A 122,985-nucleotide genomic window follows, 5' to 3' on the forward strand; every position below is an offset into this window, starting at 1 on the left:
GTGTGTAATATATATGATTTTAGCAAATGGAAAATGATAGGATTACATGTCTTTTCTTATTCAACTAGTTCATTATGAGTCAGGAAGATGTGATGATGTCATAATGAGTAACCACAAAAAATGACAGGAGGGATTCTGGTAAAAAACCAGATTTGTCCATGACAATTATTTTGTTACATGGATGTATAGATTGTGAACAATATGGATCTATTGTTCTTGATATTTTTGCCTTTCCTTGTCTGTACTGGAGGAAGAAGTAAAGGTATGATACCTTTGAAAACTTCTCTGTTTTCTTTAAGAACAGAGATTGCTTTTGTCATATAATTGTATATTAAATGATTTTACTTGTGGTTTAATTAATTAATCTTTTTGCCTATGGTTCAAATCCCTGCAAACTCCCAAATTTGCTGACAGGAAAAGGAAGCCATTTGGATATCAAAAAGCAGGAATTGCTTCATTTTTGGACTTGGGCTTGGAATCTCAAGTTTATTTGGCCTTCCTTTTATTGTATTTGTAATATGTTACAAAGTAAGCTTGAGCAAGTTAACACTCTTAAGTATTGATATTGCCAACCCTTTAATGACAGATCTCAGTATTTATATATGTGATATAATGAGAAAATGTTCTTCCCTTTTTATTCTGAGTCAGTTTGTGAATAATGAACCTCTTAGTTTCAGGAAAGCTGAAAACACTTCTCTTGCAGAGCAATTCTTTGGTCGTGGCATGGGGGTAGATGGGGGTCCACTTTTCAACCTATAACAATTTTAAAGAAACTGTGGCCAGTTAGATTGTGGGCTGGGGGAATGGAACAACCTTGGACAGCACCTTTTTCAACATGAAAAAGCCAGAGGTCAGACAGGGCATGAAGACAATTATCCTCTCTAGCAGTTGTGCCATAGCCAACCCAAATAACTGATGAGCTTATCTTCCATAATAGTGGAAGGTGGCCACTAAAGGAAAACTTAAGAAAAAGATATATTCCACAAATCTAAAGACTTGTTGGTAATGCTACCCCTCTCTCTAGCCCCCTCCATCTCTGTCTCTATCTCTCTATATCACTATTTCTCTATCATCTCTCTAGCATCTATCATCTCTGTCTGCTTATCCTACTATCTATCTATCTATCTATCTATCTATCTATCTATCTATCTATCTATCTATCTATCTATCTATCTATCTATTTCTATCTATATCATTAAAGATATAAAAGTGAGCTTTTTAAAAATCTCTCTCTCTGTGTATCTTTGAGTCAGGGTTGACTCCCAGCCTTAACCACTATGTCAAGCTGGCTCTTTTTAATTTACTTTTCATTTTTTAAAAGCATTTATTTAACAATATTCAATTATTTTCAATCCTGTAGATCTAAACCTAGGAGCACAAAAATAAATATTGTTATTTTTTTTTCTTTTTTAGAGATTTCAAAAGAGCATTTGAAAGAAGATGAAAGAATAAATATTAAGCTTCTGGAGAGTGCAAAGACCTTACAGAAATATTGTAAGCAGCAGATATGCATTGAAGCAGTGAAATGTTATGCATGAGTTTAAATTGATTTTATGCCATATTGTTATTGAATGGATATTTTCCCAAACAATTTAATGAGGTTTATTTTACATTCTCAGAGAATACAGTAATGGAGGCAAGATTTTCTCCCCTTGCATAATCTTTCTTTTGGCAGAGGGTATCTGAATATCCAAAGGTTTTTTAAAAAACTTTTTCATGCATTATAATTTGGTCAGTTCTTCCCATTTTAATTAAACCTTTATATATTGACTCAGATGCTGAAAAATTCCTGGAAATGTGCCAAGTGTGATCCTATGCATCATGTAGGGTCTGGGGTACACTTCAGCTGATTTGGTAATGTGGGCCAACTCTCTTATTAGTACAACACATAAATGGAAGGAACATCCCAAATTCCCCTGTAAATGTTTGCTGTAACAAAAGATTTGGTTTTCATGAAAAGTCTGTACTGTTCATGAGAAGCTTATATCTGCCATTATCAGGATCCTTTCAAGGACTCTGATCAGCATCCAAGGATCTCCATAATGCAGTTTGAAATTGATTCCCCTAAAATGAAAAGCCATTCAACCCCTGAATACATAGAAATGGGTGATCTTTAAGTATGATTAGATGATAGATAGATGATAGATAGATAGATGATAGATGATAGATAGATAGATAGATAGATAGATAGATAGATAGATAGATAGATAGATAGATAGATGATAGATGGATGGATAGATGGATAGATGGATAGATGGATAGATGGATAGATGGATAGATGGATAGATGGATGACAAGCGATAGATAGATGATAGATAAATGATAGATGATAGATAGATACATAGATGATAGATAGATAGATAGATACATAGATAGATGATAGATAAATAGCTAGATGATAGATAGATACATAGATGATAGATAGATAGATAGATAGATAGATAGATAGATAGATAGATAGATAGATAGATAGATAGATGATAGATAAATAGCTAGATGATAGATAAATAGCTAGATGATAGATAGATACATAGATGATAGATAGATAGATAGATAGATAGATAGATAGATAGATAGATAGATAGATAGGTAGGTAGGTAGGTAGGTAGGTAGGTAGGTAGGTAGGTAGGTAGGTAAGTAGGTAGATAGACATATAGATACATACATAGATGATAGATAGATAGATAGATAGATAGATAGATAGATAGATAGATAGATAGATAGATAGATAGATAGATGATAGATGATGATGATAGACAGACAGACAGACAGACAGACAGATCAGATCAGTGAGAGCTAACCTTTTGCGGACTGAGTGCCCAAAGCATATACGTGGGTGCATGAATGCACGTGTATGCTCCTGAATCCCCAAAATGCAATACGTGCACCCCCTGCATGCCTGCCCTCCACATGTGCACATGCTCCCTGCACACCCCACACCCACCACGCATGCATGCGGCATCCCACACGCACCTCACCCATCACATATGTGCGTGCAGGCCCCCACATGAGTCCCATCCCCCATGTATGTATGGTAGAGACCTGACGACCAGCTGGCTGGAGGGAGGCGCGCACTCATGCACAGCAGAACTGAACTGGCGATGGCTCGCATTCCCACAGAGAGGGCGCTGCGTGTCACCTGTGGTATCTATCTATCACTTTGATAGATGATAGATGATAGATGATGGATTGGTAGGTAGGTAGATAGAGATAGAGAGATAATAAATACTGTATAGCTGATAGATATAGATACTATATACGGAGATCGATATATAGAGATAAAGATAGAAATAGAGAGAGAGAGATGACGGATGATTGATAGATACATTGAGAAAGAAAGGGACAGACAGACAAATAAAATGTGGAGGCTTGTAAAATAGGTGGGCTACGTATTTGCTTTTTTAGAAGAAAATACATGTGAACCCTAACCCTGGCTCTGGCTCTGGCCCTAACCCTAACCCTCAAAGCAGTAAAATGATTTTTTTTAAAAAATGCTATAAGATTAGGTTGCTCAATTCATATGTCCAACAGATACATTTAGGTTGTTTTTAATAAACACTCTGATGCTATCTTGCAGTGGAAGAACTGAAGACCACAAACAAAGGAGAAACTATATCAGAACCCAAAGATGGTAAGACATATGCAAAAAAGTAATTGATATTCTGGTAACACTTTCAGAATTGTATATCTTCTAATATCCTTTATAGATGTTATAATCAAGCTGGGTGTTTCCTATTTCTGTGGTATTTGAAGATATCCACTAAACTTTGCTTTTTTTAATGCAGAGTTCTGGCAATCTCTATTCCTTCAGATATTAGCTAGAGAAATTAGGAGGGAACATTTAATGTCAGCATTTAACTTATGGACACCAAAGTTCAACCACATTAATAGCTGCATTTCTTGAGAACTGGAACAAGAAGCTCCAGGTCCTGATGCTTCATGTGACGATGTGAATTTAACACCCCTGGGTTACATTACCAGTGCACTGATGATGCTACTTTCTGTGGGTAACAAAACATCTGCAAGAAAATGACCAAGTTCAGAGAGAGCACCAAGGACCTCCACATTTCAACCCTGAGCCACAAATGTTTTCCTTTATTGCTTGTCATAATTGATATGAAGCCATCTGCCAGCCTTCCTTTAGAAGCGACAGTTAGAGAAAGGTATATGTATGACTCCCATTTAGAAGACTACTCTGTGTGTCTATTTGTGTTTAAATTTTTAGAACCGATATTTGGTCCTCACTATTCCAGCATAAATGTACAAGAGCCACCCATGGATATCCCTATGGAAGGTATTGTTCATCTCAAAAGATGTTATTAATATGAGGCTAAGTATCACACACATTCCTTCATTTCTACCTGGAGAAGCCACTTCTCAGATGCAAAATGGAAAGTGCTTAACTTCCATATTGTCCAACTATATTATACCTAAATATAGCACCAATCAGAGGGACTGTGCATTTGAGTCTACAACAACATGCATTCTCCATTCAACATAAATTGATTGCCTAGGCATGCCTTATAAAAGCTTACATATGGTGTAAGCCAGATAAATTTGACATTTTCAGACAGCTACCAAAAGACTCTAATGTCCAGAACTCTAGAAAGATATTGCATTGTGTATGAAATGTATGAAAAGGCGGCCTATGTAGTGTAATATATAAACAATGACACAATCGATGGTTCCATTAGGGAAAGGGGGAAACTGGTTCCAAATTAGACCATTGATCTATGCAACTCAGTAATGTTCGCACTAGCCTTCTGAAGTAGTGATGTCACTGATAGAGGTGGCTGTCAGACTTGCCCCAGTCTAATCCCTTAGGGAAGAAAAACCCTTGACTCCATTTGTTTGAAGGGAAAGGTACTTTTACTAAGAGATGCTGGTTGCAGTAAAGTCAGGTGGAATCTGAATTTTCCATGCAAAAAGACCAAACTATTTCTTTCAATCCAGTAGTGGGTTTCAAAATCTTTTAGAACCTCTTCTGTAGATGTGACCTGCTTTGTGGGAGTGGCTTGCTGGCCATGTGACTGGGTGGGAGTGGCTTGCTGGCCATGTGACTGAGTGAGAGTGGCTTGCCAGCCATGTGACTGGGTGGGCATGGCCAACTTGTAAAATGTGTTGAAACTCACAACAACGCTCTTGCTTAGCAACCAAAACGTTGGCTCAGAAACTCTGCATTTGAAGCACGCAAGTCTTAAAGCTGTCAAGTTACAAGACCCTTGCACCCCTAACCCTTTAGGGAAAAAAACCCCAGGGGTGTTTAAACTTGACAGCTTTAAGACTTGTGGACTTCAACTCCCAGAATTCCTTCTCTCGCTCTTCATCTTGATGATGTGCGAGGGGCGGGGGAAGGAGCTGGAACTGGTTCTAAATGGCAGTGTAGATTTGTGGAACTTCTTCTATAGAAGAGGTTAGAACTGGCAGGAACCCACCCCTGTTTCAATTCCATCTCTCCTCCCAAAACCAGTCTGACTCCAGCCAATACAATGTTGCCTGGGTTTTTGGGAATGCTGACGTGTTTGGACTGGTAATTTTCTACACTCAGGGCAAATGGCCTTGAAGACACCTTGGCACGAACCGGTCCCCCAATGATCTGCTTTTTTTCAGATGTCATTCCCCATCCCATATTCCCATACAAAAACGCATACAGGTATATTGCTGACCATTTGTGTCCCCTTCATGCTCCCCCCCCAGTCTTTGATGGCATGAAAGGTGGTATTTTAGCTCTGCTGCATCAACTCTTCTCTGTTTAATTTCAACTACAGAGCAAAAATAAACACATTATAATTGTTAATTGATAATACTCATAATCTAACCCATATGTTACTTGCATCTACCTAGCCATTCTATTTTCTACATACATGCTACCCTCCTTCTCTCTCCAGTCCAAATTCTATATCAATTTAGCCATTCCAAACATCTTATGAAGTCACCTACCATTTACAAAAGCTTATTTTTATTTAAAAAATAAATAAAACTTGACAGAAAAAGTGTTACCAGCTACTCCTGGTAGCGTGGTGTTTTTTTTGCCAACATTCCCTTAAATACATCCTTTGGTTTACATTCCAGAGTTTTTGACAAGAGACTAAATGTCTCATGGAACCTTAATAGCATTGGATCAATAATTATGTATAGAAGATTTAGTAAAATTCTAAAGGACGTAAACTAAATATCTTCTTGCTACACATAAAGAACTACAGTTTAAAAATTTCATACACTTAGCTCATGGAAAATGGTTAAGTAATATCTCTAATCTCAGAGGGACATCACTTTTGATTTCATATTTAATTATTTAACAGATTAATTAATGATTAAAACTGTTGGCAAAATTGTTTTTTTTAACTACCTTCTTCTAAAATTCATTGCAGCATTACATGATGATCAGCTGGATATTCCTCACAATATGTTTTTCAAACCTGTGCCATGTAAGGAAACAGTTTAGCAGTATTTAAACTTAAAACGTTTACCATATCAGCTATATACTGTAGTTTCTAATGCTCATCTATCATAATGGAAGTGAAACATTTCGGCTTTCAAAGAACCTGAGTTGAATTGCTCCAAATAATTCCTAATTCTTGCAGCAAATGTTTAGGTAAGCTAGAAAATGAATACAGGTAGTCCTTGAGTCTTTCACCCCCTCTAGAAATCAATTCCTACTCCCACACCATTCAAAGGGTGTTCATCCCAAATTGTATAGCTAAAAGTCTGTAGAGATTTAGTGTGTATCAGCAAGAAACAATGGGGAAGGAAAACACTAGGCGAGCCTGGCTTTCCTAATTCCGCCCCTGCCTTTCTGGGGCAAAAAAAGAGAATCAGTTCCCTAGCCTCTCTGAGCTTTTTGTCTCATCAGCTGGAAATAATTCATCTCCAAAGGACTTCCCCTAGCCCATCTTGGCAACTTTAAGAGGTGTGGACTTCTACTCCCAGAATTCTCCGTGTAGCTATGCTGACTGGGGAATTCTGGGAGTTGAGGTCCACACCTCTTAAAGTGGTCAAGGTTGAGAAAGCCTTTAAAGATTGAGAAACCCTTTAAGTCCTAGCTGGGCTCTATAGGCAGCCAGAAGGACAAGTAAAGCCTGCAAAGACCCAGTGTCCTCCATTTTGTTGCCCAAGTCTCTAGTCAGCAAAACTTTTGGAGATAAACCCCGCTCCAGTTCAAGGGGAAAAGTTGCAAAAGGCTTTTCTTGCTTGCTTCCATTCCTCTACTCTTCAGCCTAGAGTTAAGATTTTTTAAAAGTGATAGACACTGGAGAGCAGAGGCAGGGAGTTTAATTTTTGCACCTAAGTTTTTTTTGGGGGGGATATCAACAAGTCCACCCCTCCTAACTTTTTTTTTCTTTATTGAAGAACTGTGGCTTTCTGGGTGATGTTTGAGGTTAAAGCAAAGGAAAGATTTTGAGAAAGTGTTCCTGAAGCTGCCAGCTTTGCACACAGGGCTTGGCTTCCTAAAAGCTTGCAAGAGATAAGGAGGCCTTCAGCTTCCTATTGGCCAGCTGTTGATGGGGCAGAAAGCTCCAAAAGCAGCTGCCATTTCTGTAAGGAATTGACAGGGCACTGAAAATGGCAGGTACTTCTTTTTCTTTTGTCCCTGATGATCTGTCCCTACCAGAGATGGGTTGCTAATTTTTTTACTACTGGTTTGAGCACGCGACGCTTCTGCGCATGTGCAGAAGCATCCAGGCAGGTGGGTGGAGCCTCATGCTGCCACTACTACCAGTTCTCTTGATCCGGGCCAAACTGGCAGCAACCCACCTCTGGTCCCTACCCCAATCTTTCAATTCTTTCAGTGCTCAATTGCTATGGTAACAAAGTTTAACCCCCCTCTTGCTGCTGGCCTTCCTCTTCTGCTATTTTCTTTCACTTTTCCAAGTTTTAAAGCCTTCTCCAGATAGCATAAGGGGCCAAAATACACTAAGGCCAAATATATCTATCTATCTGTATGTCTGTGTATATCAATAATTATTATATCTTTTATTCCACCTGCATCTATATATCATCTGCATCTATGTATATTTCACCATCTATATTTATATCTCTATAAATTTATATCTATATATCCATATCTCTTCATTACATATAATTGCTAGTCTCCATTAATTCATTCCTTTGTTTATAGAAGTGACTATATGTACAATTAATTCAAATAATGCTAGATTTAATTCTAAGTATTACCATACAGGTTTTTTTCTGATTTTTTTATCCAAAGAATGCATTTATTAGCATTTATTCCTATTCAGACAGAGATGGATAAAAGTACCGTAGACCTAATTTAACTACCAAAAATGAGACTGGCAAGTAAGCGAAATGGTCACTAAGTGAGAAATCATGTGATTGTTTCTTTCCCCCCATTCCCCTGCCCAAATTGACCAAACTAATCAGTTTCACAGCTTTTGTTTGCCTCCTCCTGCACTTTGGAAGGTTCATCCCAGTGCCAGGATAATTAATAAAAATGGAATCAATGTATTTACATTAATTGGAGAGCAATGGATTACAAGGGATTAAGCAGGTTCACAATGGGGGGCATACATCAAAGGGAATGCATTGGCACTGGCAACCACAGACACACAACACAAAGAGTCTGGAGCATTCCCCATTGTGTACCTGCTTGCTTTCTGGTAATCCCTCCCTCTTCAATCCTTCTGCTCTGTGGGAAAGGCAGGGGAGAAGAGCAAACCAGGCACAGGAGAGATTGCCTGTAGAAACTCTTGCTCTTTTCTTCATCCCAACTGCAACTCCCGCAGAGTGGAGATATTACAGAGCATCATTGCGTTCAGTGGTGGGATTCAATTTTTTTACTACCGGTTCTGTGGGCGTGGCTTAGTGGGTGTGGCAGGGGAAGGATACTGTAAAATCTCCATTCCTTCCCCTCTCCTGATCAGCTCGGACTTGGGAGGCAGAGAATAGATGTGGGTGGGGCCAGTCAGAGGTGGTATTTACTGGTTCTCCGAACTACTCAAAATTTCTGCTACTGGTTCTTCAGAACCTGTCAAAACTGGCTGAATACCACCTCTGGTCACACCACTCCTTACCCTTGTATCCTATGCTGAATACCATCTCTGATTATGTTCCTTTTGATGGGAGTGAAGAATAAAAAAGATATTTCTGTAGGCAATCTTCCCTGTGCTTTACCTGCTTTTTTCTCCACCCTTCTGCAAGGAGTAAATAACAATAGGCGAGGCATGGAACAAGGTGTACTTGACTGTAATGGTCATCACATTGCAATGGTCTTAAAGGGATGGGATGCTGCAATGGTCTTAAATGCAGGCATTGGCTGAAAAAAAAGGGGGGGGCACTGTTGTAACTTTGAATGGTCACTGAAGGAGGCAGTCAGTAGGCTTTGTCTACCTGTAATCAAAACAGGGCAATGTTAAAAATGTCCCTTTTCTTTGCTCCATTGAATTACGTCCTAAACCAGATGTATTCAGCAGGTTCTGACCAGTTCTGGAGAACTGGTAGCGGAAATTTTGAGTAGTCCAGAGAACCGGTAAATACCACCTCTGACTGGCCCTACCCCATCTATTCTCTGCCTCCTGAGTCCCAGCTGATTGGAAGGGAATGGGGATTTTGCAGTATCCTTTCCCTGCCATGCCCACCAAGCCATGCCACGCCCACAAAAACCAGTAGTAAAAAAATTATAATCCCACCACTGTTCCTCAATACTCCAATTGGCCCCACTTAACTTTGATTTAAAACCATTTTCTCTCTCCCCCCCCCCCCAATACACTTTAGTTTCAGATAAGGCACAAAAGACAGGGAAATATTTTGGAGTCAAAGAATCTCAACCCAAAAGACAGCGGGAAAAAGTTCTGTTGATAATATCAACTGTGAATCTTCTGCTTCTGCTTCTGCTAACCGGGTGCTGCATTGTAACTGCATGGCTTCATTCCAGGAATGGCAGGTAAGTCTCTCATCAAAATGCCAGTTGAAAGTACTCATGGCAAACCATTGCAAGAAATGTGAGAATTCTTGCATGATCAAATCTTATTTAGTGTTGTGGCCCGCCAGTGGCCAGGGGAGCTGGCCGCAGATTTGGACAGTGAGGAGGTTGGGGAGGAACGTGGGTCAGCCCTGGAGTCTGGGGAAGGCTCTGATGAGGGCCCAGAGCTGTATGCCACTTGTCAGATGCCTTCAGAGTCAGACATCAGTGAGGCAGACAAACAGTTGGAGCCTATTCCCCAGTGTGTGCAGGCTCAGAGTTGTCAGACAAAGGGAACAGCTAAAGAACAGGGGTCAACTTGGGAGTAAGGCCACAGGTGGATGGTGAATAGCCCCTCCCAGAGGAAATAAAAGAGGAGCAAAGGGGAGTGGAGTTTGCAGGAGACGATTAGTTTGCTTAATTGGTTTGTGACTCTCCGAGACTCCGTGCCAAGTTTTGCAGATATTGGCCTGTCAGCTCTCCAAGCCAGATAAGGTCTGTGACTGTAAATCCTCTGTTGAAAGACTTTGTTGGACATGAATGAGCAGAATTCACAGTAAATTAGTAAAAGGGTTTTTTGTTGGGGACAAGGAGTTTGTTTCATGCTCCTGGGAAGCCTTGGTCAGAACATGTTGATAGACCGTGATTTGGTTACAAATTATTACATATTTTAATACAATTTTTGGATAATTATTTTAGTTAAGGATTTTAATGTTATGCTGAACTATGCATTCCTAAAAGACCAGATTTAGGAAAAATAATTATTTTTCATAATAGGAAACTCTCCTGAGCTTAAGGAATGGATCCAACATGAGTTTGTTACCTATTTTTGAAACATCTCTGGGATCTAAACATAGGAAGATGAAGCAATTTGTGTTTATATGATTCGATTTATGCTTACAGGTAAAGGTTCCCCTCACACATGTGTGTTAGTCGTTTCTGGCTCTAGGGGGCAGTGCTCATCTCCGTTTCAAAGCTGAAGAGCCAGCGCTGTCTGAAGAGTCATGTGGCCATAGTCATGTGGCCAGCATGAGTAAATGCCGAAGGCGCACGGAACACTCACTGTTACCTTTCCACCAAAGTGGTCCCTATTTTTCTACTTGCATTTTTTACTTGCTTTCAAATTGCTAGGTTGGCAGAAGCTGAGACAAGTAACGGGAACTCACTCTATTATGAAGCACTAGGGATTCGAACCTCTGAACTCCCAACCTTCTGATTGATAAGCTCAGCATCTTAACCACTGAGCCACCGTGTCCCAGATTTATACTTAGATTTAATCATAAACTATGACTATAAACATAAGGATTTAATTCATTTTACATTACTCCAGTTATTACAAAGATCCTTCCCCCCTTTTTTGTTAGTTTTCTTTTTGTGACACATAATTCATAGCATATCTATACTTTTCTTCTGTTGTTCTTTTTTTTCAGGTCATGCTGTATTTTTTTCATTAAATTTCACTATAAAATAAAATAATAAAATAAAACATGCTATCAGTCCTTGAAGACCAAATGGCTAAATCAGTGTCTCCAAACAGCCTTAACTGAATGGATGCAGAGTAGCAAATTCAGGCTTTTGTAAAGATCATCGAGACAAGAGGCCTAACCCACTAAAAATGTTGCAGCAACATCTGAAACAAATCACTGGTACTAGAAATCTTTAAAATATTACTGAATACAAGGAGGTCACCGTGGAAAATGGGATCAGAATGCCTACGAAGAAATTAGAGAGATTCATCACAAATTATAGGAAATGTTTGGTTGTACTTATTGCTGCTAAAAGTGCTACAAGTGCTTATTGAATCTGAGGAAAGATTAAGTTCTTATGGTGGCACATTGGCTGTTGGGTGCCAAACGAGTCTGAAGGGAAATAGAGATATGAATATATATTTTTTTTTAAAAACCCAGATTAATGGATTCTTTCCCTATCCTAAGCCACCTCAAGTCTATAGGAAAGGTTTTTAATGTACACATTGTACTAAACTCCAATGTTATGACACTTTCTGTCCCTAGAATGAAGTTTTACTGCCGAAAGCAAAAAGCCTCCGTAGTGCCTTCCAGAAATTGCCAGGCGGAAGATATAAATCCAGTTTCCTTTTCATCTATGACGAAGATTGTGGATGAGGTATCATCATATTCAGATGAATCAGAGCGTGTGCTGGATCAGGCCCCTAGGTTAACACCCAGTATGCCTCATCCAGCTATCCAACCACTCAAAAGCAGGCCAGAGCAAGCAGCATAAATTCCTTTCTCTTACGTGTTTTCTGTTACATTATTATATTATATTAAATTATATATTGTATGAACTGGAGGGAGCTCTCTTTAAATTGTTTGATTTCTATACTTGCCTATCTCAGCAAATGACTCTTATTCCTCTGTGTAAATTTATTTGTCGTCCTATCCTTTTTGTTTCAATATTAAACCCAAGAAAAGTTCTCTTTCCTGGCTTATGTTTAGGTCACAGTTGATTGCAGTTGGGATTTTATACTGTTTAATCCTTGCATAGAATCCTTGCATAGAAGCAAGGGGGGGGATGAGAAAATACATTCAATAAGCATCACTGAAAGCCTGTTGTACATGGAGAAACATGGACAAGAACATTGAGAAATTCTGAATTACCAGCAAAGCCTACATGGGGTTGTGATGGAAATTTTTCCCTAACTTGAGATGTGCTTTCTCTATTCTTCTCATCATTCCAGAAAAGCCTAAGCTATCCAGCTTGCTTTGCTTTGAACAAGCTTTCTCAACCATTGTCCTAGAGATGATGGAAACCAACACACTTAAGAGTAGACCAGTTTTAGCCATCTAATCAATCCAACAGGTTTTGTTAGCTGGCTAAACTGCTTCCAGAAAGAGATTTATGGAAAAGGTAGAGCTGGGTGTTATTTGGGGGTGGGGACCCAGCAGCGGAGGATGGGGGGAGGATAGATAATGGGAGGGGGCGCTCATTGTTCCTACGGGGGTCTTGAGTACATACAGATTGCCAAATGCTAGAATTTTGTTCAAGTGTCTGCGGGGGCCCCGTTAGCAGCCATAACTTCAAGCAGGGCTTATAAAGTCATTTTGTTCATGCATCATTGTACTTTCAAACTGTCACTGAACGAAACATGGAAAGTCGAGGACTACCTGTATATGAGGGAGGGAGGGTCTTTTCTAATGGCAACACTAACAGCATTTCCCCTCTCTCCCAGTGCTTACCAAGAAAACCTTATTTCTCCTTTTTTAATTCAAAACATTCAGTGGCATGTTCAAATTTAAACCACCACAACAAATGCATGAATTTCAGTTTTGATACATTATGCTAAATTGCTAAAAGAGCAGCAGAGGAAAAAAAATACAACGCAGCACAAATGTACTAAAAACCCCAATGACTTTCAAAAATCTCAATGCTTAGACGTTTTAGATTTGACCTGTAGCACCCTCAGGTGGTGTGAGCAAGCAATTTCATCATTATCTGTTTAAGAAATACACACAATTCCAGGGTTGGTTTTTGTTTTTTGCTTACATTTAAAGAGTTCCAGTCCTGGAGGAGCCTTTGATTCATTTATTCTCTAATACTATTTTACAACATAAAAGCCCTATGGTGATCAGCTTTCAACAGGGACTGCAGATCAAACCTCAAACACTGAAATAGCTTTTGCAGACCAGGAGGGTTTGTGGTGCGAGGACTTTTAAAAATGTTTGATGATGGTGTCTAAATTTGTCTAGGCTACTGGAGATATTTTAAAAATAGCCCGATGTGTATCCAAACACTTTGTTTCATTTTTAATTATATTTTGTAATGGACAACACTACATAATGTCCCTGAAAGGGAGTTAGAAGAAGAATGTTTTATTTTTCAAAGCACCGGAGCAGGGGCAAATTCCATTAAAAACATTCCAACTTAGTAGATGACTGCATTGTCTCCTTCTCTTGCTCAATGCATGTCCACTGAGAAAATACATCCTCACCAGATTTAGCAGTTTAGTGTTGCAGTGAAAACAACATGCCCGGGTTTAGACATCTCAAAAAAAAAAAAAAAAAAAAAAAAAAAAAAAACACCACCACCATAGTAATTTAGAAGTGACTTCCATAGCATTTCATCCCAAGGCTTGGACTGCCACAAAGCCATCAGATGACAATGATCCTTTGCAGGCCTAGTAAGTAACAAACAAACCGCTATGTGAAACAAACCACTGAGTTATATCAGGGGTCCCTAACCAGGGATGGGATTCTACTCGTTAAACCAGTAGGATCCCACCCCTGTCCCTAAGTGCCAGGCCACAAACCACCATGGGGCCATGGCCTGTTCAGAACCAGGCTGCGGAAGCTGGTCAGCACACATGCACAGTTTGACTTGTGTTAAGTGGCGGGCCAGCACCCGCACACACAGCTCAACTTGCACAAGTGGCAGGATGGTCCCCCTCCACTCTGGATCGCTAAGCTGTAAAGATTGGGGACCACTGACTTACATAACAGCATTTAAAAAACCCTACCTCAGCATGATGTTCCAACCCAATCAATGATTACACAAAATCTTGAATCTGAACAGCTATCTTATAAGCAAGAGGCTGGATTCAGTAGTTTAAATCAGGCTGATACTTCTGGGTTCTCCTGAAGCTCTGTGCCAATGGATGGAAATGTGTTGGCTGAATCCCAATGCCTGCCAGTCTGAGAGCATGAGCACCGAAGAGTGCAGAGTTCACTGCTATCTGTAAACCTAACAATTGTTAATTTTAAACCATGGTTCAAGGTCTCAGCTTGTTTTTCAGCCACAAGTAATGACTAGTTAGGAAAATTTCAAACCAGTCTCAATTCTTCTCAATTCCAAAGCTTGTAACCAAGTACAGCCTCCAGCCACAAATTAGCAATGACTCTCTGAGTGTGGGCAATCTGTGGTGTCAGCTTGATTTATTAACAAATCTTGCCAGTCTAGACAATGGTACGTTCATTAATAACCCACAATTAAAATCATGGTTCTGTAGGATAACCGAAGCCAGTTGCAGTGATGAGACATTGAAAGGTATCAAACTGGAATGTATTGCATAAATTCACCCAAACTGACATGGATTGGGGAAACTTGGGTGGAGAACATGCAAAAAAAAATAATAAAAAAAAAATCCCAGCACCTGCTTCTTGCAATACTTCCTTAATCTACAGACTGAAACCAAGGAACTCAAGAATTGTAATTTCATATACATTTTCTATGTATGGGAACTCTTCCCCCAGGTCTGAATAATTAGACGAATTTTTAGTGTATCAGCTAATTCAGCATAAAACCTATAGATTCAGTTCAACATGGTACATCTGACAAAGAACTTCAAGCAGTTTTAATAAGGTGTCTGGAAATACACCAGATACGAAGAATGCAAATACGATGTGGGCTGAATTTACTTCTTTCAGCGGGAGTAAGTAAAATTACACTTGCTAAATCCCATCATAAAAGTATTTAGTCCTGTCCAACTGGTGGCCCATAGGCCGCCTGTGGCCCTGGACAAGCTAGTAATGTGGCCCCACAAGACTGTAAATTTTTGACATTTTAATTTATATACCTTAATTATATAGTGTATTTTATATGCAGTCCAAGACAATTCTTCATTCAAAGCAAGCCACAAAATGTGAACACCCATGATTTAGAAATGCAATCTTTGCTCTCTTTAAACAAAGAGGAGAGGCTAACAAAGATTTTATACTTTTGTATAGTACATTATTTTAGGCTTGGAAGTTTCACCATCCTAAACATACACCCCTCCCCCCAGTATTATCTTCTTATAATGTTAGGGTGGGGGAAACTTTGCAGAATTCTACATCCATGTAAGAATGAACAAAACTTTACAACAGACTATTGATAAAACAAAGCATTCCAAGTGTGCAAATCTTGGCATTATATATGAAGTTGAATACAGATGCATATTCAATGTAAGGCCATATAAATGCATTTCTTATCATGAAAGCATCAGCCACAATCAACAGAGACTGCTTCTCTTGTGAAAATGCTGTGTAAAAGGACGCATCCTTGCGGATAATGCCCAATTTCATAAAGCAATGGTGCTGGGCTTTTGGTCACAATAAGGAATTTAATCATTCGTAAGGCAGAGCAGCATTTGTATCGATCCTAGTTTAAATGTGGTATTTTAACAGTTTTTAAAAAGTACTGCTAAGAGAATCGGTAAATGTGAATATTTTTGCATGTCTTCAACCACTTCATTGTAGTATAGTTCAGCAGCTCAATGGGCCCTCAGTGGCTGTTCAGAAGACAGCTCAGTACTGGCCAATGTCTTTTAGAACTAACATTTAAAACAAGGGGAGATTGTAATGGGTTGTATTCCTTAACTTCAAATGCCAATACCTTTGGTACATCAACTCTTCTAAAAAGAAACATGTCAGAAAATATAAACATCCACATATGGACAGTAATCCATCTTAGTCCCTGCCAGTGATATTTTGCTTGCTATGTAAGACTAGAACAAGACAAAATATTTTTTACGCTGTTTGTATCATGCTGTTTTTAGTGGCCTTATAGCCCAATATATTTAGTTCGGTACCAAAACACACAATATTTGCACAGGTATGCGGCAAAAGTCATTTATAGTCCAAGTGTTATGGCACTTTGGACTTTTGCAAGAACAAGGCCTTTTTTGTACACACTCCTGCCTACTCCGTTCCTAACAAAATATTTCTGAAATGTCTATATCAGCTTGTTGATGAAATAATTCTTTAGTGCAAAAAACATCTGAAAAAAAGTCCCTCTTTCAGAATAAAGTGCAGACTTTACTAAAAGGAAGATACAGTCCAATTCAAAGTCCAGAATGATGGATCTTCAGACAATTTCAACTTCATCCTTGAAATGTATAAATAGAAGCTTTTTCAGACTTTGGAGGATTTTTACATAGGTAAGTTACATTTAAATCAGAATAGCCATAACCTTGCAGTCATTTCTTTAAGCATGATTTGTTATCAATCAAGATCTCTGGATTCTGGCTTGTTAGCATGTTAATTTTGCCAATAGAAAATATGAAACAAATGGCAGAGTACCAGGCTGAATGCAAATCTTAATTTTACCAAGCTACACAAAGTTGTGGTAGATCTTGGTATGGACTGCAAAATCCAAATGTTCTTCTGTTCTGCTGGAATGTTTCAATTCTTCAGGTGTCCCACACAAGGCAAGTGGGGAACTTGATTAAAAGAGAGTTGCATTAACTTTCTGGTCAAAATCCTTTTTAAAAACACACTAGGAGGTTATGCATATACATCAGTCACACGTGGAAAGTATCAGGACACAAACAACCCCAGTAAGCTTGTGGAAAATATTTCAGAAATAGGAAACTTGAAAATATTCAAGAATTGTGTTGTTTAAGAATTGTTCAAGAATTAGACTGAAGTCCCCTTGGCTTGAAAGACAAACGTTGTTCTCTGGAATCCTAACCTGATGCATTTCATCGCATTGCCATTTAAAATGGATATTCACGGCAACCTATTGAGGGAAAAGAGCTACCCTTAGCTTTGCAGTAGTGTTGTCTGGATTATAAGCTAATTTATTGCACCCACTTTTGCACATAAGCCACTTCATCAGTTGCACACAGTCTCAAGAATACCTGCATAATATAGTGGTGAAACTTTAAAGGTTCATAATGTTCTGCTACTCTTGCTACAAGATAGCAGGACAGCTGCAAACACTACTGCACACTTACAATGTTTTATGAATCATAAGTCCTGCAGGTTGCAATTCCAGATTCTGGAAGTTTTGGCAGGTGGAAATACGTACATGGCTTTTTTTTAAAGCTCTGATGCTACCGTAAATATATTTTAGAGTATAATATTCTATAGGAGAAACTACATCCCTCATCATCAGAAGGTATATTGGAAAAATGACCTTTAGTCATCCTTTCATATGATAGAAACCTGGTCTTTGGCTTTTGACTAAAAATGTTGGCCTCATGCGTAACAATTCTTTATTAAATCCTTATCACAGTACCTAAAACAAGGCATCTAAGCTTATCCTTATACACCTGGATACAGATGGCAATACAGAGATAATTATTAAAAACAGCTACACCCAACTATCATTTTACAGGTGGCCACTTGATTAGGCCTTCAGAACATCACAAACGTTATCTTGAGGGTGTTTTGCATTGCCTAAAGGCCAGCTGAAAATGCTGTCACGTTTAAACCAGCATTCCTCAACCTGGATCACCCATGATTGGACTCTCATCTCCCAAACCAGCATGTCGTTGCACCCAAGAGAATGAGGATCACTGGACCAAGTACAAACTATAATTCAGTGAAATTTCCAGTTCTTTAATTTCTTTAAAACTTTCAGCTTTCCTAATATATGTTTCTGGTGGGCTCAGAAATGCTTCAGAAAATGTTAAATGGAAAAGCTTCCCTCACTCCATATGCAAGGTAGGAATACAATACACCAGGGTTGTCAAACTGGCAACCTGCGGGCTGTATGCGTCACTCACAAGCCACGCCCATCCCAGTTCCGTGAAGGGGAAATAGTGTTTCAAAAGTCATGTGATGGCAATGTGATGCTGTGAGTTTGACACCAGAGCAATACATAGTAAAAGCTGAATTTTTTTTTGCTCCTGTATCATATGGCAACAATTTACAGGATTGTATACTGTTCAAATTCAACCCTATCAATAATATGCTGGTATTAACACAGAAGTGATAGCAAAATGGATTCCTGAATGTTGTATTGAATCAATTTGGTGGCCCATGGGCCAGTTTAGCTCCCTAGTGCTGTTAAATTTGGGTTGTCCAGATTATTATAAACCCACACCAGTACTGGCTTCTGAAAAATATTAAAAATAACAAGTGAGGAAGATTCAATAAGCAGATTCAGATTCAGTAATCACTACTATTTCCAAATGCTACTTTTTATATTTACTATGACATGACAGAGATGTGAGGTGATAATGCTCATATAGCTAGCAGCCACTGAGATATCTGACGATGCTTGCTTGGATATTTTACACTGGAAAATATTTCTGTATATTCAAAGTTACTGGGCAAAGATATGAGGTCAAAGTAAATCAGAGAGACAGACAGATGCTGGTCACCGAAAGCCACACTAGATGCTCATCCAATGCAGCAGCCAGGCTGGATTTCACATCTGAAGATTGAAATTCCTTGCAAATCAACATCTCAAGTAAACAAAAGGTGCATTCCATCATCAACCCTTAATTCCAGTTCTAACCGTTGTTGCTTCTGGTTATGCTGGGGCTCTGACAGTCAAAAATGTGCAAAGTGTATAAAGTGTTCTCCACCTGTTTGGTTCACTAATGAAGTCATGAGCTCTCTCTAACCAATCAGTTATTATAGTACCAGTGAATGGACTAAAGATCTTCTCCAGGAGATCTTTCTGTAGTAAACCAAGTGATTCCTTGGATGAGAGGACTCTTCTTGTTATGTTGCTCCAATGTGGTAAGACATTTTCACCAATATCAGGCAGTGGGATAGCTTGAAACAGAGGGCAGCACCCAATTTTGAGAGAGAAAGATTTCTTTTGCAAGTGATGATTATCCATATGAGAGCTCTTTGCTAAGGAAAGGACCCTTAGAAAGTGAAGGATCTCCTTATGCTGATTTAGGTTAGTCCTTTGCTGCAGGTGATGGTGTCCCAAATCTTCTTCCGGGGCCATACAGGTAAAAGAGAAAGGCATCATTCCCCTGTCCTCAAAGCTCCACATTGTAATAATCCAAAGGAAATGGTGGAATGTTTTCTGGTTGCAACATAAGGCATGATTTAATGAATCTCAATATGAACCTGCAAAGAAAGTAAAAACACAGGTAAGAAAACTTTTGTTACCTTTAAAATAATGAAGTTAACCAATTCGGAACTGAAATGACCAGTTAACCATTATAAGGGACTGTTTAGATTACAGAAATTTTGATGTGGGATATGACAATAAAGTATAATTTACAATCATGAAAATAAGCAAAAATTGTCCCTGGGATCTCATGTTGCCTATCTGAGGAATCAAATAGGTTTGTTATTACTTTGAACCGTGGATAGATTAAATTGACATTTGATGAAAGAATCCAAGGCCATAAGCATTATTTAATCTACATTTGATTCAACAAATCCAATCATGATTTTTATAATCCTATCCTGTTTCAGTACAGTATAGTTTAAATATTTTTAATTGACTTTTTTGTTTGTTGATGTTTTCCTATCTGTATATTATTTTGATACTATTCATGATTAAGGGCATTCCCATTTTAGAGGAAAAAGTAAAATGCACATTTTGGTTATAATCAATTTGCTAATGTATAGATAATACAGCATGCAGATTTAAAGTAAACCCAAATCATGATCTCATAGAACTGCTTTAAGCAAATAAAACCCCATCAACTACACAAGAACACCACCATAGTCCCCTTTTAAATTTTACGGTTCAGTAAAACAAGGTACTTCAATTGATCTAACCTGTTCTGAAATCTGTTTGATTTTAGCTTACTCTGGTGTGTAAACCAAGCTGCTTATTCAATGTGATTAAAACAAATCAGAATCTAAAGAAATAGAGCAACATATACAAATAGTCCTCACTTCACTGGGTAACTCCATTACTAAGCCATATTGTTTACAAGGCACATCACATGACCGTGCCAACTTATAACAATTCCAACAGTTCCAGTTGTTGCTTGGCAAATCCTAGGCAGCTGCACTATCCCATGGTGACATAACCATTTGCAATCTCCTGCTGGCTTTCCTACTGAAAGGTGGCTTGTCAGAAGCTGGCAGTCAAGGTTGCTAATTGCAATCAAGGCTGCAGGATAGCAATAGCAGTAGACTTATATACCGCTTCATAGGCCTTCAGGCCTCTCTAAGCGGTTTACAGAGAGTCAGCATATTGCCCCCAACAATCTGGGTCCTCATTTTACCCACCTCGGAAGGATGGAAGGCTGAGTCAACCCTGAGCCGGTGAGATTTGAACCGCTGACCTGCTGATCTAGCAGTAGCCTGCAGTGCTGCATTTTAACCACTGCGCCACCTTGGCTCTTGTGGCGCTGTTGTGATGTTAATAGCAAGCCTTATTGCTAAATGTTTGAATCACAAAAACATCACAGTGAAAACACTGTGACAGTTTCAACTATGAGAGCCTACTGCAAATACTCCTTGATCAGCATTGTCATAACTTTGGTCACTAAACAATGGTACATTAAGTGTGGACCACCTGTAAGTAATGGCAGTACTAATAAACTGAAGTGTGAGCTTTATTTTACAGAGAATATTCTACGGCATTAGTAAGTGTGCGCTAACCAACTTTTTATAAAACAAGGTAATTGTACTTAAAAAACTTATTTTTTTCTCTTCTAGTACTCTTTAGCTTTGATGCTACAATTAGCATGTTGCAATTTAAAATATTTTGCACTTCGGTGAATCCTGCATTTGCCACTACCCAATAAACTAAATACCAAGATAGTATCTTCCAACAATTGCTTGTTTAGATTCCACAGGGATCTGTGGTGTCACACTTCAGAATTATTCTTGAACACATTTTCTTAAACACATTAAATGAAATATTAAAGCATAGATTTAAGGGGCTTGTTTTCAGATCAAGATGATTACAATTTTCATCACAGGAAGAACACATTATGGAGAAATATATGAGCACAAGAGAAATAAATTTTAGGAAACTGAGTTCTAACTGCATAGAGAAACAAGTTTCATATCCCCAAATAAAATATCACCCGTTGCCCTCAATTGTTAACAAACATACAGAAAATGTATGCGAGTACAGCAACGTTGGGAAGACCAGTAAGATATATAGAACTGCCTTTCACCATCTGACAGTATTTGGCCATCTACTGTAGGGCGATCTACAGGAATCCAGATGTTTATGAATTACAAGTACTTCTAGTACAGGGGTGTCAAACCTGTGTCATCACACTGTCATCATGTGACGTTTCACAACTTTTCCCCTTTGCTAAAAAGTGGGGTGGGCGTGACCAGTGCATGACATATCTGGCCTGCGGGCCGCGGGTTTGACAGCCCTGTTCTAGGAGCGTGGCCAAAGCATGTGTGTAATTATATAACATCTGAAGGCCACAGATTGCCTATTAAGCTAGTGTAATATTGTCTGCTGATTTGCTGGCTAATCAATCCTTTCATAGGATTACAATCTCAGATATTTAGTATTCACAGCATTTAAATCCTATTCTAAAAGATCATCTAAGGATCACCCAACTGGGAACAAATCAGTGTAACCTGGAAAGTTCAATCAAAATATGTTTTGCACAAATGATAATTAAGAGTTCAGAAAATATATTTATTGGGAAAGAGAGAGGAGACTTCACTATTAACTCATCTATGTTATTAATTTTGGATACGCCACAGCTCAAATCCAAGAACAGAGATGAGTGACATTTGCTTTTCTCACTTTAAAATTGGCAATAGGAAACAAAACTGCATTATTCTTATCCATTTACTCAATCCAATTTTCTAAAACTACACAACACAATTACTCATAAAACTAATTGGCCAGCCAAAGGTTGGCTGTTTTGTGGCTTAGAGTACTGGTGAACACAACTCCAAAAGCCTCACAGAAGGGCTCTTATTTTCTAAAAAAGCATAATCTGAACCTCAATTTTATCTTGAGATTTGCTCTTAAGTCTTTGGACTAAAGCAAGAAATTTATAAACCTAATTCTGAGCACTTAGATGTGTGTACATGAATGCATACATCTTTATATTTATTACCTCAGCCAGTTTTTAAAAAAAATAAAATTCATGTTTCCATATGTAATCAATATAATGTGTGTGTCCGTCCATCCCCAATTCAGTTGTTTTCCCTTCACCACAATCACCTTATGAGGTAGGCTGGCTGAGAAAGAATGCCTAGCTCACAGCTATCCAAAGAGTATTTGCGGCTGAGAATAGATTTAAATCCCAGTCCTCCACATTTGAAAATTAAGAAAGGGCTGTAATATATTCCTTTGTCACATCCTGCTTTTATATTATGACTGTTATTTCTCTGTGTGATAATTACAGGAAGAATACAACTTCTGGAGGCAAGTTGTTCCCTGATTGTTCTGTCATGAAATTTCTCTTTAATTCTAGGTTGCTTCTCTGCTTGATTAGTTTCCATCCATTGCTTCTTGTCCTGCTTTCGTGTGCTTTGGAAAACTGATTGACCTCTTGTCTTTGTGGCAGCCCCTCAAATATTGGAGCACTGCTATCAAGTCACCCCTCGTCCTTTTCATTAAACTAGACATACCCAATTCCAGCAACCGGTCTTTATATGTTTTAGCCTCCAGTACCCTAATCATCTTTGTTGCTCTTCTCTGCACTTTCTAGAGGCTCAACATTTTTTTTTACACTGTAGCAACCAAAACTGGATGTAGTATTCAAAGTGTGGCCGTAGCAAGGCATTATTAAAGTGATATTAACACTTCACGTGATCATGATTCTATACCTCTGTTTATGCATCCTAGTATTATTGTCAAGTGCTTTTATTTGGTTGTTAGTCACTGAATTTCTAGAATTGGACAGAATACACGTTAATAATATATTTTTAAAAATCTAATTCCACTTCAGGATGTTGCAGGAAATTCTCCAAGGGACTTACTGTTGGTTTGATACATCCTGAAAATCTGCAATACAGAGTTAATTCAGAAAAACTTTGAGGTAGGTACAGGTAAGCATTACAAATCAACATGATTTGCCACGTTCTCATTTAGGCCAGGCCATTTTAATCCTCAGCAGCTACCATTCACATCACACCTGTCTTTGATGAGATTTAACCTTGGTTTGTTTTCGGGTGGCTTCACATGGTATGCAAACTCCTTTCAATTCCTTAATAAATCATCACGCCAAATGAACCCACAAGGTAGGGTCACTTAGTAAACCAATTAATTAGGCAGCACAAACCCAGAAAAGCAGGGTTATTTCGGTTAAAAGCCGTTATTTCATGTCTCTATGATTACCTCTGTTGGGATACGAGGCCAGGAATGTGAGCTTGCTGATAAACCCATTTATCATTTTATAATGTGTGTGTGTGTGTGTGTGTGTGTGTGTGTTTGTGTAAGTATATATATACACGCACACACATATATATTATATAACCAGACAAATTCCTTGTGTGTCCGATCACACTTGGCCAATAAATAATTCTATTCTATTCTAAACTATAATGATAAATTTAAATAAATAATAAAATAAAATTTAAAGAAGCAAAGCTGGCAGAGGCTGGACCCATGTGGGGAGCCCTTCTGATTCTGGTGATGGTTTCTCCCCCCCCTCCCCAAAGAAAAACTCACCTGTAGCCTGACGTTGAACATCATCGAAGCCACCAGGTACAGGTAAGGGAAATTGATGCGTAGCTTCCACGCCAAGTCGAAGAAGATGAGGAGGGTCCGCGTCAGCCCTTTGCAAAAGATCCCGTAGGTGCGGGCGGTGGCCGACTGGGAAAGGCGAGTAGCCAAGGCGGACAGGAGCACCGACGTCGCCGCCGCCGCCATCGACGCCCTCCCCCCTCCACACTCACACACCGACACACACACCTGCCGAGCCAGGCCTCGTAGACTCCGCCTTCTCCGCACGCACTCACAGAGACCCGGATGTCCATGGAACCAAGCAGCGCGGCTGAAGGGCTAAATCAACTCACTAGCACCGTCGCTGTCCATGACGTCAGACGCAGAGCGTCACCTCGTCCAATCCAAAGGCTTGCAATACGGATATCTTCTTTTTCTCCCAGGCTTTTCCACTCTGCTTTTTTTAACTTTCCGCTTTGCTGGGATTGGGTGTTTTGTCTTTCAATCTTAGGGCGGGCTTAAAGCAACCTTGTTTTCGTTTGTTGTTTTATGTTCCAGCTGTTTGTTTGCTCTCCCAAATGCAGAACCCATAAAAAGAGGCATGGCAGCCAAAATTTTTTTTTCCAATGCCATCCTCTTGCAACAGGCAATTTACTAATCAAGGGAGTCCCTGGAACAGTAACTGACTTCATAAATTGCATAATTTGTGTTGCAACATCATTACACATACGACGTTCTCATGGCTTATATTAGATCTCTAAGACTGCAACTCCGATCTGGAGCAAACACAGCTGGCAGCCATCATCCAGAAGGGCTATTTGTCTTGAATCAGAGTGAATGAACAGCAGCAGCAATAGTATAAACGGATTAAAGTTCCTCTATGGGACCAGTCAGCAGGCCTTCTCTGTCACATTACTGCCTTATGGAATGAAGCACCCTCAAAGATTCAGATGGGCTCCATCTATTCACACAATCAATTGCAAACTTTACTGTTTTGGGGAATCATTCCTGTGTGTGTGTCCTCTTTAACTTTCTTTTCTTTGCACAACACTGGCTGCAAAGAAGAGCAAGGGATTGTGGATGATTGAGTTTGCCACCCTCTAGTCCTGCGATGGTGAACCTATGTCACATGTAACAGAGGTGGCACACAATCACCCCAGCTCAGCTTTGCCACGTGCCTCCCACCAGCCGGCTGATCTTTGGGTCTCTGCTACGCATGTGCATTTGTGCATGCATGGGGGTTGGGCATATGGAGGGCTGCGCATGCATGTGCCAAATGGGCATATGCAGGGGGCGCTTGTATCCACAGGGCTCACATATGCAGGGGCTGTTTGCGCATTGCATTTTGAGGATTTGGGCGCACACGCTTTGGGCACTTGGTCCGGAAAAGGTTAGCCATCACTGCTCTAGTCCTTTGGTGTAGGTTGGGAGGGAGCAGTGGTCATGTTTTCATTGGTGCTGATGGGAGGTCCCTTGCTATAGATCACTGTTTCTCAGTCTTAGCAATCAGAATTTAGCATATTCAATAAACTTTGCATGTAGATTTTAATGCCCCAAATATATACAGGAATATGTATTTGTTTTCAACAATATGAGTTCCAATTTTTCATCATACCCCTTAACTGGCAGGTCAAGATTAGAGAAGGGCAAAATTCTCCACCCAATTCTTGATAATGGTAGGTATAGCATGCAGTGTGAATCTTGGGATGATGGCTTCAGAATCCAAGCTATTTAATACAAAGCAGACTTGTTCTGCAGAAGTTGGTCTTTCCTGAGGTTTTTATGCACATCATGTGAAAAAGTCTTGTAGTGGACACCTTCCCCCACAGGTGTTACATGATGTTTTTACAATGATACTAATAGATAATGCATGTATTTAATAAAGCATATATAACTGCAGCGGTAACTTTTGGTTATAAAGGTATGAACCAGTCTCCATTACTGGTATTAATGATTAAAAGATGTCAATTATTATCGATTATTATAAAAGTATTATAAAAGGTATAGTATAGCAACTTTCTTGCTGTCATAAGATCCAGGTATCTGCATTCTCAAATAACCAGATGATTATCATTACCATTCTTTTTTTTTTCAATGAGTAGGACTGTGGGGATTTAAGAAACTAAGTCTGAAATTTACAGCCCAGAAGACGTGTTAGAATTTTTACAATGCAAACAGTCCATTTATCCAGTTTTAATCAGCTACTCTAAACTAACCACTGTTCTTTTAAAATGGAACTCTAAGCTTTCCATTGTAAAATGTTAGCTTACCCTGTTTTCCCAAAAATAAGACCTTCCTGGATAATCAGCCCAATCGCACTTTTGAGATCATGTGCTAAAATAAGCCCTCCCCCAAAATAAGCCCTCTCCCAAAATATTGTGACACAGCAGCAGCCATGAGGTGACCACACTCACTGCCTCCTACACCGCAAAAGTAATGAAACCTCCCAAAAAATAAGGCCAAGTGCCTTATTTCGGGGAAACATAGTAGTTCCTAGAAAACCGATTAACCATAGTACAGTTAAATGGTGAAACAGTTAATGAAAGAACTGTCTGGTCATTATAAATGATGGGTAACAGGGCTATTTCATAGTGTAGCATGTGTCCTTGTTCCTTGCTACAAGAGAAAGTACATTGGGTTCCTTGCTACCAGTTACTAAACATAAATCATAGACATAAAGGTGTCAGTTTAATAAAACGTTAACAATATTGACTTAAAACACATGCAGACTAATTAAGATAGACAAGGAACCCCCCCCACCACCATTTGATAACTGGTCTCCAGTGGACCTTTTGGCCTGTACAGTAGATCAGCTCCAAGGGATGTGATCTATAAACCTCAAGTGAGAGTGCCTCAAAACCTGTAGTAGGTCATAAGTTCTTAGGCAGTTTGAAACAGAGGTGGTATTCAGCAGGTTCTGGAGAATCAGTAGTGGAAAACTTTGAGTAGTTCGGAGAACGGGCAAATACCACCTCTGGCTGGTCCCAGAGTGGGGTAGGAATGGAGATTTTGCAGTATCCTTCCCCGGGAGTAGGGTAGGAATAGAGATTTTGTAGTATCCTTCCCCTGCCACTAAGCCGTGCCCACAGAGCCGGTAGTAAAAAAAATTGAATTCCACCATTGGTGAACTATCAAAGCATGATTTGGATTGTTTAAAAAAAAGACTAAAAATCTAGCAAAATAGCAAGATCAGAAAGCAATAGTAATGAAATACAATTGAACTGAAAGTAAGGAAAAAAGCAAATATGAGGTAAGCAAACAGTAAAATGAAAATAGAAATAGAGGAGAAAAGTAAAAGATAAAAAGCAGTGCTTAAATGGGCCATAATTTAATGGAAATTATTTGATGGCCATGTTTCCAGGGGACTTTAGCTAATCTAACTGGAGAAACATCTTGAGGGCTCCCTCAACATTTAAAGTTGATGGCACCATTTTAAAAGCCCAGGGGGGCCTTGTCCATTCACAGACCATACTACCACAGTTATAATTTATTGTGTATCACTCATTTATTACCCTCTTCATTATCTCCTACACTATTTGAGTGTTTTTTTCTCCCTATGCAAATGGAAGGAAGCACATCTCTGGAAATACTCATTGACTTAATGGAGTCAACCTAGGTATGTCCAAGAGGCATTTCTGGAAATAGTAGTAGTGCTGGATGCGTGGGCTTTGCCAGCTTTTGATTTTTTGAAACCTAATATGCAAATACAGAGTTCTGGTCACTCTCTTGAGTAAAATCGCCAGAAGGTACACTTGTAGGATTTAAGCTACTTCTCCTCTTCTATATGAGGACTTCTTAGAGTATTTTGAACATTTTTATCTACTTTACAAGATTTCCAGAAACAAATTCATCAAGGTGAATGAGCTGTTTATAGATATGCATACGTCTCTCCTACCTTTTTGACAATTCCAGATTTTTTCCCCCAAAGTATTCTTGAAGCAAACAAGGCTAGTTAGTTTGCCCAGTTGAGCTAGAACCAAATGCATATATTTTTATTAAAGAAAACAAAGCTGGTATGATTTAGCTAGAGTTTATGAGAACCATAAATTGCTATAAACTATAAACATTGTCATATATAGAAAGCAAATTGTTGTAATCACATTTGATTTGTTTATGGGATTTTTAAAAAACCACATGCAGGGCCTCCCCCCCCCCCTTATTTGGTGTATAGATTAAAATCATGAATCTGGATCAATACAATATTACAAACAATGTTATTAACCCATTTGAAAACTCTTTTTATTTCACTGACACCACAAATCTCATCAAACAATTGATTTTTAAATTTAAATCACTTACATATAACTTGTTCTATAACTGTATTGGCTTTGATATTTCTAAGGGCTGTATTTTTTAATTCAATGTATGTGGCCAAAGTAAAAAGTTTAATTATGCAATACTGAAAATAAAAGTTTACATTAAACACTTGGAAATAAATTCATAGGTTCTCTCCAAACTAGTTGGGAAATCTCTTCCACACCATCCCGGATCAGACAAAAAAGCATAACTGCATTTTAAAAAATCTCTTGGAGTATAAAATTTAGTTTCTTTCAAAATAGAAATATTTGAACCGCAGAAAAAACTGTATTTTTGGTTTTGTTGAGCTAGACTTCAAAAGTAGTTAAGCCTACACATACTACATTTTTGTCTGTGTTTGATATTTCAAAGTAGCTTCATAATTTACTTTTCATCAGCTACTTTTGATGAAACACTTTCCTCTTTAATACTATATGTGGAAAATACAACTTTTGCTGGAAATATGTGCAGTCAATGTTAGGCTGTTCCCAAATACCATGTGTGTGATTCACTACAGATTCCTATATAAATAATAAATTCAGCCCGTTGCCCATGTTTACACCTTTCCCTGACTATGACTGTTAGCTGTTAACTAGTTTTCATTTAATTATGACATCAGCTGGATTGTTTTCTTCCATACTAGCTGTGCTCACATCTGGTACTCTCAAGTGTTTGGATTACAAATCCCCAAAGTATGGTTCTTTTGACAACTGTAATGCAACATTGTCTGAGGGATACCTCAGGATGACAGACCTTAAATTTAGCTTAGTTTAGAGCTCTCAGATGAGACTCATCAGTTTGATCTCATTCTGTGCAAGATAAGCAAAGTTCTGAACTATTGGGGTGAGTGGCTTGAACCCTGATTTTTGTTTTATTTGAAAATACATTTCCAGTTTCAAATATACATACTCTCTGTCTCTTCAAATTACAAAAGTCAAACTATGCTCTTTGCTTTTTCTAAGTAAGGACTTAGAGTTTGGTCACTGCGTGCAATATAGATTAACACAGATCTGCTGGTTATTGCTTCATTTAACTCTAATTGCCCCATTGCTCCATCAAACAGAATGTGGTTCTGATCTATATATTAGCTCCTCTTGTTTAATTTCTTCAAAATAATCTATTATTAAGTTACCGTTAAGTCCCAAACGAGAAGCAATCCCCACCTTAAAAGTTCTTTATACAGCAAAAAACCCAAACAAAACAAAACCAAGTATTAGAAAGACTGGATATATTGGTCTCCATGTTTTATAAAAACTACATATAGAATAATAGTGGAAGTACCCTTGCTATAAATTTCTCTTCTGGACTCATCCCAGGGAAACTGATTCTGTGATATTACAACAAAGAGCCGAAGGATCCTGTAACTTCAGAATTTGAAACCAAAAATGGACAGACATAAAAACATAATAAATAAGCAAAAAGGAACCAATTTAGACTAGCATCTATTCCAGAAGGAAGTTCATTTTATTCTTTGCTGCGGAGCATATGTGTGACACTCAAGAAAAGAATTCATTGACTTTTAGGTAGCTTGTTTTGTATCTTAATTTAGGACACATCACTAAAACAAACCAGTCCTGGATGCTAGAATTTGTAATTCGATATAAATTATCTTGAAGTCATGTTAAAGTTGGTATTAAATTTTTGTAAGAACGTATCAATATAAAAAAAATAAATTCTTACAAATCAATCCCCAGCATCATTTAGTTATATTATTATTATTTGTGGCTAATACACTCAAATAATGTATCTACATTTATAAATCTTATTTGTATTATGTTCTAATATTGATTTTGGAAAAGCTCAGGAAGAACAAATTGTATAGGGTCAGCAAAAATGTTGAGGCATGAAAGAACACGTATCAGATACTCTAAATTCTAGAACCAATTCTAAAATTATATCATTAAATTTAAAGAAATGTACCACACAAATACATTATTGTTCCCCTTGTATTCTTTATCTTCTTAATTAAAGAAGATAAAACTCCATCAGTAAAAGCTCATTAATTATTTAGTTATGGATACTCTTCCGCAGTTCATTGAAATCACCAATATTAATTTTGGAATATCCCATTGGACAATTTGCTATTTATTAAGTTGTGAAAGAATTTTTATCACATATTGAAAGAAATAAAACTAGAATTTCTAATCCCATCTTCAGCCTAATAATCATTTTTGCTTAACAACATGTTTGTTTTTCAAATTAAGAGAAAAACCAAAAATGACTAGGAAGCAATGAGAAGCACTTACTGTATTTGTATGTGTGTGTATTCCAATTATCTCTATGTACAATTCATATATCTCTTGCACGTACAAGTGCATTGATTATGAATAATATCCAAGAAAGTGTTCTGCAGTTCCAATGTTTTAAAAATCTTAATTGGACATGTTCTTCATACCAGCTCTGGATTTACACCTCTATAATCACATAAGTTCATCAATTTCTGGATAGGTACAATAATTGTCAAAAAGAAAAGCAACTGAGTAAAAGACATATTAATTGAGGCACAGTGGTAGTTCAGTGTATTTACCTGGAAATGTGGAAAAACATAAAAAGACAGTCTACAAAGCTGCATAGATATGATCACAGTATGAAATACAATATCAGCAAAGTCTAGAGGTTTTACTACACTTGCTCTGTGTATTTGCACGTTGAACTTAGCACTCTGAAGAGCCCTGCAGTCCTCTAGTTTCAATAAGACTAGGAAATGAATCTAAGTAGATACTTTTTGGGTCAATACATGGGGTTTTCATTTTCTGTACTACCTGGCCTTTTTCCATGGAGGTTTTTCTCTTCTGGATTCTCCCTGAGCAGTCTTCCCCTTCTTTTTGTGCACACAAATATATTTGGACAGAGATGCAAATCACTTTTTTTTCCAAATAAGGATACAAACTGTTTGCCCTGCACATCAATGGATTTTTGTCTCGGTTATCATTCATGCAAATGCGAAGATGGAACATTTTTATATTGCCCACGCCTAGAAAACAGATGTGTCCTTGGCATGAGCAGCCAGTTATGATAGAACTCACTGTCAAAGGGACTGCTTTTATTAGTGATCCCAAGGATTTGGGCACTATGGTTCTTGCTGCTAAGATGCAAACTGATAACCTCATATGGCAGTCCATGTACACAGCTGTAAAGAAAACCAATGAGATGCATATGGACAGTTGGAAGTGTTTCAAAAGCCACTATCTGGATAAGCAGCCATGCCAGTTATAAATGGAAAAAACATTTTGTCCATTCAACTGGGTCATTAACTTCTTCCCTGCCTATATTCTAAAATAGATGTTTCAGGCCTTGGTCAAATACACATTCAACAATTTTAAGTGCCAAGTGACTTATTTCCCTATTTGAAGAAATGAAAAGGAACAGGCTATTGCTAAGGCTTTTCATAGAGGCTGCCTGTGCAATAATATCATCACAGTTTAGTGACTTAAGGTCTGTATCAAAATCAAGGTTAGAAAGCACATCTGTAGTAAAGTTCTAAGAACAGAAAGTTGGAATTGATTTGGAACTCCTCCTCAATCACTCAGGGTCTATGCAAAACAAAACAAAAGCTTTTTTTTTTCTTTTTTCCTTTACAGGTTATCCACAGTGTTCCAAGGGAGTACTTAGCAGTGTGGTTAATGTACTTATTGGTGCCAAGTGTGTGTGAAAGCAATAATCTTCTGTTTCTAACTTTCCTGCTGTTTAAGAATAAGAAGGCAAGCCCTGGCCTACACAGGACTGGTATATCTTCTAGCCTTTCTTCAGTTAGCAGAATATTGCTTCCTCTTTTCTTTTTCTCTCCTCCATACAGCTACTGTTCTTCAATGACACATCCGGGTTGTCATCTCTTTCTGGAAAATAAAGGAAGGTATGAAAGATCATTAACCACCAATGCAGTGGGCTATAAATCCATACACTCTTCTACTTTTCAAATTCCACAGCAGGCTTGTTTGTGTAAATTTCTAAAATTTTCACTCCTGTTTATTCTCTCTAATGTTCAAGACAAATATGCATGGGTGGCAATCATTTATTCTGGAAGATACCTTGCCAAAGAAGCTCTGGAAAATGCAAGGTCCTCTTTCCATTTTGTCTAGAAGAACATATAAACATATTGGAATGAGAAAATTCCCCTCCTCCCACCTGTTTGTTTTCTTGTTAGAAGCCAATCGGAGTTTCTGGAAGGTGTAAATTAGAAGGAATTGCAGACAGAACAGGAATTTCTGGATTTTGTTTGTTTTCCTGCTAAGTAGTTAAGTGATATGTTCCATCAAAAGAAAGAGAAGCGGACACTGGAATAGGTATGTACATGTGTCTTTAGGGCAGGGTTCCCCAATTGCTAGCCTGCTACTGGGTCATGGCCGGTTGGGAACCAGGCTGCCAAAATGTTGTTTGAGCATGCAAAGCTTCATTTGCGTATGCCAGGATTTAGATTGTGTGTGTGAAATCATTCCACACCCACTACTGAAATTGCAGAAGCCACCACCGCTGGTCTGCAGAACCAAAAGATTGGGGACCCTGCTCTAGAGTATCTAAACTGAAACATTAGGATTACAGTGTAAGCCTTGACCCTTCAGAATGGATTCCCAATTTATTTTTAGGATAATTGTGATTTGGAGGGAAGGTATCAGTTGGAGGCTTAACCCCTCTTTTAGATTGCAATTTCTTTCCAAGCTAGTCTTCCCCTTCACCCCCATTCCCAACAGACAGGCATTTTGAGACCTACTTTTAGTCAAGAAAAAAATATTGGGGAATTTCAGAACGGGGAAAAATACAGATGGATGATTAAGGGCTGAATGTCTGTATACATAGTTACTTCTTCTATGCTATAGATATAGAATACTGACATATGCAAAGATACAGCATACAAGACCCCCTATTCTTGCCACAGAACGGCCTGCTAATATATCACACATTTGAAAGGTTTGTTGTAATATGGTATATATCTATATGTATTCAGTTGTGTCAAGTGCTTGGCCTTCAAATTAAATATTTATTATAAAACCTGGCCCTTTTGATTTCTAACCCAATTCTACTTAGGACTATAGCTGAATGGCAAACATAGAAAAGAGGGAGAAAGTAATGGTTTGGGCTACAGAGGCCAAAATGAAAAGATTGTGTAGGTTTGCAAATGTTTGCAATTCCAAAACTGAAGCAAATGTTCCCCCTCCTTCTTTAAACAATTTGGCGCCTATAAAGGCCAAACAACAGATTAATTTCTTAGCTATAGACACAAAGCTATTTATTAAGTGTGAAACAAGCCCGCCCACCCTCACATTTCAAGGTCCAGTACTGTACTGCAAAACGTCAACTTAATAGTTAGACCATTTATTATGAAATCTACACTGCTGTTTTTTTCATAACAGTAAGTCTGAGCTTTTAACCATGCAGAGAAATGAACAAATGGTTAAGTAAACATTGAAGAAATGCTAAATGTTTCATTTTAGTCAGATACTGCCTGGAAATTGAAATATTTTTAATCCATGGAATGCTACAATTGAGGCTTCATGGAGAATTGAGGCAAGTCTCCATACAAATCAAGAAAAAAGATGTCAGCAGAGTACAGAGTTGCAAATCTTTTTGCCATGGTCAAAACCTTATAGCAGGAATATACATATATGTATGTATGTATGTATGTATGTATGTATACATACATATACATGGATGTGTATGTATGTTCCTTGGGGTGTGTGTTCTGTTAAGATACAGCCTTTGTGCCTTAAAATGGCTTCTATGTGCAGCACAGTGGAGTTGCCATGGTAATGGATTCACAGTACTCCACAAGGGGGTTCCTTCTGGTAAAGGAAAAAATTCAAAATTAGAAATTACATTTGGTCCACATATTTTCCCCCTATAAATAAATACCTGGGCAACCCCACGTTATCAGCTAATGGAAAATATTATCTCTCGTGGCCAAAAGAGAAGGATGTTTGAAATTATAGTTTACTGACCATCTCTTTTAGTTACAAATCATACAGTAATAAATTCTGTTTCTATAAGCCTTCTTCTAAAATCTTCAAAGCATTTGGAAGTTATCATATGTCAACTGAAAGATAAAAGAATTTACTCATATCTATTTCTGAATTACTTTCACAATCAGTACAACTCTATCACTGTAGGTGATAAAGTGATTACTTGCCAGGCAACAAAAGAAATTCTCAGGCCCAATTATTACAGACAGACATTATGGCCAAGCTAAAATTTGAGTCAGGGACTTTCTCCCAATACAACTAATGTTCTTTAATTACAACAATATGTAGGTTGCCTTGGAGAACCACTTAGTGATCCTGAAGATTATGCTTTAAATTTCATATACCATGTCATGGAAAGCCTTCCCTGTGCCTTGGTTTTCCTTGTAATCGCAAAATATTTCATATCCTTGTTGTTAGAATTTTCATTCTAGCAATACATGATACAAAATATTTTAATGCAATTATGTAATGGCAACTCTAAGCCAATCAAATGTCACATATCTACAATACATTTTGAAATATGGTAATTAGCATAAAAAGTACAAAGAAAGAAACATACATCTGATCTTCAACATCTTAATTCAATACCTCTGGCAGATTTTTCTTCCTTTTGTTTTTCTTCATAGAAAATCGCCTCCTGAAATGCTAGAGAATTTGCCTGCCCAGAGTTTCAAAGCCATCACATTCCTTATACAGCAGTTATGGAGAGAAGAAGAACATGTGCCTATGGATCCCAAATACCTGCTGCTACTAAACTGGGATACAGGTAGTCCTTGACTTACAACCACAGCTGAGCCCGAAATTTCTTAAGACATTTCTTAAGTGAATTTTGTCCCGTTTTACAACCGTCCTTCCCACAGTTGTTAAGTGAATCTCTGCATTATTAAGTTAATAACTGTTTTGACCTAAGTTTCCCAAGAGGATGAAACAAACTCCTTGTCCCAACAAAAAACCCTTTTATTAATTTACTGTAAATTCTGCTCATTCACATCCAGCAAAGTCTTTTAAGGGAGAATTTACAGTCACAGACCTTATCTGGCTTGGAGAGCTGACAGGCCAATATCTGCAAAACTTGGCAAGGAGTCTTGGAGAGTCACGAACCAATTAAGCAAACTAATTGTGTCCTGCAACTCCACTCCGCTTTCACTCCTCTGTGCCTTACTTCCACATCGACTCCTGTTCTTTAGCTGTTCCCTTTGTCTGGCAACTCTATGCATGCGTACACTGGGAATGCTCTCCAGCTGTTCGTCTGCCTCACTGATGTCTGACTCTGAAGGCATCTGATAGCTGGCATACGGCCCTGGCCCCCTCTCTGCCTCCAATACAGAGGCCTCATCAGAGCCTTCCCCAGATTCCAGAACTGGTCCATGTTCCTCCCCAACCTCCTCACTGTCTGAATCTGCTGCCAGCTCTGCTGGCCGCTGGCAGGCCACTACAGTAACACGGTTGTTAAATGAATCTGGTTTCCCCATTGACTTTGATTATCAGAAGGTTGCAAACAGTGGTCACACGACTCCAGAACACTGCAGCTGTCATAAATACATGCCAAGCGGCCAAATTTTGATCACATGACCACGGGGAGGCTGCAACAGTCATAAGCATAAAAATGATCATAAATCACTTTTTTCAAGGCCATTGTAACTTCGGCCATTAAACAAATGGTTGTTAAGTCAAGGACTACCTATATGTGCACATTCTAAACATGATCAGAAGTGTGGGGTATAATTCTTAAACTATGTCTGTAAGTGAATAGCAGGCTCTCATAAAGATTCATTTTCCTGAAACAACTACAAGGAGATACTAATAATAGTAGGCTACAACTCAGCAGTGAGTAGGAAATACTGTGTTTCCCCATGTCCTGATAATGCCATGCCGTATTTTTTGGATAGGCAAAATATACACCCTCCCCTGAAAATAAGCCCCCTGGACAACCCCCCCTCCAGCCAGGCAGAGCGCCACTCACCAACCTAGCGATATCCCAAAGGCGCCAAGCCACAGGAGCTGGGGGGAGGGGGGCAAAAGTGCTCACGTTGCTTGCTGCCTTCAGATACCGCTAGGTTGGTGAGTGGCACTGTGCTGGAAAGGGGAGGTTGACTCGGCAGCGGATCTCCGGAGTTTGGAAGCTGGTTATGCTCGGAGCGCCACAGCGCCTGCAGGGAGAGCTGGACCAGGGCAGGGTGAGGCTGGGAGGCACTCAAGCTGGGGAGGAACAGGTGCTCGCGCAACCTCCCTTTCCAATCAGGCAGAGCACCATGTAGCTTAGTGTCTTTGGGATATTACTAGGTCAGTGAGTGGCGCTCTGCGCAGCTTGGAAGGGGGGTTGCCGAGCAGCTGCTTGTGAGCATGGTCACCTCATGGCTGCTGTGTTGTGCTGCTGTTTTCCCCTGAGGCTGTGCCCGGCTCTTTGGGTGCTCACTCACAAGAGAGCAGCCACCCGGCAACCCAAACCAATCTGCCCCCCCCCAATAATAAGGGCCAGGAAACATTGGGGGGGGGGGGGTCAAAAGAAAATAAGACCCTGTCTTATCTTGGGGGAAACATGGTAATATTAGATCAAATCTCAAGTCCAGATGGAGTGTCCAATGTATTACTAAAATGGCAGTTCTATCATTAATTACTTTCCAGACAACAAAATTAAGCTATGAAGAAAATAAATCCTGAAATTCTCAGGCCCAAATGTTTGCCTGGGCCTGAGAATTTAACAGATTTGTTCAGTTTGCCTGAACTTTCAGATTCAATTGAAAAGCTTCAAAGTATGGACTGAGTATACACATTCAGTTTACATTCTCAGGCTCTCTGGAATGATAAAATGTCCACAAACAAGGGGATAGTGTTTAAAGTTTTTCTTTCATCAAACATATGAAGTTAACTGCTCAAATAGTTTGGCAACAAAGTAAGAGTCTGCTTTCCAATTACTCCTTGTTTCACAACTGTTCTGCAAATATGACTTAAATTACTGTAATTACAGATAAGCAAGCAACCTTTAATCTACTACAATCTACAGAATGCAACATGCAATTTAAAGCTGATTGAGTTGAAAGCTAAAATACTCACACGAGGGGAATGTCTTCTGTTTCCTCCATATTTCAGTTAAGATGATATGCAGAATTTTTTTACACTGATATATAAGAAATACTGATTCTTTTTGAGTTTGAAAATAAAATATAGTATTTGACTTTAATACAATCAGTTCAGTTCTGGAATGACTACCTATTCCATGGCTAATTAAATTTAGTTAGAGAGGTAAAAAGGATCCTAAGAATATTAACTCAGTATCCAAAGTTAATAAGGGGAAGTGATGAGATCACATTAATTTTATCACTTGATGCAAAACACCTGTACAGGCACAGTACAGGTAGTCCTTAATTTATAACAGTTCATTTAGTGAACATTCAAAGTTACAACGGCACTGAAAAAAGTGACATGAGCATTTTTCATATTTATGACTGTTGCAGCATCCCCGTCGTCACGTGATCAAAATTCAGCTGCTTGGCAATTGACCCATATTTATGACGGTTGCATTACTCCAGGATCATGTGATCACCTTTTGCAATCTTCTGACAAGCAACGTCAATGGAGACACCAGATTTATTTAACAACCGTGTTACTAACTTAAACATCTGCAGTAATTAATTTAACAATTGTGGCAAGAAAGGTCCTAAAATGGGGCAAAAGTCACTTAGCAAACGTCTCACTTAGCAGAAATTTGGGCTCAATTGTGGCCGTAAGTCAAGGACTATCTGTACATTCTGCTGAACAGAAATGAGGTAACAGACCACAACAGCCAAATAAATATAATTACAGAAACTTAAAATACTTTAGCATATTACATTATTCAAGATAATAGATTTGTATAAGCTCCAGTGAAAGACAATTGATCTGTCTAATCCAGGATCTTGTTCTACTACAAAGCTTTCTATCGGCTGGAAATCCTATCAGTTTTGCTATCCAGGATCCTTTAAGGATGATAATTTGCTGTATTCTAGATAATTGTCTTGTGAATTGGTAGCATCAGACTATCCTTAGCTGTAAAGAATTATATCACAATGTATAGTCCAGAGGCCAGGATGAGTTTGGCAAAACCAAAAGAAAAAAATATCAATAAATATTGCAAAAATTACACACACAAACACAGTTTTTTAAAAGACAGACAGTAATTAATTTGATATTCTTCATATTATGAAAACTTGCAAGACAGTTTTAAAATCTTTCTAAAATGTGTGATTTTTTTTCTTATTAGAGAGTGCACGAACACGTAGAGACACAATTTGAGCGGAAGACTCAGATAATTATAAGGAAAAAACACAAAAATCGGAGTGTTTTTTTTTTTAAATGCCTGGGCAGAGATAAAATACTCACCAAAGGTTCTAGTTCCTTACGGTCTATGAGGTTGAGCTCTGTGACAAAATAATAAAAGTGCTTGTAACAGGTGTTGACATGGGCCTCAGCCCCCATGATTATGATGCGGTCAAAGTGATGAATGTAAACATGTACAAACACCCGAAATAGCCTGCACAGGATCTTTTTGCAGATCTGGAGGAAGTTTTTGGGGAATGGTACACCTGTGAATAGAGATGATTGACATTTTGTTAGCTGAAAGTATAACATTTTTCAGGATGTTTCTACTACATGAACTTGAGCCTGTATGGATCCAGGTTTTTTCCAAGTATATACACTGGCTCTGAATTGTTTCCACATGAAAGCTGAAAAATATCTACAACATATTTTCAGTGCTAGGGAAATATTGATTTATTCTCACAGGAATCAATTAATTAAGAGCAGAGGTGACACAGTAGATTGCAGTACTGCAGGTTACTTCTGCTGATTGCTAGCTACAGTTCAGCAATTCAAATCCCACCAGGCTTCAGATTGACTCAGCCTTCCATCCTTCCCAGGTGGGTAAAATGAGGACCCAGATTGTTGGGGGCAATAGGCTGACTTTGTAAACCATTTAAGAGAGGGCTGTAAAAGCACTATGAAGCGGTAAATAAATCTAAGTGCTATTGCCAATTTCCTCTCTTCCTTCTTCCCTCCCACCCTCTCTCTCATATGCCCACCAATCTCATATAATATTGTATATCTTTTAATGCATAATAATAGTTTTTGCTGGTGGTTGTTGTTTTAAACTAGTCTTCAGAATGGTAGCTTTTCTGTTGGCTTTCTGGATATTGGTTATTTCTCTCTGTGATTTTAATTTCATGATAGTAACAACATTTACCACTAACAAACACAACAACTTTATTCCTAAAATCTGCAACAATCCAAAAGAGATTACCACAACAGCATAGTGTAAGCCTAAAACAGAGATTTTGAAAACCACATTTATCTGACAATGTTTATAGACCACCCCAATTTGACTAACTCTAGTAACATGAACAACTCTAACAACATGAGCAAATCAACATTTCTATAATTAAATTTATCATCATATTTTCCATCCTATTGCTTGGTAAACACTGCAGATGAGATGTCCCTTACTTCCTTTTTCAGCAAATATTTTATTTTATTTGTATTTTTTTATCCTGGCATTTTATTATTTATACAAATAATTCAAGGTGATGAACATATTCAACACACCCTCTTCCTATTTTACCCACCACAACAATCCTGTGAGATGGGTTGAGCTGAAAGAGAATGACTGACCCAAAGTCATCCCGCTGGATTTCTGGCTAAGGTGGGACTTGAACTTATGGTTTCCAGCTTTCTAGCCTAATCATTAAACTGGATCTCATATGCTGCAGCACTGGACAGAAGTGGTTCAGAACTGCCAAAACTGATTAACAGAAGTAAAATGAGTAAGTAAGCTTTATTTCTGCTACCTAAATCACATTGCTTCTGCAGTGCCAATCTCTTCACTTTCCCTGCATGCAGAAATGTCTATATTGAGATAGGAGGAAATTATATGGCCCATGATTTTTATCTTGCCCCCTGATGGACAAACGAAATCTGTATGGCACTGGTTCGATAGCTTTTCTCCAGTATAAATAAAGGTAAGGTACTGAAACCTGCTAAGGTAAATATTATAGGAGCGGGATCTCTTCAAGCTCTCTGAGCATTGAGTGAGCAGAAACAGTGGTCTGATCTTTTCTACTGCATTAAGGACAGATGTAATCAGTGGTGGGATAATAACCGGTTCGGTGATCGTGTGATTTGTGCGTGTGTGCTCAGTTTGAAGAAATCTTCACTTCCGGGTTTCTTCGGAGGAGTAGCACAGCTGATTTGCACGGCAATCTGCTCTGCTGCGCAAAACAGCTGAGAATATAAAAGTAGGAAAATAGTGTGGGAGGGCAGGCCGGTGGGCCCATCTGATCATTGGGGCGAACCAGTTCACTCCCAGCTGATGGTTGGAGCTACTGGTTCACCCGAACCAGTCCAAACCAGTAAAATCCCACCCCTAGATGTAGTCCCATTCATATGAATAGCGTTTCCCCCAACTACAAAAGTCATGGTATCTTGTCTGGATTCAGTTTAAGCCTGATATACATTTCATCCAGTTTGCAAAATGGCCCAAGCAGCAATCCACCAAGGCAACATAAACATGGGAAAGAGAAATATGTCATCCACCCAGAAGTGGCATCCAGCTTGACATCCCCTAACGACTGTTCTCAGTGATTTCATATTGAAAAGCAGAGAGGACTATCATTTGATATCTGCCCTCAACGTAGGAGTGAAATTATGACAAAGTTATGCCTTCAGGTTCAATTCTCTTAAGCGGACAGAAGGATATTGTAATTGATTATAAAAACATTGTCAGATGATTCCAGAGGCTTCTTTTGCCATTCTGATGATTAAAAATAAAATAAAAATGTAGATTGGATATTTCAGCAGATAGTAGTTCAAAACTTCCAAAATGAAGTTTTTCATCCCAAAGGGTAGGTTGGACTAATGCACATACAGTATGTCCCATCTCATTAACCAAAGGCTAAGAAAGAATAATCAACAGACCCTTGAACGAAAGCAATCAAGCAACACTTTATTTATAAAAATAATACTAATAAAAGCAAAACATGTAGTCTGCAGATTACGACAATTGAGCCCAACATTTATGTTGCCACATGAAACATTTATTAAGTGACTTTGCTCCATTTTACGACTTTTCTTGCCACAGTTGTTAAGTGAATCATTGCATTTGTTAAGTTAGTAACATGGTTGTTAAGTGAATCCAGCTTTCCCTTTTGACTGTTGCTTGTCAGAAGGTCGCAAAAGATGATCACATGACTTTTGGACACTGCAACCATCATAAATATGAGTTAGTTGTCAAGCATCTGAATTTTGATCACATGACTGAGGGGATGCTGCAAAGGTTGTTAAGGGTGGAAAAGGGTCATTAGTCACATTTTTCAGTATCGTTGTAACTTTGAACCATCACTAAATGAACTGTTGTAAGTTGAGCACTACCTGTATATAAATCCTCATTGAATAACCCTTTTCTATATTAGATTTTTGAAAGATATGAAAGAAATATCTTAAAATGAAATCAATGGTCCCTAAGCAGAATCCATTGTCTCGTGTTCTTGCTCATCTTTCTATTATTACAACTGCTCATGATTGTGATACAAGAAGTAAAAGGCAATTACAGTGCTTACCCGAAAATAGACCCGTTTGATTTTTCAGGATGCTCATAATATAATCCAGTGGTTCCCAAACTTTTCCAGTCCACCGCCCCCTTGGTGCTACAAACTGATCCTCAGTGCCCCCCACCCAGTGGTGGAATTCATTTTTTTTTACTACCAGTTCTGTGGGTGTGGCTTGGTGGGCATGGCTGGGGGGGTGTCATGACTGGGTGGTTTACACGATGGAAGGAAGATAGTAACAGTAAAATTCAAAACTGTAACGATTAATTGCACATTTATTCAAAATCCAATTTAAAAACCTTTTTAGTTAATGTTAATTCAACAAAATTGTTGAACATGATCCAGTGATATCAGGTTTTCAAAGTCTGATAGTCATTTATCAAGAACCTTAGTAACTAGTAACTTAGTAAATTCAGTAAAATTTAGTAACTACTTCACTGTTCAGTAAATTCTTAATGTGATGGATGGGCTTGATATAGTGATACCAGTTTCCCAATGTCTGGTTTTAAGCCCCTTAGCAGGAGTCTTAAATCACCACGTTCAGTAATCTGGAGTCGATTTCTTTGCTTGGAGAGAAGTTGGATGACCACACTGAAGCCATGTTCCATGAAATATGATGTTGGAAATGCAACAAGGAACTTCCTAACCACTGTCCATAGTGCAGGATACCGATCAGATATTTCTTTCTGTAACCAAAACTCTTGGTACGATTTCTTAAACTTTGGCTTCAGCTCAATGTCATTTTGCAGCTCTATGAGTTGTTCCTCCACTACCCCATCTTCCTCAGGAACTGAAAATGGATTTATCACCCAATCTGGAATTTCCATCAATATCAACACTAGCTTTGCTACTAACTCCTTCCAAACCATCTGTAGTCTTTAAGATTTGGTGGTCTAAATATCAAAAATGGTTGACTCACTTCACGCATCTAAGCAAAACTGAAGTACAATCTATTTTTCCTTTTTTTTAAAAAAATCTCAATGTTAAGATTTGTATTACTGTTTTCATCCAGGCCCCATCCAGAAATGGCAAGAAACTCTGGTGTCATTTTTTTAAGCAACCATGGACAGATAATTGCTCATTCTTGCCTTAATATTATTGGCCAAGTTTCTTATTGGCTATGCTAACCAAGAGGTGCTCTGCAAAAATTTTGTGTGCACATATCCACACATACAAAGGCATACAATATAATCTTATCTCCTTCAGATCGCCAATTATTTTGCACGACACAGACATTCTGCCTTTAAATGCTTACGCGGTTTTAATGGCTAAACTTCTGCTCGTCGAACCAACTATTCAAAACCAGTAATTCTGCAAGGAGAGAGGATGGGAATGGGGATATTTCAAAAACTAAACACATATCCTAAAAGAAAATCCACCCACGACCAGCATTGTGGAGCTTTTTAAACTTTAGAATAAATGAGCTGGAAGGGACTTTGGAGGTCTTCTGGTCCAGTCTCCTGCTCAAGCAGGAGAACCTATACCAGAGGTCTTCAAACTTGGCAACTTTAAGACTTGTGGACTCCAACTCCCAGAATTCTCCAGACAGCTATGGACTTCAACTCCCAGCTATGCTGGCTGGAGAATTGTGGGAGTTGAAGTCCACAAGTCTTAAAGTTGCCAGGTTTGGGGTCTCCTGACCTATACTATAGTAGTATATACATATAGTATACTATACCTATATCAAAGAAAGTTTCCGTGAGTTTAACAACACCCGTATTTCCAAGGCTAGAAACGGAAGATTGCAATGTGAGCTCCCTCTTGCCGGTAATCCAAATCTCCCTAACCAAAATCCACACAACCAAAAGAGATTGACCACACTTCCGCTCATCACCCCTCCCCCCAGTTACTTTTACCCAGCAGCATCTCCATACAAAGGAAAAGGATGGCACGAAATATGTGACCATTTTTTAAACCAGTGGCAAAGAGGTCTCTCGCAAGTTCAACTAGAATTCGATTGGTGGGGTTTCCCCCCCCCCTAACAACACCCTGCACGATCTCCCCGCCCACCGACTATTAAAAAAAAAACTTTTCACAAGCCAAGCTGGTCGGTTAAGATGCCAGCAGTGTTGGGGGGCAGGCGATAGAAGCGGTGCACGTGCCTCTCCTGGGAGGAAGGCAGTGATTGGAGGGGCTATTTCCAGGTTTCTTTGGGTAATTTCGCCCGCGCCGATGGGCTTTAACAGTCCATCTTCTGCTTGGCAAGTTTCTCCTTTCCATCTGAGAATTAGCTAAGGGGAAGCTACCAACCTAGGGGCGATGCCCTCTGCAGAAAACACAATACACAATCTTTTTTTCCTTGCCTTCTCAGCACCCCCCTGCCACCCCCTTGCCTCTTAGCACCCCCCTGCTGCCCCCTTACCTTTTAGCGCCTCCCTGCTTCCCCCCCTTGCCTCTTAGCGCCCCCCTGCCTCTTAGCACCCCCCTACATCATCCCCCCCAGGGGGTGGTACTGCCCACTTTGGAACCACTGATATAAGCCATCATAAATATGAGTCAGTTGCCAAGCATCTGAATTTTGATCACATGTCCGAGGGGATACTGCAATGCTTGTAAGTGTAAAAAATGGTCATAAGTCACATTTTTCAGTGTTATTGTAACTTTGAACAGTCACTAAATGAACTATTGTAAGTTGAGGACTACCTGTACATTCAGACGGGGGAGCTGTAGCCTGACTTATATTCATGTTTAGGGGTCTTAGTATATGCATTAATAGCTCTGGGGATCCCCCTCCCATCTGGCATAGAGAACCAACCTCAGTGTTGTCTATCACAATGCTGACATTTGTATTTTTATATCAGCATGTGGGAATGAGGAAATAATACTTGCTCCTTATGTTGAGTGAAGGAAATTGATAGGGGGAACAGGAAGATGGTTACATAACTAGCCATAGGAAGAGGTCAATTAAGTTGTTAGAAGGACAGTAGCGATCTAAGTGAGAGGAAAGGCTAAAAGGGGCCAGCCACAAGCTCATTATCGGTACTTTGCAGCACGGGTCAAAGAGTCAGCATGTGAGTTCCTTGGGAAAAATAGGAAAGCGGCAAGAAGAGATTAGGTTGACCATGCAAGAGTTCATGTGCAGAATTGTGTATTGGAGTTGTAATCCAATAAATTTAGAAAGCAATTTTTAAACACCACACCTCTCCCACTGTGTGAATGTGTGTCCAATTTCTATCCAATTCAAAGAAGAGAGTCCAGGAATAACCATTAACGGAGTAAAAAAATCTACGTCTCGACTGACAAAGACCGAGCTGAAACTGGGTGAAGTTCCCGCTAAGAAGGCATTGCTAAAAAGATGACAGGCTCAGTCTCCAAGCAGAAGAGCAAAGCAACACCCATTCCTGAATCCTCTTCCCTTCGCCCTATGGAAAACCTTCCACTTCCCACTATCCTGTCAGAGCTGAAAAAGCTTCTTGGATGAGAAGCGAAACATCTTCAAAGAAAAAACAAGAAAGACCAGTTGCCTCCTGGTCTTTCTTGGTTTGGGTTAACGGGGTTTGATTTTGGGGGTAGGGCATATATTATGAGCATCCTGAAAAAAATCAAGCTAGGGCTTATTTTTGGGGAAACACTGTAATTGCCTTTTGCCTCTTATATCACAATCATGAGAAGTTGTAACAATAGAAAGATGAGCAAGAACACAAGACAATGGACTCTGCTCAGGGACCATTGGTTTCACTTTAAGTTATTTCTTTCATATCTTTCAAAAATCAGTAATATATAAAAGGGTTGTTCAACGAGGATTTATATACAGGTGGTGCTGAACTTACAACAGTTCATTTAGCAACTGTTCAAAGTTACGATGATACTGAAAAATGTGACTTATGACCATTTTCCACACTTACAACCATTGTAGCATCCCCTCAATCATGTGATCAAAATTCAGATGCTTGGCAACTGACTCATATTTATGATGGTTGAAGTATCCAAGAGTCATGTGATCATCTTTTGCAACCTTTTGACAAGCAACAGCCAATGGGAAAGCTGGATTCACTTAACAACCATGTTACTAACTTAACAAATGCAATGATTCACTTAACAAGAAAAATTGTAAAATGGGGCAAACACACTTAACAAATGTTTCACTTGGCAACATAAATGTTGATGGGCGTGGCTTGATGGGTCTGGCAGGGGAAGGATACAATAAAATCTCTATTCCCTCCTGATCAGCTGGGTCTTGGGAGGCAGAGAATAGATGGGGGCGGGGCCAGTCAGAGGTGGTATTTACCCATTCTCCGAACTACTCAAAATTTCCGCTATCGGTTCTCCAGAACTGGCCAGAACCTGCTGAATACCACCTCTGCTCTGTCTATATTTGGAATAAAATTACCTTTTTAAAGTATTTCATGTTACGGCCCTTCTTTTTCTGTATAAAAATCCACACTGGTCCCCAGCCTACACACATTCTTTATATTCTGCTTTCCCAATGCTTTACAAGGGGGAAATGATATTTAAATTGATTTGACTTATAAAGACAGAAACACCTAACATGTTGTAAAAGAAGAAATAATTTTACAGGCAGGCACTGGAGAGTAGGTGATTAAAGCATTAAATCAGCTCACAAAGCAGTAATTATTAAAGAAGAAATAAAAGGGGGATTTGGGGGAGAAACTGTGCTAGTAGCTACTTGCTTAAATAGAGCAAAGGAATGTATTACTGGATGAATGGTTTGGCTCTGATTCAAGCAGTGTTACCGATTCATCCCCTGAATAAAGGAGTATAATAGAACAAACTCTGTAAACTGGAGTTGACAGTATGAGGCTCTAGGTTAGGTTCTTTTAAATTGCCATTTATATTTACAAGTAGGCCACCATTGCATTTACAAGCAGTCCATCTGTGCATTTCAGAGTGTTACAACTCTAGCCTTGCAAAAATAATGGGGGCCCTGGAAGGATCCTGAAGGTCATCTTCATCTGAAGAACATAATAATCCCAATAAAACATTTGTATAACTAAGGCAGCTTGTTCCATAAACAGCTTTCTGTTGTGCGGGATTGGACTGTAATTCCCGCTATTCTACTCATTACTGTAGCTTCTGGAAATCATGGGCACAAATGACTTCTTTCCATGAAGGAAGACTGAACTAAGCTATATGACCAGTTAATTTCAGTTATCATAGGCAGTACTCAACAATCCAGAAAGTAAGCAGAAAGCAAGTTGAAGTGTTTCGTAAGTGTCTAAAGTTTGAGAGATGATATATACCAGTGATGACTAACCTTTTTGTTGCTGAGTGCCGACAGTGCGCATGCACCTATAATGCAATGTGTGCACGACCCATGAGCATTCACATGCAACCCCCGTGCTCTCCCTGTCCCCAACATGCACACTGCACACACAGCCCCATGCTCCCCTGCCCCCGTGCACGCCCCCCGCATATGCCCCCTGCCCCCTCGTGCATGCCCGTCTCCCATATGTGCCCCCGTGATTGCACGGCAGACACCCAAAAACCAGTTGACCAGCATGCGTGGTGGAGCTGAGCTTCAGTGATGACTCGTGTGCCTGCAGAGAGGGCTCTGTGTGCCATCTGTGGCATGCATGCCATAGGTTTGCCATTAGGGGTATATACCGTGGAAGGTGAATTAATCATTTCCATCAAGGAAATACTGAAGTACCTCAGGATCCGTGTAAAAGCAGCTATTGTGGGAAGCACTTCACACACCCTGATAGTCACGATGGCTTGTTTGCGGGGCATATTTTGAGACATGGTTCTAATATAGCAGAGATTTACAACTGCAGTTGACTTGGATCTCGTCAAGTTTTGAGTTATATATTGAAGTCTGCTGGGATTTTTAAGGCTTATGGCACATTTTAAAGACAAAAATCTGTGCCTTAAGCATTTGCAAGGCTTTAGTCATCCATTTGGCTTCTTAAAACCTCCAAGCACTATAAATCTACCAATCGGCCAAAATGATTGGCTCTTAGGGAGGTTCACCAAAAAGTCTGATAAGTTGCATTTTTGCATTTTTCATTCAGTGATTTTCAAACTGGGCTCTGTGGAACTCCAATAGATAATCTTGTCACATAGCCTTCCCAAATTTGTCCAGTAGAGAATACTAACTACGGTACCTCTAATTCACCAGTGGACCCTGCATTTTATGAATGTTTATTTAGTGGTCCACAATTGGAAGAAGTTTGAGAAAACACACCCCAAGAAGCAATCAGGTTGCGGAAAACTGTTTTATACATTAGTTTTTCACACAGAGACATAAAGCTCTGTGCTTAGCGCTCTATTCACAGGAGATAACATTTCTCCTTTTTTTTATCTTCAAAATCAAGTCAAAGGAGAAAAGTAGAGAAGAAAAAGGAAAACAGACTCCCCTGATGAGAGATTATATACCATTGCAGAATTAGTTTAGAAACAAATTTAAGCTTACATTGCAATGTTGAATGTGCTTGAAGAAAACCCAAACACAATTGGTGACTTTCAAGAATGGCAGCTAACACATTCTCTTCCCTTCTTCTTAAGCCACAGTTTGAAAAGGACTCCTTATAGCTGCCCCTTGGGAAACTTCTGCCCCCAAAAACAGCAAGCTTCCAAACCAGATGTTTCAATTTATCTCAGCATGTTAATAAAGGAAGTATCTGTCCTGAATGCCAAAACCAACAATTCCAGTGATGCAAGACTCAGTTTCTCCTAAAATAACACAACAGCTGCAAATGGTTAGGTAAAGTGGACTACCTATTAATTATCTGCAACTTTCCAGATGTTGAAGCATCTGCAATGGTCCAATTGAGAAAAAAAGGAAAACAGGCTGGTGTTGTAATATAATCTGTGTTCACACACCAATCTGTTTTATATGAACATTATTATGACTAGCAGAATTCTGCCTCCTCAATACTGTTCAAATTAATCTAGCTACTAGATCAGTGATGGCAAACCTTTTTTGGCTGCCATGCCAAAAGCGGGGGGAGCAAGGGGGGGGTCGTGCACCAGCATGCTACACCCATAATGCTAAGCATGTGCACCCCCGAGAACATGCGCATGTGCAATCAGCAACCCCCCCGCTTTTGCTGTGGTTTTTCCGCCTTCACCAGGCTCCAGAGGCTTTCTAGTAGCCTGGGGAGGGCAAAAACAGCCTCCCCGCCACCGGAAGCCTCAGGAGCTTCCCTGAAGCCTCTGGAGGGCCAAAAACAGACTTATAGGGAACCAGGAAGTTTGGGAATGGTGACTTACAGATTGTCCTGAAGGCTCCAAAGGGCAAAAAATGGTCCTACGGACAAACCAGAAGTCACCATTCCCAAATTTCCGGGTTCCCCGTAGGGCGAATTTTCGACCTCCAGAGCCTTCAGGAGGCTTCCCTGAAGGCTCTCCAGGGCAAAAAACAGTCCTATGAGCAAACCGGAAGTCTGTTCCTGAACTTCCGATTTGCCCATAGGGCCAGTTTTTTGCGCTTTGGAGACTTCAGAGAAGCCTCCGGACGGCGAAAAACGGCCTCAAAAGATGGCCAAAGCCTCGCATGCCCTGACAAATGGCTCCGTGTGCCACCTGTGGCAGGCGTGCCATAGGTTCGCCATCATGGTACTAGACCAGTGATGGCGAACCTATGACACGCGTGTCAGTGCTGACACGCGTAGCCATTTGGGGTGACACGCACAGGATTTCATGCGATTCATCCTCGGCTCCTGCACGGCCGCCGAGGATGAAAGAATCTGTGCTGGAGGAACGGGGGGGCGGGACGTGTGATCTCCCCCGCCCACACTCACTTACTGTATCGCCGCCACTCCTTTCTGAGCGCAGGGGCTGCTGGTAAGGTGTGCGTGCCGTGTGCACACACGTCATCAGTGCGGCGAGGGAGGACCCGCAGGAGAGGAGCGCGGGAACAGTGCGCGCCTCTCTCCAGTCAGGCCGGCACAGAGAGTCTACTTCTGGGACTGTCGGTTACGACCGCACCACAGCAGGGAACAGCGGAGTGGCAACGGGAACTGTGAGGCGCCATTATACATTTTTGTAGTTTAAACTATAAATTGCGCAAAATTATGTTTTTGTCGAAGTGACACACAACGCGAGTTATGCTCGATTTTTTGCCGATTTTTGACACACCACGCCAAAAAGGTTGCCCATCACTGTACTAGACCATGATTGCTTCATAATGCATATAGCAATAGTACTTAGACTTATATACTGCTTTACAGCCTCCTCTAAGCATTTTATAGAGTTAGCATCTTATCCTCAACAATTTGAGGATACCCACCTCAGAAGGATAGAAGGCTGAGTCAACCTTGAGCCTGGTGAGATTTGAACTGCCAAATTGCAGGCAACCGGCAGTCAGCAGACGTAGCCTGCAGTACTGCACTCTAAAGCAGTTTTTCAGCCCTCTTGGTGCTACAAACTGATCCTCAGTGCCCCTCACCCAGTGGTGGAATTCAATTTTTTTACTACCAGTTATGTGGGCGTGGCTTGGTGGGCATGGCTGGGGGGGGTCATGTGACTGGGTGGTTTGCATGATGGAAGGAAGATAGTAACAGTAAAATTCAAAACCGTAACAATTAATTGCAAATTTATTCAAAATCCAATTTAAAAACCTTTTTAGTTAATGTTAATTTAACAAAGTTGTCTGATAGTCATTTATCAAGAAATTTGAAATTTAATAAATTTGTATGCCGCCCAATCCCGTAGGACTCTGGGCGGCTTACAAAAACAAGATAAAAAAGTTAAAAAATTAAGAATAAAAGATACAGTTTTTAGAAATAACACACATCCATTCTGTCTAGATGGGGCTGGACATTGTTCAACAGCCCCAGGCCTGCCGGAACAGCCAGGTTTTGGTGGCTTTTCGGAAGGCCGAGAGAGTGGAAAGAGTCCGGATCTCTACGGGTAGATCGTTCCACAGGGCCGGAGCAGCTACAGAGAAGGCCCTCCCCTGAGGGGTTGCCAGCCGGCATTGTCCGGCTGACGGCACCCGGAGGAGGCCCAACCTGTAAGATCTTATTGGTCGTTGGGAGGTATGTGGCAGGAGGCGGTCTCTCAGATAGCCAGGTCCTAAGCCATGTAGGGCTTTAAAAGTAATGACTAGCACCTTGAAGCGCATTCGGAGACCAATAGGGAGCCAGTGCAGCTCGCAGAGGATGGGTGTAACATGGGTGTATCTAGGTACACTCGATATCGCTCGCGTGGCTGCATTCTGGACCAACTGTAGTCTCCGAACACTCTTCTTTCCCCCCTCATCCCACACCAACAAACACGCCGAGCCAAAGATAAGTTACGGCATTTAATTAACAGACAGACAGGTCCTTGGCAGCAAACCGGCACAGACAAGCTTGGGCAGCAATCCAGTACAGATAAGGCTTGGCAGCAATCCAGCCTGCCAAGCTCACAATAATGTTCTCCGACATTAGTTCCTGCGTTGACTTCTGCAAGAGGGGCGTGTGCACAAGCAGTCCTTTTATAGTCTGGAGAGGAGCCTAATGACCACCTGGTGGTCAGCTGAGTGCAACTGTTCCTGACGCCTATTAGCTCTTCGGTGCCAGGCATCCAGGAACAACTCACTGCTGACCTCAGGCTCACACTCCCTTGTCTCCTCTCCACTGGTCCAGGGCTCAGGCGCCTCCTGGTGGCCAACCAGCTTCTCTGTGCCCTGCTCGGAGTCGGAACCCTGTCCAGGGTCCTCCACATCCTCCAGAGCCGACTCATAGGGCCCTTCGCTGTCGGGAGTCTAGTGGCAGCTCTAACGGCTCCTGCTGGGCCACAACAGTATACTAAGAGCCAAGGTGGCGCAGTGGTTAAATGCAGCACTGCAGGCTGACTGCTAGATCAGCAGTTCAGCGGTTCAAATCTCACCGGCTCAGGGTTGACTCAGCCTTCCATCCTTCCGAGGTGGGTAAAATGAGGACCCGGATTGTTGTTGGGGGCAATATGCTGACTCTGTAAACCGCTTAGAGAGGGCTGAAAAGCCCTATGAAGCGGTATATAAGTCTACTGTTATTGCTATATTGCTATTGCTATACCTATATCAAAGAAAGCTCCCCTGAGTTTAACAACACCCGTATTTCCAAGACTAGAAAAGGAAGATTGCAATGTGAGCTCCCTCCTGCTGATAATCCAAACCTCCCTAACCAAAATCCACACCACCAAAAGAGAGCGACCACACTTCCGCTCATCACCCCCTCCCCCCAATTACTTTTACCCAGCAGCATCTCCATGCAAAGGAAAATGATGGCACAAAATACGTGACTGTTTTTTAAACCAGTGGCAAAGAGCTCTCTCGTAAGCTCAACGAAAATTCAATTGGTGGGGTTTTTTCCCCCCTTAACAACACCATGCACGATCCACTTGCCCACCAATTGTTAAAAAAAAACCTTTTCACAAGCCAGGCCGGTCAGTTGCATATTAGCAGCCCCCTTCTGCCCCCCTTGCCTCTTAGCACCCCCTGCTGCCCCCCTTGCCTCTTAGTGCCCCCTGTTGCCCTCCCCATGCCTCTTAGTGCCCCCTGCCATCCCCTTGCCTCTTAGCGTCCCCCTAAGTCATCCCACCGCCCCCCAGGGGGCGGTACCACCCACTTTGGGAACCACTGCTCTAAAGGAAAAGGTTTTCCTATCCAATCGTGTCTGACTCTAGGGGGCAGTGCTGATGTCTGTTTCTTAGCTGCTGAAGCCAGAGTTATCCAAAGACATTCTTGTGGTCATGTGGCCAGCACAATTATATGCAGAGGTGCACAGAACACTATATACTCAAATAGAATTGTGGACTAACATCTCTGGAAGATAGGAAGTTAAAAAAGGCCATTTTACCAAATTTCAGAATATCTGAAGGAAACTACATTCAGATTTCCTTTACTATTACCTAAGCAGAAAGAAATGGTATATAAAATATAACAAAATGAATGTTTTATTTCATAACCATAGGAACATATTAAGGTTGTACAGACATTGCTGCCAAAACGTATTTGTTAAGTTGCATTCAGGGAACAATAGATTGTTAGACTCGGAAATTGTTCTGAGAGCCAGTTTAATCTAATGGTTAAAGTATCAGGCTAGAAACCAAGAGACTGTGAGTTCTAGTCCCATTTTAGGCATGAAAACCAGCTGGTGACTTTGGGTCAGTCACTGTCTCTTGGCCCAATTCATCAGACAGGGTTGCTGTTGTGGATAAAATATCTTGAGAACCAAACATCTTGCTCTCATGAGTACTTTTATTGTTTTCTATAGTTTTTAATGTTTCCTACTATTTTTATTTTTTTATTTAAAAAATAATAATTGTAGATGTTCTGGATTGAAAGCTGCCCTGAGTAACTTACTGAGATGGGTAGCGAAGGAAATCGAAAAAATAAAATAAAATAGGGGGAAGAAGGAGCATGAGGTATGTTTATCACCTTGAATTATTTATAAAATAACAAAGGATATAAATAATTAAATACATTCTCAGAAAGGAAAAAGTGAATATTCCATGCCTTTGTTGGACATTGGTATAAAAAGCCAATAACATAATATGAATCTCACAATCTGAATGAAAGAATTTGTATTATAAATACCAAAGAAAGATCTTTTCAGCAATGAGCTGGAAGCAATTTCCTCTAATTTTTTTTGTGATCATACTAACCAATAGTTGTTAAAGATCTTTTCAAAGAATACGAAACAGGACAATATCACTATGAACTGGTGAAGATAAAAAGATGGCGGCCTTTTAACAATTGATGCTATTTAATTAATGCACTTCCTTGGTTCTTTATAAAAGAAATACTTCTGGAAGGTGAAACTGGGAACTTACTCTGTTTTTGTTTATTTTATGAATATCAATAATTAGTGATACAATAAAAATATTCAGTTTTTTTAATGGTACATCTTGAAGTCTATTAATGTTTTATTATCAAAATGTAAAAGTTAAACTTAAAAATGTACAACAAATTACATTTTTAGTCATTAAACATTAGCTCAGAAAGATGTGCTCTAAACTTCGAAGATAATGAATTCCAGCGATATCAAGTTCAATCCTCAGGTATCACAGGACATATTGAGTAGCTATAAGTATTGATTCTAGAGAATATGGGATAGGTATTACTAATAAAGAAGATATCTTGGACCACACACTTATAAAGTATTAAAGGTAAGCACATATTTATATTGTCAAGAAATGCATTGGCAACCACTATAGTGACTTTAGCTCAGTTCAACGCCCTATGTGTCTTTCAAGAGATTAGTCTGGCTATTCTGATTCTGTAATTGATGTTTGTGGACCAAAAGGATTTGTTGACTACATAATCAAGCTTAAAGGTTATTAACTTATGTATTGTGTCTTAAGAAAGGAAGTAGCTGGTCTTATGGGTTAATATTGATAAAATGGATATTTAGCCATTATCTTACCTAGGAAAGCAGAGAAAAATACAGATATAAGAAGCCTTCCCCAAATAATAAATGTTTGTTCTATAATCCATTCAGAGAAGCTAATCAATTTTCTCTCTGTAATTGTGCCTCCTCCCATATAATGAACAACTCCCATCTTTGGCTTCCATTTATTATTCTCATCTAGCCCTTCATTGACCTTAATTACGTATTAGAGGAGGCATATTATTAGCTGCAGATGTAAATCTCTTAGAAGATTCATGCAGATTCTGAAAACTCCCTCTGAAATGTATTTAGGTACAAGAACAGAAGCATTGCAAAGCAATGTCCTCTCTTCCCAAAGTTCCCAAACAACTTACCATGTTTGGTACTGTAGTATCTATCATTCACCACCAAACAGTCAGTAGGACCCAACGTACTCCAAATAATTCTGAAAGATCATCCATCAGAATTACCAGGATAATCTCGGTATATCATTTTCTCAACTAGAAGTTAATATATTTACTTCTTTTCTTCAAGCTGTTTACTTGAAACCAAGTAGCCACCACGCTCTTGATATCTTATCTAAACATGAGAGGTTAAAGATCTCTCTATAATTGCCCATTTCCAAAAGATCAAATGCTGAGAAAAACGTGTGAATCGAAAATGATCTATCCTTCCTAAAAGATGCTGCTTAATTGTAGTTACAACACTTCCTCTATTACCAATTAACATCTGAAAAATGCTCCTGAGAATATTATACCTTCACAAAATGCAAGCTTTGTGTCCCTGATATGCTGAATAACTGTAGTTTACCTCACAGGAACCCATAATTTCACTTTTGCCTATTACATCATGTGATGTAGTTACCTTGCCCATTATATAAGTTGATCCTACCGTTTTAGGTTTTAATAACCTTAAAATGCTAAGCCCTGATAACATGAAAAATCGGGGGTATTAAGGTGGTATAAATGAAAGCTTACTTCTGAAGGGATACTATGGTCTTCTAATTTCCTAGCAAAGAACGTTGCACATTTTTCTTTAAAATGTCTTATTTGTTGTGCACATTCATTATTTGTTAACTAAAACATGTAATTGCCTTTTGTGGGCAAATGTTATACAGTCAGTTGTAATACATGCCACTATTGCAAAGGACAGAATAGGAAACAACATTAGAACACAACTTCGAAGCAAGGCAGCAAAATCTTTCATTAAACTTATATATGTTTATTGCTTTAAATCAGTTTTTCAGGGGACACCTTGGTTATGGCCTGTATTAAGCCAAGTGCATGTCAGGTTTTGACACCTGGAATGGAGTTATAGCACTACAGGGCAAGTGGCTTGTTTATTTTTTGGCAGTTGTGTTGATAAAAGAAGGCAGAATGGAATAAGTCATACCTAGAAGGCTACATGTAATAAAGCAAACTAATAAGCAGGCAATCATGAACAAAATCTCTCAAATTTTACATAAAGAAATCAGACGCCCAGCATAGCCGAAAAAATGCATGATTGTGCAATGCCTTTTTAGATTTAAAAAAAGGTACTTCAGAGTACTTGGGAACAAGTAACAAGTTGCCACTCTGAACCATCTTTTTGGAATTTAATCTGAAGCATTGCACAGACTGATTTAGTATATATTTATAAACTATTAGCCAAAACAAGCGGCTCATTCTGTTAGCAGGCATTCCAGAGAAAATATGTTCCTCAGTGGCTTACTTAAGGATCTCCTTAAGTGAGATTTGTGCGCCCTAGCGAATCAGATTTCAAAACTGACAGGCAAAATACACTTACTTGTAAGATGCTGATCCCTTGGATTTTACATCTGTAAGCAAATGTTCCATAAGGTAGTATTCAAAATCATCTACTTATAGCTAAATATAACATTTTAAAGGGATGTAGAATAATGCAGTATGTCCAAATTTTTGTTCAATTATTCTCCCACAATACCAGTGTATTACAACAACACAATTACCTGTGGAGGCATAATGGGCTCTCAGGACATGATATATTCTCCATGAACAATATAAACTGTTGTTGCAAATAATTTTGTAACCAGTTGCTTTGTTTAACACAAAAGGTACAACATTCTTGTGTAGCACAGCTTGCCAAGAAATGTCAGGTCAAACAAACATGAATGGGTACTCTTATAAAGTTTCCATTGTTCAATTACTATAAAATAGGTTTAGTATTACATTCCTAATGTGCACATTCCATCTTTGTACCCAACCACTCACTGAGATGTAAAACAGTTCTGCTTACATTTATTTTTCATCTAGTTACAGATATTCATAGATGCTAGGACAATACTAAAAGCCATAGTAATATTGATCAGATTGGGCAAATGAAAATGAAGAGTTTGGAATGAATTCTGGGCCAATATTGGAATTCAAAATTGTCCCTCTCCACACTACAGGGGTGTGTGTGTGTGTGTGTGTATGTACGTACCTGTGTACGTACACCAGAGTGTACCAAAAGTCAAGTCCCACATACAATTTAAATTACAGTACATTAAATGTTCCGATTGGTTGCCATTTCCTTCCAAACACTTCCTTACTCATTTGATGATAATCTTTGAACATTCCTAAGGGCAATAAGGTTTTATCTGCAGTAAATAAATGGATAAATATATAAGATATTGTGGTTGGTACACCCTGAATATATAATTTACATGTTTCTGAATTGTTTCAGAATCATAATAGCTCATGCTGACATAGAAAACAAGAATATGCTCAGAGTAAGAAATGAAAATTAACCCATCTTCCCATATAATATATAATTATATATAATAATATATAAGAACAATGCACAGATTATAAACAAAGTTCAAAAATAATAATTACAATATATAATTTGCCCCTTTTAAATAATCTGGCAGGTGTTTCCATGGATTTTCTTCCATTCATTTGATAGATTACACCTATCCTCTGCAAGCTGCACTGGTTACCGATTAGTCTCTGGATACGCTTCAAGGTGCTAGTCGTAACTTATAAAGCCCTTCATGGTATTGGATCTGGGTACTTGAGAGACCGCCTGCTGCCAATTACCTCCCACAGACCCATTAGATCTCACAGGGTTGGCCTCCTCCAGGTTCCATCTACTAGCCAATGCCATCTGGCTACTACCCAGGGGAGGGCCTTCTCTGTGGTAGCTCCGGCCCTCTGGAACAAACTCCCTGCAGGGATTCGGACCCTCACCTCTCTCCAGGCCTTCCGAAAAGCCGTCAAAACCTGGCTTTGCCGGCAGGCCTGGGGTTGATGAGTTCCCTCCCCTCTCGACTTGTATGGCTGCGTGACTCTTGCTTATTTTAACTGTTTGTATGTTGTTTTATGTTCCCCTTTCTCCCCTATTGAATTGTTCGTCGCTCTGAGCCCTTCCCGGAGAAGGGCGGCATACAAATAATAAAATTCAAAATTCAATTCAATCCAATAATTTCTTAGGAAAACTAAGCTTGACAGACAAAGAGTATTTCAAGAATCAACATTCACTTTGAAAACATTGTCAAAGAGTACACAAGATTAAAAGCTCTAGCATATCCAGTAGTGGGATCCTCCCAGTTTAACAATCGGTTTGGTGATCACACGATTTGTCCATGCGCAATTTGAAGAAATCTTCACATAATCCTTAACCCAGGGGTGTTAAACTCGGGGCCCATGGGCCAAATGCATCACATGCTGCCCCCGCCTTGTTTCGGGAAGGGGGAAAAAGTCCCTGTACGACACGTGTCGCCACCATGACGACGCAAGTTTGACACCCCTGCCTCTCATAGCTTCTTATGCCAGTATTCTGAATTCTTTTTCCTAAGCACAATTAAATATTGGCTCTCTTCACACATCCTGCTCAGCTGTTGCTCATTTTAAGAATGGTTTGTTTAACAAGGCTTGATTTACACATTATGCAACAACAAAAATAAGCAAACCACATTGTAAATAACTGTGAAAGCGAACTCCTTAGCATCAATGTTAACTATCACTTTAATGATTCACAACCAGTTTCTACCTCAACCCAGGATCAAAGGTTTACGCACACAAATAGATTTTGAAGGTTAAAAAGTTTTTTGTGGGGGAAAAACATTAATTCCTCCATTGCCATATTATTTATCTGGATACTCTCTTACTACAGCTGGTCTTTATAAACAGAGGTGTAATTACAGGAAAACAAAACCAAAACTGTGTTCTTCTAGTGCACAGATGAAACTGGTAAATATGTAACATTGAGAATTTTGTAGTTAGCATTTTCTATGTCCTACAAAAGAATAACACACGGTAATTTCTTTTCAAGCAGCTGATGTGGCATACATGACTAACAGATATGTATCAGCAAGCAAGTCTGTAAACATTCTTTGTGGGTTTCTAACTTTTATGGTTAATGCTGGCCCATATGCATTAGGTACATTTGCAACAGACTGGCTAAGCTGCATGTTATGCAAACCACTTGCAAATTATGCATATCAAACACAGCCTTTGGCTTGCCAATATCAAACCAACATTAAAAACACACCTATTTATTTATCTTGCTTGCTTGCTCAAGATGGCAAACATGGAAGTATCTTCTTCTGCTGGTTTAGTTTTTAATTGTTGCATGAACAAATTACGGTAGTTAGCTCCGAACAAATGCAAATGCCCAGCCATGCAATTCTGTGTCATTAAACAACAATGCAACCTTTCAGATGTGAAGCATCCCTGGAGGAAGCCTGTTGACTGAAGTGTGGTATACTTCATAATTGAGAAAGCAAGTGGCACTTATCATAATGAAAGGCTCTCACGCTCAGAGGCATTCAGCAACAAGGTACAGGATTTTTGCATCCAGTTCATCCTTTTCTTACTGTGGAATATTAGCATATCAAAGTCTAGAGTGCATATACTTAGAGTGGATCTCAAACTCCACACTAGACCCAGGATAATAGAGGTGGAGAAAAGGACAAAAATAGTTCCAACAATTCTTTACATGTGGAGGATTTGGTGCCACAACTGTATGGCCACAACCCTGTTCCACCCTGGACTTCTTTTGCTGTTGTTTTGCCAAAACGATCTGATAATTTTGGCAAGCCATCACTAAAAACCTAGATTTTTCTGTCCAATTTGGCACTAAGCAGAAAAGCAGTGATGATCTGCCCTACAGCTGTTCAACACAAAGACATATTCAACATGTTTGAAATGCAACTAGAGACCAGTCTTGTATACTAAAAATGATATTCATAAGAAAAGGAAATGGTAACACATCCAATTCCTCTCCCTGCAGCATAATAAATTGTCAGTCAAGCAGCTCACCCTCACTCACATCACAGAAAGTCAATCTAATAAAATGCTTGCAGAGAAAAGAATGCCAACTACTTCAGAAAATGAGCGCATGAGAAGGTATTGCAAATCAAGTGGATTATATCCCCTGCTATAAATTTCCTCTCTATTATTCTAGATAATAAAAAAGAATTGTATCTCGGTTTCTTGGCAGATCAATTTACACAATATTTGCAATGACTGTCTCTTGCTGGCTAAAGCACTAGAAGGCAGCAGAATACTTTTATGGAATAGCTGGCAAAATATTGCCTATTTGCCCTAATATATTCAAAAACTGCAAATGTTTGTTTTTAAATGGAAGTCAAGCCTGAAAGCTCTATAAACACATTAACTGATCCCTCTGCAATCTAGTTAGGAACTGACTAGAGTGGAAACTCTAAAATTATGGAATGTTTTCGTTGGTGGATCTTGATTGACAGAAAACAACAACAACAAAAAATCTTGAAAATTTGGGCGAAAGAAAATAATAAATTAAACCCCTTTCCTTCTCCTTCTCCCTTTTTAAAATATGTGACACTGAATAGTGATCTACAGGAAAAATTTTCAATTAGCACCCAAAAACATATGCAAAGGAATTCAGTCATGGACACTGAAACATACATTTTGTCATCTACTGTTTTTATGTTCCAACACACATATTTATGAATTTTTAGCTGCCCAATTCTGCACAGCAATGAGACACAATAGACTTCCCCAGATTGGTTCCTATAGAGTTAGTTCTCAGCTTACCACAATTGAGCCCAAAATTTATGTTGCTAAGCAAGACAGCTATTAAATGAATTTTTCCTCATTTTATGACCTTGGAATCTGGCTTCTCTATTGACATTGCTTGTCAAAAGGTTGCAAAAACTGTTCACATGATCCTGGAACATTGTAACTGTCATAAATACATGCTAATTGCCAAACATGGGTATGTTGTAATGGTCAGAAGTGTGAAAATTGGTCATGTCACTTTTGTTCAATGCTATTGTAACTTTGAATGGTCACTAAATTAATGGTTTTAAGTCGGCTTTATGGGAGATACAATATCCATGCTCCACAAAAAGTATGGTCATAGACCTGTGATGGCAAACCTATGGCACACGGTACCATTTGTTAGGGCACGCAAAGCGTTGCCCTGTCAGCTCCAGAGTATATATGTGCACCAGCCAGCTGCCTTCGGCCTTCTTTTAAGGCCATTTTTCGCCCTTCAGGGAAGCCTCCAGAACGCGAAAAATGGCTTTTCAGCCAAAACGGAAGTCCATTCCCGAACTTTCGGTTTGCCCGTAGGGCCGCTTTTCACGCTCCGGAGGCTACAATGAAGTCTCTGGAGGGCCTCTGGGGAGTGAGGGGGAGGCTATTTTCACCCTCCCCAGGCTCCTAGAAAGCCACCAAAAAGGGGAGGGCGGGAGTTGCGCACACATGCGCACAGGGGGGGGTCACACACAGAGCATTATGGGTGTGGCCATGCCCACGCACGAACCCCCTGTGCTCCCCCCACTTTTGGCACGCGATGGGAAAAAGGTTAGCCATCCTGTCATAGAGGTAGGAAACGTTACAAAGCATTAAGTATGAATACTGCTTCACTGGTGGAGTTCGCTGAAGAAATAATTACTTTCCAGGTTTGGGATGTCATTGTAAAAGCAATGCAACCATTCAAGAATTACTAATGTTAGCCATTTCCCCTTTGAAAGCTATCTTTTGTCAGTCCCAGAGAAGATTACATCTGGGTGATATGCTATAAATATCGAAGTGTATATTTATTACCAGTGTCTGGAGAACTTTCTGTCCTGCCCTTTGTTTGACAGAGGAGAGAGAATAAAAACTGCTTTTTTATTGGAACTTTATGAGCAAGCAATGAATATCAGACTTTGACCTTCTGCATCTATCCATCCTGTTACCTTAGACTAGGAACTCTTGTCAGAATATAAGTCTCCGTTCCCAACAAACGTGTCTCTCTTTCCCCATCGTATTTATCTATTCTGCACATAAATCTAGAATACATGTGAATACAGAGGAGGCACAAAAAGGCATTTCATACTTCTGGCATTTACCATATAATGGCAGGTGGATCAAAACAATGCAACAAAGGTTTAAAACTCTACTGAAATTAACTGTTTCTGCTGCACTTCCACTGCATGCATTTTAAACCTTGGGCAACTGCCAAGCTGCAATATCTTGTTTCTTCTTCTAGCAAGCAGTCAATTGTCAGCTGAGACAAGTGCCCATTAAATTTACATAGGTCCAAGTATAAGTTATGCTAAGGCAGAAGAAAACAGCACACAAGCTGGTTTGGAGATAACAAACAAGTAATTTGCCTCCCTCCTGACGTTATTACTTCTCATAAATGTCTTCTTTTTTATTCCAAATAAATTAAATCTTGGTTCCATAGTTCCATAGTTCAGAAGATTTTTAAAAAATTGGGGGCGGGGAGGTGGCCTTCATATTAATTGTGTATTTAATTTCCGTATCAAATATTTCTATCCATTCCGGTCTGGTCTTCTCATAATATCATTATGGTGACATTTACAAATAATGGTAGAAACTCTAATGTTATTGAATGGTTTTAGTAGCTACTAATGGCGGAATTTGAAAATCATTTTCCATAACAGGGACAAGCACTACGTGTGTAATCTTTTCTGCAGCTGAACAAAACATTTGCAAAATCAGAAGGGAAATTTGTGTAAGAAACTTACACAGGTGGTGTTCACATAAGCAGATCTGACTGTGCATGGTAGATGGACGGAAGAACAGCTTTGAAATAATAAATAAACCACTGGTAACTCTTTGGAGAAAGAGCTAATGTATTTTATATCTAAAAAATTCTGTTCAATGTTTTTGGCACGCCTTAACATGCCAAGCTACCTAAAATTTAAACTCACTAATGTCTAATATCCCCAGGGCTATGCAAAGCAACTAATCAGTATGAATGAAGCACCTCTCTCTGAATCACTAAAATAGCTGTACCTTTTGCAAACACCACGAAAAAAGAATAATCCGTGGATCACTCACATTTAAGGCAACTGTAAAAATTATATGAACATTTTGAGTGTTGTCTTATCCACAGGTGGTGCAGTTTTCACAGCATTTTAGGTGAAAGTTTTAGAGTCAGTTTATCTGTGGACGGGGCTTATCAGTAAATATATGCCATGAATTATTTGGTGCACATAGCAAAACATCCATTTTGGAATGCTAACATTAACTATCAACTAGGAAGGAATATGAAAGGCCTCACCACTGTTGTTGTATAAGCTATACATTCTATTCTGTTTTTAATAGTCACATTTCATGTTCCACATTTTGCTTCATTGTAGGACACTATGTGTGTATGTATAAATTTTATTTATATAAGCAAAACTCTGGGGTAAAGAACATAGTGAAATAAACAAACAATACTCAATGGCTAGCTGAGTAAGATCAGAAGTGAATCTCCATCTGTATGTATGCTACATCATTTTAAAGACATGACTGACAGTAACAGTCTAGCAAAAAAGTTTGTATTTCTGGGTAGAAAACTTTAAACAAGTGATTCTTAAAATGGGTCGTCTGCGAAATATTTTTTTTACCCGGATATTGAAGGTATTTTGAAAAATTAATATCACCTCATGTTTTTCATTATGTTTTGTTAAAAAAAAAAACCAAATCTCACCCCAGTAAATTTTAATAGTAGATATTGGTCCTGGGAGCAAAACACTACTATAAACAATCATGTTTTGGCATGAGAATGTACTGCCCAAAGTTTATTCTGCATTTATTAACAACACCTTTGGGAAAATGTTCATAAATGTAGTAAAAGCGGCTTTTAGGGTTTTCTATAGTGTTTCTTAAAATTTTCAATACTTCTTATTCAGATCCATAAACTGTATCTCACTATTCACAGTTCAGTTCATGTCCTTCGTGCAGAATTATCAGTTATTTTTCTGGCATATGAATATTATATTCATCTGGTAGGGAGAAAATTGTCAGCAGCAAGTAGGTATGATAAAATAAACACCTGAAATGTTATATTTGACAACGCCTTATATCAGGCTTAACTAACAAACTGGCTGTTAGCAAAACCAATTGTACCTACGTGCAAAGATAATGACTAGCATTTTCACAATAGTGTCCAGAATAGCAAGGGGCTTTTCCTGCAGCTCAATAAAATGCTCTCTTTCTGTCCTTCAGCTGTCAAAAAAAGGAAAAGATATATGAACTTTGCTGTTCTCATGTTCGGCACCAGATGCCTCTGCCTCAGGATGCTGCTGATAGGGATGCTCTAATTCAGTGATGGCGAACCTTTTTTGGCTTGTGTGCCATAAGGGGGGGGAGCGCAGGTGGGTCATGCGTGGGCGTGTCACACCCATAATGCAATACACAACCCCCCAGTGCGCATGCGCGCATGAGAGGCACTCCACCCATTTTTTGCATGATTTTTTTGCCCTCCCCAGGCTTCAGAGGCTTTATAAGAGCCCGGGGAGGGTGAAAACAGCACCCCCTGCCCCCCTGGAGGCCCTCCAGAGGCTTCAGGGACCTTCAGGAGGCTTCCCTGAAGCCTCTGAAGGGCAAAAAAACAACCCTACAAGCAAACCAGAAGTCACTTCTGGTTTGCTCATAGGGTCGGTTTAAGCCATCTGAAGGCTTCAGGGACCTTCAGGCGGCTTCCCTGAAGCCTCCGAAGGCCTAAAAAAGACCCTAGGAGCAAACTTCCAGTTTGCTCGTACGGTCATTTTTAGTCCTCCGGAGGCTTCAGGGAAGCCTCCTGAAGGTCCCTGAAGACTCCGGAGGGCTTAAGCTGACCCTACGAGCAAACCGGAAGTCCATTCCCGAACTTCCGGTTTGCCCACAGGGCCAGTTTTTTGCACTCCGGAGACTTCAGGGAATGCACTCTGATGGCCTTCAGAGCAGTGGTGAAATTCAATTTTTTTTACTACTGGTTCTGTGGGTGTGACTTGGTGGGCGGGGCAGGGGAAAGATACTGCAAAATGCCCATTACCTCCCTACTCCTGGGGAAAGGATACTGCATAATCTCCATTCCCACCCCTTTCTGGGGCCAGCCAGAGGTGGCATTTGCCGGTTCTCCAAACTACTCAAAATTTCTGTTACCGGTTCTCCAGAACCTGTCAGAACTGGCTAAATTTCACCCATGCTTTGCCCAAAAGGAAAGTTGAAACTACTCTCTGAATACATCTGAACAGGAAATTTGCAGAAAGTAAGTGGTGTTCCTGTTGGGCAGAACTGGCAGGAAAAAGAAAAATCTTTTCTAGAATCGTCTAATATCTTGTTGTTTTCTATGAATCTATTTGAAAGACTCTCTCTTCTCCATTACATCTACCTGGCTCACCAGGTTGGGAAGGCGGGGTATGCTGCAGGTCCCATTTGTTAGGAATGTATATTTGGTGGGACCATGAAAATGGGCCTTCTTAGGGGTGGCCTCTTCCCCATGGAAAATCATTCCCCCAGAAGTACAACTTGGTCCCTACCTTGTTGCTTTTCCAAAAAGCTCTGAAGATGTGATTCAGTCAGTGGGCCTGGGTACCCCAATTAGAGGGAGCCAATTAAGTGGTTGGTGTGATTGCTTTGCTGCTGTCATAAGAAAAGGGGAGTTGTATGGTTTTTAAGTTGTATGTCATCCAGAGTCACCTGTGAGTTGGACAGCCACATAAATGGATTCAATAATAAATAAATGAAAATCATCTTTTGACTCAATGATGCATGTACTGTACATGTACACAAAGATTTAAGCGGCTTAAAAGCAGGGATGGGACAGTTGCAGGGGGGGACAAGCTCAGCCCTCCCATTTGAAGAAATAAACAAGAATGCATCAGAGAGGAATACACAGAGACTCAAGTGAGGGCGATATACCTGCAGCAACTTCCAATAACCAGTAAATGTTGGGCTATTCAGGCCTATTAAGGCCAGCTGACATTACTAGAAACACAATGGTTGTTGAAGCACATTAGATTTTATCCACAGAAAAGCAGCTGCAGAACATGCAACCATATGGGGCTTCCCCATTTGTTCCCACTACAATATGAACATCTCCTGGTAACCTCTTTGGGGGGGGGGGAGGAGAGGAGCGAATCTTCATGAGGCGTCTTTATAAGATAAAGATAAGAATAAAAACAACCTCATGAAGATACGCTCCTCTCCTCCCCTCCCCTCCCCAAAAGGTTGCTATAGAAGACTGAGGAGGAAGCCCCATATACTCGCATGTGCTGCAGCTGTTTTTCTGTGAGTAAAATCTCACCCCATGGAACTCAAAAATTACCCTTCTTGTTCCAGTGTTAAAACTATGTTTTCCCTTACAGCAAGTAGCAAGCCTTTGAGTGGCCTTCACGAGTCCAATGCAACTGCTACATTAACTCCTTCAGGATGGGATTTTTATGTCATAGACAGATGCCAGTGGGAAAAGCCGATATACAGTACAAGCCAAATGAAAATAATTTCCTGCTCCAAGGTAGATTGCTTGGAAATACAGAACCTGGGTACCAGTCAGAGTGGGAAACAAGATGCTCTGAGATTCTTGGAAATAGGCCTCTCTCATGGACACAAAGTATTCACAGAAATAACAGGGACATGCGAACATTACCACGTAGCGCTGCCAAAACCTCAAACTACACAAGGGAAACAGTGCTGACAAGTGACCTAAAAATGACACACAGGAAGAAATTTAATCTGATGAAGGTCATCATGGATGAAAGAAAGAACAGTCAAACAGTGGTAAGGAGTATAGAAGAAAAACAACTGAACTCAACCAACTGAAAGATAGAGTTGGTTACTGTGGATTGTTTTTTAATTCACTTTTACTTTCTTCTTGCTGTCAAGAGATGTAGTGTCAAAATTTATTCACATCTTCGGGACTAATGGATATGTATTATCCTGACTTCAGAAAGAATAAGTTAACTTATTGTTTATGTTCTTATTACTTAATTTAACTGGATTCAGAGAAGTATGAGCAACAATGAATAGTGGATTTTTAAAAATACCAATGGGCAATCTTTTTGGCAGAAGAGCCATACAGTTGGCAGTTTGGGTATCTGTAGTCATACACTAGAGTAGTATGTATGCAGACATTTATGAACATCTCTATTTGGGCCTTCCTTCGTTCCTTCGATTTAAAGCATTTCTTTGGCAACTGGAAATCATCATCCAGTTTCCACAAGCCAGCTGACCTTTAGGCACCATCAGTGTTCCCCCCCCCCCCTTCATTTCTGGCAGTGTGAAATCAGTCATCTGGTTCCTATCTGCCATTGATCATGCTGATCAGATGGCTGGTGATAACACTGAGACTACTTTGCAATGATGGGCATGTGTGTGTATGTGTGTGTGTGTGTGTGTGTGTGTGTGTGTGTGTTCATATATATATACAGCAGGGGCGTCAAACTCAAGGCCGGGGACCAGATGCAGCCCACGGGGTGCTTAGATCTGGTCTGCGGGGCCACCCTGGAAACAGTGAAGGGTTGACCCTTGGTACTTCTGCCATCAAAAACGGAGCTCGGGAGGGCTGCATGCGATCCCGAGCTCCGTTTTTGCTAGCAGAGGGCTGCAGGAGGCCATCACAGTAAAAAATGGAGCTCGGAAGCTTGTTTTCACTGGCAAAGTGCTCAGGCCACCACCGGCGCTAACACAAGTTATGTTGAGCTGGCCACACCCATCCTGGCCACGCCCATCCTGGACCCCTGAGGTCAGACACAACCCTTATCCGGCCCTCAATGAAACCGAGTTTAACACCCCTGATATATAGCATATGTATATGTACATGCAAATATGTGTATGGTTGTATATTTATTTTTCTTTTGAGAGCAGCCATCAAAATTCTATTTTTAATTTGTGCCAGTGAGTCCACAGAAAAAAGTGACAATAAAGGTTATCTTATTTCATTCCTGAATTACAAATATTCTCCTTTATTGATATGTGACTCTATTTAACTCGAATTAAGTTGTAAGGCAGAAAAATATTTATGTTTTCTCTAACTGTTGAATAAGAGCAATGACTGCATCTCTTAAAAATATCCCAAATATGTTTACTTAAGTATATAATGTATGATTTGTTCATTCTCTTCCCTTCCCAGTAAATATTTATTCTGATGTCTTGAGATTAACCCTTATCACAAACATTGTACAAAATGGATGTTTTGACTGATGTCAATGGAAGAGAGCTCTCCTTCTTATAATCCCATCTGTACATATGAATCCAGCTTTGCATTTTCTTCTTCCCAACATGGATCAGATTTACTGTTTCCATCTGTAAAATGTCACGCACTTCTCTAACATAAAAGAAAAAGTGCATACATATTAATGCACTGGCAGTGACAATAATCCTTCCTATAGCACTAATTCTGAAAGGATTTGCAGACTAGCTCTTGGGACACAATTTTTTTAGAAATTTAAACTCTCTGGCTGAGATTGTAGAACATTTTAAAATTCAGAACATAAGGAATCAGATCATATATTTTTATCATCTGGAGACTATATATTCATTTAGTTTTTCAATTACATGCATGAATTCAAGTTGAAAAGGTTTAGTAAAACACAAAACTGCAACGCAACCCAATAATGAATTTAGTTGGGCCGTTCCGTTTACTAGATTGAGGATCCCCCCACCACACACACTATTTTAAACTCTTGTGTAATTTAAAATAGTTCTGTCCAAGATTATACAGTTTTCACTATTGGATATTTCTGTAAAAATGTCTATTAAAGTAGATAGGTTCTGCTCCATTTGAATGGGCTAAAAAAGAATCACACCCTGAATTGTCTGGCTGCTATTTAGTGTATTAAAATGGTTATTTCCAAACTCAGTTACAGCAGTCCTCAATTTACAACCACCCATTTAATGACCATTCAAAGTTGCAAAAGCATTGCAAATAGCGACTTATGACCAAGTCACTAATTTTTAAGTTTTTGACACTTAAGAGCATTGCATCAACCCCATGATCACATGATCAAAATTCAGATGTTTGGCAACTGGCTCATATTTATGACTTTTGCCCTATCTAGGATCATATGATCACCTTTTGTGATATTCTGACAGATTAAGTCAATGGGAAAGCCAGATTCATTTACAACCATATTATTAACTTAACAACTGAACTTAACAACTGGCAAAGAGGTCATAAAAAAGGCAAAACTCAGTTAACAACTCTCTCATTTAGCAATTTTGGGCTCAACTGTAGATATATTTTGAGGACTAGCTGTATTTCTCTTTATTTCTCACTACGGTTTTACTATTTTATCATTTTAATATTTGTATGGACATTTTTTTCAAAATTTGGTCTAAGATCCTCAATAAGTAAACAAAAAAGAGTGTAAAGCAAATTAAACTAATACAAATTGAAGAGACACACATCTATAAGTGAGATTCTTTGATGCAGCACCCAAAGGGGCAAAACTTAAATGAAAGAAAAACGCCCTCCAAATCTAACCTGTTAGAGATAAACAGTTGCCTTGGTCTTGAATTGTATATAGAGACATAAATAATAGGTGCTTATTTCATAAATGGCAACTGGATCCAAACTGCAGAAAACATGGAGGAGATTCACGGTATTCAGAGAGACTCTGCCTTAATGAATTTACCAACAAATTAGAACTAGGATTTCTAATGCTATACTTTAGTTCTAATCCTTGTATTAATATACTTTCCTCTGTATAATTCTAGCTTTCTTTATTGTGAAAGGCTTGAGATGAACTTAAACAAGAGGCTGCTTAAAATGATGTACACAATTAATGATGCATGAACAAGACATTTAAAGAAAGTAGATGCTTTGCTAGGCAGATAAAATATTTTGTCGGAAGCTCAAAAACAAGGCAATTCCTGAATAGGCTTCTCTCAGATGATAACTTCATCACCCTGTTCTCCTATTAGCATTCTGTAAAACATTTATATTCTTTCTGGATATATTTTTTCCACTACATTAAATGAGTCTTCATGTTTGTAATATTGTTGGCATATTCCTGCCTACAATACTCCTTTGGGCAATTTTCTTTTTGGCCTCAATGACTTTTTCATTATTATATTATAATAGCCACATTATTTTCAAATCTAATATACATAATCTGATATACTGTAAGGATACATTATTGTATTAACTAGTTTTTGCTTAGATTAAATATTGGGACTCGCATGAGAAGGGTCTAGCAGGCCAACAGAGATGATCAATGGGATGATTGGATTGCAGTTTACTCTACATTAGGGGTATCAAACTCAAGGCCCACAAAGTGCTTAGATCTGATATATGAGGCAGCCCTGGCAACAGTGAAGAACTAGTCCACGGTGCCTCTGCCAGTGAAAATGGAGTGGGGGGGGGCACATGTAGCAGGAGCCCGTCAGAGCTAAAAACGGATGTCGAGCTGGCTGTGCCCACCCTGGCCACACACCCTAGCCTGGATATTCTCAAAGCCTGATTGGTCCAAAGACTGAGGGAATTTTTTTTTGATATCCTCCTTTTCCTGTTGGCTCCCAGTTTCCTTGAGGTCGTATGACAACACACATGCTGAAAAACAAACAGAGACCACCTGACTTCCCCTCACCCTTCCTGACAATCTATATTAACGATTAAACTGGGGAGGGATGCAGCCCCTCCCTCTATTCTACTGAAAAGCAACGTTCAGGAAAGGACCAACATTCTTTTTCCAGTAGAACTGAGGGAGGGACTACCCCTGGGGACCGCCGCTTCTACAACAAGGAGCAGGCTTTCTCCCAGGCACTACAGGTGCCCACAGTTAACGACCCAGTAGCCTCCCTAGCCAACTCCTCCACAGTGGTATCAGGGGATGTGGCCAATAAGTTGAAGTCGGAGGACAACCTTCCCCACAGCCGTCCTGAGGTCATACACAACCCTGATGTGGCCCTCAATGAAATCACATTTGACACCCCTGCTGTACACTATTCAAAACTGTTTCTGGGTCCTTCCTGTTTGATCCCAACAGGAAGTCATCTGTATAGCATCATCATTCATGGGTGTACAGGAAATAAGAGACCCTTGTCATTCTTCCTTGTCTGAAACTTCTCTGTCTACTTTTTTTTCTCCATTCCTTTAGGTACTGATTTAGAGTAGGAAAGAAGAGCATGAATTCCCTGCAACCATCCTACAACTTTCAAACTGCCAAACTTGTCTATGTTGGAAAAAAATTATATAGCAAATTTGAATTCTGAAAATGTTTTGACTGAATAGTGACATTCAAAAACTTTCTCCAAATATCAAGAAGTGGGCTGAGGATTTAACATCTGTGCCTGCAATTCAGCTACACATATTGTCACAAATATTTCCAGTATAATCCAAAGAACTCAAAATTCAAATCTTTGAATTCATAGAATTCAAAACAGAAATTTTCTAACCTAGCACACAGAAGTTTTTAGTTTTCTTTTAGAAAAATAACTCCCACAAAATGTGGTTTTAGTATAAATTACCAGTACAACATTCATTCCTCTTGTTCCTACTAGTAATGTATTATAATCAATTTCAGTGTTGCTTGAGAGGGGTAAACAAGAGAAAATCTGAAAGGGAAATTGCTTATCTCAAAGCATTCATGTTCTTCCAGAAATTATTTGCTTGCTCTTTAAGAACTAGCTCTTAAACAAATTCCCTACTTAATTGTATTTCTTGAAATCCTTCTTTAAATACTCTATATGGATGTATATAAAATTAAAGGACGATTTACAAGGATTAACCCAGAAAACATACAAATTCTTCAAATAGCAATTAGAAATGTCATTTAAGCAGTCTAAAGTAGTTTATACAGCAGTGTAAACTCACTTCTTATAATACAGGCCTAAATCCAGCAATATAAACCATCTGTGAGGTACAGTCTGATGGATAAAGCGTGAGCTGTCCAAGGAACTGCTCTTTGTCTTCACAGAAGCAAATGTGTTTTCCTAAAACCATCACTGCCATCACCACAAAAACAGAAAAAAATAACTGATGTTGCCACCATTCTTTTTTGCCACATGTCATGAGCTAGGCTTAATCTAATCAGAGTTTTATTCTGATTGAAATGAGAGGGTCCTTGGTGCTCTCTGAGCTTGATTGTTTTCTTGTAGATGTTTCATTACCCAAACTAGGCAATCATCAGTGCTGGTAGGGAGCAAAATGAGAGCAAATCCTACTCAATAATAGCACTGATGATATTATTTAGTTTGGGTAATGAAATGTCTAAAATAATCAAATTCAGGGAGCAGCGAGAAGTGTTGTCCATATCTCTCTTCTTTCTCTAAAGCTTATATACTTTTGGACAGATCTTTGGAGGAGCTCTTTTTGAGTATTCGGAGTGGTTGGGGATATTTTCCCCAATCCAACACAAGTAGGACGTTATTAAGAATGAGACATCATTGAATTCCAACTAATAACAGGAAGAATATCAACACTGAAAGGTTTGCCATGGCTGTAGGCTATGCGTGACTTCGTATGAGACATCCTACTGCTAATAATTGGAGAACTCTTTAAAAATATAGGACTATGGTCCTTTTGCAATGTATATAATAAAAAATTACAATAAGCAAAAAATTTAGGGGATGTTTGGTATAGTGGAAAGCAGGAGATCTACCCCTCCCTTGAGCCCCAGAACATAGTTAAGTGACTTTGGGACAGTCACTCTTTTGCAGTCCAACCAGTGGTGGGATGGCATGGGTGTACCGGTGCCTGGTGGGAGCACCAGGTACCATTCAGGTACAGTGCTCTGGAGGGCCCACGCAGGGCCCGCCCGCCCTCTTTACCTGTATTTGAGTCGATTGGAGCTTTCACGCACAGAGCATATGGCGCCTGCGCGATGCTCCGCTGAGCAGCTGGAGTGTCATGGGCGGTAAGTACACATGCACACGCTGCGCGCTTGCTGCATGTGTGCACGTGATGCATGCCCCGCCACCTTGCAGCATACCGGTTGCAACGAGATCCAGAACCCACCACTGAGTCCAACCTACCACACAGGATAGTTATCATGAGGAAAAAAGGAGGCATGCACATTAGATTTCTTGCTTTGAACTGTACTAATTTTTTTTTTTTTTTTAATAAGGCTCCTGGATTGGGGCTGAAGGGCAAAAGTGGAAGCAGTATGCTTCATCCCATATTTGGGTAGACCAGGTTTCCCTGATTTAAAAAAACAACAACACTTTGAGCTGTATAAAATAAACGTGGGCTATATCCATCCATCCTTCCATTCATATTTCATGTTTCTGACTGGATCAACACAGGAATAAGGAAGTCCCTCCACAACTAACAAATACTCAGATAAAAAGTACAAATTCCACAAAGGAGTAACTGGCGGAGATACGTGTATTGATTTGTTTTTCTTTGCTTAATTTCTATTTTTAAACAGAGAGCAAGAGGAGATGCCTGCTATAAAACTACAGGTAGTCCTCGATTTATGCCTAGAATTGAAGCCAAAATTTCTGCTGCTAAGTGAGACATTTGTTAAATGAATTTTGCCCGTTTTGCGACCTTTCTTACTACGGTTGTTAAGTGAAACATTGCTGATAAGTTAGTAACCCGGTTGACTTTGCAAAAGGAGATCATATGACTTTGTGACACAGCAATGGTTATAAATATGAGCCATTCTCCAAGCATCTGAATTTTGATCACATGATCATGAGGATGCTGCAAAGGCTGTAACTTTCAATGGTCACTAAATGAACTGTTTTAAGTTGAGGACTACCTGCATTGCTGGAAGAGGAAGCCGGCAAACCAACTACCACAAAGATACTGCCAGAACATAATAGCAAAATTACTGGCACCGCAGATAATGCTATAAATAACGTTCTAAAATGTACAATCCTACCATCTGGATCTTTTTAAAATGGCAGCTGTGCTGCCATTGGACTTGGTCCTAAATAAAATAGCAGAATGTAGAAAAACCATATTGTTCTTAGGTCTCATTATAAAACAACATATGTTAAATCAGCAATATGTTTCTGTTGCAGTGCCTGCCTTTTGGAATGAGTTTCATGAAAAATTTGCACAGCCCCTCCCAACTTGTATAGGGTAGATTTTAGAGGTGTTTGATATATATATACATACATACATACATACACACACACACACACATATACACATATACACACATACACACATACATACATACATACACACACACACATATATACATACAGTATATGTTCTATATGTGGTGATGTGCTCTGGATTGCTGATTTGTTATTTTCATTATCGTATACTTTATTTACATTACATTACTGTATTTGTATTCTGTTTTTATATTGAGCTGCCCACAGTTGCTCTGTCACTGAATTGAAGAAATAAAGAAGTATATGTAACAGAAATAAGCTGAAATTCAACTATATACATTCAATATCCATTTTACATGACAGAATGTAAGGGCCATGTCCTGATGACAGAACTGGTGACTTAATTACTTCCCTTTTTTTTGCTACTCTGGAACTTTTCCTCTGCAACAAAAACAAACCAATGTCTCTTTGCAATTCATTTGTTCATATATGCTTATACAATGGACAAAAATCAAATATTTAATAAAAAGTATTGAAATTTCTATTGTTAATGTTTCCATTTTTAAAATACCATCAACAGATTCTAGGAGAAAACCATTCAAAGGGTGTATAGTTCTTAGACATGGATAAACTTACCTACACTAGTTGGAAATATGTCCTCATTGTTGATCTGCACCTCAATCCAGTCCATCAAAAGATTCATATACTGGGGTGCTGGTAATGCTGTAGGTTTCTTGTACTTTAGATCATCCTGCCACCGGTATTCATACTTAGGCCCACCTGACATCATAGGGCAGCTTCTCTCTGTGCAAAACTCACAGATAGTTCCATAAATCAGATTGATCCTATTGAAAAAGTCAACTACATGAACAGCAACCCAATCGTTTAGATCTTCTCCGGTGGGCAGCTGCACAGCTGCCTTCAGGTCCACTCCAGAATTGAGTGAGGCTTGTGCTCGTTTGTGAAGCTCAAACCTCTGGGTCCCAGGTTCAAATTTTCGTTTGGGACGGAATGTCTTGTCCTTATTAAAAACTTGCTTGAGTGCAATGGACATGTCTTCCAACTGCCAACAACAGCAAGGCACTACAATAATGGTATTCTTATATATGTATACATAAATATATATATTTTCAAAGGAAAAAAAAGATTTCTCCAACAGAAATCCTTAGTCCACTAGGTGTCCTGGCTTGACGTTTTCTTAGATAATGTCATATTCCTAAAAATTCAAAGAGAAAAAAAAATAACAACTATGGGTCAGTGCTAAAAATGACTCCTGACAATTCATTACAATTTGCTTTATTTGAAGGCCAAAGTAATTAAAGTGCTATTACTTAACTCATGATTGTAAAGTTCTAAACAAGTCACAATTTTATTTATCAATAAAGTTGCTTTGCATGTGTCAAAATGTACCGTTTTATAGGGATTTATATTGTTAAGCAATAACACCATTTATTGCTAAGTTGGTAAGAAAATGGCTCCTATGTTTAATTTTCCCCATTAGAAACACACATTCACACTGATGCAAATATAAGCACTTTGAAAATTTCGCAAGAGACACATTTTTAATTCATTCCATCTTCAGTTAATAGAGTAGTTAAAACATTCAACATCCAGTTACTACTAATTTTAATTTTTGAAAGAAAAGTTGGAGAGTTTAAAAAGGAACATGGCAAAATGCCTGAGGAAACAGACTCCCGTCCTTAGTGGTTTCACACTGAAGCATGAAAAGAAAGTTGAAAAAAAGAAGAGTCAGCGTTATCTATTTCAGCCCCATCTGCTCCTCCAATAGTTCTTAAAAAGTGACAAACTCTTTGCTGCTCTCTTCGAAGGTTCTATCTATGGTTAGAGGTAGTCCTTGACTTACAAACATTCGTTCGAAGTTACATGGGCCCTGAAAAAAGTGACAGGACCATTTTTCAAACTTTCAGCCATTGAAGCATCCCCATGGCCACGTGATCAAAATTCGGGCGCTTGGCAACTGGCATGTATTTGTGACAGTTGCACTGTCCCAGGGTCATATGATCACCATTTGTAACCTTCCCAGTCGGCATCAGACAAGCGAAGTTAATGAAGTAAGTCAGATTCGTTCAATGACTACATGATTCATTTAAGAAATGCAATGATTTACTTAAGTGCAACAAAAAAGGCTGTAAAATTGGGCAACACTCACTTAACAACTGTTAAGCGCAACAAAAATTTTGGGCACAATTGTGGTTGTAAGCCAAGGAATACCTGCATCATTTTTTGTTGGTTTAAACTTCCTCAATTCATTTTGGAATTGGATAGCCTAAAACTTTAATAAGAGATCCATCCAAATCAACTGAAGTGAGCCTGGCTGAAGCCAACTTGTCTGGCCTCAAGGTTGCTACAAACTTTGGAAGGGGGAATGGAGGGGGGAAAAGTAGATAGACTGGCTACCAGTCAAAACAAAAAGTTTTCTGATGGGAAACAAGGTCATCCCAACAGAAGTGAAGGGGGAGAGGAATGACCAAGCAGCCTCCCAGCTACTTTCATTGAACAGTGTGATTGGTGACCATCTGGAGAGGGAAATATTTTGCTCTTATAATTAGGGGAAAACCGCAGGAGACTAAAAGAGCTGGTTTTCACTAGCTGTGCCAATATGATGTATCCAAAAACATATTCTTTAAGGAATCTAACTGCCTCCGAGTTCTGCTTTTAGCGGATGCATTACTCGGAACGTTGACATATGCTTTATTGAAACATTTTTTTAAAGGGCGGAAGAAAGGTCCTTAAAAGGAGGAAGAACAGTTTTTCACTTCAATAGTTTCCAATCATGTTTTGAAACTTTGGGTATTCCCCTGCTGGAGAACAGCGTAAGGGGGGGGGGGAGATAAAATACCCAGCAATCTTTGAATTGTAGCATGGAAACACTTCTATATGAAGATTGAGAAACAAGTGGTAATGCAAGAAAATACTCTGACATCACATTCTTGGTAGTTCACTTATTATGTCTTAGTAATTTCATTTGTGGCACTTAATTATTATTTATCAAATTATGCCTGATCTGTGGTTTGGTTTTAGAAAGGACACCAAGATAATTGTGTGTGTGTAGCTATTGTTTTATATTGTCATTATGTATAACTTATATTTGGTTTATTGAAATATTATGTTAATTGTGGTTTTAATCAATTGGTTGTTTACTTTGCATGGCATTCCTTATTGTATTCTCTTGGAAAGAGAAAGACAGTCGGAAACAGGACAGTTTAACAATAACAGCAACTACATTTTTAATGCATAATATTCTGGAGGCATTGTTCTGACCTTTTGGCTGTCTCTTAGGATATATAAATAATCTGACTCATCAAAATTTATAGTTCACCAACCACAAGGAATATAATTGAAGACAGAGCTGTGAAAATAGATGTCAATTAGTAAATGAGAAACAGTATGTTTTTCCATTCCCTTTCCATTTAAGGAAACTAAATGAAAATTATGCACACACTCACACATGCACAAATCATGCGACTTTCATGGGATTCTGAGATCATTCCAAGCGTCTTTCTAATATGATAGCATTATTTTTTTTAAAGAGACAATTTTGTTTTGTAAATATCACTATTTTTTCTTCCTCTTTTCTCTGCATAAACTGAGATCCTGCCATTTTCTATACATTTTCCCTTATAATTTATAGTATTTAATAAGAAATTGATGCTATTGCAACCCCAATTCTAGATGTTCTGCAATCAACTAGATCTATACACGTTAGCTCACATATACTGACTTCCTCTGGGGCTGTATTAGTACACAAAGTGCCTTGTATATATTTAGCATTAGAAAAGATATAGTATGTATTAACACAGCTAAACAGAAAATATATACCGGCAATTAAGTAATACATTTTATTGATTTTGATTCTCACCTCAAGTTGTTGTCATGTTTCTCACCTCCAATTAATCATAATATCACTATTAAGGAAGAGAGCAGAAAAATGCCAACAACACATTGTAGCAAAATTTGAGAATCTGTCTTAGGTTCAGGAAAATGAGTTACTTATTAGTTCAAAAGTCCAATGCAATTGAAGCTCACTGGTGTGTTCAGTCTTATGGAGACTAAAAGGACTTGAATGCAAAATTGATCATTAGATCCCTAATAGAATGTTCAATTCATGTAAAAAGAGATGTTGATGTAAAAAAAATCAATTGAGAGAGGATGTAGGTAGATCTCTTTTTTACCACTGTTAGAATACTGGCCATCAAATGTTGATCATCTATAGCAGTGGTTCCCAAACTTTTTCAGTCCACCGCCCCCTTGGTGCTACAAACTGATCCTCAGTGTCCCCCACCCAGTGGTGGAATTCAATTTTTTTTACTACCGGTTCTGTGTGCGTGGCTTGGTGGGTGTGGCTGGGGAGGGTCATATGACTGGGTGGTTGGCATGACGCAAGGAAGGTAGTAACAGTAAAATTCAAAACTGTAACAATTAATTGCACATTTATTCAAAATCCAATTTAAAACCCTTTTTAGTTAATGTTAATTCAACAAAATTGTTGAACATGATCTGGTTTTTCTTTGAAGATGTTTTGCTTCTCATTCAAGAAATGTCTTCAAAGAAAAACCAGAAAGTCCAGTTGCCTCTTGAAAAAGCACCTTTGGGATTCTGAAGTATGATGAGATGACCAATTAAATAAAGTTTCGTTTTACAAAGTCATTGTGGGCACATTGTTTGCATTGGTGTAATTAAGAAAGCACCAACATTTGCTTGAATTATTTGATGAGATTATTGCATGGTACCTAGGGATTTCCAATATGGAACGTGAGAATGGGAACATTTTAACAGATCTATATGTTCTTCGGTTATAATTTTCACTAAGGAACCATGGGGATGGAAAGGGATATATAGATAATGGAGTCCAATCCCCTTCCTCAACAGATTGGAAGCAAAGAATAACTCTAGCAAAATGTAGCCTTTTGCCTCTTTGGGGAATCATTTTCTTTTTTAAATTATTATTATTATTTATATATATATATATATATATATATATATATATATATATATATATATATATATATATATATATATATATATATATATATATATATATATATATATATATATATATATATATATTTTCCCAATACAACTCATGCAAAAGGGTCATCCACACATAAATTACATTTTCCACACTTTTAACTTACATATTTGTGATTCCTTATAACTTCTTTAAGCTAAATATTTTAGTACAAATCAATGCATTGACATATATATCACTAATGCAGTTTCCTATCTCTTCCATTGACATAATTAACACCTTTTCATCAGTAAAGTTCAGTTGTCTCTCTCTCACCTCTCTTCCTCCCTCTCTTCCCCTTCTCTCTCCCTCTTTCTCCTTTCCTCTCTTCCTCTTCCTTCCTCCTTCCCCCTATCTCTCCCTATCTCCTTCCCACTCTCCTTTCTTACTCTCCTCTCTCCATCTTTCTCCCTCACTTTCTTTCTCCCTCCTCCCCTCTCTCACTTCTTTCCTCTTTCCCTCTCACTTCCTTCCTCCTTTTCTTCCTCTCTCTTATTTCCTCCCTTCCTCCCTTCCTCTCTCCTTCTCTTTCTCTCCCTCCCTCTCTGCCTTCCTCCCTCTCTCCTCCTCTCCTTGTGAAAAAAGAAATAGCTTGGCAAAAAAGAAAAACTTTTCCCTTCCTCCTGCTGCTCTGTTGCCCCCCTCCCCGGCCCTGGATTTTAAACTGAATGCTAGGCTCAGTTATGCAAGAGGGAGAATAGATACCTTGGTTGGGGGTGGGGGAGGTAGCTAGAATAGAAGCAAAGGAAGATTCACCAGGCAGAAATCTGCTGGGCTTGATAAGCAAGGGAATCAGGCTGGAAGTGCTCAGCTGACTGGCAGCCAACAGAGCCCCAGGCAAAATTGCACCCTGCGAGGGGACCACCTCCAGTACTCCTCTGCCACCCCCTTGCCTCTTAGCGCCCCCCTTCCGCCCCCCTTGCTTCTTAGCGCCCCCCTAAGTCATCCCACCGCCCCACAGGGGGCGGTACCGCCCACTTTGGGAACCATTGATCTAGAGTTCTGACACAAAGATTCCTTGATGTTGCTTTAGACCAGAGGTGGGGAACAATGATCCCCTTTGTGAATTGTGGACTTCAATTCCCTGAAAATTCTGCTAATTGAAGTCCAAAAGTCATAAAAGAGCCATTGTTTCTCCTCCCCCTCCCCCACTTTAGACAGATGCTGCAATCCCAAAGCAGAATAATAACACCAAAATTGCCTATGATTAAATGGCTTTAAGCTAGTACTTTCACTCTCTTTCAGCCCAATATACTTCACAGGATTGTTGTGAGCAGAAAGGGGTATTAGGTATGTTTGCTTTCTTGAGTTACTTATCAAGTAATAAAGATGGAATAAAAATCTAATAAATAAAAGTGAATAAATAGGCTACAAAATGATAAATAGGCTACAAAATGAAGGAATGGGACAATGGATGAATCCCAATACTTTCACTACTCTTTCTTCCATTTTTATTTTAACTATGGATTTCCAAAGATAAAAATAATGTGGCTAGAAACTCTGATAATATCTTATGTGTACCAAAAAAAAAGAAAGAAAGAAATGAAATCATGTGGCTTTTATTATGATACTGTATGCATGCAGATAGAGCTTTTTACATATTTTTCATGCAGTCATATGAACATTAACCAAATAAAAACATCTGCTAGGGAAGGAAAAGACACTAACATTATCTCATCCTCCCCAAAAAGGGAGGAAAGCATACCCATTGTGCACTTCTGACTGTTACAATTATTTAGAGTTCTACAGACATTGCTATATTAGCACTTGACCTTTCTTTCATGCTTATTAACAATTAGACAACCTCCCTTGGGTCTGGATTGAATACTCTAAAGCCACAAGTGTCACAGTTACACGAGACTGTGGGAACTGTGAAACAATGTGTGTCATTATTTCAAAAAGTGCTTGTACAAGCTGGCACTGCCTTCCACCAACAGGAAAAAACCAACTATTTTGACAACACGTGTTGTTTGTGGAACTGTATATGCAATCTAGGTGAAATAGTAATATATATTGCAAGTCCATATATGATATGACATATTGTAAATAAATAAAATAAATAGGAAGAAAGGTACTCAGAATTTATTAAATGTAATATAAACACTCATAATGTAAAGTTTAGGAAAAAGACTTGAGTTCCAAGGGAAAAATAATCCAATATAAGTATGCTCACTCCTAGCAAATACTAATCACACCTATAATTTTTTTCTTTGCCAATATTTGTCTTAATTCCTATAAAGGGATTAACAAATGAGAAATTCAATAACTGATTGGCAATCCATTTTAAATTCAAGTTCAAGAAAAAGAATGGGATTCATTAAAAAGTAGTTTCCTGCTTTCTAAAATGTGTAGTCCATGCTCAATAAAATTAAAGTGAAATATGAGAAGCTGGAGTAAATATAATGATGTCCTGTGTATCTGTTTTCATATGTTGTAATATGCTCCAATGAATCATTGATTGTGATGAAAGACTAGATAATTTCTGATAGAAATGTGAACAGGCAAATTCGGGCATCTCACATATGGAGCCCTTTATCTACACTTTCCAAATAGAAAGCAGCTGCTGCAGAGATAAGAAAACACAAGAAATATTTAAATGATTTTTCAAATCAAAGTCAACATTAAACACAGTACCTGAAATGTTTTGACCAGAATGTCAGATAAAACATACCATCATATACCTGTAATATCTGGAATTAACCCAAAAAGGTCATTCTGCAGGTATTTCAGCGGATATGTAATTGTGTATATATCAGCATCCCTGTCCAGCTTCCCTGGAATTGTAAATTGTTTATCTTAATGTTTAGGTATTTTTATTATAAGGAAGCAGTTTTCATTTATTCTTTTAAAATATATGTTTTTGCTTTCAATTTATTGTTTCTATAGTTACACATTTTTCTTTTTTTAATATTGTGACAGAGTTGAGAGCTGCAGAAGTATGATAAGCAAATAAAGTGTGTCAAAAATATACATTCATCCCACACATTTGAATTCCAGTCACAGCTAAACCAACAAACTCATTTTTGGGTCGTTTTACTAACATTGGAGCTAATGTTCTCAAAATTAAGCCTACCATGAAGACATTATTTATTTATTAAACTTATATGCTGTTCATCTTCCAAAGATGACTTATAAGTGGCTTACAATCCTTCAATAAAAGTGACATATAAAACATTAGAAATCTTAATTTAAACCCACTTGCTTTAGATAGCACTTCTGGAGATCAAGGAAAGTAAACAGCATTGATATCTGAAATTGCAGATTCAGAATTATTCACCCATGTGTTCTTGTCAAGAAATATAATTTTTTATTCTGCTTTTTGATGTTTGAATCTCTTAATCTCATCACCAACAATCTCTAAACATATCTGAAGATGCTATAAATATTTGCTCTGATGTTTTAAATGGACATGAGGAACAATGTGGAAAGCTACCAACTTTTTTATTGGCCATTATTTTGGAACTTTTAATAGGAGCTTGACAAACACATAGTTATCAGAAGACAATCATTATACTATGAAAAGCTTCACTACTTTTTTTCCCCCAAGACCACTGTTTGCTTTTTTTCCTTCTGCTTCACAGCAATCTAATTTCAGTCTATTTCAAAATACAAATAAGTTAGATGTTCTATTCACGGGCCTTTGAGTTCAATTCATAGAAGTTCTTCATAGGAAGCCACCCAAAATCACCATCCTACTGGGCTGTCTGTCCAGCCAATTAGTAAATCCAGCTGGATAGGATTTAGTGCTAGAGATACTATTGTCATCTCATTACACAGAGTTGTTGTTACAATCTGGCAAGAAAAACTAACTTTGGCTTAGTTAGCCAAACTGAAATTTGTTATCTATGACTTCTATTTTTAAGTGCAAGAACTATAGAGCATGACTTGAGGACAATCAGTTGGATGAAATTCTCCCAGTTATTTTGTATCACCCAAGTTTCCCTGGCACACACTGGATAGTGATAGCTGGATGTAAGGCATCATCCTATTCTCAGTCAGATGCTATAGATCAGGGTGTCAAACACATCACGTCACGTTGCTGTCGTGTGAAGTTTTGCGACATTTTTTCCCTTCGTGGAGCTAGGGTGGGCGGGGCCTGCACATGATACATCCGGCCTGCAGGCAGCCAGTTTGACAACCCTGCTATAGATCCTATCTTGGATTAAGAAGAAAATGCAGCACCATGACCAAATAGGACGCCTATGAAGTTGACCTTGTAGTCTACTACCTTAAGCCAGGGACTGTCAGCTTGCCACTGACAAATCAGACCTAGAGTACCAATGGGCAGCATATATTGCTGTCTGTAAGTGAAACAAACTTCTCAACTTACCTGCTACCTAGTACTTTCCTTTTTTCTCCTAACAACTTCCCTCTTTCCACCCCTGATGAAGAGGGAGGGGGAGAGAGAGCATTAAGTGCAAGATGAAGCCAACAGGGCTCTGGAGCACTGAGACATGTAGAATAGCTGCAATGTGGAATGGGACAACTTGTCGCAGCCAACTTGCCATGGCCAACTCAATGCAGGACAATTCAATTCAACTCAATTATTTAAAATTATTTAAAAATTATTTTAATTTTTGTCATTCACATTTCATTTTGTCCCTCCTTTGGCATCTTTTATTTAATGATTTTATGTTAATGTAACTTTTTTCCTGTAGCGAGTTGTCCCGCAGCAACTTGGCCATGGTGAGTAGTCATAGACCTGCTGCAATGGAAAGGAGAAAAGGCGCTGGAAGCAACATAACTAAATTTTAGACTAACATGCTAACTCCTTTGAAGGATATCTTAAAATATATTTATTGCCGGCTTGATTTGGTTATTTTGAGAGACTGGGGGTGTCAGAATTGTCATAGTTGGTTAACCTTTTGTGCTAACAAAGGTTAACTTTGCTGCATCACAATATTTTAAAATCAGAACATCTTTTTCAAATGGTCGTGACTCTTGATGGATTCCATAACCTGTAACTTTCAAAGAACATTGTCATGAAGGACAAAAATATAAGAAAACATGTAAAAATAAATTCATGTTAGAATCTGAGTTCCATTACAGTTCACTCAACATTCCTTCCTCAATGAAATTCTCCAAATACCACTTCTGTTTCCTACCCTACAATTGAATGGTGTAAAGACTTGTCATTTTGTTGAAGTAACCTAGTATTAGAAAGAGAGAATAATCTAAATATATCCACTTCCCACAACAAAGATTTAACAGACAGCATCAGATTTGGCTGCCACTAACCTGCCTTCAAACTGCACTTTTTATATAGTTTCTTACAGCATCCGATATTATACAAACCCAGTATTATATGCAAATCTATGTCACAATTCTGACAATTTCTGCTTCTAAGTAAAGAGCAATGTGTATTAGGTAGTGTGACATTAAAATGCTTTGAACCCTGCAGCAGAAGAAAAAAAATAGAGAATAAGCAACCCTTCTGGAACAGTTTGTCTCCAGATATATGTATTGTGATGTTTGAGTATTATAGCAAAAGCCCTTACATTTATATACTGCTTCACAGTGCTTTACAGCCCCCTCTAAGTGGTTTACATTTTACCCACCTGGAAGGATGGAAAGCTGAGTCAACCTTGAGCTGGTGAGAATCAAACTAGTGGCAGTCAGTAGAATTAGCCTACGATATTGTATTCTAACCACTGCACCACCACGACTCTTATATAGCTGAGAAGCAAATGTTTATTGCCAAAATGTTCCCTATTCCAAATAATATAAGAAACAGTACAGGTAGTCCACAACTTACAACAATTCATTTAGTGACTGTTCAAAGTTGCAACGGCACTGAAAAAGTGACTTATGACCAATTTTAACACTTACCACCGTTGTGGCATCCTCCTGCTCATGTGATCAAAATTCAAATACTTGGCAACTGATTCATATTTATGATGGTTGCAAAGTCCCGGGATCGTGTGTCACCTTTTGTGACCTTCTGACAAGCAAAATCAGTGGGGCAGCAACTTAACAACTGTGTTACTAACTTAACTACAGTGATTCACTTAACCATGAAGAAAGAAATGTTGTAAAATGGGGCAAAATTCATTTAACAATTGTATCACTTAGCAACAGAAATTTTGAGCTCAATTGTGGCCATAGGTTGATGACTACCTGTATTCATAGTTATACAGCATATCTGAAAATACTCTGATGTATTGTACGGTTATTGTGAACCTTTCCCACCTGTTATTCCTGGTGCCTTGGACTACCATTTCTATGTTAGCAGTCCATACTAGCTAGGATTAATGGAATTAATAGACAAAGCAGTCTGTGGCGACTAGACTTGGAAAAGCAATGGTGGGTTATTACGGCGTACGGGTGCCTGCTGGTAGCACCAGGTACCGTTCCAATACGGTGCTCTGGAGGGCCCACCCACCCACGCTCCTTACCGGTATTTGACGTTTTTGGGGCTTCCGCGCACGCAACGTACGGTACCTGCGCAACACTCCACCGAACAGCTGGAGTGTCACGGAGGCATCACGTAGCATCGTGGGTGGTAAGTATGCATGCACAGGCTGTGCACATGTACGGGCGCGCTGCACGCATTCATGTGGTGGGCGCCCAGTCCCGTTGCACTGTACCAGTTGCACTGGGATCCGGAACCCACCACTGTGGAGAAGGCTGCTATAAAAGAATCCTCTGAGCCTATTAAATACTGTAACAGGCTAACATTGAGTTAATGACAGCAGACCTAAATGCACCCAACCAATTTCATGGAGTTCAAACTGAGGAACTGTTATGTTACAGATGATATTCTCAGCTCTTGGACCATAAATATACTGTTGCCTGCAAGCAGCCAGTAATTCTTAAATTAGGTTTTGCTGCTTCCCTTTCTATGCAGTAGTTTAGACATAACCTTGGAAGAGCTACTACTTTCCAGCCATTAACCATTTTAATTAGACATATGTTTAAATAAAGAGCAGGTGGTCTCTCTAAGGGTAAACCAATAAAATAAAGAGGTGATTTAAGGGGAAAGGGAGAAATAAGGTTTCTTCTTTAAACTCTGGGGGCAGATGGGTATTTTCTTCTTACTGTCCATTTAGAACCAGAGTCAACCCTATAAATCAGTCAGTTAGAATCTGGCTGTCAATGGTAGTTTATTTTAGTGTTTCTAAGAACCATCCATATTTGTCATATTAAAGCGAAGCAGCACAGTCACTGTTTCTTTATGAAAGAACTCAGTGTTCCCATTTTTGCAGGAATAAAGTTGTCAACACAAAAACATTAACTGATATCACTGTTGCCAATGCTTGTAGAATAGTCCTACTTGTGAGTTCTACCTTTTGATTATAAATTCCTTACAGAGCAAGGAATTTCACAACACTTCTATTTTGTAACACTTTAAGACACAGCCAACACTTTCAAAGAGTGGTTAAATTGGAAGCAATTATCACAGGGTTTGCCTTGTATTTTATCTGTGTGGTATGGAGAGAATATCCACTCTCTAGGATATTCTATAACAGAAGAATAACAGAGTTGGAAGGAACCTTGGAGGTATTCTAGAACAGGGGTCTCCAACCTTGGCAACTTTAAGCCTGGCAGACTACAACTCCCAGAATTCCCCAGCCAGAATTCTGGGAGTTGTAGTCTGTCAGGCTTAAAGTTGCCAAGGTTGGAGACCCCTGTTCTAATCCAACGCCCTGCTCAAGCAGGAAACTCTAATCCATTTCAGACAGATGGCTGTCCAATCTCTTCTTAAAAACCTCCAATGTTGAAGCACCCACAACTTCTGGAGGCAAGTCATTCCACTGATTAATTGTTCTGTCAGGAAATTTCTCCTTAGTTCTAGGTTGGTTCTCTCCTTGATTAGTTTCCATCTATTGCTTCTTGTTCTGGTACTTTGGAGAATAGGTTGACCCCTTCTTCTTTGTGCAGCCCCTTAAATATTGGAACACAGCTATCATGTCCTTCTTTTCATTTATTTCATTTCATCTAGACATACTTAATTTCTGCAACCGTTCTTCGTAAGTTTTAGTCTCCAGCCCCCTAATCATCTTTGTTGCTCTATATATGTACTCTATATAAGATATCATCTGACTTGGTCACAGTCACAGGGAAAGAAAAAGATTATTTAAACATGAGGTTGATCACAAAGTGATTCCCTTGTGGGAAAGTCCCTCTGTCAAAACGTAACACCAGTTTCTTCACATTTGTTATTTAAGTAAGGGGTGGATAAAATAGTGCTCATATCTTCTGGGCTTGGTTTCCAGAAAGCTGTATATTTCAACACTCATATGATCCAGAGATAGAGTTTACATGATGGGTGCTTGTTCAGCGATTGTCTGCTGCTTCATGAATCCTCCTGGCCTTCAAGAAGAACTAGAAACATTTTGGAGTTCTTCCTAACCTTTGACACCAAATTTGACCTTTTTTCCCATAGTGATAAAGAAAGCAAAGGAATAGAAAACAACACAAAGCAAAGGACAAGACAATTAAGGATAGGAAAAGTTTCAAAGTTCCTTTTAACCACTCAGACACAATTATTTTGTCTTTAAATGTCATATGTCTAACTCATTTATTTACAGAAAAGAATATGACTAAATATGAAAGTGTAAAGAAATTCAGGCAGTGTGTGTGTGTGTGTGTGTGTGTTTGGGTCTTTTCCCGTGTAAAATTGACAGTATCTTGGCGATGTTTGGTCATACTCGTCATCTTCAGGCTGGTGCCTTTGGCTTCGTGCTTGTGCGAGCAAAGCGTGATCCGAGCTGCCGCTTTTCTATAAATATAGGTGGGTGGGTGTGGAATGTTGGCTTTGTTACTTTCAATGGATTGGTTTTGGCTGTTGTCACATCTTGATTGGTTGATGGAATTGATGTTTGGTGAGGGTGATTGGTGATGGTGTTGTTCTGGGTCCTGTGTGTGTGTGTGTGTGTGTGTGTGTGTGTGTGTGTGTGTGTAATATGTTAATGCACAGTATAGTTTCAACATATGCATGAATTAACAATTGGATTTGCAACAAAACATGCATCTATGTTTTTCTTGAAGTTTTGATCAATTATGAAGCTCCTTTCTATGCCTTTTCCCAGAACACATTCAATATATGACTATGAAATGTTCTTTGATAGACCAAGAAATTATATCATCTAAATTAAATACTAAGTGGTACAATTTTAGTAATAACCTACTTGGGGGGAATTTTTTTTAATCCATACTGCATCCCATAGCTCTCCCTCTAAAACTCCATACGGTACTTCATTTTATTTTTAGTACTAGATGAGATCAGCATTATATCTAAAACAAGTTAGTTAGTAGTCACAAATTAAATCCTATTTCTCTAACCATGATTTCAAACTTTTATATTAGGTGTATCCAACTTTGGCAACTTTAAGACTTATGAGCTTAAAACTCCAGAATTCCCCAGCCAGTCATGCCTTAAAGTTGTAAAGATTGGACAATTCTGCTTTATAATACACTTTAAAAAATAACAATAGCTAGCATTCAGCTAAATAACCCATCACCTTTATTCATTAATTATCTTTTAACACTAAGGAAAATAATCAACCTTCTCCAGCTGGATCCAGATTCTTAATTTGTTGGACTTTAACTCAACAAAAGAAAAATCTTGCTTAGATACTAGACTGCAGGTGCAAGTAATTTCTAGTTGTCTAGACTAAAAAGTTGAAAAAAAGATGAGACAACAAAGGAATGGCAGTCCACTTCCACAGCCAAGCGGCATGACGGGATAAAACTAAAGGGACTGAGTAAGAATGACGCACTGATCTTTTGGACAGTACATTTATGAATCAGTGTTTGCAAAGCAGCTGAAGAATATGTCATGCACTATATGCATTGTCTTTCTGTGATTCAGTAATGCACGCAAATGGAAGAGCACACACCTTGTAGCAACATGTTAGTTATTTGAAATAAGGTATTTACTTCAGGATGAGTCATATTCAGGTGGCCAAGGGCACTTGGTTTTATACCACAGAACTGAAAGATTTGACAGAATAATTCAAAGCTGAATTTAAACAAAACATGTACAAAGTAATGCAAAAGAAATATTCTGTCAGGAAAATAGCGGGCCAAACCTACTGACTAGAGGATTTTGTAGTATTCATGGAAAAATAATGAAAACTTTTTTTTATTCCAGAAGCTGAAGTCATCTTATGCCTGCCTCAATACAACCACTGCATTTCTCTCATTTGATTCAAATGTTACAACTCTGTGAAAGAAATTACATGATCAAAGGATCCTACATTCCTTCAAACTGAAAACGTACATAATGATAAAGCTAGCAAGGAAGATGTTCATATTTATCATCACTCCATCGCAGGTGATGAGCACCAAAAAAGATGGTTATGAATAGAACCAAACAGGAGTCTTTAATAGGCTATACCAGTAGATGCAACAGTCTGAATATGGCTATCTACAGTATTATGGGCCCATGCTGAGTTAGAAAATGTAAATATCCGTTATTGAATCAGTGAATCACTTGACTAAATCTGTGCTGGTTTTCACTGAAAACCACTTCTACTTTTATGATATTTTGGTCTTCACATTACCTTGAATTCTACTCAGATTTAACCTCCATTCCACTCCTTGCACTTTACAGCTAGACTACTGTTGTTTGATCTACCTGGGGCTCTCTTTAAAGATCATCTGAAAACTTCAGTTGGGGAAGCATCAAGCAGTCTAGGTAGTTATGGGTGTATCTAGATTTGCCCATAGGATACCAGTGCTATGGAAACTGCATTGGCTGCTAATCTGCTTTTGGGTTCAGGACAAGGTACTAGTTGCCTTTTTCAAGTCCCAAATACTTCAGTGTCTGGATATTTTTAAGATCATCTCCTATGGTTGGATACAAGGTTCGTTAAGACTTCCATCATTAAGAATACACCATCTAAAGCAGAGGTCTTCAAACATGGCAACTTTAAGACTTGTGGTCTTCAACTCCCAGAATTCTCCAGGAGTTGAAGTCCACAAGTCTTAAAGTTGCCAAGTTTGGGGACTCCTGATCTAAGGAATCACATAAATGCATTTTGTCATCGATGGACCTTTCTGTGGAACAGCTTGTTCTTCGGCATTTGGAGTCTGGACCAACCCTACCTTGTTGAGATTCAAAAGAACCTTAAATCCATGGCTCTTCAGGAAAATACAATGAGGATTGACCTATCTCCAACAGATGGTGATGTTAATTACTAAGATTACATGTTAATGCTTTTTGTTACCTGATGTAAGCTGCTAAGGCTTTTGCAACTGAATGGCATACAAATCTTATTAAGTAAGTAACTCTGGGCTGTAATCAACTCCCAGCAATTTACAATACAGTAAATAAAACTGATACAATAAAACTATTTCAGCATTCTCTAAAATTATAAAACTATGGTTGCATCATAATTCTAATTTCATATTTAACACCTTGCTGAAAGATACCAAGATAGATGCAACATGAAACGCTGGGGGCCACCACAGAAAAACACCCCCTTCAAACCTCTGTTCCATTAATCTCAAAAATATAGGGCACCCTAAGCTTCAAATGACCATGCCAGATGGGTCAATTCTAGCTGGACTTAATGATCACAGAGATAGGGTTTCAAAAGTTAAAACCAGGATTTTGAATTGTGCTCAGAAGCTTATAGGAATCCAATGCTTCAATGCAATGCCAGTGTGATGGACATATAGTAGCTCTCATATGCCAGCTTGTGAGCTTCTGCATTCTTCCCCAAATTACTCCAATGTAATATAAACTGTGTTTTCATCATCTGAGTGGTGAAAATGGTGTTAATAATTATTGGCAAGGGCTCCCATTCCAGACAGAGGTACAAGTCGTATATCACCCAAGGATCCCCCCCTCCCCCGGCATCCAACAGTAACAGTGAATAAATAATTCCCAAATTATGGACCTACCTTTTTAGTAGAAATAAAGTCCAGAATTTAAAATGAAATTGTTCCTAGATAATCAGCAACTCTGTCTTTTAGGATACAATCTCACTCTCTTACATCCTATCCGGGCCCAAACAGCCTCCATACTGGATCAAGATTTCCCAAACATCCCAATTCTGCCTGGCAGAAGGAAGAACTGAAATGTTCTACTGGGTATCATCAACATATTGATGATGTTTTACTTTGAGCCCATGGATGAGTTCGGATAGTGGTTTCAAGCAGATGCTAAATGGTAAGAGAAAGAATGCAAACCCATCCAGCACTGCACAAGAAACAACCCAAGGACAGGTCCTTTCATCCCCCACCAACTTCAACATTTAAGACCGCAAAATAGTCTCTCTTATTCCAAGTCTTCTCAAGTAACCCAGAAAATTCATCATATCCAAGTCCTGATGCAGGATGTTATCAGCCCTTCAAGGTAGACCAGACTAGGAAACCAAAGTCATTAATGCTAATAATACAGACTGGAATGGAATAGAATACAGAATAGAATAGAATACTTTATTGGCCAAGAATGATTGGGAACCCAAGCAGAGGTGGTATTCAGCCAGTTCGGATCAGTTCGCCCGAACCGGAAATTGCAGATGGCCCTGCCCACCCGCCCAGGCTCCATGGCATCCCACTTAGGCAGTTTTGTTAGCGAAAGCCTGAGTGCATGTGCGGATGTGACACGTGAAAGTGAAGTGATTGTGCACATGCGTGCGCTCACATTTGCGAACCAGTAGGGAAGGTACGTGAATACCACCCCTGCACCTAAGGTTCTGCATTTGTCTCCAAGGCAGAACCTCTCACTGTCCCTGTGTCTAGATGTTTTGGCATGCAATGCCCCTTAGGGAGCCTGAGGGGAGCAGTTGAAATGTTTACGTCCAGGATGTGAGGAGTCTCTAGCTATTTTCTCAGCTCTCTTTCTGACCCATGCAGTATACAGGTTTTCGAATAATTCTCTGAGAGGTTCTACCATTTCTAACTGTAGGTTTTTATAATAAACAGCTGTTAAACCATCTGTACCTGGTGCTTTCCCTAACTTTAATTGTTTGATTGCCTGCAGGATTTCCCCAGAGGTTATTGGTTGATTCAGCTTATGCCTATGTTCTTCTCTAACTAGGGGGATTTTCTCTTTATCTAAGTATTTATCTATGTCTACGTCCCTAATTTTATCCCCTTTGTACAACTCTGTAAAAAATTCTCGAAATGCCTTTTGGCTCTCTTCCTGTTGAAACACTTCCTTCCCTCTGTAACACAATTTGGATACTTTACGAGCTTTCCTTTTTTTCCTAATCTGATAAGCCAACCACCTACCGGGTTTATTTGCGTTGCAGAAACTATTATGTTTAGCATATAATAAACTGGTGGCTACCTGGTCAGAGATCAGCATATCAAACTGGGATTTTAATATAGAAATTGCTTCCTTAATCTTTATATCACCTGGGTTCAATGTTAATTCCGACTCTTTCCCTTTAATTTCCTCTTCCAATTCTTTTCGTTTTTGCCCTTGTTTGTGTCTATGTATTTTGTTTATGTTCATTAGTACTCCTCTCATATACGCTTTGCTTGCATCCCATACATATTCCATAGATGTACCCTTATTCATATTAAGAACAAAGTATTCAGATAACAATTTTTTACAATCATTAATATACTTTTCATATCTAAATAAATTTTCATTCAACCTCCAAGACCTTCTTGCCTGGACTACCCTTCCCAATTCCATCCAAACTGGATTATGATCCGAAAGAACTCTCGCCATAATCTTTGTCTTCTTCACCCTAGAAAGTAAATCATTAGTAATTAGTATAAAATCAATCCTTGAAAGAGATTGATGTCTGTCGGAAAAGAAGGTAAAGTCATATTCTTCTGCATGCCTTTCACGCCAAACATCTCGCAATTCAAAGTCGTCCATCATGTCAAAAAAGGATTTGGGTAACTTGGCTCGAAGTTTGGTGTTCGGGCGAGATGTCTTCTTATCTCTTTTGGTATCAATCACGCCATTCCAGTCACCCAATAGTATACAAGACTTGAAGTCCCACTGTACTAATTTAGCATGGAGGGGTGAGACAGGCCTTGCGGGAGGCTCTAAAAAAGCTTCAGGCAACCCAAAATGACAACTAAGATTTTGACATGGAATGTTAACGGACTGAACTCTCCACAGAAAAGAAAGAAAATATTTCATTACCTCAAACAGTTTAAGAATGATATAATTTGTTTGCAAGAAACTCATATCAAATCAACTGATCAAAAATATTTGTTTAACCCCAAACTTGGTCAACATTTTGCGACCTCAGCCGCGGAAAAGAAAAACGGCATAGTAGTATACTTAAGAAAAGACATTAAAGCCGAGCTAATTGAAGCAGATCCCTTTGGAAGATATATTGCATTAGATTTAATCTTAGAAGGGAAAAAGACATTAATTTTGGGAATCTATGCTCCTAATCAACAACAAGATGGATTTTATAGAAATCTCCATGCTAAATTTGCAGTATACAGGTTTTCAATGGAAGGCAGGCTGGTTGTAATTATTTTTTCTGCAATCCTAACTATGTGTTGAAGTCTGCGCCTGTTCTGTCCCAAACTAGGGAGTTACAGAAATACAAATGACAAACTCAATTATTCCTCTGTAGAACTGTACAATTACAGTAACAGAATCTTGCAAGGTTTAATGCACTTCTCCCTTTATCTTCAAGAGAACTAGGGAGGGTCAAGCCTGGGACGCTTTCTCAAATTACATTTCTGCCTCTGACCCAATTTTCTTTTATCTGACTGCTGTCCTGGCTGCAGCTCTTCTGCTTGTTGCTCAAGGTTATTTCTGTAGCTTATTCAACCAGTTCCCAGCTGTGAACCTTGATGGAAGCATGATAATCCCCCTCCTATGTAGCATCTTGTAACTGGAGACAGACACCGTTTCAACAAGGGGTAGACACAGAAAAAGAGTTATATAACAAGACTTGAGAAATGACTACATCACTACCTCCTTTGAGGCATCTAGCACAATTCCTTCTCCCAATGAGTCATTAACTACTCCAATGATCCTGCTAATCAGACACCTCATCATTGCATGAATGAGTTAGAAGGGGAATGAGTAACTGACAACTCATTCTAATACTCATTCATGGTTCAATAGTCATATTTAATTATTAAATACATGGGGGATAAATAAAATAGCTTTATTTAATTCATTTCATTTTAATTACATTTATCTTATTTTTTTGTCTAGGCCTTCCCCAATTCTTCCCGTTACTACTTTCTGAGTTCAACTCCCAGCATTCTACTCAGAGTAACAAAAATAATCACACCCCCTATTTAAAACTATCTTCATTATTTTTCCAAACATCTGGCATCAAAAATTAACACAGACTCTGAAAATACTTGTGTCAATTGGTCTTATGCACAGCAAATTCCCTAAGGATGACTTTTCATTTCCAATTACTCTAGTTTAAAATTATTACACCCACCAATTGATACTATATTTTAAGATTACAGGATATATACTTGGCAGTAAAACCTGAGCACATTACTTTATGAGTCCAACTTCAGTGGAGAGCCAGGAAGATTTAAAGAATAATAAAGGGGAACTGATTCAAAATGCTAAAACTGTAAAGATAAAGATTGTATTTCATTATATTCTGCATTGTATAGAACTGAGCATTAGAGAATACCCTAAAATTATTCAATGAGGAATAACATGAAAAACAAGGGCAAAGACTACAACAGACTGCAGATGTCTCCTACTCAAAACAATGGACATATTGTATTGTTTTTGTGGTGGTTGTTATATTTCATTTCATTTTCATTTATTATATTTATATGCTGCTCTTTCCCCCCGAAGGGGACTCAGGGCGGCTAACAAATCAAATCAGGAAAGGGGGGGGGGGTACAGGCAAAAAATAAAAAATAAAAACGATACATATACCATTCAAGACGGGGGCAACAGCTCTTTAGCCCCAGGCCTGTCGGAACAGCCAGGTTTTAACGGCTTTGCGGAAGGCCTGGAGGGTGGTGAGGGTTCGAATCTCCATGGGGAGTTCGTTCCAAAGGGTCGGAGCAGCCACAGAGAAGGCTCTCCTCCGGGTAGTCGCCAGTCGACACTGGCCGGCGGATGGAATTCGGTGGCGGCCTAATCTGTGGGATCTAATCGGTCTAGTGGAGGTGATTGGCAGCAGGCGGTCTCTCAAGTACCCAGGTCCAATACCATGAAGGGCTTTATAAGTGACGACTAGCGCCTTGAAGCATATCCGGAGACCAATAGGCAGCCAGTGCAGCTCGCGGAGGATAGGTGTTACGTGGGTGAACCGAGGTGCACCCACAATCGCTCGCGCGGCTGCATTCTGGACAAGCTGAAGTCTCCGAATGTTCTTCAAGGGCTGCCCCATGTAGAGCACGTTGCAGTAGTCCAGTCTTGAGGCCACAAGGGCATGAGTGACTGTAGTGAGGGCCTCCCGGTTCAGGTAGGGACACAACTGGTGCACCAGGCGAACCTGGGCAAATGCCCCCCTGGTCACAGCCGACAAGTGGTGTTCAAAAGTCAGCTGTGGGTCCAGGAGGACTCCCAAATTGCGAACCCTGTCTGAGGGGTGTACTGTTTGACCCCCCAGCCTGAGAGATGGAAAACTTGGCCAATTAGTAGGAGGGAAACACACCAGCCACTCGGTCTTATCCGGATTGAGAACAAGCTTGTTAACCCCCATCCAGTCCCTAACAGCCTCAAGGCACTGGCACATCAACTGCTTCATTGAGTTGTATAGCATCCTTCCTCTCAGTGTAATGAAGAATGTGTGCCTACTATCTCTTTAGTATTAATTATGCATATTTGTTTCACCACATGCACAGAACCTGTGTTGTCTAATTGACAGCTTGTCAGCTTTCTTGTTATATCAACAAAATGAGATGAGCAAATTCCAACAAATCATTGGACAAATAGGACTGTGCATGCTAGTCAGTCTTTTAATATCTGTGCTGCACAAAATAAGCTTTCTCTTTTTTACTATCACAAATTTTGGCAGAATCACTTTCATGCATTGAACGAATCCTAACAGAAAAAAATGAACAATAAACATAAAGCATAACAGCAATTCACTGTTGACTATCAGAGCAATAGCAAATAATGCTTTCAGATCTACAATGAGTCCTTATTTAGCAACTGACTTAGCCACTGACCATATTTATGACACTAACGAGAAAGTAACTTTGGGACCAAATCTTTGCATTTATGATTTTTGCAGGTCTGTAAAGTAAATAAAAGCTGAAGCACAACTATAGGCACAGCTAAAGTATCGCTTAGCAACTGCTTTACTTAATAACCGATCTGTCAGTCTTCTAAATAGTGATAGCTAAATGTAATTGTTATTTTGAATGTGACCATTGTGAAAATGTGTTTTTTTTCCTCTATGGAGACAAAAATGCTTCATGCAAGGGCACTATTTTAAAAAAATCAGTATGCATATAAGTGAAAATGTTTGGAGGCTAGCAGTTTGTAAAGCCTGATTAGCAAATTGTAGTTTAGCAACAGCAATAGCACTTAAATTTATATACTGTTTTACAGTGCTTTACAGCCTTCTCTAAGCGGTTTTACAGAATCAGCATATTTCCCCCAACATTCTAGATCCTCATTTTACTGACCTTGGAAGGATGGAATGCTGAGTCAACCTTGAGCTGGTTAGGATTGAACTCCTGGCAGTCAGCAGAATTAGCCTGCAATGCTGCATTCTAACCATTATGCCTCCACTGGTTCTAACTTTCTTTCTTTCTTGTCTGTCTGTCTGTTTGTGTCTTCAGGCCACCCTTCCGCCCTTAAAAAGAGTTTGCACATCTTTTTAAAGGGATATACACAGGCACTTTTACTTCAGTGTTTTCCTAGCAGCTCGCTGTTACCAAGCCGCTCTTCCAAAGGATTAGCACAGTGCTATAAGGAAATCTGGTACCAATAATCATATAGAGAAAACTGAGCAAGTATTGTTAAATGCTACCTGAAAATCTGGACACATATATGACATCAGAAGAGACTATTTATTGTAATATGCTAATAGATCTCTGCTTTCTTGTTCCCTCCCTCCGCAAAACAATTCAAAACCAGCCTGTTATGAGTAATGCTGTGGTCTTCTTAGTTGTACCCTGGATTCCACCATAGTTTACTCCATAGTAAACAAAAATAAATACTTTACTTTGGAAAACATTGTCTGATTCTTCTCTCTATTCTGTCTTCACTATCTAATAATTTTTAGTAGGGCTATTAATCATCTGGCTCATTCAGTTATATAAAATTATTATATAAAATGCATGATCTCACTCAGGGCTAGCCTCCAAAGGATGCACATGTATGGTAATATGCTGACACTGCAAACTGCTTAGAGAGTGCTGTAAAGCACCATGGAGCTGTGTATAAGTGCTATTGCTATTTTCTCTTTCCCCAAGTACTTAAAACCTGAGGTCACCAGAGGAAATTGAATTCTGAAAGAATCAAGACAGACAAAAAGAAATACATGTACTGGGTTGTTGTTCTTGTTGTTGTTGTTTTTTACAAAGCACATAATTAAACTTTAGAATTGAAATGTGGTGCTTTCTAATAGGTTGCCTAGCTTCAAAAAAGGCTGCACCGATTCATAGAAGTGGTGGAGAATAGAGACAAAATTCTGGTGGCAATTTGACCACCTCTGAAGCAGGGTGAAATTCACCGTGACAGGTTCTGCAGAACCAGTAGCAGAAATTTTGAGTAGTTCGGAGAACCGGCAAATACCACCTCTGGCTGGTCCCAGAGTGGGTGGGAATGGAGATTTTGCAGTATCCTTCCCCCAGGAGCGGGGAGGGAATGGGGATTTTGCAGTATCCTTCCCCGGCCACGTCCACCAAGTCGCACCCACAGAACCAGTAGTAAAAAAATTTGAATTTCACCACTGCTCTGAAGGCCATCGGCTGGGACACTTAGTGGGGTTCCCTGGCTGGCCACTGTGAGAAGACACTGCTGTACTATATGGACCAGGGGTCTGATTCAGCAGGGCATTGTTTTTGCTCCTTTAGACATGTTTTTACACACCTACCATCACCTTTTCTCACTTAACATCATTCATTCATTTGAAGTTACAACAGCACTGAACGAAGGAATGTAGAACCAGTCTCCAAAGTTCCAGCAGTTGCATTGCTGTTGTGATTACATGAATAAAATTCTGGCACTTGGCAACCAGCTCATCCTTACAACCAAACCAAACAACATTTGCAACCTTCCTTGTTAGCTTCCTACACACAAAGTCAATGGAGAAGTTGGCAAGGAAAATAACAAATTGATTTTCCCTGCCAACTTCTCCATTGACCTTGTTGCTTGGTAAGTCTCCCTCATCCCCAGCCTTTCTTTGCTCACATGCACTGTGTCCTTCAACTCATCTGTAGCCTGTAACTGGGCTTCCCATGATCTAGCCATCAGTCATCAACACCAGTCAAACATCAACATCCCAATCTACATCTAAAATCCCCTCCACACACAACAGCCACCATATAAATATCATACACAGAACAGCCCAAAGCACACAGAAAGGTTCTGTGAGGATAGGCTCCACATGAGCCCAAAAATTCAGAAGATAAAACCTCTGATCCTGGTGACCGACCCAGATTGAATCCTTTCTATGATCTATCCCAGACCCCCATGGAACCCCTGTATGCTTTACCTGGAACTTCCCACTTAATAACTTACGCATCTTAGGTTTATGAAGGCAACTGGGACTTCTTGATTGTTATCGTTAAGCAATACCGTTATGAAGCACTGGATTTTATGATTACATGACTTTGCAACAGCAATCCTGCTGCCAACTGCTATACAGATGGTCCTTGCTCACCAAGCATTCATTCAACAGTGTTAAATACTGAGACTTAATGACTGGTCCTCAGAGTTGCAGTATCCCCAGAGGCATGTGATCACGATTTGGCACCTTGGCAACCGGTGCACATTTACAATGTTGGCCACATCCCATAGTCACATGATCACCATTTGTGACCTTCACAACTGGCTTCCAACAAGCAAAGTCAATGGAAAAATTGCAGGATTTTGCAAATCGTGAACACATGACATTAAATTTAATGACTATGATTCACTTAATGACCGCAGCAAACTGCCATTGTAACTTGGTGGTGTCAAGTGATTTTGCATTTTATGATTGCATGTATGTATGTATGTATGTATATGTATATGTATATGTATATGTATATGTATATGTATATGTATATGTATATGTATATGTATATGTATATAGACTTAGTACTTGGTGTTGGAGAAAACTTCTGCAAATACCATGGTCAGCAAGAAAATAAATCAATGAACCATCAAAAAAATCATTTAGAAAGTTCTCACTGCAGGTTCAAATTATCCTATTCAGGCACATTCTGTGAAGATTCAGCTCTCTCAAAAAGGCTCTTATGCTGGGAAAGGGGGAAGGAAAAAAAAAAGAAAATGACCAACAGCAAGGTAGATGCTTGTTACTGTGGCAATGTGTATGCTACTGGGAGACTTGAAAGAACAGCTTAGGGATAGATCATTAGGAGTCAAAAATGCCTTGATGGCACATAATCAATCAGCCTTAATATCTGACACTTTTTCATTTTTTTGCTATTTTTTCAAATGGGTTTCTTTCTTTTTTTTTGTTTCTCAATTAGCTTGACTGTTTTATTATTTATCTTTTGTAGTTCTGAACTCTTTTTTGTACTCTATAAAATACAAAAAAAATGATTGGTGGCGGAACTTAATTCAGCAAATGATCTTTAATTAAATGGATTTAAAAGGAATTTAATCTACAAAATTAAGAGGAAGATTACTCATAGATCAATTCCTTCAAAAATTATTATTCCTCCCCCCCCCCATTTATTTGTTCCAAATTCTAAATGGTTTACAGTGTCAGCATGTCGTCCCCAACAATCTGGGCCTTCCATTTTACTGACCTTGGAAGGATGGAAGACTGAATCAACTTTGAGCCGGTCAGGATCGAACTGCTGGCAGTTGGCAGAGTTAGCCTGCAATACTGCATTCTAACCATTGCACCACCACTGGCTGTTACTCTCTAAACACATTCTTATAAACATTCATATGGACATACTTAACATAAATATGTCAATTCTTTTTCCCCTTCCCCCCACCCTCATTCCATTGATCTCCATAGTTTTGGCCTTAAATATACTTTGTCAGGGATCCAATTAACATCCCCAATGAAAGAAGACTCCAAGCTTGAGGTTCCTCAAAGTTCCATTTTATTAAGAGATCTCATATTGGCACATCTGGGAAAATCCAAATCTGAAAGTTCCCAGGTTTTCCCCACCCAGAAAGTCCCTACCCCAGCACCCACATGTCCATCACATGATCCAATCAGGCACCATCCCAACTGGAGATGCCTCCCAGTCACACCAATCCAGGTGCAAGGCAAGACGTCCATGACTCTCTAAGAAAGGAATGTTATTTTGGCTATATCTAGCCCACTCCATATATTCCCCCCTCCCAATTTCCCACAGCAGTAAATGTGGCAGGTCTGAACGCCCATTGCAAAAGATGGCTTCCAGGCCTGACATACCTATTATCTCTGATTCTATTATCCACAGATCATTCCCATACAGGACGTAATGCTTTCCCCAAGTCCTTGATTCTCCTAATGCAATGCTTCCCAATCTTTTCCCTTCATTCGCAAAGATGCTTATTGAAAAGTCTTATTTAACTTTGATGTAGGTAGTAGTAAGTCCTTTCCTTCAGCACCACTGTAATTTTGAATGGCAGTAATTTGAGGATCACCTGTATAATCAAAATAATATAATTGAATGATATTTATTTCATTTCAACAAATTATCATTGATAAATTTCATCAATTTTCAACTTAATAAGAATATTTGGGGATATTTTTAATGGAGTTTAGTACTCACGGCATTCTTGAAGTTAAATGTCCCTGTTGTGACGAGTAATAGATTCATCTACACCCCCCCCACCCCAAAAAAACATTTTTGCCCAATTTGGTGTAATTTACCTAGATTTGGGAAGTACTGTCCCAATGCATTTTCCATGGTAAATATTGTGACCCAAATTTGTTTAAGAATGTAGAAGACTGGCAGGGTGGGGAGAAAACCATTCCAAATCTCAGCTAGTCCTCAGTTAAGAGGAACACAAAGTAATATGCCCTAAAGGCATTTCGAACCCGGAAGAAACTATATTATGATTAATAAATTAACGAGGAAGACAGATAATATACGACTCCAAAATGTATTTAAAGAGACTTCAAGAAACACAAGTCTCCACTATCATCATGATCACCGTCACTCATAACTATATCTTAAAAGTGTGCCTTGTGCTAGTTCTCTTAGCAAAACCAGGTCAATTCTTGGTCTTCAGATGCTCTATCTTTCATGCTCAGTGGAAGCAACTGATCCAGAATAACCTACCTCATCTCTGCAGAACAAATGAAGAAATACCGCTGCAATGCATATATGAACTGACAGACTTCGGATTTCCTCTGGAAGTTCTTGAAGTCAGTAATAGAGACAATGCAGTTATAATCAATGAGCTCCTCCAACAGATTTCTTGCCTTCTTTCAAATGCCCCTTCCGACCATGCCTGGAACTCAACATGTTTCGAAAACCTAAAGAATGCCCTTTACGAGCAAATGAAGAACCTACAAGCATGCTTGAATGCAACTGAGGTGCACAAGGGACCAAGAAAGTGTCACAACGTGACATCTTATTTGCTAACTCTAAAAGTGAAGAGATATTTTCAAAGAATGAACAATTTCCTAACTGTGAAGCAATACTGTAGTTGTTCCTGGGAAATAATCCATTCAGAAATTAAAGGATGCATGCTGTTCATAACCCATCTTCTTAACAAGCTCTAAGGTAACTTTTAAGTGTGCTTTATATATATAAAGTATCTGAGAAGGGAGTAAATATTAATTAAATTATATTTAACAAATATTAATATTAGATCAATATTTATAAAAATCTATATTGATTTAATGTTATAAACATCAATATTAAATTAATATGTTATAATTATTAAGTTAATATTTTATAAATATTATTATAAAATTAATGTTATGAATATTATTATTAAATGAATATTAAGGTTATTATGTATGTTCATAAGTTATCTTGCAGATTTATAGACGATAAGACATTCAGAAATTCAGAAATTCATCTATAAACCAAATTTAATACAACTTGGCCAAGAAAATAATTGAGACATTAATAGATTATACCAGTTGAAAATAAAATAAAATTTGCATATTATACATAATTGTTGTAGCATAGCAATAAAAGTTATCCTTTTAATAATAATGATGTTATTTGGCATTTTAATTTAGGTAGTAAGTTAAGGTTTAGATAATAACTTAAGTTACAGAATAATTTCCTCTTTATCTTATTTTCATTTTATAACTTAATGTAAATAATACCTGCTTATGTTAGGGGAAGTGACCACTGATTTCAATTTTATTTTAGAAATAATTTTTGAAATCATGCTTTAAAAATATTATCTTAAAAAATCAATAGCTCTATTACAGAAACATTGCTTTCTTTAAAACCAGAATTCAGCACAAATAGACTAAATCATTACTTTCAAACTCCATTTAGAATAGAATAGAATTCTTTATTTGCCAAGTGTGATTGAACACACAAAATTTGGTCTTTGGTGCCTATGTTCTCAGTGTATATAAAGAAAAAATAATGAGCTTGTTGATCAGAAAGGTCGGCAGTTCGGCGGTTCAAATTCCTAGTACCACGTAACGGAGTGAGCTTCCATTACTTGTCCCAGCTTCTGACAACCTAACTGTTCGAAAGCACATAAAAATGCAAGTAGAAAAATAGGGACCACCTTTGGTGGGAAGGTAACAGTGTTCCCTGCGCCTTTGGTGTTTAGTCATGCCGGCCACATGACTACGGAGACGTCTTCAGACAGCGCTGGCTCTTCGGCTTTGAAACGGAGATGAGCACCGCCTCCTAGAGTCGGGAACGACTAGCACATATGTGCAAGGGGAACCTTTATCTTTATACTGCTTAAGAACTGCCACAACTGTTGGTGCTTTTCATGGTTAACAAAAAATTTGAAAAAGAACTACCTAATTGATATTGCTACCTAGTACACTGTACCAGTTTTTAATTGAAGGAACAAAACACATATCTACAGCATCCTAACTTTACTAAACTTGGACATTTCCTTTGCCTCAGATAAAATACAGGAGCACAGCAATAGAAACCAACATATCACTCATTTTTCTGCTCATAAATGAATCCAGTCAACCAAAGATTTGTCAAAGGACAGGAGAATTATGGCTGCAAAATCATTCCATCAGGTTCTAGATTTAGTTGTCACACTGTATTTTAAGCATATTGGAAGCTTATTGAAAGACAACTGAATTCATTCAGCTACTAACATCCCTTCCTCAATCATCTGAACACTCCTCTCATTAATCAGATAGTGAAAATATCCTTCCACAAAATTCTGCTCTAATGCAGCAATACATCCTACCCTCTATTCTTCTCCTATTTTATTGAGATTCATGTTAATTCTTTTAATATGTCCAGCAATTATCAGAGAGAACCTCCAGTGGAGTCCTTTTTAACAGGTACATTCAGTAACAATATTACTCAGGGAGTGAGAAAAGTAGTACCCTAAACCCCAAAGAGATTTAGAATTGTAATCTTTCTCAATGTGATATCCTCCAGATGTGGGAACTGATCTATAACATCCTTCTTCCTCAGTCCAAAATAATAACTATCTATGTTTATTGTTCGAGAAGATATAGAGGACATCTGATTCGTGAACAAGTCAATCTAATTATATAGTCTACCTAATTAACCTAATTATTAAATTTAAATAAAATTGTTGGCAATATATTGAAATATAAAAGGAAGAAGTGTATGCAAAAAGGCAAAGCATCTGCTTTCATATCCTGTTTAAGTACAGATAATCCTCAACTTACAACCATAATTGAACCCAAAATTTCTGTTGCTGAGACATTTGTTAAGTGAGTTTTGCCCCATTTTACGACCTTTCTTGCCACAATTGTTAAGTGAATCACTGTAGTTGATAAGTCAGTAACCTGATTGTTAAGTGAATCTGGCTTCCCCCATTGACTTAGCTTCTCAGAAGGTCACAAAAGGTGACCACATGATCTTGGGACACAGCAATGGTCGTAAGAATGAACCAATTGCCAAGCATCTGAATTTGGATCATGGAGAGGCTGGAAAGGTCGTAACTGTGAAAAATGGTCATAAGTAACATTTTTCAGTGCCATTGTAACTTTGAATGGACACTAAATGAACTGTCAGTCATTTCCTCAATGGTAGTCGAGGACTACCTGTATAGAAATCTTAAAAGCTGGCCAAGCTGGCCGCTGTTAGAAACAAAACAGCTGATTAATATGCTACAAATATTCCTCGATTCACAACTATTCATTTAGCAACTGTTCAAAGTTGTGACAGCAATGAAAAAAGGGACTTGCGACTGTTTCTTACACTTACAACAACTGCAGCATCCCAACAATCATATGATCAAAATTCAGGTACTTGGCAACCAGCAAGGCTGAGGGGACTAAAGATACGGGAGAGGGTCGGGGTATTGCGGTCGTGACAGGGAGGGGCAGATACGGCGGGGACTTTAGGGCAGGCCATTACCGGGGAAGGAGGGTTCGCTACATCACAGAGATCCCTCCTTCCGGCCCTAGGAGCCCCACTCCAAGACCAGATGGCGCAAGTAATCAGGACCCTGGTCTCAGGCTGTTGTCGCTAAATGCCAGGTCTGTTGTACATAAAGCACCTCTCGTCCGGGACTTAATTTTAGACGAGAGGGCAGACCTGGCATGTATTACTGAGACCTGGCTGGGCCCAGAGGGAGGAGTCCCCCTTGTAGAACTGTGCCCAGAAGGTTTTCAGGTGCTGCATCAGCCGAGAGCCCAGGGAAGGGGTGGGGGTGTGGCCGCTGTTATCCGGGAGTCGTTAGTTCCTCGTAGGGTCCCTGCTCCGGAGATTGTCGGGTGTGAGTCTTTGCTGTTAAAGTTGGACCTCAAGGGTCAAGTGGGTTTGCTGCTAACGTACCTGCCTCCCAACAGCGTTGCAGCAGCCCTCCCCTCGCTCCTCGAGTCGGTAGCCGAGCTGGCAATTGAGTTCCCTAGGTTGATGGTCCTGGGGGACTTTAATTTGCCGTCGCTCGGTGAAAACTCTGATGGGGCGCAGGAGTTCATGGCTTCCATGACAGCCATGGGCTTGACTCAAGTAATCCGAGGCCCAACCCATTCAGCGGGACACATGCTTGACCTCGTATTTCTCTCGGAGCAGTGGATGTGTGATCTTGGTCTGAGGGGGAGTGACATCATACCCCTGTCGTGGTCAGACCATTGCCTACTGAGGCTCGACTTCCGGAGGCCAAACCCCCACTGTAGGGAGGAGGAACCGACCAGGTGGTTCCGCCCCAGGCGTCTTATGGAGCCAGTAAGGTTCCAGACAGAGCTTGGGGTTATTCCTGATACTTTCGCCCACAGTCCGGTAGAGACTCTGGCTGCTGCGTGGCATTCGGCAGCGTCAGAGGCCCTCGACCGGATTGCGCCACTGCGGCCCCTCCGAGGCGGCGGATCCCGGAGACCCCCTTGGTTCACCGAGGAGCTCCGGGAGATGAAGCGCCGGAGGAGATGCCTAGAGCACCGTTGGAGGTCCGATAAGTCCGCATCGAACCGAGCAATGGTAACCACCTGCACCAGGGAATATACTAGGGCACTTAGGGCAGCTAAAAGATCACACATAGCCTCCCTGGTCGCATCCGCTGAGTCCCGCCCAGCCGCCCTGTTTAGGATAACCCGCTCCCTATTGAACAAAAGGGAGGCGGGGGAACCCTTGCAGGGCAGAGCTGAAGAATATGCCCAATTCTTAGCGGACAAAATTGCTCGGTTTCGGACGGACTTGGACTCCACACCCGCAGTTCCAGCCGAGACTCAGGGGGACCAAGTACAACAGCTCTGGGTTGAGTTTCAGGAGGTTACCCCCGGGGATGTGGACAAGGCCATGAGAGCTGTGAGTTCCTCCACCTGTGCTCTGGATCCGTGTCCCTCATGGCTGGTTTCTAACTGCAGTGAGGTGACACGAGGCTGGATCCAGGCGGTTGTAACCGCCTCTCTTCGGGAGGGGAACTTCCCCGCCGCACTGAAAGCGGCGGTGGTGAGACCCCTCCTGAAGAAGCCATCCCTAGATCCAGCTGTCCTTAACAACTATCGCCCGGTCTCCAACCTCCCCTTTTTGGGGAAGGTTGTTGAGAAGGTGGTGGCCTTCCAGCTCCAACGGTCCTTGGAGGAAGCAGACTACCTAGACCCCTTCCAGTCAGGCTTCAGACCCGGTTACAGCACTGAAACCGCCTTGGTCGCATTGATGGATGATCTTTGGAGAGCCAGAGATGAAGGATATCCCTCCATCCTGGTCCTCCTTGACCTCTCAGCGGCTTTCGATACCATCGACCATGGTATCCTTCTGCGAAGACTGCGGGAGGTGGGAGTGGGAGGCACCGTGTTACGGTGGTTCTCCTCCTACCTCTCGGACAGGTCGCAGTCGGTGTTAGTGGGAGGGCAGAGATCGTCCCCAAGGCCCCTGAAATATGGGGTGCCGCAGGGTTCGGTCTTATCCCCCCTACTATTTAACATTTACATGAAACCGCTGGGAGAGATCATCCGTAGGCACGGGATTAGATACCATCAATACGCGGACGATACTCAATTGTATCTGTCCGCCCCGTGCCAAATCAATGAAGCGGTTGACGTAATGGACCGGGGGCTTGAAGCCGTCATGGACTGGATGAGGATTAACAAGCTTGTGCTCAACTCAGAAAAGACCGAGTGGCTGTTGTGTTTTCCTCCCAAAAATTTGGCCACTAATCCAACACTCAGGCTGGGGGGTCAAATTTTACACCCCTCAGAGAGGGTTCGCAACTTGGGAGTCCTCCTGGATCCACAGCTGTCATTCGACCATCATATAGCGGCTGTGACCAGGGGGGCATTCGCCCAGGTACGCCTGGTGCGCCAGTTGCGACCCTACCTGAACCGGGAGGCCCTCACAACAGTCACTCGGGCCCTCGTGATTTCTAGGCTGGAATACTGCAACGTGCTCTACATGGGGCTGCCCTTGAGGAGCATCCGGCGACTTCAGCTAGTGCAGAACGCAGCCGCGCGAGTGATCGCGGGTGCACCCCGATTCACCCGCATTACACCTATCCTCCGCGAGCTGCGCTGGCTACCTGTCGATCTCCGGATGCGCTTCAAGGTGCTACTGATCACCCATAAAGCCCTACATGGCAGTGGATCTGGATACTTGAGAGACCGCCTTCTACCAATTACCTCCCTACGACCTATAAGATCCCATAGGTTAGGCCTCCTCCGCATTCCATCGGCCAGCCAGTGTCGGCTGGCAACCACAAGGAGGAGGGCCTTCTCAACAGCGGCCCCGACCCTTTGGAACGAGCTCCCCGTAGAGATTCGCACCCTCTCCACCGTCCAGGCCTTCCGCACAGCCTTGAAGAACTGGCTCGCCCGTCAGGCCTGGGGATAAGGACCATTACCCCGCCCGAATGTTGTATGCATGTTGCTTATTATTTTATTATGTGTTGTCGTCTTAGTGTTGTATTCCCCCCTCCCTGGTTTTCTGTGAGCCGCCCTGAGTCCCCTCAGGGAAAAGGGCGGCCTACAAATAAAATCAAATGATTAAAAAAATGAGCATGAATTTGCAGCATCCTCCAGGATCACGTGATTCCCCATTTGTGACCTTCCCAGCTGGCTTCCAACATAGCCCATCGGACAAACTGGATTCACATAACGAACATGTAATTCACATAATGAATTAGGATGATTGACATAACCACCATGGCAAAAAAAAGATCATAAAATTGGATGTCTCACTTAACAACGACCTCACTTAGTAATGGAAATTCCAGTCCCACATGAGGTAGTAAGTCAAGTTCTACCTGTACAACACTTTTCTGCAGTTTTCTCAACCAACTACAATAATGGCACTAACTCTTCACCTATTTTCCAACAGGCAATATTTTCTATCCCTTCGCTCAGGATATCAATGGACATAATAAACACCAATGTTGGAACTGACCTACACCATTCAGAACAGTAGCAGTTTCAATTAGCCATGCATTTTGCTGCAGCTACTGTATGTTTGCCAACTTCATATTTATGAAGAACAATTATGAGTTGGTCTATTGAAAAGCCAGTGTAATTTATTATTAATTCCATTTTATCCTTAAACACGTATGCTGAACTTTTACATTGAAAGAGCTTTTAAGAGTCCTTAATGAATTTAACCATAAAACAAATATACACTGGAACTGCACTTTCTCCTTTTTGCACAACTGTCATAGATTTGAAGATGTTTATCCAGGGAATTGTGAAAATGCTTGGTCACACAGGATTCATAAGCTACTCTGAGATTTAAGAGTAGTTTGTTGATATACCATCACAAGAACATCAGCACCTAAAAACATGCTATAAAACTTGGTTTAGAAATCACAATATCCATTTTCGCAAATATGCCTTGCTTTATACACTTTATACCGATGCGTGATTTGTGAAAAGTTCCCCTGGAATTAATGTTTGTAAAACAGTGTACTAAGTTTGAAAGAAACTGAGCACACCAGTTCAACGTGCCTGGGGATACAAAATCATGATAGGTGGTGAATGTTGCCATGAACACATTAAAAACAAAAATCATTTCCTTTCTGATAATGTATTTTTTTAACGACATTCATCTTTCGTCATGAAGATTAAGGTTTTTGTGACCCAGCAGTGCCTGCAGAGTTGAACATGACCAAGATATTTATTTAATTTATTATCTGACATTTCTGCAACAAGTACAAGTTTTATAGCTGCATGTATAGACAGGAGTTGACTGAAAACCAGTATATAGTCTTGAAAGTTTTGGGGAAATAACCAAGGTGAACAACTCACACATAAAAGCAATTTAAAAAGAAATTGTAGACTTTTGCTAGAACAGTAGTCCTCACTTACCAACTGAAATTGGGACCAGCAACTCCATTGCTAAATGACCCAGTTGTAATGTGAAAAAAATCACAATGCCATGCCTGACTTACATCAGTTTCTCTGTTCTGTCTGCGGTTGTTAAGAAAATCACCTCAATCATTTAGCATGACATCACACAACGCCAGTTTTCTCATTGACTTTGCTTGTTGGAACCAGGTTGTGGAACTCATAAATAACTATCACATGATCACAGGATGCTGTGACCATCGTCAATGTGTGTCAGTTGCCAAGCAGCCAAATCTGAATTACATGACATTACATTGGCTGTAAATTTGAGGACCAGTGGCAAGTCTCCTTTTATAATGGTGTTATATAAAAGTGTTACATAAATATAACACTATAACTTTGAATGGCCACTGAACCAGTAGTTGGTAAACGAGGACTATTCACTTCTATTTTTTCCATGACAAAGGCAACTAAAACCCTCTGACAGACAAGCTCTTAGCTTTGTATTAATTAGATGCACTTGAATAAACGTGTTTCTCATTGTCTTAAATACTGTCAATTTATTTTGTAAGATAATCAATATATAATTAACAGAACTGTGATTTGACCTTGGGTTATAGGTATGTTTGTTTCATACGGTAAATTTGTAATTTAAACTTACTAAAATTGTGTTTACAAGTTGTGATAAACTGCTATTTATTTAAATCATGGGTTGTTTGTTTATTCACAATAGTCAGGTTGACATATTAGACCACTAGTTAGTATTTACAAGTCACAAAGATCAGATCCACGGAGTACATTAAGCCAAAACCAATAAACTATATTATGGTTTAGTGCAAACTAGGCCAATTTATACTTATAAGAATCCTCCCTAAATCAGGAATACTTAATCAGGAATACATACTGTAAATGTTGCAGTAACAATGGGGAGAGGTGTTGTGGAAAAGAAATAATGAAAAAGAATACATGCAATTTTTGATAATAGGTGGCTCTGATTTTTTTTATTTAAAGCAACCAGATATAAAACATACAATTTACATACCATAACTGATTAAAATATTTTTAGTTTACAATTGGACCATGTGGTAATGGCTGAGAATTTTAATTAAAAGTTAGAGTTTGAATCATTTGGCAGTTCAAAACTCTTGGCAAATCTTGGTTGTAAATGTAGTAAAAAATTCTACTATATTTGCAGCTTTGAAACCATTCAAACACATTTGTGCAATATATTTACAGTAGCAATCACAACTGGAACCAACAACTCAATTGTTAAATAGAAGAGTAGCTAAGTTAAACAGCAACTGTGCTTACTTCAGCTTTCTTGGCTTTATAGACCTGCAAAGGTCATAAATGTAGGAATTTATTTAAAGTTATTTTTTTTCACCACTGTTATAATTGCAAATAGGAAGGCATTCTTTGCCCAGTTGCTGGCTGGGTGTAGTCATGGTAGGCGTGGCCTAGTTGGCCTTCTGCACCATGGTGGGGGGGGGGCATTTTTGCCCTCACTGGGCTCCAGAGCATTGTTCCCTCTAAGCCGTTTCTAACTGCGCGCAGTGGTTTCTGTCACAGGCTCTGGAAGCTGAGGGGAATATCTGCTGCCGCCTCCTCCTCCTCCAACAGCACCAACATTATTTGCTGCCCAGCACTGCAGCCGAGGTGAAGCCTCCAAAGCTCCCGCAGGCGCCCCCGCCCATGGCAGTGGCGGCGGTGCCTCCCCCTCCGCTCGGAGCACCTCAGCTGGGCTCTGGGTTACCCCTGCTGCCACCTCCACCTCCGCTATCCTTTTGAGAAGCCATGAGGCCTTTTTTCCTCCTCCCGCCCCCTCCGCTGCCTTCCTACTAGCTCCCGCGGCCAAATGGCTCCTCAAAAGCACGGCGGAGGAGGAAGGGGGAGGGATAACTGGCCCCCATGACAGTTTTAAGACTTGCATGCTTCAATGCCAGAGTTTCTGAGCCAACATTTTGGTTGCTAAGCAGGACCGTTGTTAAGTGATACTGATATTATATAACACTTTTAATTAAGCGAGTACCTTGAATAAACATAACTTTGAGTTTCAAATAATACTGATTTAGTTGTTGTCTTAGGTGACATCTTTGAAAAAAATTCAGGTGCTCAGGCATGAAAATATGCCGCTCAAACACTATACTTTTCTGCTCACTGAAAAAAAATTAGAGGGAACATTGCTCCAGAGCGCCCAGAGGGGAGAAAACAGACTCCCCAGGCTCCAGAGGTCGTCTGGAGGCTGGAAATGGGCCCATTTCCGGCCTTCCCAAACTTACGGTAGACCCGTTTTTTGCCCTCTTCGAGCCTCCATGCGTGCCCTGCACTTACTTGCATCCAAAATGGGCTGAGTGGTGACTCCTGAGAGGAGCAGGGTGGGTGAGGCCAGCCAGGAGATTTGGGGCAGAGGTGGGTTCCTACCTGTTTGAACCAGTTCAGCCGAGTAGGTAGTAACTCGGCCGGCCATGCCATAGGCACCACCATCTTGATTTTTGTTTCTGTGCATGCGCAGCCTTTTTTTACCTATTGCACATGCACGCTCACATGAAGCGCGTCCCTGAGTGAATTAACAGTAGAAGAAGCCAGAACCTACCCCTGATTTAGGGGTTCTCTGAACAGCACAGAATGTTAGCTAGAGATTCTCCCGAACCCCTGCGAACCCCCAGCAGCCCACGCCTGAATAGGAGTGTTACCTTTGATCAAGTAACTGTTAATAGTTGTAAAACTCTTGAAAAGCTATAGAAAGAAATTTGACTTGTAAAAAAAAGGCAATGTATTCTGGTAAAACATTTACTATGTTTTGTGCTTGGACCTGATGGCTACTTCAGAAACCCCTAAAATTTTCTTTGTGCAAGGAAAAAAATATTTAAGCAGCTAAGCTAGCAATTTATTTTTCCTGATAATTTATAAACTTTCCTAAAATCAATCTGGATGGAACAGAGAATTAGAAGTTTCATATTTTCCAAAATCAATGGGCTTATGTTGTTAAAAAAAGTTAAATATTTGTTATTCTTAAAGTGAGATTTATCAAAAAATGAGTTTTAAATAGTGTTAGTTATATTTTAGTTGTAATGAATTTGAATGCATTTTCATCATATTTTTGGCTGAATTTGTAATATTGCTCATTCTTAGTATATGAATGAGGCACTTGGAAACAAGTTATGATTTCAAGATGTTACTGTATTTTAAAAAAATATACCAAAAATAGAATTTATGAAGAATTTTGGCATTCCTATGCATGGATTGCTGCTAAAAAAATTATTGCATATTTCTGGAAATTCATGTATAATGTATATACATATTCCAAACACTGGATGGATGAAATGTGTCAACTCTCAGCCTTTAAATTGGTTCTTTAGCAACAAAAAGGAAAGACTGAACAATGGGACTTCTGTGTGATCACGGTTTCATTCATTCTTTAAAAACCTTCGTTTAGACACAGCCATAATTATTACAGACATAATTGTGCAAGTAGTCATCAATTTACAACTACAATTGAGCCCAAAATTTCTGTGGCTAAGCAAGACAGTTTTGCCGCATTTACGACCTTTCTTTCCTCAGTTGTGCAGTGAATCATTGCAGTTGTTAGTTAAGTTAGTAATACGGTTGTTAAGTGAATCTGGCTTCCCCATTGATTTTGCTTCTTAGATCACAAAAGGTGATTACCTAACCCTGGGACACTGGAACCATCATAAATATGAGTCAGTTGCCAAGCATCTAAATTTTGATCATGTGACCATGGAAATGCTAAAATGGTTGTGTGAAAAACACTCATGTCACTTTTTTCAGTGCTGTTGTGACTTCGAACATCATTAAATAAACTGTTATAAAGTCAAAGACTACTTGTATTAAAGTAATTTTAATTACTTGATTGCATGAAACATTTGAGGGGGATGTCCTGTTATTTTCTCCTTGCATTGGTGATACAGGAAGGGGACCAACACCTTCTGAAGATGATGTATCAGATCTAATTATTCAGGACGAAACCTATGGAATGGGATCAGAATCTACTATTCTGAATCGCTGGTACTGCAAAGCCATCATGTACATGATAGCATGCATCGTGTCTAATTCCTTTGGGCCATCATACCAACAGTGATGCTTCAACCACTTCTAAAAAACTGGATCCTTGACACTAATAACATGGTGCTGCCATAGTTGGATAGTACAAATGGGTAATGACTAAATGGAAACTTAAGCATTCCCAGTGTAAAAAAAATTGAGATACTATTTTCAAAATCATACCCCATTCTTGCATGATTTGGATGGGGGATTTCAGAAGCTATGCAAGATTCTTGCATGGCATACTCTTTATTTCTTTTATTTATTTATTTGTCAACAAGTACAAGGAAACAAGTATCAAAACACATGAAAAAAATGGCACAAATAAATGCATATAAATAAGCAAAACATAGCCATAAATACATAAAAAGAATACATATAAATGGGATAGTAGGACAGGGACAGTGGGCACGCTGGTGCACTTATGCACGCCCCCTTAGGAACCTCTTAAGAAATGCGTAAGGTCCACGGTAGACAGCTTAAGGTAAAAAGTATGGGGGTTAGAGGAACTAACAACAGGATCAAGTAGAGTGTTCCACACATTTACTACACTGAAATTGCTGAAATTGTTTTTCCTGCAATCAAGATGAGAACGGATTACATTTAGTTTGTATCTATTGATAGACCTTGTGTTATTGCAGTTGAAGTAAAATTAGTCATAAACAGGTAGGACGTTATGGCAGATTATCTTGTGCACTAAGCTCAGGTCAGAATATAGATAGCCTAGTTCAATGCTATCCAGGCCTAAAATTTCAAGCCTGGTGGTTTAAGGAATTTTATTACGAGCAGAGGAGTTGAGTACTCTTCTTGTAAAAGACCTCTGGACCGTCTCTTGCGCGGTGTGTGGAATTTGCATAAGACGACTCTTGGGCCGTCTCTGGAGCCTCCACAAATCAAACAAGAATGGGGAGTCCTTTTGAGTAGTTTTTGGAGGGTGCAGAGACTATTGAAGAGCATACTTTGATGCTGCTTCAAGAATGAAGGCCTCGTGCTACCCAGAGCAGCCTCGGGTAGGCCACAGCGCTGTCAAAGGAAAGAAAACACTGCCTGAAGTGAAACAGTGTGCAGTAAATCCTGGAGAGATCTAGGCCATGGGAGCAATCACATACACTTAGTCCTGAATGTATGACCATAACGGAGCCCAAACTTTATGTTGCTAAGTGATAAATGTGTTGAGTTTTGCTCCATTTTCTTGCCACATTTGTTAAGTGAATCATTGCAGTTGTTAAATTAGTAACATGGTTGTTAAGTGAATCTGGTTTCCTCATTGACTTTGCTTGTCAGAAGGTTGTAAAAGGGAGTCACGTGACCCCAGGACACTGCAATAATATACTAACAACTAGCAGAATAAATCACAGTATATAACATTCATTCCTGTATTATTATGTTAATAAGTTGTCACCTGAGTAATCAATCTAAAACATTAATAGGTGCAAAATAAAAACATGTATTCCCTACAATTTATTGCTTAAAATGTCCAGGAATGAGTTTACTGACATTTTGCAGCAATTTCTTTCTTCTGTAGCTCATTGTTTACTATCCCAACATCAGTGATATTCCACGTGCTCCTGAAATGCCTTCAGCTTTTATCCAAAACTCCATCACAGCACCTAAAAAAAAAAAAAACCTGACAGCAATGCTAACTGGAAGAGTCACATTTTGGTCTGTATGCCTAGATCAAAACATCCAAAACACACCTCATGCATGCTGGCCCAAACTAAGACTACCCAAAATAGAATGGTTTTTACACAGATCCCTAGTTTAACTCCAGTTAGCAAATCTATCCTTGTGTATTCTAAACAAAGAATACATGTCATTATGTACACTAAGGAAAGTTTATTGCCTGCATCCAAGTTACAGAAAAGTAAAATAAACCGTCCCCATTGGCTAATTTACCATAAGCAAATTTGAGTATCTGCAGGATATTTCCTGTATATTGATTTGCCTTGTGTAACTTGCAAAATCTGAGTATTTGCAAGGTCAATAAGAATCTAGAAGGTAATGTGTACTAGCATAATAATTTTCATAAAAGAGAGAGAGTAGCTGCATGGTGCAATCTTGTTCTTGCTCAGACAATTTCTATTATAAATAGACATAGCCAGCCTTGCACTCACAATCTTCAATAAATTATTCTGTACTATTATGTCTATATTACTGTTTATTTGGTATTGGTTATCGTTTCTTTATTTTTTAAAAACACTTCATTATAGGCTATGAAAACATTAGATTTTATTAAAGTTGTACTATATTGTAATTTTTTTCCCTATAACATCCCAAGATTATTAGTTATCTATCATCCCCATTCGAGGATTTTAAAGAAAGATATCCTCAGTTTTGCAAGGAGTAGCTGTACAGAATTTATTGACAGCACATGATGTGGAAAAGGAAGATTTACTGATTGTCCATATCATATCTGATTACTGTCAGTAAAGCTGATACCAATTGTTTTGGAACTAAAAACAAATTAATCAATCCAAGGTAAGAACCCTTGTAGTTTCTTTTAATTATTTGTTGGCAGAATAATTATTTCTTAATCAAAATCTTTAGAAGAAAAATGTATGATAAGGAGAAAAAAATAACTAAATGAACAAAAGCTCTACTAGTGTGAGTATTATCTCAGATGTCACCGTGTTATTAATCAGTGTTATTAATCATCGATGATTCAAGAAGGTAAAGCTGAGCAATATTAACTATATCCAGGTGATAAAAAAGAAAGAGAAAGCAAAAAAGAAAAACCACAGCTATTTTTAGAATTAAAAAAATCTCAAGAATTAAACATATAGATTTGAATCTACTTATATCTATACATTTACAAAACAACTAAGTATCAGTAGAAAAAGTTTTTTGGTTTCTGAAAATTACTTGAAGAGTTTGGAACCCTCTGAGCACATTTCATCATGCAGAGGAAGAAGAATGACAAAAAATGCCCAAACCATTACTAGCAGACATATGGTAAGTAATTTAAGATCCACTATGCCAAACACAGTTCATCAAACATGTCTGGTAATAAAGCCAGCTAAACAAAGTTAGGTTTGCTACCTACTTGAATGGTATGAGGTTGGATAGTTAAAAGATGATCAAAACCAATCACAGTAAATTTAGTTCAGGGCTGGGTATAGTGGTATAGGTTAAAAATTTTATGGGTTTGGTGAAAGTCAAATCCAGTTGGAACTAAGGTTCGGGGTCTAAATTCTCTGCATTTATTTACATTGTCCATCTATGAAAAAGAAACACATTTACAATATAATAAAATTCAAAATTTGCAGAATTCCATAAGTGCCAGTAACCTACAAATCATAGCTGCTCCATCTGCGTATCTAGAATTTCCTCAATGCAAAAGGTATGAGCATGACATCAAAAAGTGGGTAACAGAAGTTAAAAATGAGTACTGAATGAGAAACAAATGGTGCTGAATATGATTAAGCCACCTGGAATTCTGACAATAGGAGTTAAAAGGCCATGAACCTTTTTTTTCATTCCATGCATCAGGGTTTTTAAAATTAAATGTTCTTTATTCAGATAATTATCTTACTTACTTTATTTTGCAAACAGCTATTTGAAAACTATATCAAAGTATATTAATAATCTTACCTAAACAATAAGAGGTTAATAAGAGGGATGAAGAGAGATCTTATTAAAAAAAAATGTGTAACAAGCATATTTTCTCATCTGGAAGATTATGTTTACCTGTGCACTTCTAGTAGTTCTGTCAAGTAGCAACTAGGCACTGTATGTGTGGTTCCTCTACCCAGCCCAGTTTTTAAACACTTTAATTGAGAAGATTATATACTCAAACACAGGTAGATTTAGTTGTTCTTGATCACTTGAGCAATATTGTCAGATTACACCACATGAATCAAAGACTGGTCTGAATTGCCATTGTATATAAAGATTCACTTTTCTGTCTTAAAAATCTTACACTAATCCTAGATTATTTTATGTAAAGCTAAAGGAGGGAGAGAATTTGGAATAGCATAGTCCAGCAGCAAGGACTGTTTTCAAAGATTTTATAAGAGTTTCTTACAAACATCCAATCCAGGGGTGGGTTCCTGCAGTCGCTACACCCAGTTTGGTCATGGCTGTGCCGCCCGCACTTGATGTGCACTGTGCACGCATGCTCAGTACAATAAAAATTGCTCTGCGCATGCGCAGAAGCAAAAAACAAGATGGCACTGCCTATGGCGCCGCCGGGAAAACCTGTTTGTGGGTGTGGCAGGCCTGGGTTGCTGCCTGTTCCAGCGACCCAGGCCACCAAACCACTACCGTTCGAACCAGTCCGAACCAGTAGGAACCCACCACCGATCCAATCTGAGATTTTCTCAGAAAAATCATAATTATACCATAGACTAATAAGCAAGGTTCTTGTGAATTCTCTGTTACAGAATTCCACATTTTCATATTTAAATATTTTAACTGATTGTTGCAAAGTAGCTTATAAAGTAGGCCCAATAAGGATTCCAGTCCCTTGACTTGGTTCCCTTAGTCAAAGTTGGCAGCAGTTCTCCAAATGCTGCATTTCTCCAAATTTACTGACTTGAACCAGGTCAGGCTTTTCATTGATTCAGTCTTTAGCTTCCATTTATGTAGCCCTACTACATCCTTTCCATTTTTAACAAGCATTGCTTGAAAGGTGAGAAACAGGTCACCAATCCCAAAGCTTTGGCAGTGGGCCTCTTTTTTCCCTCAGTAGCACAATTACAACAGCTAAGAAAGAGGTTCTGTTGTGAAATTCCCACCTTCTGTCTAGGAAGAGGAGAGATGAATTAGGAAAAGGCTGCTAAATAATATTGAGGACAGCACTGTTTCATCATCATTATTTTGCCTTGAATCAGTAATCTTCTAGCTCCGCGCCTTCCCCCACCTCCACATCCACATACTTTTCAGAAAAGGAGGCCTTGTTGACATTTTTTATTTTGGGTTTCACCTCCTTTCAGAGATAAAAATCAAGGGCATTTAAAACAGCAGATCCTGAAGAACCAGTCTGGGATTCCCTAAAGGCAGTAAAATCAAGCTCCCTTAACAGAAGCAAATATACAGAGGCAAGTTACAGAACAGAATAGTATAAAATAGAAAGAGTTGGAAGCAGAATGTGATAATCTAGAATTTCTAAATAGGGTTTTCTTTTTTCTTTTGTTACCTTCTATGCCTTCTCTCTTAACAAATGTCCTTCTCTTCAAACTGAGTTCTCAAAAGTTTGATCAGAACTGTTCCCACTGTGTCCTTTTCAACTCTGGCTATGTGGGCTTTAAACAATAGCCCACTTGCTGCTCTTGTGCTACACAAAATAAATAAATAAAGTCAAACTTGCAATTTTTTGTGAGAAGGTTGGTTGAAAAAAAAGCTGTTCATCCCAATGGAAGAAAAAAAAAGCTTAAAAAGCAAAATCCAGAAGAAAAAGGGAGGTGTTGAGATGCTTGACAGAAGATCCAGAAAAAATGGTTTCAACCCACTTCTACTGACTGACTTTAGTTAAGATTTATTGTGATTTATTTTAAGCCTGCTTTTCCCAGAATGGCATGGCTATTTGGATGTGTGGAATGTAATTGGGACCCTCAACTTCCCCTGAATTGAAATACGAATCTCCTTGGCATTAATCCTCCCACAAATGCTACAACATCCCTTTACTGTGTATGTCCCCGCTTCAAAAAAAGTGTTGAATCTGTTGCAATTTCTGTCTCCCAGGCAATTAATCTTGTTATTTATAAAAGGCCTCCTATACTGAGCGGAGGCAGCAGCTAAACACATGACTCCAGCAACAATCTCTTCCCCCTCCCCTTAATTCAAAAGGCTCTTTACAGTCATTGGAAGGAGGAGGAATTAGAAGTGTAAGAAGAAGGGGAAGGAGAAGGGGAAGAAAGGGATCAGCAGCCCCAGTTGCTAAAAGACTCTGGGAAAAACCGGTACAGACTTAGGACCACAATTTAACAACAAATTAACAGAGTTGGAAGGAACCTTGTAAGTCATCTAGTCCAACACACACACACACACACACACACACACACACTCTGAAGCAGGAGATCCTACACCATTTCTAACAAATGGCAGTCCAATCTCTTCTTGAACGTTTCCAATGATGAAGCTCCCACAACTACTGAAGGCATTTTGAGCCCAAAATTTCTGTTAAGTGAGACAGTGAAGTGAGCTTTGCCCCATTTTATGATTCTTCTTGCCACAGTTAAGTGAATCACTGCAGTTAAGTTAGTAACACAGTTCTTAAGTAAATCCAGCTTTCCGATAAAAAAACTATACTTGTCAAAAAGTCACAAAAGGGGATCCCATGACCCTGGGACACTGTAACCATCATCATAAATATGGGTCTGTTGCCAAGTATCTGAATTTTGATTGATCATGTGACCATGGGGATGCCACTATGTTGGAAAGTGTGAAAAGGGGTCATAAGTCATTTTTCATGCAGCTATAACTTTGAACGGTCATTAAACGAACCGATGCAAGTCGCGGACTATCTCTAATAAGGTTAAAGGTATTCCCATGAAAAGAACCAGCCACAGCACGATCCTTTCTCAACCCTTTCGGGGTGGGGGGTGGGGGTGTCATTTCTATTGCAACCGGTGCCTGACTTCCGAGTAAAATATGTGCCCGGGACGATCCAAATTCAATCTAATTTAGGAGCAAGACTGTCCCGCCGAGCTTCCGAAGAGCCGCCTGAAATTAGCCTTGCGAAGGACGAGGAAAAGCGGTGGGGGAGCCAAACTTTCACGGCGCAATATTGCATAATTCAAGATGCGCAGTTTTCCCCTCCTTCTCCGCTTCCTCGACGAGATCATCACACACGCACGCAAAGACACACACACAAAACACACACCTCTCCCCCCCATCCCCCCCGGTCCATTTCCGAGAGGAACCTGAAGCGATCCCAGAGAGAAGGGACTGCTATTAGAGAGAATCAGCCTGAGCAGGAGACATTCCTTGGGATTTTACCTTCGTTCAACCCGATAGGATAAGCGGCGGCTTCTTTCTGGTCCTTCCTTCCACAGCGCAAGGATGTTGGACGGAAACCGAGACGGTAGTTTGCAACCACAAGTAAATCAACTCCAAAGAGGGAATTCCAAGGAGAGAAAGGGGGGGGGGGGTACCCCAAACCCCAGCCAAATCAAAACTCCAGTCGAACAAAAAAATTGGGGAGTTTGTTGCAATGGGTAAGTTGGTCACTTAACCCGCGTCGCACAATGCACTTCACGGCGACCAAAAAAATAAGAAAGAGACGGGGATTCCCGCAGCGAAACGCCGCCGCGACATCAACAAACGTCCTTGCACTCCGGCGGGACTCGCGCGGTTGAGCGCCGTTCGATACCGAAAGGAGTTGACGAGGTTTCCCCTGGCGGACGCGGCTGAGTACTGCACTCTCCCCTGGCAAGGGCCAAGCCGACCGAAGGGAGCGTCGCTAAAGTTTTCCTCTTCAATTTCAGCGAAGGAAAGAGATTATTGGTTAGAAGGAGCAGAACCCGTGGAGAACGGCGGGAAATGTTTGCAAAAGCAAAAGGTGAAGTCTTATGCAATGGCCCAGTAGTAGTGTGAGAGGAAAGCTCGAAAGAACAAGAGTATTTTTGTAATTGATGATGATGATGATACTTTATTCATTTATTGGAAGTTATCACCCTGCCCTCTCCCAGAAAAATGAAATATCCTAGGAAATATTGAAAAGGCAGAATATTTCCCTTGATGTGAAAAAGGAAGAAACATGTTTTAAAGACAGAGTAGCTCCCTGCAGCTTCCTGCCCATCCCCCTTTGTCAATAGGCCATTAAGATGCCCAAGCCAGTCCCTTTACATAATAAAGAGTTCTCCCCTTCAGCTCCAAGGTAATGGGATTAAGGCATGATCAGCCTTTACTCACTTACCACATGGCATCTGAGAACTCAACCAAACCTGGATTCAAAACACAGCCTAGAGAGCTGCCCCTGCATGGCCCCATGAGAGTCTGACAACCGATCAGAATACAAGATCAAAGGCCAGAGAGGGCATAAAACTAGGGACTTTCAGCATCTCCACCCTTTTTTCCCTTCCTTCTTTTCTTCTCCGCCAACATTGAAGCATGTGATCACCCTTTTCTGTTCAGGACTCAAGCCATGTGGTCCTATCCACCATTAAACCATCTTTCCAAGCAGCCTCCATGTCTCCAGTGTTTTTTCCTCATTTGGAGCTGAACCAGAAGGACATTTCTTCCAATACGTTAAACATGAAACTCAGTCAACTGAACATTCAAAAATGCATCACAAATACCATTGACTGGTGCTACTGGTTGATACGGGTTGTGCCAGCATTCTAGGTATCAACCAAGTACCTTCTTAAAATATTTGTTGTTGTTGTTGTTATTGTTGTTGTTATTTTGTGCTTTCAAGTCCATGTTGGTTCTTGGCGGCTGGCTTGCATCAGTTCCTACAATTTTCTTGACAAGATTTTGGAACAGGTATGCTATTCGCTTTTTGCACCTAGGGCTAAGAGAGGATAACTTAGGAGTGACTTAGAGTGCTCATTTCAAAAGATCTAAGCCTCAGAGCTCATTGTAACAGCATTGCCAAAAAGGCATTAAGAGTTGTTAGCCTAATTTTGTGAAGCTTCTTCTCCAGTAACATTGTACTGCAAACCAGGGCATACAAAACCTTTGCCAGACCAATTCTCGAATACAGCTCATCAGGCTGGAATCCACACTGCATAATGGGCATTAATATAATTGAGCAAGTCAGAGGTATTTCACAAGAAGAATACTCCACTCCTCTTAATAGAATACCTTATGCCACCAGGCTTGAAATTTTGGATCTGGACAAGCTAGTACTACTCCACCTACGGTCTGACCTAAGCTTAGGACACAAAATTGTCTGCTACAACGTCCTACCTGTCAATGACTACTTCAGCTTCAACCGCAATAATACACGGGCAAACAATAGCTACAAACTCAAAGTAAACAGCTCTTGATTGCAGAAAATACAACTTCAATACCTGGAATGCACTACCTGACTGTTGTTACATCCTCAACCTCCCCAGACTTTAAACTGTACGTGGACCTCACCCCATTCTTAAGAGGTCTGTAAGGGGGTGTGCATAAGTGCACCAGCATGCCTACTGTCCCTGCCCTACTGTTCCCATTTATTTGTACTCATTTGTTATGTATATACTTAGACTTGCTTATACTTATATGTTTATATGTTATATTCATACTTATACTTGTTTTCTTATACATGCCTGATTAAACCAAATGAAATAAAATAAATAAAAACCAGACCAAGGTCACCTAGCTGGCTTTGCTTAAGGCAAGATTAGAACTCAAGGTTTCCTGATTGCTAGTCTGATGCTTTAACCACCACACCAAACTAGCTCTCAGTCAGTCTTGAACTCCTGATTTCAATTCTGATAAGTCCTCTCTGCTTGTGGATCTTGGAAGTTGATGTGGGAAGGATTTCAGGGGAAACATAACAACATGAAAAGATGTTGTAATCACATGAATTCTGCCACCATCTTGGTAAATACTTGCCATATGTCCACATTTTGATCATGTAGCCATGGGATGCTGTGATGGTCATAAGTGTGAGGACAGGTTGTAAGTTACATTTTTCAGTGCCATTGTAATTTCACGCTGTTGCTAAATGAATGGTTGAGTGTCAAGAACTATCTATAATTTACTTCTTTTAAAAACTGCCAAATTGGTAACCAAATGGAAGGAAATTCCTTCACTCAACCATTTAACTAGTGGAAGTAAATGATTCTTAAAAGATTTGTTATTACCTAAGATCTAAAGTTTCACATCCTGTTAAACAGATTGGCAATAGAGAATGTTGACAAAGGGTAAAATGTTTTATAATGAGGATTTTTTTTAAAGAAAAGGAAGCCAGCTGATTATTGGGTGGGGAAAAGTAGTTTATTCCCATTACAGGGAGGGCTTCTTTAGCTTTTTGTTCCATCATTTCTTCAAGCAATTCAGAGCAAATGTGTATATTTCCCAAGACTCTTGTCGTTACAAGAAAGACTGGGTTCATGCATCATGATAAGCCAAAAAGGGATTTGATTTTGGGATAGGAGTTAACATATGTCAATTTAGCTGCTGCATCTTATTCAGCAAACCACAGCTAAGGCCTATATGTGAATCCAGACAACATTAAGACTACAAACCCTTCTTCCTTTCTCTTCTTTTGTTTTTTTGCTTTAACAGGAGTATGGATATAAACCATAAGGGACTGGAGGACATTTCTTGGCTTTGTGTTTGTAGTACTTTTCTCTAGCCTTTCACTGGTAAGAAGATTAAGATTTCTTAACGTTGTACATTCTTAATTTGGAACAAGCTCTTCTGCAAATACTGAAACGTCTTGTTAAGAGAACTTGCAAGATATTTGCTTTCACCACATGTTTTTCCTCCCTGTGGAGGGAAAGATATGATTGTGTAAGGGGGCTCCACCAAAACTATCAAGGTCACATTCTACAGTTACATCACTGTATCATTAGATATACACCCTTGTTCTGGAAATGTACAGGAAAGAGAAAAGGCAGTTGTTCAGGCATGAGATAAAATTATTTTTCATATTCTCCACAATTCTCAGACACTCCCTTTTGTTAACTGTTGTGAAATTATAAAATGTTTTAT

The 122,985-nt window shown here is 39.4% G+C and overlaps 2 protein-coding genes across 4 annotated transcripts; both read right to left on the reverse strand.

Annotated features, from left to right (window-relative positions):
• Nucleotides 1-16,468: 16,468 nt before the first annotated feature.
• On the reverse strand, nt 16,469-24,445 carry SMIM10L3 (small integral membrane protein 10 like 3). The gene is made up of 2 exons (XM_014061877.2): nt 24,164-24,445; nt 16,469-19,668 (listed from the first exon to the last, which is right to left on the reverse strand). The coding sequence occupies exons 1-2, from the start codon at nt 24,362-24,364 to the stop codon at nt 19,648-19,650; spliced, it is 222 nt and encodes a 73-aa protein (XP_013917352.1). The 5' UTR covers nt 24,365-24,445; the 3' UTR covers nt 16,469-19,647.
• Nucleotides 24,446-28,371: 3,926 nt separating this feature from the next.
• On the reverse strand, nt 28,372-119,707 carry MOB3B (MOB kinase activator 3B). Of its 3 annotated transcripts, XM_087716137.1 has the most exons (6): nt 119,332-119,707; nt 117,530-117,667; nt 113,890-114,002; nt 74,080-74,659; nt 38,767-38,969; nt 28,372-32,289 (listed from the first exon to the last, which is right to left on the reverse strand). In XM_087716137.1, the coding sequence occupies exons 4-6, from the start codon at nt 74,495-74,497 to the stop codon at nt 32,260-32,262; spliced, it is 651 nt and encodes a 216-aa protein (XP_087572263.1). In that variant the 5' UTR covers nt 74,498-74,659; nt 113,890-114,002; nt 117,530-117,667; nt 119,332-119,707; the 3' UTR covers nt 28,372-32,259. The 3 variants fall into 3 exon arrangements, with proteins under 3 accessions (XP_087572263.1, XP_013917346.2, XP_013917348.2); XM_014061871.2 differs by lacking the exon at nt 117,530-117,667; XM_014061873.2 differs by lacking the exons at nt 113,890-114,002; nt 117,530-117,667.
• Nucleotides 119,708-122,985: the final 3,278 nt, after the last annotated feature.

Source organism: Thamnophis sirtalis, unplaced genomic scaffold, assembly GCF_051295495.1.
Source record: "Thamnophis sirtalis isolate CommonGarterSnake01/CBP01778 unplaced genomic scaffold, rThaSir2_p1.2 scaffold_5, whole genome shotgun sequence".
NCBI lineage: Eukaryota > Metazoa > Chordata > Lepidosauria > Squamata > Natricidae > Thamnophis > Thamnophis sirtalis.

Excerpts from the sequence above, each read along its gene's own strand:
- MOB3B (XM_014061873.2), bottom strand. The coding sequence starts at position 74,497 with ATGTCCATTGCACTCAAGCAAGTTTTTAATAAGGACAAGACATTCCGT. Across the intron at positions 38,970-74,079 it reads CATATTTCCAACTAGTGTAG|GTGTACCATTCCCCAAAAAC; the intron begins GTAAGTTTATCC and ends CTCTATTCACAG. Across the intron at positions 32,290-38,766 it reads GTAAGGAACTAGAACCTTTG|AAAGAGATGACAACCCGGAT; the intron begins GTGAGTATTTTA and ends TTTATTTTCCAG.
- SMIM10L3 (XM_014061877.2), bottom strand. The coding sequence starts at position 24,364 with ATGGCGGCGGCGGCGACGTCGGTGCTCCTGTCCGCCTTGGCTACTCGC. Across the intron at positions 19,669-24,163 it reads TGTTCAACGTCAGGCTACAG|GTTCATATTGAGATTCATTA; the intron begins GTGAGTTTTTCT and ends CTTTCTTTGCAG.